General features: G+C 35.3%; 9 protein-coding genes and 3 long non-coding RNA genes across 18 annotated transcripts in view; 8 read left to right on the forward strand and 4 right to left on the reverse strand.

Annotated features, from left to right (window-relative positions):
- Positions 1-1,254, forward strand: part of LOC147522586 (replication factor A protein 1-like) — a 1,664-nt gene extending 410 nt beyond the window's left edge. Inside the window, exons 4-8 of the mRNA XM_086568080.1 lie at positions 221-356; positions 436-590; positions 671-791; positions 877-1,071; positions 1,159-1,254. Coding sequence (XP_086424206.1) covers positions 221-356; positions 436-590; positions 671-791; positions 877-1,071; positions 1,159-1,254 — 703 coding nt within the window. The remainder of the gene's footprint in view (positions 1-220; positions 357-435; positions 591-670; positions 792-876; positions 1,072-1,158) is intronic.
- A 28,830-nt stretch (positions 1,255-30,084) lies between these two features.
- ORC6 (origin recognition complex protein 6) lies at positions 30,085-39,816 on the reverse strand. Its single transcript, XM_086594243.1, has 10 exons — positions 39,547-39,816; positions 39,422-39,468; positions 39,238-39,342; positions 39,063-39,143; positions 38,510-38,621; positions 38,340-38,402; positions 38,152-38,239; positions 37,923-38,011; positions 30,531-30,624; positions 30,085-30,419 (listed from the first exon to the last, which is right to left on the reverse strand). Exons 1-10 carry the CDS (start codon positions 39,661-39,663, stop codon positions 30,340-30,342), a joined length of 876 nt encoding a protein of 291 aa, XP_086450369.1. The 5' UTR covers positions 39,664-39,816; the 3' UTR covers positions 30,085-30,339.
- A 944-nt stretch (positions 39,817-40,760) lies between these two features.
- Positions 40,761-42,918, forward strand: LOC147522588 (uncharacterized). Its single transcript, XR_015195444.1, has 3 exons — positions 40,761-41,008; positions 41,562-42,676; positions 42,776-42,918. It is a non-coding gene; the product is annotated as an uncharacterized LOC147522588 (long non-coding RNA).
- A 7,116-nt stretch (positions 42,919-50,034) lies between these two features.
- LOC147522589 (NAP1-related protein 2-like) lies at positions 50,035-53,839 on the forward strand. Its single transcript, XM_086594250.1, has 10 exons — positions 50,035-50,353; positions 50,435-50,557; positions 50,647-50,697; positions 50,874-50,945; positions 51,084-51,197; positions 51,285-51,346; positions 52,013-52,079; positions 52,240-52,296; positions 52,644-52,703; positions 53,461-53,839. The coding sequence occupies exons 1-10, from the start codon at positions 50,219-50,221 to the stop codon at positions 53,515-53,517; spliced, it is 798 nt and encodes a 265-aa protein (XP_086450376.1). The 5' UTR covers positions 50,035-50,218; the 3' UTR covers positions 53,518-53,839.
- A 12,168-nt stretch (positions 53,840-66,007) lies between these two features.
- On the reverse strand, positions 66,008-67,446 carry LOC147522590 ((13S,14R)-1,13-dihydroxy-N-methylcanadine 13-O-acetyltransferase AT1-like). The gene is given in 2 exon segments (XM_086560366.1): positions 66,008-66,402; positions 66,404-67,446. Coding segments are annotated over 2 exon segments (1,293 nt in total). The 5' UTR covers positions 67,426-67,446; the 3' UTR covers positions 66,008-66,131.
- A 5,255-nt stretch (positions 67,447-72,701) lies between these two features.
- LOC147522591 (uncharacterized) lies at positions 72,702-84,576 on the reverse strand. Its single transcript, XR_015213157.1, has 3 exons — positions 84,348-84,576; positions 73,195-73,227; positions 72,702-73,107 (listed from the first exon to the last, which is right to left on the reverse strand). It is a non-coding gene; the product is annotated as an uncharacterized LOC147522591 (long non-coding RNA).
- Positions 78,438-84,536, forward strand: LOC147522592 (uncharacterized). Its single transcript, XM_086594255.1, has 2 exons — positions 78,438-79,565; positions 83,662-84,536. The coding sequence occupies exons 1-2, from the start codon at positions 78,618-78,620 to the stop codon at positions 83,761-83,763; spliced, it is 1,050 nt and encodes a 349-aa protein (XP_086450381.1). The 5' UTR covers positions 78,438-78,617; the 3' UTR covers positions 83,764-84,536.
- A 7,749-nt stretch (positions 84,577-92,325) lies between the features above and the next one.
- LOC147522593 (uncharacterized) lies at positions 92,326-96,705 on the forward strand. The gene is made up of 3 exons (XM_086568091.1): positions 92,326-93,206; positions 93,323-95,759; positions 95,851-96,705. The coding sequence occupies exons 1-3, from the start codon at positions 92,326-92,328 to the stop codon at positions 96,703-96,705; spliced, it is 4,173 nt and encodes a 1,390-aa protein (XP_086424217.1).
- A 3,615-nt stretch (positions 96,706-100,320) lies between these two features.
- LOC147522594 (uncharacterized) lies at positions 100,321-101,520 on the forward strand. Its single transcript, XR_015195467.1, has 4 exons — positions 100,321-100,492; positions 100,586-100,893; positions 101,127-101,209; positions 101,482-101,520. It is a non-coding gene; the product is annotated as an uncharacterized LOC147522594 (long non-coding RNA).
- A 22,769-nt stretch (positions 101,521-124,289) lies between these two features.
- On the forward strand, positions 124,290-129,833 carry LOC147522595 (transcription elongation factor B polypeptide). Of its 4 annotated transcripts, none has more exons than XM_086594278.1 (9): positions 124,311-124,579; positions 124,662-124,847; positions 124,973-125,110; positions 125,203-125,281; positions 126,182-126,253; positions 126,446-126,521; positions 126,875-126,937; positions 127,060-127,193; positions 128,012-129,833. In XM_086594278.1, the coding sequence occupies exons 2-8, from the start codon at positions 124,662-124,664 to the stop codon at positions 127,142-127,144; spliced, it is 699 nt and encodes a 232-aa protein (XP_086450404.1). In that variant the 5' UTR covers positions 124,311-124,579; the 3' UTR covers positions 127,145-127,193; positions 128,012-129,833. The 4 variants fall into 4 exon arrangements, with proteins under 4 accessions (XP_086450400.1, XP_086450404.1, XP_086450410.1 ...); XM_086594284.1 differs by having other exon boundaries at positions 128,018-129,833; XM_086594290.1 differs by lacking the exon at positions 128,012-129,833 and adding an exon at positions 127,448-127,503.
- LOC147522596 (putative cysteine-rich repeat secretory protein 25) lies at positions 128,551-129,267 on the reverse strand. The gene has a single exon (XM_086568103.1). The coding sequence runs from the start codon at positions 129,265-129,267 to the stop codon at positions 128,551-128,553; it is 717 nt and encodes a 238-aa protein (XP_086424229.1).
- Positions 129,834-130,707: 874 nt separating the features above from the next.
- LOC147522597 (transmembrane protein (DUF616)) lies at positions 130,708-135,487 on the forward strand. 4 transcript variants are annotated; one of them, XM_086594265.1, is made up of 8 exons: positions 130,730-131,022; positions 131,099-131,191; positions 131,497-131,852; positions 132,697-132,908; positions 133,458-133,714; positions 133,811-133,989; positions 134,644-134,727; positions 135,167-135,487. In XM_086594265.1, the coding sequence occupies exons 1-7, from the start codon at positions 130,827-130,829 to the stop codon at positions 134,716-134,718; spliced, it is 1,368 nt and encodes a 455-aa protein (XP_086450391.1). In that variant the 5' UTR covers positions 130,730-130,826; the 3' UTR covers positions 134,719-134,727; positions 135,167-135,487. The 4 variants fall into 4 exon arrangements, 3 of the variants coding, with proteins under 3 accessions (XP_086450395.1, XP_086450398.1, XP_086450391.1); XR_015213158.1 differs by having other exon boundaries at positions 130,733-131,022; positions 134,644-134,794; XM_086594269.1 differs by lacking the exons at positions 134,644-134,727; positions 135,167-135,487 and having other exon boundaries at positions 130,708-131,022; positions 133,458-133,590; positions 133,778-133,899.
- Positions 135,488-144,179: the final 8,692 nt, after the last annotated feature.

Below are 144,179 nucleotides of genomic sequence, written 5' to 3' on the forward strand. Positions count from 1 at the left end.
TTTATATGTCTAATTTTATTATTTTAAAAAAACTTAATTTTTATTATTATCTAATTTGACTCCATAGTTGTCTTTAAAGCAACCGTCACATCAGCAACACAAGTATACTTCAATTTGGATATCCCTCAGTCTAATGAAATGAGAAAGGGGTAAAAATAATCTAATATGTTTATTATTTAATAATTAATATATATTGACACATAAATCTAATCTAATGCAGCTTTGAGACTGAAAACATTCAAATAGAGTTTGAGGAACATAAAGAAGGTGAACCTACTTCACTTTTGGAAGTACTTAGTAAGGACAGAGTCACCATCACTGACCTAATTAAATTAGGCAAGGAAAGATGCAACCAGGTTAGTTTGTAATGTTGGAATTGCGCAAGGACACATGCAAAAAAGTTATTTATTTTATTATTTAAATATTGAATTGCAGAAAAAGTCATTCACTTGCAAAGCAAGATTCGTAAAGCTTTTTGGAAATCGTTGGAACTACAAATCTTGCAAATTCTGTACTATCAAACATGTGGAAACCGGGGATGAACCATACTGCAAGGAATGTAAAACTACTTACAATGAACCATCTGAGTGGTAAACAAATTGAATTTTCAAAAACACATAAAATTTATATGTTACTAATCTTCTCAATTATGTTTTCTCTTTATGCACAGGTACTATCTTAAACTTTGTGTGCAAGATGAAACAAATCAAATAGCATTTGTTGTTTTTGGAAATAGAGCAGAATACATAGTGCAACAACCATTTGACAAAATTAAAAAAATGAATTTAAAGGCGAGTAAATATACAATTATTTAATGATACCAAGTATAATTTTTTGGAAAATATATATTAATGCATTTCAATTTCTATAATGCAGGGCAATGATTGGAATGAAATTAAAGGAGAACTAGAGAAAAATACTGGAAAGACATACATCTTCAAAGTTATGATGAACGAGTACAGTATGCATGAAATGTATCCAACATTCAGTGTAAACAATGTCTTGGAAGAAGAAACTGATAAAGAAAAAACAAAATATATTGACCCAACAGACAGCCAAGTCATCGAGCAGGTAATAATCTTTTAAACTAACTTCCTTTACAACCGTTGTTCAATTTTATTTTCATATATAAGAAAAACTTACATGTCAAAAATACAGGAAAATGGATCAAATAAAAAGAAAAATAAGAACAAAAATCCTACAGATGAGGTCTCACCAACCAAAAAGAAACGGAAAGCTCTAGAATCACAATGAACAGATGGGTAATAGGATTTTAGTGTTTTCATAGATATAATTTTCTTCAATGAACAATGGAGAAAATAATTTGACATTTTTATTTGCTTATAAATTATATTTTTACATGTCTTTTACAAGTTAATTTGGTTTTTCTTCATTATGTGAATGATATTACGATTTCAAATTTATTTATGTCAATGCTATTACGATTTCAGAGATCTAATAGTTGGAATCAAATAAAAGAGGATGAATCAAATCAGATAATGGAATGATAAAGAACAACATAATTCATACTAGAAAGAATGTACGGAGAAATCTAACATTTCTCCCTATTAAAGCATAAAATAAATTAGATCCTCCATTTCGTTCTTGCTCCAACCAAAATATGAGAAAGTGAAGTCTTCTTCAGAGCTTTACTTGCATAATTTTGGATAGAAGACCAAAAATTGGATTGAAATTGGACGTTGTATTTGCCTCTTTGTGCTGCTGAACCCAAGAGAGATGGAAGTTTATCATGTTCCAAACCCAACATAAATATAATGTAATATTTGAGAACATATCTGAGGGAGAGAGAGAGAGACCACTTCCTCAGCTTATCCGTGTTCAGAGCCTTCTAAATTTCTGGATGACGATACAAAACATACTTATCTCATTTCATAGGAGGACATGTCCATATATAGCATGTTGAAAGGCCCTACTTCTTGCAGTAGCCTAGGTAGCCAATCTGATTAGGACAAGCAAAAAAAAAATCAGTCATCTCTTAAGAACTTCTAAAGATACTAGATTGTGATATATAGTGAATCAAATAAGTACATAAAAAATAGTCCATTACCAATATTTCATGGTAGACAAATGTTCGAAGAGCTTTTCCATTAACCGTTTGTACTAGATACTAAGCCAATTGACCCCCATACGAGCTCTCTATCCTCTCCCCATAAAACAGTTTGCAAGATCAAGAACTGTAGCTATATGTACAGTGTATGAGACATGCCAAGGTACTCTCCCTCCAACAAAGGATGGACACTGAGCTACACCTTTAAAAGTACAAAGCTTTTGTGGATTAATTCTTACCTTCGGAATGCTCAACCACCTTCGCTATTTAAAGCTTGAAGTTGCTTCCCTAAAAGCATTTCATAAGCTTTTTCATTATACATAAGCATACTTTCAAACAATTCCACTGGTCTCATTGAAGGCATTTATGCGATTACTAGAGACAGAGATCAACCGTTTCAAATGGAACCATCCTTTTAACTAAATATATAAGATCCAATTATAGTCATATTCACTGACGAGAACAATAGAATTTATTTTGTTTACATTCTTAAATACCATCACTTTCCAGCTTATTTCTCACACAGATTTGAAATACTTCTGGATCCTCTGTAAGCAAAGGGACGTCAGGAAGCATTTTATAAATCAATGCTGAAAAAATGAGGATTGTTATATACTGTGTATCATCTTTTTTGATAATGAATCCACAGTTACTGATAAAAATTAAAACCTAGAGTCAGAAAAATGAGGATGGGTGTCCGGCCGGGCTTTCTGTATGTACTGCTAGAGTACCTCTTGGAATAAGTCACGACTGTGACAATAAAATGTTCGAAGTTTACCACTCACATTTGCTATAAAATATGCCAAAGGCTATATGAACTTCTGATAAGCGCATAGTAGCTTTATTGAATCCAAGGAAGACTCTTAATTAGCCTTTTAAAGTTATAACAACAGTAAGAAGATTTACTTTTAATTGGGATTGGGGAAATGTGGGTCATATATGAAATGTAAGCTTTTCATGAAGCTCACAAGTTGTGGGTAACAAGGTTTCAACATAACCCAAGCCAATATCACAAGTTTGAACCAAGTAGGAGGGGATTTCAGGGATTATCTATGACTGGCAAATTAGCCGCAATAGTCGCTATTAATGGAGTATATCATGCTGAAGAAAAAGCACCTTTGACTGACACTACAGTAAATAACATATGAGTGACAGGACAAGAAAACAGACAACAAATTGAATCAGCAGTAACAATGTAATACACTGGATTAAGGATCGGCTCAATGAGGGGTGATTATGCAAACCACCAAGAATACAAAAAATTAAATAGATAAATAAATTTGGAAAAAAAAAATTATAGGAATTGAACTGTACAAATCTGAAATACTATAGTTTCCGATAAATTATCTGACATTATAAAGAACATGATACTAATTTCAACAATGCCATTCTTTAAAAGAATCTTAGGATTGTTCACCTGCGACTATCATGGACTGTCTTTCATTCACCGAAGTCCAAACTTGAGCTACAAAAGAACCAAGTAAAAAAGGATGATTTAGTTTAAGTGGTAGAGCTACATATACAACAGACATATAGGGGATGGACAATCATTTTGTGACGATTAAAATTAAAACTAATAATTAATACACTAAAAAACAACATTGCTCAGGACAAGTTTTGGCATAGGGATCTACTATAGTGGTTATCAAATGGTGGTCCACTTGATGTTGCATATGTGCAGAATTTATATCCGAGTTAGTGCTCACTACACTGTCGTAGATAAATGTTTTGCACTGTAAAGTTATAAAATCCGGAGTCTCTGCATCTGGCTGTTAGCAACATCAATCCAACTTCTTTTATGTACCTTTGGAACGTAAATAGGTATTGCATGACGTACCATTTGTGTAAGGTCCCGAGAGAGTGAAATTAAGAAGTTCATGTAGCCCAAATATATCACTGTCTGGAGCAGTGTAGTCAAGGCGCACTTTTAGTGCCTCGCCTTGACCAAAGGCGCGAGAGGTAATATAAAGGCGTCGCTTTTTTTTTTGCTTTTTGTCGAGGTAGCGAAAGCACAAAGGCCAGCGCCTTATCAACTTTTACAGTTTTTTCGTTTTTTTTTACAATTTTTGCTATACGTGACACATTTACACTCGATCCAATTGTTGTATGATATAAGAAATTGTACAAATTTAGTAAGTTTCATTGTGGAGTACACTTTAAACTTAATTTTGACTAGTTTTTGTTAAGTTGTATGGATTGAGAGAAAACACAAAGATGGATTAAATTTTAAATGAAGTTTTACAGGATTCTAAAATTGAATCACGTGTTCTATTTTATGAAAAACTCATTTAACTCAATTCTATCGGTTCATTATTTTAGTTTATTGAAGTTGAGCTAAATTGTATTGAGAGATACGAGTTTTATTTTGCTCATTACTTATTGTTTAAGATTTTTCTTTTAAATGACTACAATGGTTTTATGTTTACAATCACATAAAATTAATTTTAAAGTTTGGCTAAGCAAATCAGTAATAATTCATGTCATATTTAATATTTATTTTATTTTTTATTTGATATATCTATTTTTTATTATTACGCTACCACTTCGATCGGTCGGCGCCACGCCAGCCTTAGCGCCTCTAAGGCACATGAGGGTGTTGCACCTTAGGTGCTTTTAACGCTTTTTTTACTACACCGGGTCCGAGTATCCGGTAGAGTCCACCCTTTGAACATGCTCCTGATTCTTCGAATCTCACTCTCATTAAATGTATTAGAATGGTTATTCAACTCTGGAAACAACTTCAAGTACATTCTCAGTCGAGGTCCTGCTTCCAAGCTAAATGAATCTATAGATAACTGATAAAAAATTATTTTAAGACCACTGGTTATGAATAAGTCTAACAATGGCTTCATAGACTAATATACTAGCCAGAAGCCATATCATTTGAATTGAAACTAATGCACCGAGGATCTCAATTCTGAACAAACCATACGATTGATGTGGAGTTACCTCCCAACCATATGCTTTGCAACTGCCTGAGGCCTGAGAATTGTGTTTCTCAATAGCATAAACATGTTCTTATAGAGCAGAAAATAAAATGTAAAAAGAAGAGAGAGTCCAGTCGTTGCACTAACACAAAGCAGCTGAAATCCATTCTCTTAAAGTACGAGCATTCAACATAGTTTCAGCTGTTGTAAAAGTTTATGATACTACCACAACTGCAATTATGATTGAAAGTGCAACAACAACATCATGTACTTCATCACAGGAGATGATGTCTTCATTCATGATTCACCTTCATCCAAAGGGGACAAGATCATCCGTAACCAAAGATGCCCTTATGCTTTAGAATTCAGACGAACTCAAACAATTGTATTCATGAAAAAAACCTTTCACAGCTACCTGTGGAGAAGGCTTATACATCCACAAGTCTTCCCTAAGGCCTCCTTGACATAACGGATACACCAAGAAAAGCAAAGTAAGAAAGAAAACTTTAAAAGGTATTGTACTACCCATGTCCTTCTGTGAGGAAAATCGTCAAGGATGTCATGTGCCTAACACATTTTGACTTTTTAAGCTTCCTACTTTTGACTTTCTCCTTTCAAATATTGTTTATTTACACACCATGCCATGCAATCTTAAACCAATTTCCACCACCAATGGATGTTCTATAGTCTCTACCTCTAGACTCAACTTGAGCTCCAATAAGAAATTCCATTTTTCTCCATAACCAACCAAAGTTGATGTGTGAGTGTGTTTGTGTATAAGTCAGTTAGTGTGTGCGTGCATGCACCAATGGATGTTCTATAGTCTCTACCTCTAGACTCAACTTGAGCTCCAATAAGAAATTCCATTTTTCTCCAGAGCCAACCAAATTTGATGTGTAAGTGTGTTTGTGTATAAGTCAGTTAGTGTGTGCGTGCACGCGCGTGATAAGAGATGATCAGATATGGGCTACTTCATGTTCTAATCTTTGCCATGAAAGGGTGTCTGGGTGACTCAGTGTTTGTATGGAAACAAGTTACAATCTATCATACATTATTATTAGTCATAGACTTATATCCATAAAAAAAAATATAGTTATTGGTTTATAGCAGTTTTCAAGGATAACCCACAAAAGAAAAATTGCTCATTAGGTATCTATCGGAACAACAAAAAGAGAGTGAGACTTTAATGCAAACCTTAAGGAGAAAATAGAGCGATGTTGGAACTAACAATTCCCCCGTAGCAATTACGACATCCAGTTGCCTAGAAAGCAATATCTACAAAAGCCCAAAAGATCGGTTCACAAAAATACAAAGGAAATCTACAAGACAGACAAAAATTAGCAATAATCACTTCAGTGGCTTTATTTCAATGCAAGTCACAAAACCTAAAACTAATCTGTTCTTATAATCTATCTGCCCTTCACAGGTTTTATGGCTTCAAGTTACTTAATCAGCATAGTGTCAGTAGCATCATCCTTTACAAGTATATATGCACCCTTTCATGGAGATACGCAAAATACCAAAGTTCGTAATTGTTAGCACATATTGCCACTAGACCATATGTTGCCTTCACTATATGCACGCTTAAACATACTGTGTGAGCCCAGTTTGTATCTTTTAACCTCACACCTCCAATCTCCTCTGTCTCTTCTCGAAGATGAGACTCCCTCTCTTTTGAATCTTTCAACTGAACCCATTTAGGGCTGCCTACGTACCCCCGACTTTCCGGGGGATCAAGTTGTGCCGCCGTAGTTCTCTCCTCCTTTCTTCTCTCTTTCTCCCCCCTTTTCTCCCTTCTCATCTCCTCTTTTTCTACCTCTCGTAACCACCTTCTCTTTCTAACTGTCCACCTCTCGCATTACTTATCGCGGACTGGATCCTGTACACCTGACCCCGGTTTCACTATCTTGCATCTTCTTGAGTCACTAAACCCCTATATCTCTATGGAGTCCACGTCCATTTAATGTTTTGCAGACTGGATCCTATGCTCTCTCTCCCTTGTACCTTATGTTACCTCCGTCCATGAGACATGTCATCTTGATAGTCATGAATTTGGCCGATACACATACTAGCCTCAAAGAAGTTAGATATACTCCTAATGTACTCAGCTAGGCATTTAGAATTCTAACAGTTTGTAAGGAGTCAGTTTGCACTTCAAGTTTTTGACTACCCATTATAATCCCCTTCATCTAACATAAGGCCTTCCCTATGCAAATGATATCTTTCAAATTTAACCGTGAGGATTCATTCTCCGGTCATGAAGTACATGATGCCGCACAGTTTGTATGCTGCCATGGCCAGTACTCTACCTTAGTTGCTGCCAATTCCACGGGTAATATTAAACTTCTGAAAATGGGTAAATGAAACTTGAGCAAATGGGGACGTTGTTGTTGAATCAGGATTAGGTGTAGGTAGTGGATCAGTAGTAGCAGGGGTCACTGGAGTTGAATTTACTTTAGGCTGCACCACATTTCCCATGGCAAAGATTCCACCTCCCTCTGTTCCATCTAAGCAATGAGCAAACATCTTTTTCATTGATCCAGCTGCAGCCATCTGTGACATCATGGAATTACTTGACTGTCCAAAACCAAGTATCCCATCAAGTGTTGTACGGAGTTCATCAAGATTTCTTGCATTTTAAGAACTACGGGAAAGGTATGTGTCCCGGATTCAATGAAATATAACAATACTGATATCATTAGTATTTTAGTAAATAGACCAACATCTTAAATATTAAACAGTACCACTTCCACAACATCAAGCCACATATACAAGATAGAGAATAGAATCAACTTCCAATTTTTATTTGACACTTCATGAGGCTGTCAAGCCGGATTCAATGAAGTGTCAAGCTGTAAAAAACTATTCGATCACTATACAATTTTTAAATTATTTACAGCTTGACACTTCATGAAGCTGTTACATTTTGTTTGGGAAAATACCATCCCAACTTCAGTTCATCGTTTGTTTGTGAAAATACCATCCCGACTTCAGTACGTCAGACTTCCATTGAAATTGTTTAATAATGCTTTTTGGATATAGGCATATGTAAGTCGATTGTTATTTTCTAATTTTTAGTACTTGCTTTAAACTTGATTGGCCTTCTCTTTACTTTTTGTTCTTAGCAAATCAAATTTCTTTCTGTTAATAAGACAGAGTTCCCTTTTGTTCTCAGGTACTTTACAATTCTAATATTTGGCTTTTGTAGATTATTTATGTGATTGTTGATATGCCAAATAGTTTTTCGCTATAAACATGTTACTTTTTCCTTAGTTGCTATACTCTAGATATCCAACTCATGTCCCTATCTGCGCTTGCAAATTCTACTATCAGTATAGATACCTACAAGGAAGAGTCCCACCATGCTTTAACTTCTAATTGTCAAACAAAAAAAATTATAGATATGTTCAAAATTAGAGTCATACTAATACTGGAATTCTAATGAAATAAGAAAACCTTTTCTTATATATATACAAAACATATTATCATATCTCCCCACTCCCATAAAAAACACATGTAAACCTTTTGGTTCTCAATTATTTTTTCTGACATACATGTTGAATCAAATATTACATATCTAATTGAATTCCTCTAAATTTTTTCATTGTATAGAATAGAAGATATTGAATTAAGGCTACAGAAAGAATAACACAAACGGTAAGGTAAACAAATTTTTATTTTTACATCTACTTCAATTTTATTTATTAGTATTAATAAACATGTTTTATTTAATCAATGAATTCAACATCAAAAATATATGTTATTGCCTTCTATTAGTTTGTGTTCAAGTATTACTAGAGTTATTGTTGTTAGTTAAGGTAAAAAAAAATGCACATAAACTGAAACCTAGGACACCAATGCAAATTGATACAAATAAACTGTTATGCTAAAAGTTATGTACCTTAAACCGAGCATGAAAAGTGAGCAAAATATCATTTAGTAGTGTTGAAGACCAAACTAGATCAAGATGCTCAGATGCGATTATGGATCCCAATTCATCAAAAGATTCATATAAACTTTGCATCCAGCTCCAGTTACTATTCCCATCATGTCGTTAGGAACCAAGGATTCAATAACCATCATGCAGCTCTCTACAACAGCAACACAACTAAACGCCTAAACATAATAAGAATGGCGTACACAAGGTGAAAGAATCCATGGTGAAATTTCACCATATAATATGTTATTGTCCCTGAAACAACCGAAATCATGACAAGAAAAGGGAAGGACAAAAGGAAGTTGGATATGGTGAATGCACCAACTCCATAGTATCCACTGAGCCTTTCACGACTAAAGACCTGTATGAAACAGAAACTTCAAGATTTTAACAAGAGATACAACCTTCAGATAAATACAGCTTCGCCAAATGCAACCTCACTTCTTAACTGTGCCCATACCGTTATGTCACTGTTTATTTGACAGAATTTTGGTTATGAAACTTTAGGTAGACTGCAATACTGCATTGCTTAATGTGTCTTGGATGTGTAGTTTACTTCGCTTATCAATGATTGAGTCTGTTTCTTGCTTAATGTTTGGTACAAATTTATATGTTTTGCTACTATTGTCATTGTTTTGGATGTATAGAATTTGTCTTAAAGCTATTTCGCTACGATAGACTATTGTTGTGTTTGCTGTGTCAGGTAAATGCATTAGGCACACTTAGGGTGCGATGCTTCTATATATAGCTGGATGCCTCATAGGACGTAAATCATCTTAGTAAATTCTGCTTAATTGAACACAAACTGGGAAACTACGTCAATGTAGGATTTATTCAGTAGCTAAAAGTAATTTAGTGGAGCCAGGATTACTGTAGTGAATTTTGATTTTTTTTCATTCATAAGAGGGTCTGCACTCATTCTTGACACAATCTCAAGAGGAGAGGTCAGAAACCATATGAAAATTAATATACTAAAAAATGGGATAAATAAAGTGAAGAGTGAAGTAAATATGCCATTAACAGAAGTATTTGACATATACAAGCTACCTATAAGTTTTCAAAACAAATAAGTTGTCTGACAATAACCAGTCTCCTCAAGAAGTATCATGAAGGATTTGTCTCAGCTTGAAGCTTCCAATCTAATTTTCTACACTACGAAAGCAGATTTAGGAGGCAACTTACACGTAATCCATTTTATAAAATTGGGTATAGCTCGAGAGGGTTGAGCATTCTATATCTATAACAGATGGAGCATTTCTCATTGAAACACTAAACTTGGTGGGACTAACTATTTACATTGTACAACTATTAAAAGAAAAGACTGTCGAGAAAGACATAAGTAGAGTAAATCCAAAGAACTATGGATAACACACCAAATTTTACCTGACCACTTCTTAGCCTAACTCCAACAGCTCGACACTTTTCAACAACAATATTTTCTAGATGAGTTCCTAGAGAGAGCCTTCAACCAAATTTTTGAATTCCCCTGACAAGAGAATCAACAACTCCCCCACTTCCATGAAGAAAATACTCGAGTTAACAACCAGGTTTATACCATTCTGCAAACATGTAAACCTGAAATTGGAATGAAGTGTGGCATTCAGCACCTAAGGGAAGAATGAATTGCATATCAAGATAGAGTCCAAAATGCAAAAAGTACCAAGCATGCCCAACAGCAACAATAGAATTTTACCTACAGTAACATCAGAAAGAACCCCTAGATAGTCCATGGTAATTAAAATGCCAATGAAGAAGAAGACGACAACAACAACAACAAAAACTCTTTAAGTCTAAAAATCAAGTATTAATAGTTACCATCTCTGCTGAGAGTGTACCATTAGATTTCATCCCTGCGAGTAGAAACCATAAAAGGTCCACCCAGTTACGCACAAAATGATTTTTTAGCTCTAACGAGTCAAAAATATCTGAGATAGGACTGAGAAGTTTTGTGGCACTAAGAGCTCCTTGAGGTCCCATTTGGATAAATTATTTCGATAAAGGCGGTAGAGAATTTGCAACAGCAGACATTGGAACCACTGCGTCCTACATGAATAACATCTCTTAGGAGACAACAAGAAGAAGCATATGCTAATATAACAATCAATAAATTCGTTCAAAGATTGCCTGTTAGGAGACAACAAGAAGAAACATATGCTAACAAAACAATCAATAAATCCGTTCAAAAATCACCAATACTCACAAGAAATTTCCGCCATTCTCGAACAACATCTAAACTTACATACTTCTTAAGGTCCTGAAAATTTAAATTGTCCAGTGTCAACAACACAACTCTATACTTAAACTAAGCGACAAATTTGTTCAATTAGTAGAAAATTGAGAATGCTGGAAAATAAATAGCTCAAAAGTGTTTCAACCTTTAGAAAATCTATAGGACCTATGCGTGACAAGAATTCACCTTCAGGTAAGTAAACCATCCAAGAGTCTTCAATAAAACAAACCCTAAAATAGTACATGTTCTAAAAATAGTAAATTATTATTAGCCCTGACATAAGTCAAATGTCGAAGAACCTACTAAATGGAAAATTAAGAAAGAACAAGTTCAACTTTGTGCAAGTCGATAAATGGTGAGACTGGATATTTCTGGATAATAACAAAGTCTCTGTACTAATAAAAATTGATTGCCTTGAGCTTTGAAGATGTCAAATTGCCATTGTTAGTGTAAAATAAACCTAAGTTGTTGACAAATTACTAGGGCTATTAATGTTACCTTCTTCGTTAAACCAAAAAACTTCGTCACCAATTGGTTGACAATTTGTAATTGTTCCCGTTCAAACTATAAAACATTTTATTGTCGTTACTATCACATTCCAAATCATTAACTAATGTAATTTTTAAAATGTAGCTCATGGAGTATGAAACCAAACACAATATTTCACTCAAGACAGCGTTGAAGGAAATTCTCATCAAGGAAAAAATTGAGGGAGAACTAGTTTACATATTAAAGATTGAAAACAACCAATATGCTGCAGATATGATAATAGATTTGCCGATAATGACAGAAATCTTCAAAAATCCAAATTATCCTATAAGCCAATCATTTCCGGGGACGTATCAAACTAAGAAAGTAGACTCAGAAAATGCGGCTGCAGGAAACGCTATCCACTTTCTACAACAGATATACAAATTTGAGGTTTTAGACGTCAACCACAAAGAAGTCATTACTAAACGTGAAGAGCTACATGAAGCAAATACTAGAGAAAAACAACTTCATCAATATATTGAAAACTTGAGAAAAGAAAATACCTATTTGAAGTCAATAAATGAAGTATTGCTTATAGGAGGACCAAATTGGGAAATTGACAACATAAGCATCCCAAATAATTCATTAGAATTGGATGAGGATTAACGTAGTGTTAGATTAATCAAATTTATTTTTTTTTAGTTGTTTTCGAGCTGATTTCTATATTGGATGAGGATTAGCACAATGTTAGATCCATCATATTTATGTTTTTGTTTTTTTTCGATTTGAATTATCTATAGTTCATCATAACTTAATGAAATATTTATTTTTCTCTACATTTGCATTTATTTTTACAAAAAAATAAAGTTTTACATTTATTATACAGATGAAGGCAAACAACCGACTACCAATAATCATGGCAGACATGTACACAGGTTTAGATGATACTACTAACAACTCAATGGTTAGAGAAAAAATATCAGCGCTATCACAGTCACAAAAACCCCTGAAATTGTAATGGATTTCAATGCTGATGAAGAAGTTGCAAAATGTATTGAAAAAAATGGAATTGCCTCAAGGAATGAAGGATTTGTCAACCGAGTATTCAAGATCAAACTCGAGAAATTTATGATGAATTTACGCAACAGCCAATATTTTGAAAAAGGTAAATCAATACGTTTTATATTTACTGATTGTTAAAAATTAACAAATCAATGTTAGAGATAAAAAATGATATTTTTTTTTTTTTTTTTTACAGCTATCTACAGGATAAATTTTCAACCAAGAAGATTTCCAAGAGCAAATTTTTTTTATTTTTACAGGCCGTAGAAAAGAAAGAATATGCCAACAACGAGGAAAATAAGGACACACACCCAACTGTAATAGAAGCAACTTAAAGGACATTCGAATTAGAAAACGAACAAGTTTTCTATATCAACAACACGTAAACCATCAGAGCGTGACAGGCATAGCACTATGAATAAAAGCTTACTATTTATGAACATTAGTCACTATTGAAACTGCTATTTTAAATTTTAGTTTAAATATCAATTAGCCAATAGTTTAATGTTTATCGATTATGCCAATTCTTTTGTTTATATATTGCCAAAGCCCAAACCCAACATATTTCTTGCTTCAGCTTAGCGCCTTAGCTCCACTCATTAATTGGCAAAATGTACTTTGTCCACCGTCCACCAAAACTTTATTTTTTTGACGTTCACCATTAACTTTATTTTTATTGCTACGTCAAAGCCATGTAGTGAGGTTTATGGTCCAAAAAAAATCCCAATTACCAAGAATGTTTTGCAATTGAACAGTTCCCCATCCATTTTGATATATGACAAATTTTTAAGTAGAAATTGAACAAAAAACAGATAACATATCGCATTTTGTTAAAATCGTACCTGAAATGCATTACATTGCGTTTATAGACCAATAGGGCAAGATCCAGTAGCTTATGTATACAGGATTTGGTGTTTTCACCGTCCTCATTAGACCCTCTTGACTTAACGACATAACAAGCTGCCCATTATGTAAACAAAATTTGATCATCCATTAGGAAAGACTTAGAGAGAAGAAAAGAAAATGAAGCATATCCAACCTCTCTAAGAAATGTTTATCGATTATGCCAATTCTTTTGTTTATATATTGCCAAAGCCCAAACCCAACATATTTCTTGCTTCAGCTTAGCGCCTTAGCTCCACTCATTAATTGGCAAAATGTACTTTGTCCACCGTCCACCAAAACTTTATTTTTTTGACGTTCACCATTAACTTTATTTTTATTGCTACGTCAAAGCCATGTAGTGAGGTTTATGGTCCAAAAAAAATCCCAATTACCAAGAATGTTTTGCAATTAAACAGTTCCCCATCCATTTTGATATATGACAAATTTTTAAGTAGAAATTGAACAAAAAACATATAACATATCGCATTTTGTTAAAATCGTACCTGAAATGCATTACATTGCGTTTATAGACCAATAGGGCAAGATCCAGTAGCTTATGTATACAGGATTTGGTGTTTTCACCGTCCTCATTAGACCCTCTTGACTTAATGACATAACAAGCTGCCCATTATGTAAACAAAATTTGATCATCCATTAGGAAAGACTTAGAGAGAAGAAAAGAAAATGAAGCATATCCAACCTCTCTAAGAAATGTGTATCAAGCTAGACATTTACCTCACCCTTCCTGTTAAAGATGCGACCTAAAGAGAAACCACGGGCATTACTGGAAGAAGGGTTGTCCATCTGCAAAACAGTAGACGGATCATTTTAGAGAAACCACCACTAGGAAACAAGAAAACGAGCATAGTTGTTGATACTTACCACATATAGCAACCACTCATCAGCTCTAAAGGGCCTGTGAAACCACATCTGGAAAAAAATTTAAAAAAAATTAAGAAAAAAACAAATTTCTTCGACTGTGGATTTGGGGATGAAGCTGGAGGCTGACTCTTGGAACTCCTTTGCCAACTCCCCCTATCTCCTTGCTTATGTTAAAGTCTCTGATCATTTGATTTGGGGTGTGCTCTGTAACTTAATTTGAATAGAAGTTGCCGATACAAATACCCGCTTAAAATATGTCTTATCAAATTTGTTGGGCCTAAGCCCAGTAGTACACGTAGAAATTTGAAAAAAAAAACTAATTTAAGATATATATACAAAACTAAATTATAATGTAGTAATTGAGCCTCCTACGAAATCATGCCTTGTCTCCTACGAAGTTTGAAAAAAAAAACTAATTTAAGATATATATACAAATAATGCCTTATCTCCTATATATATGTACAAAATATATATATATATATATATATATATATATATATATATATATATATATATATATATATATGCAAATCATGTCTTATCTCCTATATATATGTACAAAAAAAAAACAATTGCAGTACACGTATCCAAAAACCAGGTAGCCGACTTTCTTCCTCTTCTCCATTATATACAATTCTTTTCTGAGTTCATTTCATATTGATTATTATTTTATTTTATTTTGTTATATTAAAGGGTATTGGATAAATAATTTATAAATTATATTATGTATATTGCAGATAATGGCGTATGAAAATTACAGCTTATGTAAAAAAAAAATTGTTAAAGGAAATTCTAGAAGCAGGACTTAACGTTCAACAAGATCCGGTCTACAACACAGAATTAGAGAACGGACGATTCAAAAGCACTGTAACATTAAAGGTACCAAAAGACTTATTTTTTAACAATGAAGACGTCGTAGCTAAAGAAATTGATGGAAGCACTGCATATTCTATTTCAAAAGCAGAGGATTCAGTAGCTTTTCACGCAATACAGTTTATAAAGGATGAACGTGATATAGAAATTGATGACTTCAATTTCAAAGAACTTATGAAGAAAAGAAAAGAGGTTGAAGAGAAACAGAATCAACTCAACGTCCTCAGAAATATTATGCTAGATTGTTTGGTTGATGATAAACACAACAAAGATAAGATATATTGTCTCGAAGAAAAAATTAAAGAAATGAAAGACATTGAGAAAAACCAAAACAAGGACAAAAGCAACAAAGAGGAAAAGAACGGTTTAAAAAAAAAAAAAAAAAAAAAAAAAAAAAAAAACCATGAGAATTAGTACTCTTCTTTGGTATCATACACTGCAGGTGATACTTCGTGATACTTCAGCAAATGTGAGATTGTTAACAGTACAGTAGTACATAACTTGGTTTGGTTTGGCATTTTTTTTTATTATTTTTTTTATTTTTATTTTTTATTGAGTATGATGTGAAAGTTAGTCACACAAGTGTTTAGCCATCAAATTGAAGAACTCTACTTGATTTGCAGTCGATTATATGATCAATTGAAGAAAAACGAATGATATTAACAAAAATTGAGTTACTGGCTAAAACTATTCATGGGCGTGGAGGGTTATCTTACGTTCTTACTAGCAAAAGTTGTGTGATTATTATTGGCTTTGACGTAGCAGTAGAAGCCACTTAATTCTGACACGATATCCTTTTGACTAATTGTTTCCGTTTAATTGGTAATCTCAGAAAAATGCTTGGCACGCAACAACACTAGCTACAACTCTCGAAAGTAGATTCGTATAGTACCTTATATATATTTTTTTTGGTCAAGTAGTTCAGGTATATTGGGAGAGATCACCCCCTGATCGAGATACCTTTGTGAAAAAAAAACACATACAATAAACAACATGGTCAGAGGCCACTCTCCTACCATGCATATGAAATTATTGTGCGACAATGCAGTGGCTAGAAGTAACTTGGACTGGAATGCTTTAAAAAATGTGTACGTAATACGTTACTTGGCCAATGATGTGGCTAGAAGTAACTTGGTCTGGAATGCTTTCGAAAATGTGTACATAACATGATACTTGGCTTAATATGGAAGATGCTCTAAACACCTAAGAAAAGTGAGTGAAAATATGGAATGGAAAACACTGCAGGTAGACAAACCGCTAGGAATCTCACACACAATAGAATTCCTACATACATAAATAAATGGTAACAGGCCTACTAGGCAAAGGACTACACCGCACTGTTGGAATATTTAGATGTAAATATTTTCAATTGAACTACATACAAGAAAACCCCACTAGAATACAAATGAATGCAAATTTTTTATAATACCGTCATACACTCAACTTTGGTTTTCACTTCCCTAGAAAAACCCGCTATATCTCCCTTCTTGGTAATAAAATGATTCTTCCAATTTTCCATATATTTAACACATTCACATGCTTTTTTTGTTGCCATATGACAACTAACAATTTCCCTTAAAATGACTAAATCATCTTCACGATAACCTAGACACCTAGAATCAATTAAACTTATTAAACTGCAAGCACATATCCTTCAAAACAAAGTAAACATATTAAATTAGACAAAATATTAGTTAAATGTAATTTGGTGTAATGATAAGGGACAACATTCTTAACTATTTACAAGTAAAATAAGTACACTTAAACTTGATAATTGATTTATATACACATGAATAGAAGACTATACGCTATCCGGACTCACCTTCATGTAGTTCGGAACACCTAAGTCCCCAACACATGCACATGTACAACTCATCCTACTTTGTCTCTTAAGTATCTTAAGCAATTAGACTAAAACAAAATTTGACTAAAACAACTTACCCATCCATGGCGTCTACGGTAATAGATAAGTATGAATACAGTGAATATGAAACCAAAAGAGCAAAGAGCGAGGACTATGAGTTTAGGGGAAATGGGTTTGTGGTTGGAGGTGTAAGGAACGATGAGGGAAGAACTTCTACACTTCCACCCAAACAAACTTCAAACGTCAGAACTTCCGCTTTTTTGTTATAAGGACATAAATAATAGATCCTGTACACGTGGTCTTCTAATAACAAGTCAAATAAACGAAATAAACTAAAAAAACAAAATTGAAAATAAGTAGAGACCAAACCAAAATAACATAGCCCATTTCAAAGCTTATAGACAAGTGTTTACAATTTGCCTTATTTTCAAAGCAGTAATGTTACACCAACCAACTTATTTAACATTTTGAACTACTATTTATATCTATTGATGTGTCAAAAGTCCTAATCATTGATTTACATAGAGACACATATCCGCGTGTATTGTAATGCAAACCAACATTATCCAAATAGTCAGTTGTAATAGTATGTTTAAAAAGTAAGTCCGTGTAACACTACTCCTTTTAAAAAAAAATGCATTAGGTTTTTATTTTAAAATAAACAATGAGACCAAAACGATTTTATGGACAACTCAATGTTTAGATACCTACACCATCACAAAACTCCAACGAATTAATGGACTATGGGCCAAAGTTTGGGCTTTCGTAAAATATATACATATTTAGAAGACTTTCATCTTTTGACATTCGTATATTTTTTTCCCTCGATACACTATTCATAAATACAAAATACACTCTAACACTTTGTTCAAACAATGTTAAACCATATTCAAACAACATTATGTAAAGTTGCAGACCTGTTTGTAATATTTTAACTATAAATTCCACATACGTTGATAAATAATAGTTCGGTTAATACGAATTTTATCATTCCAATTCTTTGAATCTTCTTCCATCACAACTTAACGATTCAGTAAGTACAAGTTTATACATCAATAAAAAGTTCTTAATAAATAATACTCTGACCAAGGACACATTTTCATTCAAAAATTAAACTCAACCACAATTAAATGGGTTAACAGACTTTATTATGGGATATTTTTAAGATGCACTATAACGCTATGGGCCTAAGCGATAAAATTGGACTGTATGCAATTTTAATATACTTTTGAAGTAAAATTTGGCACTATGGGCCTAAGCGATAAAATTTGATTGCATGCAATTTTAATATACTTTTAAAGTAAAAAAAATTTATACATAATAATAAAATAGAAAAAAAAAATCTTATAAAACTATCCCCGTTCGTTGAACGGGTTCAAAAATCTAGTTTTATCTTAATACGTAGACAAACTCAAAATCGTTAGGATATTTATAAGTTTTGGATTAGGCTAATTTTTTGTAGATATGATCTTATAACTATTCTAAACATTGTCACAAATAATCAAAAAAAATAAAATAAAAAATCCAAACTTGCCAAATGTAATTAACAATTTACAAAATTTGGCTAATTGTAGACCGTTCATTTTCACCATTTTTTATATTATATTTGGCAAGTTTAGATTTTTTATTATTATTATTATTTGTGAGAATGTTTAAAATAGTTAGGAAATCATATCTACAAAAAATTAACTTAATCCAAAACTTATAAATGCCCTAACGATTTTGAGTTTGTTTTCGTGTTAAGATAAAATATGTCCCTATAACCCATCCCTTTTAACTATTAATTAATTCTAGTTAATTAAAATCTAATTAAGTATTTATTTTATTTTCTCTCCAAATCATTCTATTTTTTATATAATAAATAATTATTATTATTATATAATAAATTGAAAGCTGCACTAATATTTATGAAAAAAAAAAACTCTTAAATCTATATAATAAAATAGCTTGGTTTTTAAGTAGTTTGTGTGAAGCCTACATCGGATGGTTAATAGTTAATGCAATTAGTACATCTGATGGTAGACTGGCACAATTAAAGAGTAAGTTAATTCTAATTAGGAAACAATCTTAATGAAAACGTACTCAAAGAAATTACATACTACTAACTTATCTAGAATTTATGAAATTTATCTAACTTATCTAACTTATTTAAATTCTAACTTATCTAAATTTATTTAAAGTCAGCTTGGTTTTTAAGTGGTTTGTGTGAAGCCTACATCGGATGGCTAATAGTTAATACAGTTAGTACATCTGATGGTAGACTAGCACAATTAAAAAGTAAGTTGATTCTAATTAGGAAACAATCTTTATGAAAACGTACTCAAATAAATTACTACTAGCTTATCTAGAATTTATGAAATTTATCTAACTTATCTAACTTATTTAAATTCTAACTTATCTAAATTTATTTAAAGTTATCTAAATTCTAATGGACTGATGATATTAATCATCATAGTCTTCTTATCGACAAACTCTTCGGAGAGTATTCTCATGGTGTTATGAATCCTCTATATAATAAAGCAGCTTGGGTTTTTATGTATTTATATCAAGCGGTCAGGGAGAAAACAGTTTTGGGATGATCTAACGGTAATTATAATACTTACTAATACCCACAAAATTAGGAAATAAGAATAAGAATCTTTTATCGGGCCAATCTCTCTTTTTTCTTCAAATCACTTTTAGTTACTAATAAACAAATCACTTTTAGTTTTGGGATGATCTACGATAATTATAACACTTACTAATACCCACGAAATTAGGAAATAAGAATCCTGGGTCAATCTCTCTTTTTTCTTAAAATCACTTTTCCTTAGATATATATTATAGCTATACTCTCTAGGCTCTATTTTTGGAGTCTTCATAGAGACTTCAACTTTTGTAAAACACTTTGCCTGATTACGGAAAAATATGAGAAAAAATTGGAAGTTTACGTATACTCCGAAAAAAACCAAACATTATTACCAAAAAAAAAGGAGATATATATTATATCTATACTCTCTTGGTTCTATTTTTTGGAGCCTTCATATAGACTCCAACTTTTGTAAAACACTTTGCCCTGGGAAAATAGGAGAGAGAAAATTTGAAGTTTACGTATACTCCAAAAAAAACCAAATATTATTACTGAAAAAAAAAAGATATATATTATAGTTATACCCTCTTGGCTCTATTTTTTGGAGCCTTTATAGAGATTCCAACTTTTATAAAACACTTTGCCTAATTATGGGGAAATGGGAGAGAAAATTGAAAGTTTACTTATACTCCAAAAAAAAACCAAACATTATTACCGAGATATATATTATAGCTATATCCGCTCTATTTTTTTTAGCCTTCATAGAGACTCCAACTTTTGTAAAAACACTTTGCCTAATTAAGGGAAAATAGGATAGAAAATTGGAAGTTTACATATGCTCCCAAAAAAACCAAACATTATTACCGCAAAAAAAAGGAGACAAATGTGGAAAAACACTATCACATGCTTTTTCTCACGTTTTTTCTTTTCCTCCATTATAAACACTCAAATGTAAATGTAATTAAGAAAATAAAATTATACTTCATATTCTATAAAATATATTTGCTTAACAACTTGATTCTCCAACTGTTCACGAGATGTAATTCTTACCAACTATTCAATTTTGCTACCACGGTATGGTCAAGGCACGTTAATATTTGAGATATCTCTAAAAGCCTCAAGACTAATGCGTTTCCATTTCCAATGTGATTAAATATTGTAAACCACAAAAAAGCCTAACGGAAACCTTCTAATTTGGATTTATGTTTTTATCGTAACATATATAATTTTGTCTCTTTGATGATATATACCATATAGCGAATCATGTTTAATTTAATTTAATTTTAATTATTTATTTTTTAATGCCATGCTTGCAAAGACACTACATAAGAATCAATAGAAGTCTGTATTACACACAACCTTAGATAATTAAGGGGAAATCGGAAACTTGCTACAAATGTTGAACTAACCTCAAACAATTTTTAACGCGCAATTGGAAACTGGTGCATTTACCAAACCACAAAGAATAATTAACGAGAAATCATAAACTGGATACAAATGCATTGAACTAACCTCAACGAATAATTAACGAGAAATCGAAAACTCGATGTAAATACATCGAAACAAACTAACCTTAAAGAATAATTAATGCGAAATCGGCAACTGGATACAAATGCATTGAACTAACCTCAGAGAATAATTAACGGGAAATCAGAAACATGATGCAACTGCATTGAACTAGCCTCAGAAAATAATTAAAGTAAAATCATAAACTGGACACAAATACATTGATCGAACTAACCTCAAAGAATAATTAAAGAAAAATAAGAAATAGAATGCAAATGCATAGAACTAACCGCATAGACTATTTAACGGGAAATAAATAATTGGATGCAATTGTGTTGAGCTGACCTTATAGAATAAACAAGAACTCGTAAACTATTGAACTAACCATACCTCAAAGAATATATAACGGGAAATCAGAAACTACATGCAATTGCATAGAACTAGCCTCAAAGAGTAATTAACCTCAAATTAATAATTGGATGCAACTGCATTATATCGAACTAACCTCATAGTATAATTAACGAGAAATCGGAAACTGGATACAACAACATTGAACTAACCTCAAAAAATTATTAACGGGAAATCATAAATTAGATGCAACTGCAATAAACTGACCCAAAAGAATAGTTAACATAAAATCGGAAACTGGATGCAACTACTTGGAACTAACCTCAAAGAATAATTAACGGAAAATTGGAAATGGATGCAAATGCATCGAAATAACCTCAAAGAATAATTAACATGAAATTAAAAATTGGATGCAACTGCATAGATTTAACCTCGAAGAATAATTAACGGGAAATCGAAAACTGAATGCAAATACATTAAACTAACCTCAAATAATAAATAACGGGAAATCGAAAACTATATGCAAGTTCATCGAAACAAACTAACCTTAAAGAATAATTAATGCGAAATCGGCAACTGGATACACATGCATTGAACTAACTTCAAATAATAATTAATGGGAAATCAGAAACATAAAACAACTGCATTGAACTAACCTCAGAGAATAATAAATTGCGGGAAATAGACAACAGGATGCAAATGCATTGAACTGGCCTAAAAAAATAATTAACAGAAAATCAAAAACTCGATGCAAATGCATTGAACTAACCTAAAAAAAAGTTAATGGGAAATCGTAAAGTGGATGCAACTGCATTGAACAAACCTTAGAATAATTAATGGAAAATCGAAAATTGGATGCAATTGCATTTAACTACCGTCATAAATTAATTAAGGGAAAATCGGAAACTGAGAGCAAATACATTGAACTAACCTCAAAGAATAATTAACGAAAAATCAGAAACTGAATGCAACTAAATCGTGCTAACCTCAAAGAATAGTTAACTAGAATTTAGATGCAACTACATGAAACTAACATCAGAGATCGAATAATTAACATGAAATCGAAAACGGATGCAACTCCATGAAACTAATTAACCTCAAAAAAAATTAACGGGAAATCGTAAATTGGATGCAAATGCATTAAACTTACCTCAAAGTATAATTAATGGGAAATCACAAAACAAAGCAATCAAATCTAGAAACAATTGCATTGAACTAACCTCAAAAAGTAATTAACGGAAAATCAAAAACTATATGCAAATGCATAAAACTAGCATCAAAGAATAATTAACGCGTAATCAACAATTGGATGCAATTGTATCGAACTAGCCTCATAGTATAATTAACGAGATATCGGTCACTGGATGCAACAACATTGAACTAACCTCAATGAATTGTTAACGGAAAATCGGAAACTGGTTACAATTTTGAGAAAGTAACCTCAAAGAATAATTAACAATAAATTGGGAATTGGATGTAAATTCATTGAACTAACCTAAAAAAATACACACTTGGAAACTGGATGCAACTACATGTAACTAACCTCGAAGAATAATTAACAGAAAATCATAAATTCGATGCAATTGCATTGAACTAACATCAGAAACAGGATGCAAATGCATGAAACTAGCCTTAAAGAATAATTAGAGTGAAATCATAAATTGGACACACATGCATTGATCGAACTAACCTCAAAGAATAATTAACGGAAAATCAGAAACAGAATGCAAATGCATAGAACTAACCTCATAGAATATTTAATGTGAAATAAACAATTGGATGCAATTGTGTTGAGCTGACCTCATAGAATAAACAAGAACTTGGAAACTATTGAACTAACCATACCTCAAAGAATAAATAATGGGAAATCAGAAACTACATGCAAATGTATGAAACTAGCCTCAAAGAATAATTAACGTGAAATTAATAATTGGATTCAACTGTATCATATCGAACTAACCTCATAGTATAATTAACGAGAAACCGGAAATTGGATACAACAATATTGAACTAACCTCAAAGAATTATTAACTGGAAATCAGAAATTGGATGCAACTGCAAGGAACTAATAGCAAATAATAATTAACATGAAATCGGGAACTGAATGCAACTGCATAGAACTAACCTCAAAGAATAATTAACGGAAAAATTAGAAATTAATGCAAATGCATCGAAATAATCTCAAAGAATAATTAACGTGAAATTAAAAATTGGATGCAACTGCATAGATTTAACCTCAAAAAATAATTAACGGAAAATCGAAAACTAAATGCAAATGCATTGAACTAACCTCAAATAATAAATAATGGGAAATCGAAAACTATATGCAAGTACATCGAGAACTAACCTCAAAGAATAATTAATGGGAAGTCAAAAACTGGGTGCAACTGCGTGGAACTAACATCAAAGAAAAATTAACCGAAAATAGATAACTGGTTGCAAATGCATCGAAATAACTTCAAAAAATATTTAACAGAAAATCGAAAATTGGATGGAACTGTATTGAATTAACCTCAAAGAATAATTAATAGAAAATTGAAAAGTGGATGCAAATGCATTGAACTAAGCTCAAAACATAGTTATATATTATAGGAGTGGGAATGTCTCGACAAGTACTATTTTGTAGTTAAAATGGTGTTTATCATATCATTTTTTATATGATCGGGAATGACTTGCTATTCAAGTAGCTTCAATATAATTCTCGCCTCATTAGGCATTCTCACAAAAGTTTTATCAAATTTTTATATGAATTGACAAAAAAAAAATCGAAATAGGTTCGTTCTTTTTACGGAGTGTGGAAATTTTACGCTGCAAAAAATTTGGATGGGTGATCAATATAATATTTATATCTCGTAGCTCAGCATAGTTGTTAATATTTATCATAATAATTTAATATATCGGCACCTGTTCGTAGGACAGGTTTGAAAACTAGTAGTTACCAATAAACAAATCACTTTTAGTTACCGAAAAAAAATAATAATAAAAAAATAAATAAAATAAAAAAACCCTACTTCTTTCAGAATATCCGAATCAGAAAATTTATACCGATATCCGAATCTGAATCTGAATCCGACAAATATTAAAAAAATTATCTGAATCCAATTTCGGATATTCGAATCGGATATCGGATAATATCCGATCCGAAAATTAATATTAATTAAAAATTTATTTGTTTTGAATAATTCATTTTACCATTATAAAACTACTATAAATATATTTATTTGTCATTTATTATTATTATTTTGTTATTATAGTTTTATATTATTAGTTTATGATTTTATATAATATTTTATACAATAATAAATTAATTAATTAATTATATATAATAATTATTAATTTTTTAAATCGGATCGGATATTTTTGGATGCGGATATGGCAGTATCCGAATCCGTATCCGAAACCAGTTCGGACATAAAAAATTATCCGAATCCAAATCCGATATCCAAAATTTTTGGATAATATCCGATTTTTCGAATACAAATTTGAATCGGATTCGAATATTTGGATATCCACTTGCACCCCTACACACGGCCCAAGTCCGTCAACAAATAGTTTATTTCACTAAAGACTATTGTTGCACTACCTCCCTAATCCCAAATTATGTGTTACGTTTATGGGCTCCATATTATATACTTGTTGATCTCCCCGTGTTTAAGATATCGAATGTCCATTGATTAAGTCAAATTACTGACAACTACATTAATCAACTTCTTATGTCTTTGAGTAGTACCACTCAACCTCATTGTCATGTCGGATTAAATCCACCTGCAAGGTTTACATGACAATCCTTATGAGCTCTTCAAGGGGACATCATCAACCCGACTTCCTGCGGGTCACGGATTCCTTCTATAATCAACAGCACACCTTACATACAATGTCATTACCCAATCCATCGAGTTTGTTGATTCACAAATGAATCTCACTCATTGATGATTTAAAGCAATACACAATGCACGTAAGTGCGTGCCTGTTATTATATCCGGATTAAGAGGACAAGCATCCATAATAACAGAGGTGTTTGTTCTCTTATATAGTAAGTATAAAGAGAAACAACCTCACTTGGTCCTGTTCAATACACACAAAGTGTACTAGTGTAATCTTGTAGTCAAGATAGACTAATACCAGATTATACTACAACCGTACCAATGGTTTGTCCAAATCCATCTAGGTTGTGAACGTTTACTTATACTTTATAAATTACTAATGATATGATATTCTGTGTGTCACCACACATCATATCATCTACAACATAAAGTATTAGACGCATGCATATAACTAATAACATATATAATATGTATAACATTTGCCCATATGATTCTCATTCAAAAAATAAAGAATTAGAGTTAATACAAAAGAAATGTTTTTAGTATATAACCCTATCAATAGTGGTTCAGTGCATAGTTTTATGGGCGTAACGAAAACTATGCCTTTAACACTCAATTTGGATTTTGGCGGGATGTGATTTCGGTAAAATCCATTGATACGTGAATAAATCTTTTCTATTGAATAAGATTCCTCGGGATTAAACGACAGTTGTGAAGGCAAGTACATTTTAACATCATTTCCTTCTAATTGTTCAAGTTTATTTCTATGCACAAAACAACAAAGAATCTACATTCATTTCGATATGTACAAAGTGCAGAGACTTCAACACTTCTTTTGTAAGATTGAACTAATCAATGGAAGGTTTACGTATTGTTGAATGAGAACTTTTTTAGTCAACATGACTAAGAACGTGTCTGAGTTACAAGAAAATGTAAAAGTGAAGAATTAGCTATAATGGAAGCAAGTAAGTCAGTGGAAAAGTTATTTTTCACTATTTATATTTGGAAGGCTATGTCTTATTTGTTTGTAGATGTATGCTTCATTTTGTGCATTTTGTAGTTGTAAAGACGTGTTGAGTGGGAGACTAAATGCAGAAGAATGTATCGTTTCCCAATCCCAAATGTTTGTGTTGGACTCATTTTCCATGTTTATTGTGTTGCATAAGTGCATGGTCAAGGATGCAACAACAACCAAAAGAGTATAAGTCAAGGCACAAGTAGAACTTCTACTTCTTATCATATCATCACTCGAGTATCGAGGATCATTATCCTCTCTTCTTATCAGATTTTTGAATCCTCATAATTTATAATATGATATTTTAGTTTCGATAAATTTTTATATTGAGGCTGTAGTTTCTTGGATGTTTTTGGCTTCTTTGTATTGTGACTTTGTGTGCACTTATTAAGACTTCATAATCGTACCTCACTGTATATGAATTTAGTTATCATTTGACAGTTATTAATTATGTTAAATCCAGGTATAAAGAACTGTGGGTTGAATTAAAACCAACATTTTGAAAATGTTACACATGAAGACTACCTCACACTAAGATCGGAACAAGTAGATAAAGGTAGGAAAGAAAGCACCCTCTTCACCATATACAATTGAGTTGCATATTTGGGCCAGAAGTTTGGAAGCTAATGGTTTATATCCTTGGATTGTCTAACGAACGTAGACGGATTGACAAAATATTATATTTTCATCATTGCATTGTGAAAGGTTGGCTATGGCTTTGTGATTAAGATTTAGTTGCAAGAAGTGGCTACAAAAGTTCAGATTTCATTGTCAATTGGGCTCACTTCTTAATAGCTAGCTACTAAACTGCCCCATGTTGTCTTGAGCATTGGTTGTGAGCTGTCTTTAGCTTCTTACGCAGTAGTGTTGGTAGCATATATGCTGGATTTAGCAAGGATCCATTTTGTTTTTACTTATTAATGGATCTATGACTTTCACTATTATTATATTTATGCAAGAACTATCCAACGAAGGAAATAAAGACAACAATATTTTGGCAACTGACAAATTTCCCACCCATTAAAGTTTGCAAATTGGGTATTATAGGCATTAAGAGCAAATTTTGGAAGTTCATTTGAGTAGCAAACCTATTCCCAGTGGTATCTTTGAGTGGCAGATCGAACTATTCCCAGTACAATAGTATCTTTGAGTAGCAGACTTATAAATTTGTTTACAATAGCCATGTTTTAATTGGGCCTATTTGAAGCTCCATGGGCTCTATATTGGTCATTTGAAATATCTTTGTTTGTTCAATGTAATGGCATAATTTGTAATGCATCTTACATATGATCTCTTATGCATTTTTGTAGTAATTGTGTAATGGACGTGATTAATTAGATGTATTGAATTCATTTAGCTACTGTCTTCGAACTTTTGATGTTGACAAAATCAAGAAAACTTGAGTTTTTGTTACTTTAGCAGTTCATATTAGTTACTGCTTTTGTTGTTGGCTGTTGACACTTCGTTTGGCAGTCCATTAGATTGTAGACTTGCAGACATGTCCTTTAACAGGAAACATTTGATATCAATTTGGGATCTTAGTTGTTTGATCAAAGCATGTTCTACCGCAGGACTATCTGCAGAACTATTGATGATAATAATTATGTACTCATGAATAAACTAATTTTGGTATGTATTTAGCAAGATTAAAACAAGTAAGCCAAAAGACCCACAAAATTTCTCTCAAGAAGATTGTCATTGGCGAAAATTGCATTTGATTGCTTAACGATGCGGATGGGGTATGCTTCAATGTTCACTCTAAGTATACACATGTGCGACAAGTTCTCACTAAGAGCATAATAGTGCTCCAACAGTGTTTGTATAACCCTTGAGCTTTAGGTTCTTATTGATAGCGAAATTGGGTATAGGTATACATACGCAAATTTTTTAAGTTCAGAAGAAATAGCGAACTTTTTTTTTGTTTTTCCTCCATAAAAACTGAAATTTGACATCTGTCTCAAATTTCAGACTGACTTTTACAATTTCAACTTCTTTTATTAGTCCCAACTAAAGAAGCTAACTACCAACAAAAAAAAAACTACATACTAAATTAGTTACCAAAATAGTAGTGGGTTAATCAAAATAACTAAAATTCATCCGAAATCTACAAAATTCCAATTAAAAGTGAGATGAATTTCTGGAGAGACCAAAACAATGTGGAAAACATCAACTTTAAAAACGGAAAAAATGTATGTTGATTACAACTAATTTCAATACAGCTTTAACAATTTAAAATGCATCTCTGATAATTTTGAATAGCATGTTTAAGCGATGTAATTCAAATTGTGAAATTGTGAAAAGACAAATGATTTTTTTTTATAAGACAATTGTATTATTTGATTGCAGTACATCTTGGAGCAATACACACGCACCCTTGCCTGATGAGTGGCCTCGATTGACACACACACGTACAGCCTGCACACATTAAATTTTTGTATTATTTATTTGTGGAAGAAATTGGCAGTTACAAATAAAAGGGTAAAAAACATAAATAAGAAGTTTTAAAAACCGTTAATACACCAAAAAGTGACGTGTTGTTAAAATTGGAGTAGAATCAAAAGATAATATTGGTCTTTCTCTAGACAAAAAACACACTAAAGAAAGTGTCTAGAGCCCAATTTCTAGATAGCAATATAGACCTTGGATTATAGGAGTTTGCTATTGACCTTTTATTTATTTTTCTAATTCTTATAAAAGAACTTAACAACTATTCAGGTTTTGTTGGCGTAAGACATATTTACTCATAGAATTTGAAGCACCTGTGGGTGCATCACTTTTATGGGCATATTGCCGTGTGAAATTGAGTATGTATGTTTCACAAAAGTTCAATTTAAATGTAAAAAAATAGTGGAAACACTTTTGATTTTTTTCCAATAAAATTGAGGTTAAAATAATAAATTGACACGATTTTATTTTGCTAAATTTACCCATAATGACTCGAGTAGCGTAGCCACAGGTTAAATTCTAGTAAAATTTATAATTATTCTTAAAGAAACGTAAATGCAATTACAAATTGCTACTTTATTACAAGCCAAAATATTGACGACAATAGCTAATACAAAATAAAATTAAACCCCTTTAAAAATCTACAACACAAAATTTAAAGTTTATTTGCAAATTTTTAAATTTAAATTTTAGTTAATAATTTATTTTCTTTTTGCTTATGGAAACACAAAAAAATCAAAGATTTGTGGAAAAAAATATATAATGATTTGGAGAGAAAATCAAATAAATATTTATTTAGATTTTAATTAATTAGAATTAATCACTAACTAAAATAGATAGTGGATATATGCAGTGGATAGGTGATTAGGAGAATTTCCGCTCCAAGCGCTTAGGAGCGAATGTTTTCTCGATACTGCGATAGCAAAACTTTCTTCTTGTTTTTGTCAGTGAAAACCAAACTTTCTCCCATAGAGAAAAATGAATCAGTAGGACAGCTCTTGCTTACAATCTACACGACGCAAGGAAGGCTAATTCACTGATTAAAATCGATAACTTCCAGTATACTCATGACTCATCTTGTGGTGTCCCAGAAACACATCAGATTCGAGTATTGGCCACACAAGGCCTTCATAATACCGTTTGATCAAGTTCTAAAAAAAATCAGCCTATTCTGATTGGAAATAAAAACTGTCAATTTATATCTCATGGTCCAATCAGTGTGAACACAAAATAGAGGTATGAGCTATAAGAATATGATAACACAATGAAGTTACAGTACACTTTTTTTGTTTTTTTTTTTCGATGAACATCCATTCCCAGAAGTTACAGTACACTTATTTACTGTAGTCTTTTGAAAAGGCATAATTTAGATTGGTCGTTGGATAGAATTCCACCATATAGTTTTGAGAGTGAATGAAGGAACAGATGTCAACTTATGAAGCTTTTAAAGACAATGTCTCAGGGCCATTCTTAACAAAGTTGAGACGAGCTTGCTTCTTTGGCTTGTCAAGAGCTGGTAAGAAAAAGATTAGTAATAACTTATATAAGATAATGAAAATGACTATTGAGTTTGATGCATCTGTAGCCGAAAAAAAAAATTGAAGAACATATGTTGCAAATATACCTGTCTTGCTTTGGTTGTTGGAGGCAACCACAGAAGATTTCCAGCTATCATAAGCAAGTTTCTCCTTATGTTTGTGCCTCTTATAGCTTGGTATCTGCAGGACATCCCATCTCATTAGTACTCAAAATCAGTCAAACAGTATGAGCGATATTTAAAGCATGTTAACTTAAACACTGACATATGAAAATCAACAGGGAAAAAGATATTGCTCACCATTCACCAAGCGATTCTCTTAAATAGTAAGAAGGGAGAATCTACGAAGTTGGAAGGATACTCTGGGTACCCTTATCCATGTACCAAACATAGTTGTAAGTTTGTAACATACAGTCAAGGAAAGGATAGGCTTTTCACGTAAGTTGTTTTATCATGATTTCTTTGAAGCTTAAATTTGGTTACTATTAGCTTTAGGGATCAGGATCAGTGAACTAATTATAGTTAAATATGAAAACGATAACATATGGAAGCAGGAGGCTCAATATCCAGATATAAACATTGGTAGGGTTAAAATGTATCTGTAAGACTGTACGATTAAGGATGGCTTAAACCAGAAATATTAGTTGCAGTTAAAATATAGAGTGCATCTGACTTAGATTGAGAGACTTCTTTGTCAAGTATCTAAAAGTGTGACACAAACTAGGCAGCTCCACCTAAAATGCTAAACGGTTTGACAAACAACCAAATACAGTCAAACAAGTAGAGCTACTTTTTGGGAGATGTTGCACTTAGGAGGGTATTTTAGTACTTCTACATTTAAATTTCCCGTTATAGTTAAAAGTTCGGATAAATAAGGTTTGAATATTGGTGGGAAAACTTGCTCTACGAGCAGGTTTGTCCGGCCAAATCCTTTTTCTCCGACTAAATCCAACTATGGATTCGGCTTCTACTAGTTCAGGTAATCAAGAAAAACTTATCTTTTGTCCATGGGGATTCCTCGATGAAAATGATCGAGCTAGCATTCAAGTAGTAACAGAAACTGCTCAACAAATTGCTCAAGATACAACGCAGCAAGGGATCTCGCGAGAACCACTACAACCACAACGTGCTGGTAATGGCAAGAATTCCTATGCAAATGCAGCAAAGCCAAAGTATGGACGGCATATCGAAACATCTTCACTGCCAACTCCTGGTAAACAAGGTGAATACCCAACTATTGCACTTATTGATGATGAAATCGAAAAAGGCTTGCAATATTGTAAGTTTTCGTTGGTTGGGCGCTTAGATCTGAAGCAAGTGAAACCTGACAGACTGAAAGAGGTAGTCTCACAGCTTTGGAACCCAACAGGGGAATGGCAGATGACACCGCTTGGAAGGGGTTATATTATGTTTAGATTCTCTGCTGAAACAGACTACCTGAAGGTATGGGATCAAGGAACTTGGGTGGTCGACAAACATGTTCTTAGACTCAGTAAATGATCTCCAAACTTCTCTACTGAAAAAAGAGAAGCAATCGCATGCTTTGGTGTGGGTACGCTTCCCTGGATTGAGTATGGAGTACTGGGAAGTTCGTAATATTCTAGCTATGGGTAAAGCAGTTGGTAGGCCTATTCATGTGGATCAAACAACAGCAAAACGGGAACTTGGATACTTTGCTAGCGTTCTGGTGGATATGGACTTAGCAGAGAAGATCCCAGATCAAATATGGGTTGAATCAAAGAAGTTTAATGTTGGTTTTTGGCAAACAGTTGACTTGGGAAGAACACCAAAGTTTTGCAATCACTGCAAATCAGTTGGACACTTAGTGGCAGAGTACTATGCTCTAAAAGATGATTTAGCTACCAACAAAGACAAAGAGCAAACGAGTACTGAGAATATAGAGAAGCCATCAAATGTAGAAACAATGTCAAAAAATCAGAAGAAAAGGTGGAAAAAGAAAAACAAAGATGGTGCAGGAACTGCAGATACGAACAATGCGATGAATGAAGCCCAAGATCCTAATAATGAACAAGTGGGGAAGGAGCAAGATAACAACCCAGAATCTGACACAACTTATGCTGCTGATGGAGGGGTAATAGAAATAATTGATGCGGACCAGGGAAATCAAGAACTAATGAATGTTGATAACAATGAGCAAGACCTGGCTGTAGTAGCAGTTGTTTCAGCTAGTGTGAACGCTGAAACACCCTGGCAAAGCTCCTTTGCTGTGCTAGATACTGAGTTGGTGGCTGCTGCTCAGTTGGAAGTGATTGATGCAGGAGACAACCATCTAGAAATTTACCGTGATGCACAAGTGGAAACAGTTTCAGTTCTACTAGAGAGTGAAGCAGATGGCATTGAAGGAGAATCACTAACAGATGTAGTGCTAGCACTAGGTGCAACTGACTCTGTGGTGGACCACATTGAGGTGACTGAAAACCTTCCAGTTACTAAGGATCCTCTAATGGTTAGTAATCTTTTTCAGAGTTTAATTCATGATGTCGCAGTCTTGGAGTCCCCCCTTCATTCACCTGTGGATAGAGAGGTGGTGTTGGTGACTACTAGGATGGCAGAGAATGCATCTGTCTCAGCTAACCAGAAGCCACAGACGACCAAGTACAAAGCACAACCTATCTCTCCACCTGGTGGTACTAGGTCAAGAGTGCAGGTTCAAAAAAAATCCCACCCCTCCAATTAATGAAGATCATCTTTTGGAATGTGAGAGGTATTAGTAAAGATAGTACTATTTCAAGAATTAAAGGCTTTTTGCAAAAATTTAATCCTGAAGTTCTTTGTATAGCTGAACCAAAGGTGAGACCCTGTAGTGATACAGTCTTGACTTTAGGTCTTGTTGCTTTAGATTACCAGTTTTTCCATAATGACACAAGTCTCAGAAAAGGGAACTTATGGGTTTTGTAGCGAAGAGGGATCAATGTAAGCCTGATACATGCGTCTCCCCAGCAAGTATCGGTGCTAGTAGAGGATTGTGTGGTGCCGCAGTCCATGCAGCTAGCTTAATGGTGAATAGAAGAATACTTTGGAGTGAACTTGAGACTTTCAAGCCTGATTCACCTTGGTTGGTGATTGGGGATTTCAATACGGTCTTGCAGAATGATGAGAAAAAAGGTTGTCTTCCTCCAAGAAGAACTGCTACTGCATATTTTTTGAATTGGTTTAACGCCTGTGATTTGCAGCAAAGTGATCATGTGGGTTTGAATTATACATGGTGTAATAATCAGCATGGACATAATAGAATACTTGCTAGATTGGACAAAGCTTTCTACAATCAAGCATGGACTCAGAAGTTTGAAGGGTGGAGATACAGAGTAGGTACAAGGGAAGGTTCAGATCATGCCCCCTTGCTGGGGGCTGTGGTACACATTCCTAAGCCCTACAATGTACCTTTTAGATTCAATCAAGCCTAGACTGAACATCGGGACTTCATGGACTTCATGAGAATCAGTTGGCCTCATTATGTTGAGGGTACCCCCATCTTCAGATTTAGTAAGAAACTAAAAATGATGAAAGAGGCTCTTAAGATGTGGAATGTTTTTGGTGATATTGAGCAGGGTGTTATTAAGGCTCAGGCACTTTTAGAACTAGCTCAAGCTGATGCGGATTCTGATCCCTTAAATGAACTGCATGTAACTGAAATGGAAGAAAAAGAGGAGAGCTTGTTGCAAGCTATGAAGACAAAGTTCTTTTTGGAAGATGAAAAGCAAGGTATCTTGGTTAAATGATAATGAGAAAAATTCTGCGTACTTTCACAGGATTTGCCAAATCAAACAAACAAAGTCCTTTATTATGGAGTTAAAGACAGAAAATGATGTATTGCTGCAGAGACAAGAAGATATTTCTCAGTTTTAAAGAGGTCGACATGGATGCTGAACTCCTCAATTTAATTCCAAATAAAGTAACCGATGCAGGTAATAATATGCTCAGTGCAGGTCCCTCGGACACTGAAATTTTGTTAGCAGTAACAGAGATGAATGTTGCTAGTTCACCGGGCCCTGACGGTAGGGCAGGGATCAGGTCGGGTTCGGGTCGGATATGGCTATGTCCGAATCCGAATCCGAATAGTTTCATAATATCCAAATCCAAACCCGAACTCAATTATATCCGCAATTTAATATCCGAATCCGACCCAAACCCGACCGAACCCACCTAACCCGATCGGATAACACTTAAAATTTTAAAAAAAAAAAAAAAAAAACCCAAAAATTATATCCGAATCCGAACCCAAACCCAACATACCCGAACCCAAATCCGACCCGATTACATAAACGGATATAAAAATTGACCCGAACCCAATGCATTCGGTAATCGGGTCGGGTCGAATTCAGGTCTACCTGACCCGATTCCCTACCCTACCTGACGGGTGTAATGGCCACTTTTATATTAAGTATTGGGATTTGATCAAGAGAGATGTGAATTCAGCAGTCAAATATTTCTTTAGGGAAGGAATAATTCCAAATGGGGATAATGCAAGCTTCATCACACTGGTGCCAAAGGATAAAAGTGCAAGTGAGTTATCTCATTACAAACCTATTTGTATGAGCAATTTTCTCATTAAAATCTTCTCAAAAATCATGCAGCAAAGACTCAATACTATTATCGAGAATTTGGTGCCAAAGGAGCAAAGTGGTTTCATTAAAGGCAGATATTCTCAAGCCAGTATTGGTTTCGCGTCAGAAATGGTGAATGAATTGGATACAAAGAGATATGGAGGCAGCATCGCGATCAAAGTCGATATTACCCAGACTTATGATACCATGAGCTGGAATTTCTTATTTGAGGTGCTGAAGAGGTTTGGGTTCTCAGATCACTAGAACAAGCTTGTTCATGCACTCCTAAGCTCAGCTAGACTCCCAATTTTGCTTAATGGAGGCCCTATAGGCTATATTACACCGGAGAGAGGCTTGAGGCAGGGTGATCCTTTATCACCACTCCTTTTTGCCCTGGCTGAAGACACTCTCAGCAGCAGAGGGCTTAATACTTTGAGGGTAACAGGGTTAACTAAACCTTTAACTGTTGTCAAAGACATGGCCAGTCCCACCCATCTTCTCTATGCTGATGATGTGATCATTTTTAACAAAGGGGATGCAAAGAGTGTGAGAAATATTGCAGACTTATTGGAGAGATACCGAGCATCTTCTGGACAATCAGTGAACAAGAACAAGAGCAGAATGTTTGTCGGAGGCATGAGTATGGATGGAAGGCAGAACTTACAGCAAATCCTAGGCATTCAAGTGGGTGTTTTTCCTGAAAAGTATCTGGGGGTCCAGATGCCTTTGATTAAGGGCAGGGTAACTAGAGCAGTCTTTACTCCATTACTTGATAGGATTAAGAAGAGAATTACAGGTTGGAGGGGGAAGTTACTTTCCTTTCAAGGAAGAAAAGTTCTCATCAATTCTGTTCTCTCAAGCATCCCAGTTTACTGGGCGTTTACAAATGGCCAAATAGCATAATTAAAGAGGCAGATTGCATTATGAGAAATTTCTTGTGGACCGGCAACCCGCAACCCTGCCACAAAGAAGCTTGTTACAGTGTCATGGGAAAAAGTTTGTAAGCCACAAAAAGGAGGTCTCAAAATTAGAAGACTTAAAGAACTAAACATGGCTCTTTTAATGAAGCTGGCATGGAATATACTTTACAAAGAGGATGACTATGCTAAATTCATGAAGCTAAAGTTTTTTACTAGAGATGGAGAGCTCATTGATTATTATACTAAATCCACAATCTGGCCTAGTGTTAAATGGGTGTTCCCTTTAAGTGACTAGTAATTCTTGGTGGCTTCTTGGTATAGGGGACAAGGTTGATTTATGGAGAGATGTGTGGATTGGAGAGCAGTCAATCAAACAAAAGCTCCTGCTATTGCCACAATATTTAAAGGGGTGTAGATCCAAATTTAGTCAAATTATCATTAACAGTGAATGGGCAATCCCCTTTAATTTGAGGCAATTAATGCTATATGCAGGGTACAATATGAATCAACTGCCTACCATTGCAGGGGAGGACCATGGTATTTGGAAGCCAAATATGAAGGGAATTTTCTCTGTCAAGTTTGCTTTTGAGACCATTACAAGGAAAAATGCAACTACATGGTAGAGCAAGAAAGTGTGGTGCAAATGGATTCATCCAAAGATAGCGGGTACTGGCTAGAAACTTGTGAGAAATTGTGCCGCTACTGATGAAGGGCTGCAAAAGAGAGGATTTAGAATCGCTTCAAGGTGTTATAAGGGGTGTGAGGTATCCGAGACATTACAACATATATTGTGGGAATGCAAAGACTCTAAACTCTTGTGGGAATGGACGGCAAGTCAGTTTGGTTTTAATACATCTTTCAACAACATGTCAGATGCTCTTAAAGTGAATAGAGGACATAGTCCTCTTATCAAGCAATTGTGGGATGCAGCAGTATTAGTTGGTATGGTGATTAACTGGAAGCAGAGAAATAAATGGCTTTTTGAGGACAATAAGATCACTATAACCCAATGCAAATGTCAGATGAGAAGTTATATTCAGAACTCTTTTTGGATAACTACTGGTTATATGAATAGAGGAGCTCATGATTCTTAGATTCTTAAGAAATAGGGGTTACGAGATAAGCTTGGAAGGGCGCCAATATTCAAGGACTGTAAATGGTATCACCCGGATGGGGATGTTATTAAAATGAATGTGGATGGTGCTTCGCAAGGAAACCCATGCCCTTCTGGCTATAGAATTGTGTTTAGGGATAGTAGGTGTCACTTTGTTGCTGTGGTATGCAGACACATAGACCTTGCCACAAATTATATAGCTGAATGATTGGCTATACTTGAAGGTGCAGAATATGCAGTTTAAAGAAATTGGAAGAAGTTATGGGTTGAATTGGATTCGGCGGCTACAGTCCATGCTTTTGGGAGCTCACAACTTCCATAGGGGATGAAGCAAAGATGGGATAAATGTAAGGAGAAGCTAGAGTACTGCAAGATAACACCTACATGGAGGGAGTGAAACTTCTCCACAGACAAAGTGGCCAAATATGCAGCAGACTTACAGACAAATGAACAACTAGTTTTTGATGTAAAACCACCATGGATTACCACATGGGAGGCTCCACAACAAGTTTACTTTAGATTTGTCTAAAACTCCTAGTAGTGCTACTGTTATAGTGGACTATAGGATACACATGTACCTTCTCCTCTCTTCTGTTTTTACTCTCATCAATACAATATTTGCTTACTTAGAAAAAAAAAAACAAGTGTAATAAACACATTTTCCATTTTGCCTGATTCACTGCCCACACGGATCATTGAAATAATGAAGTTGTAGGGGATAGGGATCACTGAAGGAGTTAGTTATGTTACAACTACAATGATATGAGAGCACATAAAGTGAAGGAGTGGGTAGGGATTAGCATCGCTAGACAAGTTCAATCAAATGAACAAGAAATGCATGCCATTTTTTGCTCAAAAGAATAAACAGGAAAAAAACTACCTCTAGTTCATCTTCATCATCAATCGATTCCTCAGATACATCACCACTTTCATCCCTCTTCCTCTTTTCAGGTAATGCATCCAGCAGTTCTAAGAAAATGGTAAAGGTGTTAAAGAAGAGATCTATTGTGCAAAATCATATAAGAAAATTCCAAGCCAAGGCTGGAGTTGATAAACAAAATACAAGAAGTTAAAGCATGGCTACAACATAACTGAGAATAGTTTATCACCTCGGTGCCCTTTAACAGTCTTTGGATCCTTCTTTTCTTTCGTGATACCAACAGTATCAAAGCAAAGGTCCTTCATTGAAGTTGAAACCTGCAATTTATGAAAATAGATCATCTTGATAGTGCATATGAAACAACAACTTTAGGTATTGGTGAAGAGCTAACAACATTCATAATACTGTAAGTCTTACACTTGTGAATTCTGATTCTGATGTGCCACAGAGCTCAATCAACTTTAGCTTGTCTACTTTAAGCTAATCGAAAAGAGTACACAAATGATAAAGTAAGTAAACAATCTGTGTGACACATCCCACAATATAAGAATAATAATGTGATAAGAAATACAAGCATAATCACCAACCTTGTGCTTCTTCGCACACAAGTAAAATGCAACCGCAGTAAACACAGGTCTAGTGAAGTCCGCACTTGCACGACGAGAAGCTGGCAATGCATCAAGAAAACGCTTCTTGTAGCTGAAATTTTTATCAACGCATTAGTAACAAAGAAAAAAATATTTAGCTAAACAATTTAGTGAGAGTAGAAGGTGGTCAACAACATCTAGCATGGCATGCTTCAGTGTAGAGAACATCTAGCAAACAAACCGAATTGATTGACCAAAAGTATCGAAATCATTTCTAGGAATTTGATCCTAAAAGTGTACATGGCATTATGGTAAGTACCAAGACACACTGTGTGGATAGATACAAAACCAGTCCTACTTCTTAGCACCACTTCTCTTTTAGGTTCATTTCATCAAACACTAGCAAACCATTTAGAAATCAGTTGGACTAACTTCAAAAACTTATCAACAGCTAATTATCAAAAGAGGAATCTAATAAAACTCTACAACATAAACACACCAAGGAAACTCCGTGATAAAATTAAATTGTGACATAAAAGGTAACAGATCTTACAGAGATAATCCTTTCTGCACAATGGGTATGAGTCTAACACAACCGAATTGTATTCCCAATTCTCTTACATCCAGCTTTGTCCTACAAACACCACCTCACTTCATAAATCAACCAATCAACCACAACAAATATAATATTAAAACCATAAACCCTAAAAAAAAAAAAAAAAACTCACTTGACTCCAAGACCATTCTGCATTGCATTAAAAGATCGATTATACGCCTTTTCTGACATCCCACTCATCTTTATTCCACTTTGTCTATCAAAGATTACTTGCAATCTGCACCAATTTAATATAATTAACAAGAAAATGATAAAACAACAGATCCCCAATATAAAATTAAAATTTATGGACAAACCTATTTGCTGCAATTTCCAAACAAACAACTGCTTTACATGTCTCCCCCTACAACAAAGAATAAAATCCATAAAATAAAATAACATTTAAATTAAAATTTTAATAAATAGGGGGGTGGTCGCTTACAACTCCAATAGCTGATGAATCAAATTGAATATCACTAAGACGTCGAAGCTCCTCGGCTTTTCTAACCAACTTCACATCTGAAAGACGTAGCTTTCTAGCTATTTCTGAAATATCCATTCAGATTATTGTGTGTGTTTATATGTTTGGGAGTAATAATGAAAAAAGAGGTTCTGATTTTGTAATGTTTGGTTTGAATGGTGGAGATAAAAAAAAAAAAAAAAAAGGAGGCTTTTGAGATGATGGGTGAGATTTATATCTTATTTTTCATTTGGGGTTAAGCGGAGAAGCCAATGGATATATAGCGGCAAATATTAGGGAAGTCTTCTTTTTGAATTTCGCTCTTTACCTGCTCCCGCCAAAATATTTAACGGTTGGTAGGGAAATTTTTGGCGCCACTTCGAATTTTGGGCTGGTAGTAATAACTGATTTTCACGCTGGCAAAACAATATTTTCCCACTTAAAAACACTCGCGTGACCAAGTTTTCACGGTCATTTATGGTCTATATTTGGGGATTTCCTCATCTCTTTCTTCGTTATTCATCACTCTCTTTCTTTTCCTTGCATTCTAAGCTAAGTTTTTTTCAATTTTTTTGCATATTTCATTTTCTTTATTGTTTTAATGAATTGAGTTGATTTAGTTGATAACTATTGTGTTTTAAGATTTGGTGTCTTTGATTTAGTTGTTTTGTGTAGTTAATTGAAATGGACTTTTGATTGTATCTCTTACATGTATGTAGAATTCCATTATTTTGATGTGCAATTTCATTTCAAATTTCAATTTATTTTCTTCTTTTTTCTAGAATTTCTACACCCCATTGTATTTGATAGTTTGATTTGCCAAGGTTAAGTAGAAAATGGTCAAAGAGGCCGAATTGCATGCTCAAAAGGACCAGGAAAAGAAATAACTTATAAAGTCGAGGAATACTGCTGACACAACCAGCTAGCATAAAGAGTTTGAATGAGTATAGGTAGGGCTGTCAATGGGCCGGACTAGGCTCGAAGCCCGACCAAGTCCAGTCCGATAATTTAGGACCTAGACCTCAAAATATGTTCGAAATGTAGGGTCCGACCCGAAACAGGTCCAATCTGATAAGCTATTGGACCGGTTCTGGACTCACCATGTTCAAACCCAATAAGGGCCCGGCCCGAACTTAGATATAATGTAGTGCAAATAATATATTAACCTAGCCCATTAAGATGCCACCATTAATATTACCCAACTAGAAGTCTAGAATCCTCCGCCAACATTGAGAATTGAGATGGCTTCTTCTTTTTCTTCCAATGTAAACCCTTTCCTATTCTAAGATAATAATCTTCATCAAAGAAATACTAATAAACCCAACTATTTGATTGTCAAAAACTACACCTATAAATACATAAGAGATGTGAGAAAGGCTCATCAGTCATCACTACCAATTATCAACTTATCCAATAAAAATTTGTTTTCTCCAATCCCTACAAGGTATTCTTCTTCAACTTCGTTCAAAGATATGCTTAAACAATTTAAATTTGCCTTGGTTTGGGGCTCAAGCGTGAAACATAGACTCCAAAGAGTGGGAAGGGAGCACGAGTTAGAAGATGAGGACGAGGTTCAGATAATTAAGAAGGTGTGATTATGGAACATTGAGAATTGTCATTCACTGTGATGGCAGTCCAGAGACGGGGATGATAATTTATGAAGATTCAAATTGGAGACACAAGGGTCCTGTCAGGGAAGAAGTACTATTACGAGTATAGTTGTTTATTTAGGCTTTGCTGTAGTCATTGGGTATTTGAATATGCTATTTGAGTATGTTCTGTACCATGCCTATCAAGAAGATTGAGCTGATTGTACTTTTTAAGTCAGACTCACAGCCTGAAGTCTTGAGTAGAACACAACGAATAATGAACCTCAACAGCTTTATCTAAAACTTCATTCAATAATTACAAAAATACTTCTTCCATATCTGTAATTCTCTGTGACTTTGTATGTATTAGTGACTTGGGGTTTTTTGTTTTGAATTTATATCTTGCAGAAGAACATGGCTGAAATTCAACAAGAACCAATTGAAGTCAATGTTGTCGACCCTTCTCCAATTGAACGCAAGCTAAGGTCAAGCATTTGGAAAAACTTTAAGAAGGTGAAAGGTAACAATGGTGAGCAGTGGGCTTTCTGTAACCTTTGTAACAAACGATTTACAGGTGCGAGTACTAGTGGTATTACGCATTTGAAAAGGCATTTGACAAAATGCCCAAGGAAAATATATGTAGATATTAGCCAACATATGTTGTCTGCTGTAGCAAATGCTCAAGACAAGTTTGTCATTATAAAAAATTGGAAGTTTAATCAAGAAAGAAGTCGATTAGACTTGGCTCGTGCAATTCTGAAACATGAATACCCATTTAACATGGTTGAGCATAAGTTTTTTAGGATATTTCTGAAAAACTTGCAACCTTTGTTTTATGTCGTCTCGCGAAACACAATAAAAAATGACATAATGGAAATTTTTAGGATTGAAAAAGAGAAGCTTTATCGTCAGTTTGATAGTCTCGCTTCTCGAATTAGTCTTACCACATATATGTGGACGAGTGGGCAAAATGATGGGTATCTATGTTTGACAGCGCATTATGTTGATGCTGAGTGGAATTTGCAAAAGAAAATTATTAATTTTGTAATGGTAGGTGATTCTCCGAATGCTGAAACACACTTTATAGGGTTGTTCTAAGGTGTTTATTAGATTGGAATATTGACAAGAAGATTTCTACTATAACAGTAGACAATTGTTCTACCAGTGACTCTATGATATCTAAGCTTAAGGTTTCAATTGGTCAAGATGAAAACCTCCTTTTGAATGGGGATGTTTTTCATATCCGTTGTTGTGCACATATTCTAGACTTAATTGTGCAAGATGGATTGAGTGTGATCAAGCATGTCTTAGTGAAAATAAGAGAAAGTGTAAAGTATATCCGAGCTTCACCTGTGAGAAAGCAAAGATGGGAGGCAACAATTGGTCAATTAAAACTACAAGGGAACAAAGGTGTTAGCTATGATGTTCCGACAAGGTGGAACTCAACTTACCTTATGCTCGAATCTGCACTTGAATACAAGGATGCATTTTCTCGTTTGGAGCAATCCGATAAAGATTATAAGGTGATAAACCTTCTTCCAAGATTAATAAGTAATATGCATTTTAAATTATTTATTTTTATGTAAATAACTAATTGAGCCTTTAATTTATATACCTTGTAGGCAGCACCATCAAAAGAAGATTGGGTGATGGCAAAAGTTATTTGTGATATTTTGAAAAACTTCTATGATGCTTCAAAGTTATTTTCAAGTACAACATTTTTAGTATGTTCAGCTTTTGTTAAATAGAAACATGGAATAACTAACACTCATGTCTATTATGTATCTAAAGGCACTCAATATCCGACTGCAAATCAGTATTTTCATGAGGTAGCTTATATCCATTTAAAGCTGATTGGGTGGTCTGAAAGTGACAATTCAATTGTAAGCACCATGGCTGAAAAGATGAAGACAAAGTTTGATAAGTACTGGTCTGTTTGCAATCTGGTTTTGGCTATTGCAGTTGTTTTGAGATCCTCGTTTTAAGTTGAAGATAGTCGAGTACTACTTCAATTTGATCTATGGTATTGATTCTTACACTCATTTTATGAGGATTCGAGACGGACTTTATGATATTTACTCTTATTATGAGAGAACTTTTCCATCTAGTTCTTCCTTGAATGTCAATGTTGGTACTAGTTCTGGCAGCTCATCATATGATATTAGGAGTACTAGTCGGGATAAGCCCAAGGCCTTTGATAGTTGGTACAACAATGGGGTTTCTACTGGACAAAATAGAAAATCAGATTTGGACTTGTACCTAGAAGAGCCAATCTTTCCAAGAGTGGAAAACTTTGACATTTTAGTTTGGTGGAAAGCGAATGCACCTAAGTATCCCACACTGGCAAAGATGGCTCGCGACATTTTGATGATTCCAATTTCAACTGTGGCATCTGAATCAACTTTCAACACAAGTGGCAGGGTGCTTGATCAATATCGAAGTTCTATGCTTCCTGAAATTGTGGAGGCTTTGATTTGTGGACAAGATTGGGTGCAGGCTGAAGAAATGGGTAATATATTGTTATCTAAAATTCTTATTTCTTTTATATTACCGTAGATGTTACTGATTCATCCTTATTCTTATTCTTTAGATGTTGGCAATTGTTCTTCTAGTGGCAGAATCACCAATGAAACCAATCCAAATGCTCCTATTTCGTCTAATCAGATGAGAGTATTATAAGTTATATGAGACTTTACTTTGATTATATTCCTTTTTGGGGAGTATTCAAAGTAGTAATTCATTTAAAATTTTGCAGGTTTAACTCAAAGATGTTGGAGTATGCTGGATGTAGTTTTTGAAGGCTATTGTTATTGTTGCACTGTTTGGAAGTTTTTGGTTATTGTTGTTGCACTGTTGGAAGTTTTTTGTTTGTTGTTTTGCTTGTTTTTTATTATTATTATTTTTTTTCCTATCTTTCTTCAAGTTCGAAAGCTAAGTGATGTAATGGTATTTTGTGGACCAAGGATTCATGTTCAGAAGTGTTTATAATCCACTCGATATTTTGTTGTTTTTTGTGAGGAGGACATACACCAGTTGTTAGGTCCAGTTATTTTATTGAATGTATGCAATTTCCGTTTAGCCTGTTTCCATTTTTCTTGTGCAAAATGAATGAATGAATATCAATTTTATATAGTTAAAAAAAATCATATTCCCATTTATTATATTTTATTTGATGTCCTTAATATATAATTGTGTTTTTTTGGATCTTCATGAAATGAATCAAGTGAGGGTTTTCGGGCTGGTTGGATTCGGGCCGGACTTGCACATTAGCCAATCGGGCTGGGCCAGTTCTGGACTCCCAAAAAATATTCTCTAGTCGGGCCGGGCCTGAACACATACATTTAACAAACGACCCAGACCTAGAATTATGTAGGTCCGGCTCGAATCCGGCCCATTGACAGCCCTAAGTACAGGGACAAGATTCCTCCTGAGGTTGCAACAGAAATTGAAATTGCAGTTTCATAACTTAGGATCGCACTCAATGCATATGACTTAGAGACCATCAAGGCGAAGCTTGATGTTGCGAATAAGGTTGTTTCAAATATTGAGAAGCACATGTTAGGCATATCTGGCGAGTCTGAATCAGGGGGTCCATCTCAAGGTAGTGACCAACCACCAGAGGCATAGCATGAAGAGGTTAAAAAGTAAATGTTAGACACATATGATATTATAATTTTTTGAGGAAGTTCATCATTTTCATAGATAGTTTGGTGATTTAAGAAATTATGTATTTAGTTTTTGTTGGCTATGTTAGAAAAATGGATTTGCTCAAATCCATTAAGATATGAATGAGTAATTTGTCTCCCAAGTTATCCCACATTGAGATGAAATGAGTCTCTCTTGAAACAGTATGTAGAGTGAGAAAAACCTTTTCAAAATGATGCACTAATTTGAAACAGTGCATTACGCCAAAAAGGTGCGATCTTTCGAAATGTGTACTGGTTCGAAACAGTGCATCATGCCGAAAAGGTGTGACCTTTCGAAATAGGCATTGGTTCGAAACAGTATTTTATGCCGAAATAGTATGTCTTTTCGAAACATGTGACTTTTCAAATAGTTGTTTACTTTTTCCCAAGAGTCACTGTGTTGTTTCGAATAGGCACCAGTCACCTATAAATAGTGGATGAATTTAGAGAAAAGACACACCAGATCACACTGAGTTATGATCTTTCTCTTCTCCCTCTGTTCTTAGTCAAATACTATGTTGTGTTCGCTGATTCTATAGAATTGAAATGTTAGCTTTCTATAGAAGGAAATCCATTCTATCTTGGGAGACAGTTTCCTATCAACATTCAAGCACCGTCAGGGGGACAATCTATCTTAAGTTGTACGAATATACAACTTAATTGTACTTACTCTTTACCAATTACCAAACTATACAACCCTTATATTGTTTCATTCCAGATGTTAGGAATGACGGGTGCTAAAAGGGTTATGAAATTATTTTATTATTTGTAAGATGTATGTGTTTTACTATTGCGTCAAAGAGTGCCAATAAAGAAAATTGCTTAAGATATTGTTTTGTAAGCATACTTGTAAACAAAATTGAGGTCTTAGAAGTGTTTTCGACATTATATGAATGATATGTGACATTCTTTAACAAGAAGCCTCACTTGAAAAACATATATCTAAATGATTTTCCAATTTATTGACTTTGTCATGAGAAATTGGGAAATGTGGGAGATTATGTATCTTCTTGAATTAATCAATTCAAAATTGGAAATTTGTTGAAGCATTACTCAAAAGACATCAAATGTGGTGTTTTACTATACTCTAGGAGAGATGCATAAATTTCAAGAAAATCTTTATAGCAAACGTGCATAGCAAGGTCCACTATGGAATCAGAATTCATAGCGTTGGACAAGGCTATAGAAGAAGTTGAGTGACTTCGAAATTTCTTAGAGGATATTCCAAACTGGGCTAAACATGTGCCAGCAATGTGTATACACTGTGACAGCCAGTCTGCTATTGGTAGAGCACAGAGTAGCATGTATAACGGGAAGTCTTGACACATACATCGTAGATCAGACATAACACCGTTAGACAATTGCTTTCAAATGGAGTTATCTCAATCGACTATGTAAGGTCAAAAGATAACATTGCGGATCCGCTTACAAAAGGTTTAACAAAAGAGCAAGTGGAAAGATTATCAAGAGGAATGGGCTTAAAACCTTTGAGATAATCAACTAAGAGTCCTCACAATGGAAAAACCAACCTAGTTGATTGAAGATCCCAAGATCTAGATTCAATAGGCCAACTGAATTATGTCTGTGACTCAGTTAGCACTAGAGAGTAATATTATACTCTAACCCATTCCTATATAAGACAGTGCATATTTGCCGCGAGAACCAAGATAAGTCAAGCTTTTAATGATTTACTATATCTTGGAAAGTTATGTTATTCAAGTGGAGTATTGCAGAATACTCTTTATAGAAATCACCTATGTTAGTGCAAAGTGGGGCCGCTTCTATAAGAATTTTAAAGGCAAATGTCTTAAAAGTACTATCTGAAACCAAGAAGTGTTCAAGGCTAAAATGAACACAAATGTGAAAACCAATAGTATTCGAAAAAGTATTGTGTGAAGATGATTATATAGGTTTATACAAACGGCTGACAGTTCAAGAACATTAATTGAAGTCTACTGATCGTCAAATTAAATCCGTTCGTCTTTCACTAAGACAAGTTCAAGGCCTCCCATGCTACTTGACCTAATGCGGTATCTTTTCATTTGTAAAAGAACATAAATCTGATGTTTATGATAGAAGAAGCCAAATTTTCATTTATGTGGGGGATTGTTAGAAAAATGGATTTGCACAAATCCATTGAGATATGAATGAGTAATTTTTCTCCCAATTTATCCCACATTGAGATAAAATGGGTTTCTTTTGAAACAGTACATAGAGTGAGAAAAACATTTTCAAAATGATGCACTAGTTCGAAACAGTGGATTATGCTGAAAAGGTGCGACCTTTCGAAATGTGCACTGGTTCGAAACAGTGTATTATGCAGAAAAGGTGTGACTTTTCGAAATAGGCACTGGGTTGAAATAGTGTTTTGTGCGGAAATGGTGTGTCTTTTCGAAACATCTGACTTTTCAAAGAGTTGCTTACTTTTTTCCAAGAGTCACTGTGTTGTTTCGAAGAGACATTACTCACCTAGGGGTGTAATACGAGGCGGGCTAGGTCAACCGCGGGTCAAATAGTGATAGGTCGGGGCGGGGCAGGTCTAGGGGATACAAATCCAATGGTCCTCGAAGGAGCGGGGCGGGGACGGTTGAAGTGTCATGTCTTAGTACCATCAACCAACCTGTTGGGTCAGCTTACGGGGTGGGTTTTAGTCGGGTCATTCGGGTCGGGTGGAAATTATCATTTTAACCGAATTTCACCTAAAAAAACTTTCTAATTATGCAAGTAATATATTTCCAATTCACAATATAGAGAAAAAATGGAATCAATCAATAAAAAATAAACAAAAATAAAAAAACTTGAACTTGAACCCAAAACCATATATGCAAATTTGAAACTTCTTTCTTGTGATTTACCATTTGTAAATTGATTATTTTCCATAGCATGATAAAATAAAGATGGGAACAAGGATCTATGGTACAAAACAATAAAATATAAACAAAAAGAATTCGAAATTAATACAAGGATGAATGATTCATCTTCTCCAAAATTCAAAAATTGAATTTGAACTTTTGATATTTACCAAATGTTCAAACTTGAATATTTGAAATTGATGTTGAACTCATAAGTTTGTATTATTATCTCCTAAATTCCTACAAAAGTTAAAAGAAAATATAAACAAAATACAAAAATATTAGAGTTAGAGTCTTGAAATTGTGCGGGTCAACGGGATTGGGTCAACAATTTTTGACACGGTACGGGTCGGGCGGCTTGACAAGTCGGGTTTGAGCATAGAACCTACACCCAGAGCCCGACCGCGTAAAAACGGTGGCGGGGCAAGGCGGGCCTGTTTTTGGGTCGGTGCAGGTTTGGGTGGCGGGTGAATACCGGGTACCCTACCGGATGATGGGTCAACATTTTTTTTTTACACTCCTACACTCACCTATAAATAGTGGATGAATTTGGAGAGAAAGACACACCAGATCACACAGAGTTCTGATATTTCTCTTATCCCTCTGTTCTTAGTCAAATACTATGTTGTATTCGCTGATTTTATAGAATTAAAGTGCTAGCTTTCTATAGAAGGAAATTCGTTCTATCTTGGGAGACAGTTTCCCATCAACCTTCAAGCACCGTGTGAGGGAAAATCTGTCTTAAGGACATAATGTATCTACACTAGGCTCGGATTTAACTAAGAAGTACAAGACACGTACAAGACAAAAAGTTTGTATTGTATAGTTTGGTAATTGGTAAAGAGTAAGTACAATTAAGTTGTATATTCCTAACAACCTATGTGCAAGAAATAAAAATTTCTTTGAATTATGTTGTGCTTTATGAACTCCAATGTTACTGGATAGGATCGTATGACTGATGATACAAAATTTGGATTTGGCTCCGGTTGATGGAGGCTATTTTGTGTCGAAAAAAAAATGCCTTACCATATGTTAACATTCTCTTAAGTTTTTTCTAGATTTTTAGTGGTATGATTGTTTCACTGTTGTATGTTAATATTCAAAGAGCAAACTAGGACACATACGAGAGCTTTCTTGGTTGAATGGAATCCTATGAGTAGTGAGGAAGAGTGACAGTGAAAGCAAGGTAAACTTTTAATGTCGTCAAACAATAACTCAGGTTGCATTGTTTCCTCTAGTAATTCCTTAATGCGTAAATGATATACTATGGATCCATAAGGTCAGAATGGTAGAGCGCTCAAATAATTGAGAGGTTGATGGTTCGAATCCATCGGGATCCAATTCTATTTTATTTCCACTTTTTGGCACCCTAAGACAAAATCGACTCTGTCATCGTGTTATTTGGGGTGCCAAGAAGTGTGATGGGGTTTTACAAGCTTAGAATAAATTTGAAATGGCTGTTTTAGAGATCCTTTCCTTTTGAACATCGAACGTCCTGCCAAGTGAATTGAAGTTATTTACGCTTTAATGTTGTTATACATGCGTGGTATTGTATGAATGCTCAAATTTAATTTTTATCTGATTTGGTGATGTGGTGTGTGGTGTAGGTGGTGGGAGGTGTGTTGGTGTGGTGTGTGTTATGTAGCTGGCGTACGTGGTTGTGTTGGTGGTGTAGCGTAGGTGTGTTGTTGTGGTGTATATGTGTGGTGGTGGTATATGTGTGGTGGTGTAGGTGTGTGCTTGTGGTGTAAGTGTGGTGTGTGCAAGTGTTGTAGGTGGTATCTTGTCTATTAGGTGGTGGTGTGGTGTGTGCTGGTGGTGTAAGGGTTTTAATTAGCATGTTTGGCACGTTACTAGTTGTTCTTCTCCAAGAATTGTCACCTAGGCAAAACATACACTTGCATCCCATTCAAGATGGTTTTAGTTTGACGCAACACGTAAAACAAAATTAATATGCCACCTCCTTTGCTCCTTTGCTAGCATAGGATTCTACTCCAACTAGATTCTATGCAACCACCCAAATTGCCATGCAGCCTTCGCACATGTGTACTAATTATTCTTGTTAATGTAATTTGAAGAAATGCATTAGTTGTTATATGTGAATTATTATTTTTTAAATACAAATTAAAATAAAATATTTTAAAAATTATATGCCGATGAAAATTTTGGCATTATCAAGCACCGGCAAAATTGACAAATATCATTTGCCAATTAATACAAATTGTACAAACAAGCAGCGACAAAATAAAATTTTCCCACTAAAAATATATTATTGGCAAATTTTTAAGTGGGAAATTATTTTCCTACTATATATTTGCCTGCAAGTGGGAATGAAAAGGTTTTAATATAGTTTAAGTCTCAAAAGGGCCAAAGTATCACGGACCTTTTTTATCCTTATCCAATACTTCATTTGATCACTTGGTGATGTCAGCTGGTGACATAACAAATATTTACTCACACTCTGAGTGTAGGGTTTTAGGAAAAGCAGAGAAAAGAAACAGAGTTTTGTAGGGTTTATCTCAAAAACATGGGTGCAGCAGACAAAGGAAAGAAACCCAAAATTGCGTCTTCTGAAGAAGATTCAGAAGAGTTAGATATCATTGACGCTAATCTCATTCTCTCTATCGACAAATTACAAGACTTACAACAACAACTCGACAAGGTTCTTCTTTCTTTTACTCATTTCCTTTCTCTTGTAGCTAAGTCACATCATAATTGTGTTTACTTGTGAAAAAACAAATAGGTGAATGAGGAAGCGTGTGAGAAAGTTCTAGAAGTTGAACAGAAGTATAATGAAATACGAAAGCCTGTTTATACTAAACGAAAGGAACTCATCAAAGGCATACCAGATTTCTGGTCTATCGCTGTTCGTGATCTTCTCTTGTGTAAATTAGTTTATTTTTCATTAATTATTATAACCATTATTTGATTTGGGGCATTGGTTGCTTTATGCAGTTTGTCCACCATCCTTACATCTACGATCTTTTGCGTGCGGAAGACCAGGAGGTTTGCTATTCTGCCTAGGCATACAGTTGATTTATTAATGTACCTGTTAAATGCTAATACGTTTATGTGATGGAATTAGATATTGAGACGACACTAATTCATCTTTTAGTTAGTTGTAAATTAGTTCTTAATACATTGTTGATTATAAATTTACTGTATTGTCTTGCTCGGTGTAGGTATTTAGGTACCTAAGTTCTTTAGAAGTGGAGGATTTCAATAATGTGGATTCGGGGTACTCGATAACCTTTGTAAGTTACTTTTTCTCAATTTTATTTTTTAGCTTATACAGATCTTCAAGGTATTTGGGTTGTCTTTTCTATTCCCTATAACTCAGGCCATAGAGTTGAGGTTACTTCTGCGAGTCATTTGTCACTTTTGTTGTTCAGAACTTCAAGCCCAACCCTTATTTTGAAGACACGGAGCTTTCGAAAACATTTGTTTACCCGGAGGATGAACTAACTTTGGTTACTGGGACAACAATCAAGTGGAAGGAAGGGATGGTAAGTTTGATTTGTTTCATTGGTTGCACTTGGAGTTTATCAATATCTGTTACTAACGCATATTATCTTCTTTGCGATGATTTGAAGGATATTATCACTGCATCTGACCATGAGAGAAAAGGGAGAAAGAGACCATATGTTGATGACAGGTTGATTTCCTCGTGCCACATGCTATTTTATTAGTAATTGCTCTTAACAATTGCATAAAATTTCTAGGTCAATTAGTTATTTGTTACCGATAGTAGTGATTCTCAACGACTAGATTCTATTTCAATGAAAAACTTCACGGACAATTTGAGGTTGCTCGAATATTTTTCTCCATTAAAGAAGTTGAAATAGAAAATTAGCCGCATAAAACTAGACACGAGTATCTGAATTTAGAGCAATTCCAATTTTATAGAAAATATGAACATAATTAATAGAGATAGTAGCATTTTTTCCCCCAAATAAATCTGTCTTAATTGAGCTTCTAAACATATTAAAGTTTCTATATATTTGAGAAAAGCACGCTACATGATGCACCTATGTAGCTGTGCAGGCATTACCCTGTATGTGCATACACTAAATTGTTTTTTTTTTCAAATCAATTTATCTTATTTGTAAACCACTGCGAGCCTTTAAGCATATCATTGGTTTTATGTTTTAAACACACACATTAATGATGCGGATTACTAGCTGTGGAGGCATTATTTTGTACTTTCAAATTTTTGGGTGATCTTATTGCTATGCATTCTACGTTTCAAATCACATTCACTTTAACATCGTATGATGTGCTTACTTCTATGCTTCTGATCAGTTTGTGTTTTACATTCTAGGCAAAGCTTCTTTTGTTGGTTCAGTGAGACAAAGCCAAATACGACTGAGGATGTATTTCATGATGAGGTTATGCATTGCTTACTCACTTCTTCCTTATTTTATCTGGATGATTTACTTGACCAAGATGTATGATTTTGTAAAGGCTGCTTGAGTCGCTGGTTATACGTCTTCATCCATTTTCCTTTTTAACTGCCTACTATTGATATTAATTATTCTTTTATTACAGGTGGCTGATATAATCAAGGAGGAGTTATGGCCAAATCCTCTAAAGTATTTCAACTATGTAAGTCATTATTTTGATAAACATTAGATCGATAGATACATGCAAATATAAAGGCACACAATGTTTGTTCTTCCTCTATTATATATATAGGCTGTGTATGTGTCATTATGTCGATAAATATTAGATTGATAGATACAAGCAAATAAAAGGACAGGATGGCTTCCTCTTTCTACTGAGAGAGTCTGCGTTGGTGAATAGTTCGACTAACATGATTTTTATTAGATACACACCTACGTGGATAGTTAGATGCTCAAGTGCCTGCATACATTTAAATAATTGATGCAAACACCTTTCTGTTCTTCTCATATCTTCTAGTTGAGTGTTAGTTTATGGTAACTCTGGTGCAGGGGGCTGATGATGATGATGTTGAAGACGATGATGATGGTGATTGTGAAGACGATGATGAGGTAAGCTACTTTGGAAAAGTTCAGATTTTCCCATTCTTTCTGTGGTGAAACTTTTCTTATGAATGATACTTCCCTCATAATTAAGAAAATGTAAGAAGAGCTTACTTTTGGTAAAAAGAACCACTAATTATATTCTTACCTGTTTTTTCTACCTACAAACTAGTGATTGTTGATTTGTATTGAGATACTCGCCCGCCGTGTACATCGATGCAACCAACGCTAGCTAAGTAGTTGGAAGAAAACGTAGGTAGAAATAATAGGTGGGTGTAGAAGTGCTCGTACAGGAAAGATGTTTTCTTTAGATATGGTTTTGGTCGGGAAGAAATTAATTGAGGAGGCTGGGACCTTCAAGTATGAGGGGTCTGCTGGTCCTGGTAGGAATTTAGATCCTGCTAAACTTAACACATCAAATTTTTGTAGCTGTTCTCTTGGAAAATATGCCTACTTGACCACTTTGCTGATGTGTGAAGCTTAAAGTAGGACGGTGTAAATACTACAAGGTCCCAAGACCCCTAATCCCGTTGCTTCAGTCATAATTATCTTTTACTGAGTGGTGGTTTGTATTCTACCTCTGAGCCTGCATTATTAGTCTAAATTGCGGCATTCTCATTAATTATGATCCTTTGACGACATATTTTACCCTGCGTTTTTCTCATGTCTATCATGAGAAGTGGCCTGTTCTTTGACTTCTGATTGACTTGTTAGTTCTGTTTAGCAATTTTCTTTCTCCTCCATCCTAATTCATGTATTTTGTCAGTCAGAAGAGGATGACGAGGACGTTGTTGATGTGTGTGAGGATGATGACGATAATTAAGCAACCAGAAGCTCTGCAACTTGAGCTTAGGCTTTCACTTTTAGGTTCCAAAAACAATCGTTCAATGGTCGCAGCAGGGAAGTCAGATAGCAGATGCCATTTTCCATTTAATATGTAGATAAGTAGTCATCATCTATCTTGTGGCTATCTTCCATGGTTTTGCAGCTCTCGCTTTCTGTCCCTGGATTATCAATGTGGATATTTTTATTACATTCAGGTTAAAGGTTTGGTTTATGTTATATTGGCGTTGTTAAATTATCATTATCCATAACAAGACTACGGGAGTGTTGATCTCTCTTTATACGATTTTGCTTTGATGTGACTTCATAGTAATTATTTTCTTCTTTATGGCAACACGGCAACACCACGATTGTGAGGAAAGATTGACAGAGCTAGCTGATTCCAAATTTCTTTGGTCTTTTTCCTCGAAGAAGATTCCCGCGTGCTTTAATGCGTACATAAGTACATGACCATTCCCACTGCTACGCAGTTTTTCTAATATATATTTTTTTTATCGAAACCTCCAGGAGGATTATTTATAATAATAATAATTATTATTTTTTCCTCTTTTGATAAATTTAGGAGGATTGTATCGTACACAAGAGGGGTATTTTAGTTGTCACCCAAAGTCCCTTTTCGAGCAATTGATCAAGTCATATCTACAATTATATGATAGCCGGGTTTTCCTGAATAACTTTCCCAATATGGAATAGGCAATTTAAAATTTCCTTAATTACTTAATTTAGAAACACCTTTCTCACTAAATTTAGAATAATTAGAATAAGGTTTTTTTTTTTATTAATAATTTAGAAACACCTCTATAATGTCACTTAAATTAAATAATTATTTCCATTTCCCAAATTAAAATTATAAGAAAATAGTCCCGAGGACTAATTTGGGGAAAAAGTAACTCTAGAAGACATTGTTTTTTGTGAGTAACTCACAAGGACAAATTTTGAGGAAAAGTAACTCGCGAACCCACTATTTCAAAATTAGGAACCCTCAAGGACAAAATAAGTTGGCCCGACCCTTTTACTTTTTTTAAATGTTAGTTATACCCTTCTGTGAAAATAACCCTCAAGGACAAATGGCCTGGATTTAAAATAAATATTTTCTGATTTTATCCTTTCTGTCATTTTACTATGAACAATGAGTGTTCATACCTTCTGCTGGTGTATGAACAATGATTGTTCATATCCAAATAGGTGAATGTACCTTATACAATATATTAATGTATAAACATTGAATGTTCATATCAAAAGAACTATGAACATTCAATGTTTATACCCAATCAATGCTCATACCCAAAGGACTATGAACATCGAATGTTCATACCCAAGGACTATGAACATCAAATGTTCATACCCAATCAATGTTCATACCCAAAAGACTATGAACATCGAATGTTCATACCCAAAGGACTATGAACATTGAATGTTCATACCCAATCAATGTTCATACCAAGGACTATGAACATTGGGTATGAACATTCAATGTTCATACCCAATCAATGTTCATACCCAAAACTATGAACATTGAATTTTCATACTCAATCAATGTTCATAACCAATGACTATGAACATTCAATGTTCATACTAAATACACCGGGTCGTTTCGTTCGGGCCGGGCCATTAATTATTTCGCGTCAGGGGTATACTTGACATTTCATCTACCCGGTCCATTTTTTATTTCGCGTCAAAGGTATACTTGACCTTTCATCTACCCGGTCCTTGTGAGTTACGGAAAAAAAGGTGTCCTTGAGAGTCACTCCCTGTTAAAATTAAAACAAGCCCAATTTTATTATTGATAATTTAAAAAACCCTCCCTAATGTCACTTAAATAATATAATTATCTCCCATTTTGTTTTAAAAAAATAAATAGATGAGGCTCTCCTATATAATTACAACTAGCTTGTAGGCTTGTGCATACGCACCGACTCTTTTGAAAACATTTATATTTTTTTTATAAAATTGGGACTACCGTTTTAGTCGCTAACCCGTTTTAATTTTCTAACAAATTGTTTTAAATTAAGTTTTAAAAACCCATTTTTTCAATTGGGAGAGAGATTCTGTTTTAATAGGAGAATGATTCCGTTTTAATTAGATACATTAGATTTTTCGCTTAATTTTCAATAGGGGAGGAATTCTCATTTTAATAGGAGAAGGATCTCCGCTTTAATTAAAAGTGTTAAAATTTGTTTTAATAGGAAAAGAATTCACGTTAATCCCGTTATAAAAGAGAAATTCCCATTTTTCAAATAGGAGATAAATTCTCGTTTTAATAGGAGATGACGTGGAATTTTAATAGAGCTCGAAAAATACCCATTGTGGGAGCTTTAATATTAAGATATAGACTAGAAAGTAGACCCGTGCATACGCACCAGCTCTTTTACAAATTTGCTCAACAATCATAACAAATTGTGATTCCTGTTTTCGTCGCTAACCTATTTTGATTTCCTAACAAATTGTTTTAATCAAGTCTTAAAAACCTGTTTTAATTTATTAACAAATTGTTTTAACTATGTTTTAAAAACCTGTGTTTTTTAATTGGGGGAGGAATACCATTTTAATTTGGAAATAAAGAGTTTTTATGTTACTATTTCAGTTTTACTTTTAAAAGGAAAGGAGATTCCGTTTGAAGTTGGATTCTAAAAGGAAAAGAGTTTATCGTTTTAAATTAACTATTAAGTTGATGACGTAGAGTTTTAATAGAGCTCGAAAAATACCCTTTGTGGGAGCTTTAATATTAAGACTGTCTTGTAGGCTCGTGCATATGCACCGGCTCTTTAAAAACATTTATATTTTTTTTAGAAACTTGGGACTACCGTTTTAGTCGCTAAACCGTTTTAATTTTCTAACAAATTGTTTTAAATTAATTTTAAAAACCCGTTTTTTCAATTGGGAGAGAGATTATGTTTTAATAGGAGAATGATTCCTGTTTTAATAAGATACGTTAGATTTTCGCTTAATTTTCAATAGGGGAGGAATTCTCATTTTAATATGAGAAGGATTTCCGCTTTAATTAAAAGTGTTAGAATTTGTTTTAATAGGAGAATAATTTTCGTTTTAATTAGATATGCTAGATTTTCCATTTTCAATAGAGAAGGAATTCCCATTTTAATAGAAGAATGATTCCTGCTTTAATTAGAAGTGTTAGAATTTGTTTTAATAGGAGAGGAATTCACGTTATAATATAAGAGAAATTCCCGTTTTAATAGGAGATGACGTGGAATTTTAATAGAACCCGAAAAATACCCCTTGTGGGAGCTTTAATATTAAGACTAGCTTGTATGCCCGTGCATACGCACTGGCTCTTTTGAAAACATTTAGATTTTTTTTAGAAAATTGGGACTACGGTTTTAGTCGCTAACCCGTTTTAATTTTCCAACAAATTGTTTTAATTAAGTTTTAAAAAACCGTTTTTTCAATTGGGAGAGAGATCTTTGTTTTAATAAAAAAATAATTCAAATTTTAATTAGATATGCTAGATTTTCCCTTTTCAATGGTGGAGGAATTCCCATTTTAATAGGAGAATGATTCCCGGTTTAATTAGAAGTGCTAGAATTTGTTTTAATAGGAAAGGAATTCTCGTTATAATAGGAGAATAATTCCCGTTATAAAAAAAGATTCTCGTTTTTCAAATAGGAGAGAAATTCTCGTTTTAATAGGAGATGTCGTGGAATTTTAATAGAGCTCGAAAAATACCCTTTGTGGAATCTTTTGAAAACATTTATATTTTTTAAAAAAAATTGGGACTACTGTTTTAGTCGCTAACTATTTTTAATTTTATAACAAATTGTTTTAAATTAAGTTTTAAAAACCCGTTTTTTCAATTAGGAGAGAGATTATGTTTTAATAGGAGAATGATTCCCGTTTTAATTAAATACGCTAGATTTTCGCTTAATTTTCAATAGGGGAGAAATTCTCATTTTAATAGGAGAAGGATTCCCGCTTTAATTAAAAGTGTTAGAATTTGTTTTAATATGAGAAGAATTCTCGTTATAATAGAAGAGAAATTCCCGTTTTTCAAATAGGAGAGAAATTCTCGTTTTAATAGGAGATGACGTGGAATTTTAATAGAGCTCGAAAAATACCCCTTGCGGGAGCTTTAATATTAAGATATAGATATAGATAGATTTACGATTAGAATCCACAAAACCCATGCTAACTATCAATTTCGAGAGACGGATTTCAAGACTTAAAAAACCTTGCTTTAACACTAAACACCCCCCAGTCCGTCAGTTGATACACTTTCTTCTCGCCTGCAGTTTCCCTTGCAACAAAGTGATTATTCCAGGAAAACACAAACTAAAAATCAATAGCAATGCTTTGATCTAGGACCTATTAGGAATATACAACTTAATTGTACTTACTCTTCACCAATTACCAAACTATAAAAATCTTTTGTCTTGTAAGTGTCTTGTACTTCTTAATTAAATCCGAGTCTAGTGTATATACACTATGTCTTTAAGGCATATTTTCTCCCTCACGGTGCTTGAAGGTTGATGGAAAATTATCTCCCAAGATAGAACGGATTTCCTTCTATAGAAAGCTAGCACTTTAATTCTATAAAATCAGCGAACACAACATAGTATTTGACTAAGAACAGAGGGATAAGAGAAAGATCAGAACTCTGTGTGATCTGGTGTGTTTTTCTCTCCAAATTCATCTACTATTTATAGGTGGTGCCTCTTCGAAACAACACAGTGACTCTTGGGAAAAAGTAAGCAACTCTTGGGAAAAAGTAAGCAACTCTTTGAAAAGTCACATGTTTCAAAAAGACACACCATTTCGGCATAAAACATTGTTTCGAACCAGTGCCTATTTCGAAAGGTCACACCTTTTCCGCATGATGCACTATTTCGAACCAGTGCACATTTCGAAAGGTCGCACCTTTTTGGCATAATGCACTGTTTTGAACAAGTGCATCCTTTTGAAAAGGTTTTTCTCACTTTACGTACTGTTTCAAGAAATTAAAAACCCATTTCATCTCAAGTGGGGTAACTTGGGAGACAAACTACTTATTCATATTTTAATGGATTTGTGCAAATTCATTTTTCTAACAATCCCCCACATGAATGAAAATTTGGCTTCTTCTATCATAAACATCGGATTTCTGTTATTTTACAAATGAAAAGATACCGCATCAGGTCAAGTAGCATGGGAGGCCTTGAACTTGCCTTAATGAAAGACGATCGGATTTAATTGGACGATCAGTAGACTTCAATTAATGTCCTTGAACTGTCAGCCGTTTGTATAAATCTAGACAATCATCTTCATGCAGTACCTTCTCGAATACTGTTGGTTCTCACGTTTGTGTTCATTTTGGCCTTGAACACTTCTTGGTTTCATATAGTGCTTTTGAGACATTTGTCTTTAAAATTCTCATAGAAGTGGCCCCACTTCGTACTAACATAGGTGATTTCTATAAAGAGTATCATGCAATACTCCACTTAGATAACATAACTTTCCAAGATATAGTAAATCATTACAAGCTTGACTTATCCTGGGTCTCGCGGCAAATATACACTGTCTTATATAGGAATGAGTTAGAGTATAATATTACTCTCCAGTGCTAACTGAGTCACAAACATAATTCAGTTGGCCCTTTGAACCTAGATATTGGGATCTCCAGTCAACTAGGTTGGTTTTTCCATTATAATGACTTTTGATTGATTATCTCAAAGGCTTTATGCCCATTCCCCTTGATAATCTTTCAACTTGCTCTCTTGTTAAACCTTTTGTAAGCGGATCTGCAATGTTATCTTTTGACCTTACATAGTCGATTGAGATAACTCCATCTGAGAGCAATTGTCTAACGGTGTTATGTTTACTACGTATGTGTCGAGACTTCCCGTTATACATGCTACTCTGTGCTCTACCAATAACAGATTAGCTGTCACAGTGCATACACACTGTTGGCACAGGTTTATCCCAATTTGGAATATCCTCTAAGAAATTTTGAATTCACTATACTTCTTCTCCAGCCTTGTCCAATGCTATGAATTCTGATTCCATAGCGGACCTCGCTATGCACGTTTGTTTTGAGGATTTCCAAGAAACAGCTGCACCTCCAAGTGTAAAGACATATCCACTTGTGAACTTTGAGTCTTTAGTGTCAGATATCCAATTAGCATCGTAGTACCCTTCTGGAACGGTTGGATATCTTGTATAGTGCAAACCAAAATTTTGAGTATACTTTAAGTATCCCAAAACTCTCAGTATGGCAGTCTAATGATCTCTGCCAGGATTACTTGTATATCGACTTAGCTTGCTCACATAGTATGCTATGTCAGGCCTTGTACAATTCATGACATACATTAAACTACCAAGTATACGAGAGTATTCTAGTTGAGATATGCTATCTCCAGTATTTTTGGCTAAATGAAGATTTACGTCAACTAGTGACCTTTTTGGTGTGATGTTATATTTCTTAAACTTTTCAAGAATTGTCACAATGTAATGAGATTGTGATAGAACAAGTTCATCCTCCGTCCTAGAGATCTTAATTCCTAGGATAACATCAGCGACACCTAAATCTTTCATGTCAAACTTACTAGACAACATTTGTTTGGTAGATTTTATGACATCCATATTACTACCCAAAATTAGCATATCATCTACATGGAGATAAACAATGACACATCCCTTTTGAGTGCTTTTGACATAGACACACTTGTCACACTTGTTTATTTTGAAACCGTTTGACAACATTGCATTGTCAAATTTCTCATGTCATTGCTTAGGTGCTTGCTTTAATCCATGTAAGGATTTAACAAGCTTGCAAACTTTCCTTTCTTGTCCAGGAGCAATAAACCCTTCGGGTTGTTCCATGTATATTTCTTTATCTAACTCACCATTCAAGAATGTCGTCTTTACATCCATTTGATGTATCTCAAATCCATGTATTGATGCTATTGCTATTAGCATCCTTATGGAAGTTATTCTTGTAACTGGAGAATAAGTGTCAAAATAATCCAATCATTCCTTTTGTCTAAAACCTTTAAACACAAGTCTAGCTTTATACTTGTCGATTGATCCATCAGTCTTAAATTTCTTTGTGAATATCCACTTATATCCCAAAGTCTTGGATAGGGCTGGAAATGGTACGGGATCAACCCGAATCTAACCCATATCCAAATTCATTTTTATCCGAATAGATCGTATCCGAATCTAAATTATCCGACCCAAATATCCGAAAACCCGAACTATTTTAACAAGATTCATAATTTGATGCCTAAAAATAATTTATATCTTACATTTATATATGAAAATAATTAAAATAGTGTATTTTTTGTGTGTTTTTAGTGGATATGGATATCCAAAATCCGACCCGAATCCGGATGGATCCGGATATGGTAAAGAGTTTTGAATAAGAATCCGACCCGAACCCGCTCCATTTCCTGCCCTAGTCTTGGAACCTGGTGGTAAATCCACCAATTCCCATGTATGATTTTGCATTATGGATTCAATCTCGCTATTTATTGCTTCTTTCCAATAAGTAGCTTCTGGAGATGACATTGCCTCCTTGAACGTTGGAGGATTATTTTCCAACAAGTATGTTAGAAAATCAGGTCCAAAAGACGTTGACGTCCTTGACCTTTTGCTACGTCTAGGTTCATCCTCAATTTCGCTTTGTGTATGATGGTTACTAGTTGTAGCATCTAAAGTTCGCTTTGTTGAACTTGGCTCTATACACATGTTATACGGAAACATATTTTCAAAGAATGAAGCATTCATTGACTCAATAATCGTATTAACATGTATATCTTGAATTTCTGATTTATGAACCAGAAAACGATATGCACTACTATTGTTTGCATATCCAATTAATACATAATCAATAGTCTTGGGTCCTATCTTCACCTTCTTAGGTTTAGGGACTTCCACTTTAGCAAGACCCCCACACTTTTAAGAATTCGTAGGAAGTTTGATGACCTTTCCACAATTTGTATGGTGTTTTAAGCGTCTTCTTGTTAGGAATCTTGTTGAGAATGTAATTGGCGAAAGCCCCACAAATTCTGGGGTAAACAAGAACTTAACAACATAGCATTCATCATCTCTTTTAGAGTTCGGTTTTTGCGTTCCGCAATACCATTTGATTGAGGTGAATAAGGAGTCATAGTTTGATGAATGATTCCATATTCAGAACAGAAACCTTCAAAAGGTGATTCATATTCACCTCCTCTATCATTCCTTATAGCCTTAACCTTTTTGCTTAGTTAATTTTCAACTTCATTTTTATAGTGTTTGAACACTTCAATTGCCTCATCTTTACTTCTCAACAAGTAAACATAACTATACCTAGTGCTATCGTCAATAAAAGTAATGAAATACTTTTTACCACATCTAGTTTGTACGTACTTAAGATCACATATATCTGTATGTATTAAGTCTAGAGGTTCAGTACTTCTTTCAATGGAATGAAAGGATGATCTGGTCAACTTGGATTCTACACAAGTTTCACATTTATGGTGTGGGTCTATTTTTATCTTTGGTATATAATCCAAATTAATTAATCTACGCAAGGTATCATAATTAACATGTCCTAATCTACCATGCCATATATGTGAAGACTCAATCAAGTAAACAGAAGATTCAACTTTATTGGCGCTCTTTGGCGCAATAGTAAAACAAGATATCCTAAATAGCCCATCCTGAAGATAGCCCTTTCCCATGAATACATTATTGATTATTCTTAGTTAGTACAAATTTATCAGAAACAAAGACTAACTTAAAGCCATTCTTGCTCAGCAGCGACCCAGAAACCAAGTTCTTGCGAATGTCAGGCACATAGAGCACCTCATTCAGAGTTAGTTCCTTCCCCAGAAGTCAACCTCATCACCACCTTTCCTTTGCCTTCAACCTTGGACGTAGAAGAGTTTCCCATAAAGAGTTGTTCTTCCTTTTCCACAGCATGATAAGTGGTGAACATCGACTTGTTGGAGCATATGTGGCGAGTAGCACCAATATCCACCCACCATTCCCTTTTATTTCCAATCATGAGACATTCAGAAACCACAGCAGATAGGTTCATGTCATTAACATTATCAGAAAGCGTGTCCAGTGTCACATTTGCTTCAGTCTTTTGCTTCTTGTACGTCTTTGGCTTGTGACATTCACTTGCATTATGCCCAACCTTCCCAGAATTGTAGCACTTGCCCTTGAACTTAGTAGGCGTACTACTATCTTTGCCTTGAGCTTTGTCTTGACGCTTCCTCTTTCCCTTAGCACTTGATCCTTCCACAACATTAGCCTTTGCCACCATGGGATCCTTGCCCTTCTTCTCAGATAGGTGGTTATCTTCATTTGTCCTTAAACGGACAATCAATTCTTCAAAATTCATATTTGTGCGTTTATGGTTATGATAGTTCTTAAAATCCTTCCAAGATGGTGGTAATTTTCAATCATAGCAGCCACTTGGAAATATTCTCCTAGAGTCATTCCTTCAGCAATGACATCATGGAGGATTACTTGAAGTTCTTGGACTTGGCTTATGACGGTCTAACTATCCATCATTTTGAAATCAAGAAATCTGCCAACTATGAATTTCTTCATGCTAGCATCTTCACTCTTGTATTTCTTGTCCAACGAATCCCAAAGTTCCTTAGCAGTCTTGAACATACTATACACATTGTATAATGAGCAGCCAACCTACTAAGGACATAATTTCTACACAAGAAATCAGTATGAAACCAAGCATCCTTGGCCAAAACCTTCTCCTTGTCGGTTTCATCAGGGCTTACATCAGGAGCCTTATCCCATAGAAACCTTACCAAGTTCAGGGTGGTCAGATAGAAGAGCATCTTCTTTTGCCAGTGCTTGAAATAAGTTCCATTGAACTTTTCAGGCTTCTCCCCATGTGGAACAGAATGGGAAACAGCAGTAGGAACAGTAGCAGCAGGAGTAACTGATGGTGTTGCCATATTCTGAAATACAACTACACTTTGTTATTCCCTTAAACCAAAAAAGAGAAGAAAACAAAAACAAATTATGTTCGGTAAAGAAGAAAAAGAAAAAGAAATATGTCTTAAGTTGTTAGGAATATACAACTTAATTGTACTTACTCTTTACCAATTACCGAACTATACAAATCTTTTGTCATATAAGTGTCTTGTACTTTTTAATTAAATTCGAGCTTAATGTAGATACACTATGTCCTTAAGACAGATTTCCCCCCTCACAGTGCTTGAAGGTTGATGGGAAATGTCTCCCAAGATAGAACGGATTTTCTTCTATAGAAAGCTAGCACTTCAATTCTATAAAATCAGCGAACACAACATAGTATTTGACTAAGAACAGAGGGAGAAAAGAAAGATTAGAACTCTGTGTGATCTGGTGTGTTTTTCTCTCCAAATTCATCCGCTATTTATAGGTGAGTGGTGCCTCTTCGAAACAACACAGTGACTCTTGGGAAAAAGTAAGCAACTCTTTGAAAAGTCACATGTTTCGAAAAGACACACCATTTCGGCATAAAGCACTGTTTCGAACCAGTGCCTATTTCCAAAAATCACACCTTTTCGGCATGATGCACTGTTTCGAACCAGTGCACATTTCGAAATATCGCACATTTTCGGCATAATGCACTGTTTCGAACAAGTGCATCCTTTTGAAAATGTTTTTTTTCTCACTTTACGTACTGTTTCAAGAAAAACCCATTTCATCTCAAGTGAGGTAATTTGGGAGACAAACTACTCATTCATATTTTAATGGATTTGTGCAAATTCATTTTTCTAACCGGACCTCCCAACCAGTTGGCATCTTTTTAACCTAAAGAAACTAAATGTTTCCAAATCAGTACCTTGATCTATCTTCATTATATATCCACCTTGTATCCTCGTAGATATGTAGCTTAGCAACTTGGTTGATAAGCGTTATATCTTCTTTAATTTTCGATAACCTCCAAGAGGATTACATCTTTTTCTTTTTTTTGGTAAGTGCAGGATGATCATATCGTACACAAGAGGGGGGTATTTTAGTTGTCACACCTAGGTCGACCCAAAGTCCATGTTTACCGAGCTTGAAGATTTCTTTCGAGCCATCGATCAAGTCATGAATGTAGATGACAGATTTATTAATGCATTTACTGGGGCAATCACCCACCTCCTGGAACTCCGTCAAATGATACACCTTCTTGCCTTGGGTTGTTCCCTTTACAACAAAGTGATTGTTCCAGGAAACGAACTAGCTAAAATTCATTCCATCGTTTTGATTTAGGTTCTCCCAACCAGTCTGGCATCCATTCAACCTAAAGAAACGAAATGTTTGCAAATCAGCACCTTGATCCATCTTCATTATATCTCCTTCGAATTCTCTAATCCAATATTGATGGCCAGTTGTCATGTCAAAAATGTATAACGTTCCTACTTCCTAGTATTCGTTCCCAGACAGTAGACGTGATGACCGCGAACAATTAAACTAGCAGGGTCCTCAATCTCTCTCCCATTACCATATGAATAGCTGTTCCAAGTTTTATCACCAACGCTGGCTATAGAGAAGGTCATTAAATTGTCGTCAGACGTTGCAAAAACTACGCAAGTGGGAGTTCCATCATCCGAGGAGGAAAAAGATGTAATGGATCCGAGTAAAAATTCTCCTGGTCCCGGCATTATAATTTTTTCACTTGTGTGAAGGTTAAGTAAAACAACCAAATCATGTAACGGACGTACAAGACCATTTTCAATGGTGAAATGAAGGTATGGAAAACTCGAACCTGGTGATGACCAATCTCGATCTACTATTATCAGAACTGTCTCGTAAGAGCAACCATCCTTGTTTGGAGAACAGGAATTGCATTCCATTATGATAATCAGTGAGGTCAAGGATAAGCTTCTCCTTGGTTGACATATTAACAAACTCGCATGTAGTACTCTTCGGGCTTCGGTGCATGAGCCAAGGAGCAATGCCCCGAGGTTTACCGCAGTAATTTTTAGATGCAGCTCTCCAGTTCTTGCAAACAGAAGCTAAGCGAACATTATCTAGAATAGTCATCATTCGATCCATAATCATCCATATAAGGAATGTTGGAAGTTGAGCCCATTTTTCTACGACTTTTTCTTTCACGTTGTCACCGATATTCATGTTGGACTGGCTTTCAATAGTGCTCATCAACCTACAAGACGTACCAGAAATTAGACTTGGTTTCCTTTGTGAAAGTTGAGAAGAAGTTCACACGTCTTTTTTTTCAATTCCTTGAAGACTTGATTTAACACAAAAGCTCGTTGTAGTATATTGCGATTTATATAGGCAAGTTTGGAATTCCGATTCCAATTTCTAATTATATTGCGAATTCTAATTATATTTGAATCGGCCGGTCAGACTCCTAATCCTAAGTCCTAATTACACAAAAAAGGAAAACAAAACGAGAAAAAGAAAAAACTTTCCAAGATTACCAAAACTAGAAAACCTTTTCTTTTGGTAACTACAATTCTACAAACGTGGGACATGCACACAAAAGTTAGGTACAAATAAAAGGAAAGAAACTTATGAGAGGAAGGGCCAAAAGTGGTGTTCCCATCATTTCATCATGTCAAAATTATGAGACGAAGTCCTAACCATAGCTCTTAATTCAAAATTGTGACAAAATGAATTGAATATGGTCTACATTTTACAATCTTAAGGCAGCTGATTAGCGGTGGAAGTGAAGGTAATGAGCTCAGGCTCACATTCGAATCTAGCCATAACTTCTGCATCCAAGGTAACAGATGCTTCTACTCCATTGCCGCATTTACTATCCATTAAGAAGAAAATATTCGGCCAAACCAAATTAACAGAGCTTATCCATATTGGCTTCCCCCATCCAAAATCCGCTTCATAGAAAGAGAACCCGCACCAACTTGAAATTGAATAAAGTTCCAGTTCACCTTTGATATATCGTTCTAGAATTCCATGACACCGAAAGCCCATCATCAACTTGAAGTTTTCTCACATAATCAACGTCAACTTTCAATTTCGCTTCCCGCAACTCGTCCACCAAACAGTGCAACTCTGGGGTGCTTTCTGTAGTTGATGATGATGTCACTGTACTAACAGTAATGAGATTTCCGAAAGAAATATTAGACAACGCTGGAACCATTTTCCCACGCAGATTCATTACAAGAGCCGTGACAGATGCTGACTTTACAGACCCAGGTCCTGTTCTTAAAGCATTCATTGCACACCGCCATATGAGTGCAGAAACTGCCTCTACCCGTGTATAATTTGTTTTAGCCTTGAGGGCAGCTATATTTCCTGCGTTGAAGACAAATGTTTTACTAACAACATTCTGTACTGGGCTTACACCGGCAGGTACATAAGAGGGCACATCTTTATTAGGAGGGAAAAGAGATGTCTGGCCAAGTATTGGTTGAGGAATTCCATTATTGTCTTCCCTTGTTATGGCGGCCCAGTTATTAAGGAATAACCCGAAAGAAGAGGCATCGGCAGCTTTATGAGATATGCAAACACCAAGTGCCATTCCTCCACAGTCAAAGATGTTAGCTTGAATGGATAACAATGCCTTTGGACCCAAGCTATAGAAGTTAATTTTGTGAAGTAATTGATCCAGCTCCTCTGGTATAGGATGGTTGAGAACTTGGCTCAGTTGACGACCATTAACTCGAGCTTCAAAGAAGTTGACTCCCTCATCATTACAGTCGATAAATTCATTATTATTGATCTTTCCACCTAACGGGTAAAAATGAGTTAAGCTCTCCGACAAGGATCTTTTTAAACGATGAGATCGCTCATCACTTTTTACTCTGTCCTTGTTGTTGGCACTGGCAGGGTAAAATAGAATGAGAGTAATAGGCGTTAGAGGAGCATACTGGTCTGCAAGGGAGAGGTTGAAGTTTCTAAGGAGATTGGGTGTTGGAGAGGATGGTGTGATAGTTTCTTGAGAGATAACCTTAACATCAAGATCAAGTGTCATCTTGCCCCTGAAGTGAAATAACAATTCCTATAATGCTCTTGATTTATAGAGCTCGAAGTCACTTCAAACTTGAGAAAACTGTACGAAGGTACGTAGGTTGCCTGGCCTTAGATTTTTTTGTTTTACTGGCGCCTACGCTTTGTTGGCGTGTTTTTTTGTTAAGTTGGTCAGTTTTTAATACTTATCTCAAAAAATGAAGATTATTTTAAAAATGTTGGAATGATGGGCGACACCGTACCCCCTTATGTTATTCTAAGTGCATCATCAACACGCAAAGTTACCGGTTATACGTTGCAATTTATTTGACAATCCGGCCTCCAACCAGTGGCGGAGCCAGAAACTTCAGTTAGAGTGAGCCACCTAGACAATAAAAAAAACACTATTTTCTTTTTAACTATTAATTCAAACCCAATCACAAAACAAATATTAGAGTGATAAAATTCAGGTACTAAATTTTAAAGTTGTTTGGTTTGTTCACCAAAGATCTAGTCTTTGAGATAGATATCTGAGTATTTCAATGCAATACCACCTGTCATATACATAATTAGGAAAATTTGGATAGGAAATGAGAAACAAAGTGCAATAACTCTCTACGCAACATTGCAACACCTCAGCATTTCTCAAAGAGTTGCACCATGCATGCCACACCTGGGAAATTGTGTTGATGATGCTTTAAATTTAGGGTAATCTTAAATACACTCTCCATTTCTAAGAGGGCACTCTCCAACCCGGAATTTGTTATTATATTTGTGTCCCAATTTAAAGCCCATATTTTCTAAGACTGCCCATAAAAAATAGTGGTAACCTCTTATTACCCTTAACTAACTAATTTGTATTATGCAACTCTATACACTATCAAAATACACTCTCCTTCTCCAATTATCTATATCCAATTTAATTTTCCTTAACTTAACTCTCAATTTTTCTCTACTTCTCAACTCTCAATACCTCTATATTTTAACTCTCAAATGGAGTATGTATAATTATCCAACTCTCAAATAAACGATTTATCGCAATACAAATACCCACATCTCAATGTCGAATAAATTGAATATTATATGATGTTAGAAGAATCAATTGAACATAAAAATAAATAAATTGGAGATTAATGTAATTGAAATTGCCTAATGGAATTGAAACTAAATGAATTACGATAGTTTGAATCTTAGATTTCAAAATAAATTTTGTGTAATCTTGATGTATATGCTATTTGATGAACGGTAACACATTATCGTAAAATACCATAAACCACGGTAACGGGTTGCTGAAACATAACCATAAATTACAGTGTCAGGTTACCATTTACCAAGTAAAGATACAACAAATAGACACCGAAAATTCTTAAACCATTTGGTATCTTGTTGCTGTGATGTCAAGTTCCAATATTTAAATGTTTAATCATCTATTTGATAATAATTTGATTAATAATTAGCATATTTTAACTTATTTGTAGTTGTTTTAGGTGATAACTTAGTTCCAACAAATAGAAAACATTTAGGTTATAATTTTTTATTTTCGAATTGTTAGTAATTATACATGTCTCTATGGTTTAGGGTTTGAATAAATACAGTTCTAACTAGACTTTGAATCTAATATCTAAATTTTTATCAACAAATTAAAATTGAATTATATAATATAATTTAAACCCATTCTTCAATCTATAATAAAACGTTTAGGTTATAATTTTTTATTTCAGAATTGGTAGTAACTATATTTATGTATAGGGTTTAGGGTTTGAATTAATACATTTATAACTACGGGTGCAAGTGGATATCCAAATATTCGAATCCGATTTGAATTCGTATTCGAAAAATCGGATATTATCTGAAAATTTCAGATATCGCATATCGGATTCATATTAGGATAATTTTTTATGTCCGAACTGGTTTCGGATACGGATTTGGATACTGTCATATCCGCATTCGAAAATATTCGATCCGATTTAAAAAAGTAATAGTTATTATATATAATTAATTAATTAATTTATTATTGTATAAAATATTATATAAAATCATAAACTAAAAATATAAAACTATAATAACAAAATAATAATAAAAATGACAAATATATATATATTTATAATAGTTTTTATAGTGTAAAATGAATTATTCAAAACAAATAAATTTTAATTAATATTAATTTTCGGATCGGAGATTATCCGATATTCGATTCGGATATCCAAAATTGGATTCGGATAATTTTTTTAATATCCGTCGGATTCGGATTCGGATTCGGATTCGGATATCAATATAAATTTTCTGATTCGGATTCAGATACAGACATATCCGAATTCATACCTATCCGTTTGCACCACCCAGTTCTAACTACACTTTGGATTAGGTGTGCAAGTGGATATCCAAATATTCCAATCCGATTCGAATTCGTATTTGAAAAATCAGATATTATCCGAAAATTTCGGATATCGGATATCGGATTAGGATAATTTTTTATGTCCGAATTGGTTTCGAATATGGATTCGAATACCGCCATATCTGCATCCAAAAATATCCGATCCGATTTAAAAAATTAATAGTTATTATATATAATTAATTAATTAATTAATTAATTAATTATATAATTAATTATTGTATAAAATACTATATAAAATCATAAACTAATAATATAAAACTATAATAACAAAATAATAATAATAAATGACAAATATATATATTTATAATTGTTTTTATAGTGGTAAAATGAATTATTCAAAGCAAATAAAATTTTAATTAATATTAATTTTTGGATCGGAGATTATCCGATATCCGATATCCAAAATCGGATTCGGATAATTTTTTTAATATCCGTCGGATTCGGATATCAGTATAAATTTTCGGATTTGGATACATACATATCTGAATCCGGACTTATCCGTTTGCACCCCTAGTTCTAACTACACTTTGAATTAGGGGTGCAAGTGGATATCCAAATATTCAAATCCGATTCGAATTTGTATTAGAAAAATCGAATATTATATGAAAATTTCGGATATCGAATTCGGATTCGGATAATTTTTTATGTCCGAACTGGTTTCAGATACTGCCATATCCACATCCGAAAATATTCGATCTGATTTAAAAAATTAATAGTTATTATATATAATTTGTTTATTTATTTATTATTATATACAATATTATATAAAATTATAAACTAATAATATAAAACTGTAATAAGAAAATAATAATAATAAATAACAAATATATTTATTTATAATAGTTTTTATAGTGGTAAAATGAATTATTCAAAGCAAATAAAATTTTAATTAATATTAATTTTCAGATCGGATATTATCCGATATCCGATTTGGATATCCAAAATCGGATTCGGATAATTTTTTTAATATCCATTGGATTCGGATATTTTGAATCTAATATATAACATCTAGTACATTTGGAAGTTAATATTTATTATCTAATCTAACACCTATTTTATTATATTATTTTGGAGTATAAAACTATAATTTGGAAGTTATATTATTTTTTTAATTTGTAATGGTATCAAAATTTAAGATTCCTTGATATTCTTAATTTAGAGTTAGGCATCTCGATATTTCAATATTTCAATTATTTCGATATCTCGACATCCGAAATTGAGTTTTCATTTCAACCAATTATTTTAATATTTCAAAATAATTTTGATATTTCGACCAATTATTCAATAATTCAATACTATTTCAATATTTTGCCCAATTATTTTTATGAAATTTCGAAATCAATTTATTCTCTTTTTAGGTTGATTTGAATTTCCCTCTCAAAATCAAACTTAAAAGTCATTTTCAACTTTTTTGTTTCCCCCTCAAATTCAAACTGAAATTCAAACCCAAATTTTAGCCCTTTTTATACGCTTTTTCTTTCCCCACCCTCAAACCTACTTCTCTTTAAACACTTATATATTCTCCATTCCTAATATAGAAACTTACAAAAATTCAAAACTATGGGAGGTGGTAAGCATGAAAACTCACCCAATCCACACACTTGCAAGATAATTTGTTTGACTTATCTTCTCCACTTCAATTGTTTTCTTTAAGTTGGGTATATGTCTAACTATTTTCTTTTTGTTGAATTTAAGTTTAATTTCACCACATTGAAAGCTTATATTGGAATTGGAATTGGAAGTTGACAACATATGTCATGGGTTTGGGACAAAAGTTATTGTGAAAGAGAAGGAGAAAAAAGAGGAATCGTAGAATATAGAAGATTGTAATCGTCTCAATCTTATGTTAATTTTGGTAATCGGTTACTACTTTACAAATACAATTTTCAGCAACTGAACACCAAAAGTTTGAGCAATTTTTAGCAACTAAATACCATTTATTAAATTAGTAACTGGATACCGAAATTGAGTTTTAATATCGGTAACTGGTTACAGCTGTATAGATACAATTTTAAGCAACTGAACACCACCATTGTGAGAAAGTTTCAGCAACTAGATACCATTTATGAAATTAGGATACCGAAATTGAGTTTTACAAATACAATTTTCAGCCACTAAGCACCGAAATTTTGAGAAATTTTCAGCAACTAGATACTATTTATCAAATTAGCAACTGGATACCGAAATTGAGTTTTAATTTCGGTAACTGGTTGCCGCTTTACTATTACAATTTTCAGTAACTGAACACCAAACTTTTGAGCAATTTTCTCAAATTAGGGATACCGAAATTGAGTTATAGTAACTGGTTACTGCTTTACAAATACAATTTTCAGCAACTGAATACCAAAAATTATAGCAATTTTCAACAACTAGATACCATTTATCAAATTAGCAACTAGATACTGAAATTGAGTTTTAATTTCGGTAACTAGTTACCACTTTACTATTGCAATTTTCAGCAACTGAATACCAAACTTTTGAGCAATTTTCTCAAATTAGGGATACCAAAATTAAGTTCTAGTAACTAGTTACCGCTTTACAAATACAATTTTCAGCAACTGAATACCAAAATTTTGAGCAATTTTGAGCAACTAGATACTATTTATCAAATTAGCAACTGAATACCGAAATTGAGTTTTAATTTCGGTAACTGGTTACCGCTTTACTATTACAATTTTCAGCAACTAGATACAAACATTTTTCGGCAACTAAACACCAACATTTTGAGCAATTGTCAGCAACTAGATACCACTTTACTATGCTTTGAACAGTAAATGCAATGTCTTCAATTTAGAATCCCATATAGTGCGGTGGTGCCTTTGTCTTTCCCTATGACAAACAATCCATGAAACGAGCGCACACCACTTAATGCTTGTATTTTATGGCTAGAGTGCATAAAATAAGTGTTAAAGTTATAAAGAAGAAAACTGACGTTAAATTATAGAAATGCTGAAATCTACATTTTCAACCAGAGCCATACATCACAAGATCAAGACGTAGTAACTTACAAACTCATGTAAGACCAAATAAGCATAAACCATGGGACATAGTTTACTCCAAAACATCAATAGATAGTCCAAACTTTATGCAGAAAAAGGTAAAACCCTCGTCACACCAAGACCATTAAGTTTATATCCATTAAAAGTAAAGATGACATTTTGAAAATGGGCATGTACGGTATCGCATGTTTCTTCTGACCGAGACTGGGATGTAAAATGACTTCTAGATGAGCACAGACACACCCGCTTCAGCAAAAAGTCTATCTTTTTCCTTATCCACAAGATCTGCTAACAACTTCTGAAAATCTTCTCTCTGCACACATATATTCTCATATTTGAGTTATAACCATTAAAACTATTAAAAACATAACAAAAATGGATACAATGGTAAAAGCTTCACCTGAGCTGCTATAAGAGATTCTCTGGTGATTACCTGAAAAAAAAACAAACATAGGTACAAGTAAGTTGCCATACAAAAAAACACCACCGGGTAGTTTGCTGTGTCATTGTCAGTCTAAAACACAAGTGAAAATGCAAAAAGTTCCTTTGGCTAATGGGATATAGAGTTAGCATAATCCCAATGTCTAGGATAAGCACTACCACCACAAATAATCTTTACATCGATAATACTACCACCGCTCGCGTACAAGTAATAACTAGAGAATTACATCAATCCACATATGAGCCCCCACATACAATTTTGTTCATAAGAACAAGAAACACCCAGAGCATGACCACAACCTATTTAATCAGGAGATCTAATTTAATTACAATCCCCAACAACTTACATACATGACCATAATGAATATAATCCATATTACATTAAAAATTCTAACTTGAATCTTTTTCTTCACTGACATATTTAACAATGATACTAAGGGGTATCCAAAATAGTGAGTATCTTCTGATGTGATGTTCTATCATATCTTTAATATGGTTCTCCTATTTTTTATGTTTTCAATACTAAGATTCCAACACAATCAAATCTATCTTTAATTTTTCTGTTTTAATGTGATATTTGTAGGTTGCAGCAGAGGAGATTAGAAACAAGAGGATGAAAGGGGATTTAGAAGAGGAGTAAAAAATAACAGAACAAAACAACAGCAACAGCAGCATTAGTAACAATAATAATAAAACCAACAACAAAAAAACTTCTGCAGATTCAGTGAAGGAGAAATCAAAGGCTTCGGAGACAAGTCAGATTACATTCATGTTCGAGAGCGTCGGGCAAAGCACTCTTGACAGCCATAGTCTTCTTTGAAAGAGTGAGAAGGGAAAAGATAAGTAAGAGGATGAAATATCTTCAAGACTTAGTTCCGTGGTGCAACAAGATTATTGGCAAGGGCGGAATCTTTGGATGAAATCATCAATTACGTTCAATCTCTTCAAAGACAAGTAGAGGTAGAAGATCCTCTAACTAACTTGTTATGTCATATTCAAGTATAATTGCATTTCTTCTTGTGAAGTAGTTGAGCATTTCCTAAATTGGGTTTATTCACTTTGAAATGCAGTTCCTGTCAATGAAGCTTGCTACTGTTAATCCTATACTCAACTTTAACATCGAAAGTTTGTTCACAAAAGAGGTAAAGACCTATATAAGTACTTAATCGCAATTAGGATTCCATTTTTGGTTTGTCAAAATACTATAAAATGATTTAGAGATCTTATTAATTTTCTACTAAACCTATGCTATTGCAATCAACTTCAAAATTTTAACATAAAGTGACCAATCAACTTCAAAAAACATCAGCAATGGAAAATCAAAATAACCCCATTTCGTCATTAATACAGACAAATTAAACTTCAACAATTCTGCCCATTGTAACCAAACCTCAAACACTAAACAAAATACACAATATTCCTAACATTTTGGAGATGGGTAAGAATCAAACCTGTTAAAAATAACGGATAAGGTATCGAAATTAGCTGGATTCTCTACAAAAAATTTAAGCTCAGCAACTCTTTTAGCAGTTCCAAATCTAACAATAGGTGCTCTAGTTATTCCATCTTTCAACAAAACACTACTAGCCCCACCCGAAGCGTAAATCGCTTTACACCCCCTAAAGAAATGAAAAGAAGCAGCGGGGGTGGCTGGGAGGAGGAGAGAAGATAAAGTCTCGAAGGTTTACACTGTTACTGTTAGTAACCTATGAAAATAGTACTAATAAACCGGAATACAAAGTCACCCAGTTTCAGGAGCGTTCCCCTCTAATTTTTTAGTGAACCGACTGGGTTATTCTTAACTAAAACCGGTTTCCAGATTGGAGAGTGCTCTCTTAGGAACTGGAGCGTGTATTTAACAGGACCCTAAATTTATGGAATACTAACAAAAATGCTTGATTAGGAATTAAAAAAAACAAGAAACAACCCATTTTCTTTGATTTTTGGAGTAGTCTTTGTTTGCATTTCATATTTTTTTTTCCTAGTATTTTTTTTTTTAAATTCATAAGATTAGTTGATCCACTTTTGAAAACATACTTAGAAAACAGAACTGTTCATTTGAAAGCATATGCGATTATATGAAAAACGACTAAAAAAGGTATTGAACTTTACAAGTTTTGACAATATGGGGACTAAAAAAAAAATTCAGTCAAATTGGAGACCAAACTTTTTAATTTTTGCAATGTGGGACATGTGTAACATGCATAGTTAGGGATTTTAAAAATTTTGGAATTCCGACAAATCCAAAAACTGAAATTGACCATATTTCGACCTATGTAAAATTTTGATTTCGACAAAATTTCGAAATGCTTAATATTTCGACCTTATGTTGTATTTTCCGGTTTTTTTAAAAACTGAAATATCCGGTGGAATTCTGACATTTCGTGTAACGTCCCGATTTTCCAAACAATTGAATATTCCGATAAAAGAGCTCGATCCAAATATTCAACCTTCTAATAAACCAAGACGTGAGCAGATTTTGACTCACATGAGTCCAACTAGAACTAAAATATAAAACACCCCTTTGAACATCGCGTTCAAAGAAATTTCGACAAAATTTCCTCTGTATTTCCAACATTTCATAAATTTACAACCTGTCCTACCATGAAAATAAGCTAATATACTTCCATTTAATATATTCAACCTCAGTCGTAACCCAACTACTAAAGATATATTGATTCGTGGCATTGGCTACTAACTATCTTGACAAATGCCAGTTAAATCAAGTAGCTGCAGCGCCCCGAAACCGATCTTTTACCCTAGGTCGGTCTTTTACAAGTGAACACTAATCCATGTCATAGTTTCTAATTAATGGATGCATCCTAATACGGATTCATTATTAAAGACAATAAAAAAAATACTAAATTATTACAAAACAACTTAAATGAATAAATTTAGGAATAAGAACAACTAAAAGAACCGTCTTAACCGATCAGAGTACGCTTCACGTTAAATTTTTCTTAGTGAACACATACGCCCTTTTCCTGTTTTCTGGGAGCCTGTTTGTCCCTGTGAAGATACTCTAACGCTCAACGTTGGATACGTAGTCAATATATAATAATCCACTTGAAATGAAATTGAAAACAAAAGACAAGGTTAACACATACCTTTAGAGACACTTACCGTTTCCTTATTAAATCCTCGTAAGTGCATCGATTAACATACTCTCAAAAAAAGCGTTAGCATTTAATATAATTCCGTATATCCATGCATAACACGTACAATATAATTTAGCCATAATTTATCAATAATAAAACAGATTAAACACTCGACTTTTTTGTACAAGGGGTAGGGGTTTTCCTATAGAAGCGGCTAAGCCGGGTGGCTGCCTACGTACCCATTTAGAGATCAAGCCAATCGTAGTTCCCCTATTGATAAGGTGTTTCTATAGGAATGGATTGAGCCATTTCCGATGAAGAAGGGGGTATGGGTTCCTCACTCTTGGTATATCTATATTTCTCTGTTAACAACTAGCCACAGTTCCACCGGAACTAATCACTAATTGAATCAGCTTTAACTATTTACAACACAGTAACTATTCTCAAACCGACCCCACCTTAATTGATTATCTCTCTCTTAGTTTGCTCACATAAGATCTCGAAAATGGAATATTCTTAAACGCCTAGGAATGTTAACAGCGAGGACATAACAAGAAAATAAATGCACAGACTAGAATGAACGCCACATTTACGTTTATGTGATATAGATCGAAATTCGAATAGGTAGAACAAGCAAAATTCTGTTTGGAAAGAAACTTTCTTTTGCTTGTAACCTGGTGTGTGGAAAGAAAAGGAAGCATAATAGGAAACCATCACGTGTCAGTGATCGGAGTTAATCGGAAACCAGAATTGAGATTGAGCATCAAGATTGTTGCTTTCTTCATCAGGAAGATGAGTAATGAAGAAATCCAAGTTTATATAGAGTTATTAGAATGTGAACATCAAAACAGGTGTCGGAATACAGTGACTTCAACCGATGCTAGTTCCACCGACAGCATCAATCAGGAAGATCTACTTATCCCCCCTCTCATGTCCACATACCGTAATACTCATGAAAATTCTTGTCTTTTCATTCAAACATCCTTTCTGTGTCAGAAAAAATTCATCTTCAGGCCTATATCCAACTTTCTGATTTCTTTTATGACTTCTAATCACTTTAGCATAACTAATATATATCATAGTATCTCGTGCATAGATTCAGTTTTCAGTTATCATATGTACACCTCTTCTAATCCTGTGTTTGCACAAAAACAACAACCTACTTTTTTGTACCAGGTGTATCTATCTGCAGGCTACAAGGAGTACTCGAGCATCATATATATTCTCAGCAGATTGTGTCAGGAAGAACAACCAAAAACCCCTCAATTCAGAGAATTTGCACCCCTAAACCGCCATGAAATTTCTCTCTTAGGAAACTCAATCACACCATGCTATCCCACATATCTAATTCGTACCACCAAATTTAACAAACAGACAATCCCACCAGTAATTCATACAAATCTCAGGATGAGAACCCCCAGAATTTCCTTATTTATATCAACCGACTCACCATCAGTAAAATATCTATATATCATGGATAGTATCATTCATAACCTCTCACAATCTCTATATCTTGGAAACACTGATAGAGAAAGCAAATCTCCACCCAAAGTCATGGAACTACCCAGAAACCTACTTTGTGCGGTCCCAATCATCATTGAACGCATCTCTCATTGGTAAGTGCATACTACCACAGAGGAGAATCCAAATGATATTCTGAGAGGTATCCGACAAAAATGGAATTTGAGAAAAAGACTTGATATTGTTGTGCTTGAAGGAAACTACTTCATCCTTCGGTTTGAAAAAGAACAAGACAAGCAGAAGATTTTACGAAATCAACCATGGTACCCAGAAACATAGACTTAAGCACTTCTCCAATCTGGATAACTTTCACGGGGCTTCAACTTGAACATCAACTCTCGGTGGTCATTGAGAGTATAGCAGCGGCGGCAGGCAGAGTACTGGAAGTCTTTCCAACAGATAACACTCCACGAGATGCGGATGGTTTCAAAGCCAGGGTAGTGGTGGCACTTAACCACCCACTCACTCAAGGAACTCCCCTGTTCAAACGGTGAGTCAAGGACTGTATGGATTGGTTTTGAATATGTGGGTTTACCTTACCACAATTGCGAAATTGCTTCATGATCGGCCATGATAATATAAGTGCAACACTTTCGGGGGGGAAGAGCAACTGGTCCTAAATGACGTTATTAACAACCCCACAAACGAGCAAGAAGCGGCTTTTATCCTGCCACTGGGCTATGCAAAAGAACCTGAAGAAGAACATAACCACCATTCAGCTTTATTTGGAGGTATTGTTAGCATTATTCATGCGGAGGGAGTGATGGAAACAAGACAACAGAGCCCAGTTATTGATTTACTGGAGTCAAATGCAAATCGTGCTTTGAATATGGATCTGGTCCATCCAAGGGCTCCTGAAATAGCCTCCAACCCAAAGCTGGTTGCAAGCCCAAAGTTGGTTGCAAGCCCAAACCTTTCTCTGCAAAACCCTATGTTAATTGGCAACTCATCAACCAACAATCCCTCTGACCTAATCTTTTCTTTACCAACCCCGCCGACACCATCCCAGATCTCAATTCCAGATCTCATAAAAAACGCCACCAACACCCACCCAAACTCTTCCAAACCACTAATCATCCAGCAAAATACTCCATTACCTGAAAACATTCCTCGTAAAAAAGTGAGGGGAAAGGGGAAAGGGAAAAAAATTAACCAAGATGATCGACCTCTAAAGAAACGAAAAAAATCCTTCCAAATAGAAACTGCTACCTCAGATCAGGCAACTATTACACCATACTATCCATCCCCCTCAAATGAAGAAAGGCTAGCTGTGAATGATAATACACCGATGGAAGACATAAGCATCCAAAACTCTATTGCTGAGCATAGTGGTGGTGAAATAACTGTCGAATCAGTTTGGGATTTGATCTCTAACCCAAGAGTAAATCAGATTTTACTCTCTCAAGGAATTGTTCTCCATTCAATCTGGGGGGAGACTGGAGTGGGGTCTGAAAGCACTGAAACCGCTACTGGATACACTGAGACTTTCCAAACTGAAGCTAGGGTTGATATGACTGAGCTAAATCTCCAGATGCAGCCACCAATAAACTTCTATGATCATCTTGATCAAATTGTGGGACTGGATGAAGGATCTTCAGTGGAAGCACTTAAAATTCATCCTAATCAATCTCCTGAGAATATATCTGCATCTGCTATAAATCTTCCTTGGACCTCTCAGATGGATACAGCTGGTTCACTTAAAGTAACCCAGGTACAAAAAGCTAAACCCATCTATATCGTCTGGCATATATCCATCCATTCTTGTGTTTATAAAACTAAAATGCTTTTCTCTTGCTGTTGTTATTCTCTCTTATCGCTTTACATTCTTACCATTCTTTTCACAGTTTCTCGTCTTCTTTCTTATCACATTTTTTTTCACTTATGGTCACCCCTTTCTGCAACTTTCATTACGGCTATCTGCTTGATGTTGACTATAAAAAAGTATATAAATTTGGGAAGAAGAGTTGAAGTCTGTAGTATAGCTCTGCTTATTGATGTTAATATGGATTTGAGTTTGCTCTCTCTTGGGTTAGTGACTGAACCAGAACAGTCACCAGTAGTAGATAAATGAAGATTCTGAGCTGGAACTGTAGGGGTTGTGGTAACATAGCAACCATTCGGCACTTGAAACACCTGATTAATAAAGATAATCCTGACATCGTCTTTCTCTCGGAGTCAAAAGCTAAAAAAAAAAAAATGCTTTCTCTTGTTCAAACCCTTCTCTACCCTAATTTTTTTGATGTTCCAGCCATCCAATCTGCTGGTGGTCTGTATTATGTGGAAAACTGGTATAACTATCCATGTAAGTTCTCATTCACAAAACCATATCACTACTTCTATCTTCATGGGTCCTAATTCTAAACCTTGGACAGGTTGTTTCTTTTATGAGAGTCCTTACCCTCAGACTAGAAACATTAGCTGGAATCCTATTAGAGCTCTTGTTAATAATCCTCTTCCTCTTCTTATTATTGGTGATCTCAATATTACTTTGTCGCATGATGAAGCTATTGGAGGAGTAGATTACTCTTTCAATGATGGACAACTTGCCCATGATATTATAAGAGATCAGGCTCTCATTGACTTAGGTTTCAAAGGGTACCCCTTCACTTGGAATAACAAAAGATTAGCCCCAGACAACATCCAAAAGAGACTAGATAGAGTTCTAACAAATTTTGATTGGAACATGATCTTTCCTGATTCTATCCTCTATCATCTACAACCCATTCAATCTGACCATTGTCCTCTCCTTCTGAATACCAATCATGTTACTCATTCACAACCAAAACCCTTCAAATTCCTTTCCATGTGGTTAGAACACCCTACCTATTTTCATATTATAGACAATGCTTGGTCAAGAGTTATGTGCACACCTAATTTGGCAAAATCCCATGTTTTAATTTTTCATCTCACATTTGTAAAAAAAACTTTGAGGTGTTGGAATAAGACTACCTTTGGTAACATTCATGTTGAGATGAACAATATGCATCAAAGGATTGATTATCTTAATAGTTTGTTACCTGATAATTACAACTCTGATCTTCTTAATAAAGCTCTAAATCAGCTGGATCACCTGTTAACTTGTGAAGAGCTTTTGTGGAAACAGAAATCTAGGGATAAGGAGATCCCTGAAGGTGATAGGAATACCAAGTACTTTCACATTAAAACTCTGAGGCATAAAAGATACAATAAAATTGAATGGTTGAAAACTTCAAATGATTCTTGGATTTCTAATCCAAATGATATAGGAAAAACTCTTGTAAATCACTTTTCTAATCTGCTTAATGTTAATTATCCTGTTAATACTAATCATATTACTTCCCTCTTCCCTGCTTCTCTTTCTATGGAGCATAATTTGGACTTACTTAGGCCTGTCAATCCTGAAGAAGTAAAAAAAGTTATGTTCAGCATTGGGGGTCTCAAATCCCCAGGACCTGATGGGTTTCTTGCTGTTTTTTTATCAATCTTCTTGGGACTTGCTTGGCCAGGATGTGACTAATATGGTTGAGTTATTCTTCTCTCAAGGCCACTCTCTCAAACATCTTAATCATACTAATATTGTCCTCATTCCTAAATGTCCTAATCCTGCTTCTTGTTCTGATTTTAGACCAATCAGTTTGTGTAACATCACTTACAAGGTGATATCCAAACTGTTGGCTAACAGACTTAAGACTATTATAGGGCCTTGTATATCTCCTTATCAGTCTGCCTTTGTTCCTAATAGGCAGATTACTGATAACATCATCCTTGCTCATGAGATTATGCACACCATCAAACATAAAAAAGGAAAGTCAGGCCTGATGGCTATTAAGCTTGACATGTCTAAAGCATTTGACAAGGTCAATTGGAACACCCTCACAGCTATCCTCACTTCTCTTGGGCTTAACCATAACTCGGTCAACCTGGTTAACCAGTGCATCTCAACTCCACAGTTTTATGTTATTCTCAATGGTACACCTCATGGTTTCTTTAAGTCCTGCAGAGGGCTCAGACAGGGTGATCCTCTATCACCTATTCTCTTTATCTTATGTATGGAAGTGTTAACCAGAATCCTTAATGATAAAACTGAGAACAACAAGCTTCATGGTATTAAAATATCTAGAAATAGTAGTCCTATTTCTCATTTGTTGTTTGCAGATGATGCATTCATTTTTTGTCGAGCAAATTTGGTTGAGGCAACAGAACTTTTGGATGCACTTAACCTGTTTTGTGAGATCACAGGTCAAGAAATAAATTTTGAAAAATCAGGTATACACTTCAGTCCTAACATGAATTCTCCTGATACTGCTAATATCATGAATTTGCTTCATATGAGGAAAATAACTATTGGTGAAAAGTATCTTGGTTCAACTCTTTTTCTTGGTCAAACAAAAAAAATGATTTTTAACCATATTATAGATAAGGTCAACATTAGAATTGCTGGGTGGAAAAGCAAGCTGCTGTCACAAGCGGCTAGAACTGTTCTTATTAAATCTATATCCTCTTCTATCCCTGTTTTTCATATGAGTACCTTTTTGTTACCAAAATCTGTAACATCCTCTTTGAATGCTATTCAGAGAGACTTTTGGTGGGGGAAAAACAATGGGAAAAAGCATCCTCTATATCTGAAGAGTTGGAGCTTTATTTGCCAATCAAAAAAATGTGGAGGGCTAGGTATTAGAGATATGGAAACTAATAACATGGCTCATCTTAGTAAAATCCTGTGGAATATCATCACAAAACCTGAATCCTTGCTTTCCACACAGCTGAATGGTAAATACCATCATAGTCTTAATAACTTGCCTACTGTACACAATTCTGGTGCATCTTGGTTTTGGCAGGGAATGCAAGCAGTCCACAAGACTATAGTAAAGGAAAATGCTATGTGGCAGGTTGGCTCAGGTAAGGATATAGATATCTGGAAAGATTCATGGATTCCAGATGTCTTACATGGTAGAGTACCAATCACCACTATTTATAATCCTTTGTACAGTAAAGTTGCTGATCTTATTGATGTTAATACTAGTTCTTGGAATATAGGTATCTTAAATTCCATTTTTGATATTAATACTTCTCTCATTATCCGAATATATACATTCCTAGGAATAACCACGTGGATAAGCTTCATTGGACTTTAACCAAAAATGGAAAACACTCTGTAAAGTCAGCTTACCAGCAGTTAAGCTTAAGATATGTAACCAATGTGAATCACAAAACTAGTTTAGCCTTCTGGAGAAAGGATCTCAGACCTAGAGAAACTTTGTTTGCTTGGAAGTGTTACCACTCTATTATCCCAACAAGAGACCATCTTAGTACCCTTTTCTATATAGCTGACAAAACTTGTTTGTTATGTAACTCTTCTATAGAATCTGTACATCACTTACTCTTGGTTTGTCCTTTCACAAGATCTCTTTGGTTTTTAACTCCTTGGAATTTCAGACTAATAGATTTTGAGAATTTGCAGGTGAAAGAATGGATAGACATGTGGTACAAACCACCAATGGATTGGCCGATTGAGGATCATGATTGGACAAGATTTTGTTTATATATAAACTGGATTATATGGCTAGAAAGATGTAGAGTTCTGCATGATAATACTAAACCTAACTGGACACATGTTTATAGTCTAGTACAGGGCTTTGTAAATACTTTGGTAGGTGGTTTAGAACATAATCTTGTTATTTCACAGCATGTAGCTTTTGAGACATGGAAACCACCAAGATTAGGTTGGGTAAAACTGAACATTGTTACAAGTTTTAAGAGTAACAAATACTATCCAATTGGCATTGGTTATGTAATTAGAGATGCTAATGGATGTTTCATTGCAGCAGGAACACAAAGAGGCAGGGGCAGAACTGCAGAAGAGGCAGAATGTAGAGGGGCACTTAAAGGATTACAATGGTGTCGGAAGTTCAGCTCATCAGTGGAAGTAGAGCTGGATGCGAAAGAAGTCTGCAACTTTTTGCAAAATAAACCAACAAGCATTTCCTGGTACTCAAAGCCTATACTTGAGGATGTTTTAGAAGAGCTTGTTACTTTTGATAATGTAAATATTAAGTGGATCAATAGATCTACCAACTGTGTAGCCCAGAAATTAGCTTATGCTGGACATGTTTTACTTTCTAGTACTGAATGGTTGTCAAGGCCACCTAGTTGGTTAACTCAATATCTTGATGATGATACACTATCTGTAACCCTGAACTTTCAGTACCTTAAATATATAGATATATATATCTGTTGCTTACCAAAAAAAAAAAAAAAAGACCATCTTATATCAAGCCTAGCTTTTTAAAACCAAACATTAATACACTAAAATTGGCTTCACTAGCAAGTCATTTCCGTGTTATTGAATGTCCTGGGAATACTTGGTACTTTACCAATTCATATGAATATACAAAAATAAACAACCAGTTACCCCAAAACCCCAATCACAAGTACATGACAATTATGCATAAATTATTAAAGCATATCAATCAAATGATAAGGCTCGCACCATTAGTTAGCCAAATTCAATTACCTAGCTCCTGATGGTCCTCTTACGCAAGTCCAGCATGAAACTTCTTTACTATGTTCATATCAAGGGATGATAGACATCAGGTGAGATCTCCCCTCTTTTCTTCTAGTCGCCCCTTCTATTTTATTTTTTTTAACCCTCCGATTTTTGTTTGAACAGGAAGTGTACCTCTCACTCCCCCCATGTGACAGCTAGCATCTCCAAAATATATCCAAAGCTCCCTCCAAGATGTGTCTACGCCACTAAACTTTTATGTAGGCTTGCTGTGGCCCAAGCCCATATATACCAAGCGTGGTTTAACGTACAACATGCCAATAATATTAGAACAGGCCCAAAATACAATAGGCCCAATAGAATAAAACAGCCTAACTAATATAATAAAACAGACTAATTACATAAACAAGTGGCTCAACAAAATAACAAGCCCAATATAATAACCAGGCTCAATATAAAAATAACCATCAATGAAAATCCCATAATCATCAAACCACCCCGCCAATCAACTTAACAAAACAGCTCGCTTTCCTGACTCGCGACTGTGATTCAATCTAAGGGTGGATAAATCGAGGGCCATCGTTCTGCCACGTCGATTAGAAATAATTAGAAAACCCTTCGGAGTGCGAACCAATTGGTTCTCACTTTCGCCTAAGAGAAACCAAACAAAGAGAAAGCTCTATCTCTCGAAGCAGGCAACGCCTCATCTCCTTAACTGACCTAAACTCTCTTCCCATCTATTCGTGCTCTCTCAACTCGCAACCCAAGTTCAAGTGGACTCTCCCTCTCATCTCTCTCTCACGCAGCTCTCAAATCCGAAATCGTTGAATGTAAGTGTTAAAAGCTATTCTCTCTGTCATGAATTTATCGATGACATAATTTTTTTTCCATCTTTTGGGGTTGGAAAAATTGATTATTGAATTATTGATTCCGATATTTGTTTGTTGTTGTTTTTTTCCATCTTTTGGGGTTGGAAAAATTGATTATTGAATTATTGATTCCGATATTTGTTTGTTGTTGTTTATGCGTTCCGATCAAAGTCTGGCTTAGGTGCCATTACACTGTAAAAGTTTGGCCTGCCAGGTTTCAATAGATAGGGATGCTTCTATATGCAAACAAACCTTTGGTCCATTACACTGTAAAAGTTTCGGCTACCAGGTTGCAATAGATGGTTCCTGCTTCTATATGCAAACAAACCTTTGGTTACTATGTTGCAACCTAAACTGATTGGTCTATTAGATGTGTTAGTGGAACCTAATCTGTCATTGTAATTTAGTATTTTGTGTTAGTCTTTTGTTGTTCATTGTCAAAAAAGGACGGGGTCTTAAGACGGATCCCAACGATTGGTATCTCCATCAGCCAACCCTTCTCTCCAAATTACCATTGCTAACTGCTCTCCTTTTGCACTTTTTCTTTCTGTGTCTTAGCAAAGATGGTCTTTTTTGAATTCACATAAGTTCTCTTTCTGCTCTTTCTATCTCTTTTGGAAGTTTGAAGATGACTTGATTCTACTGATAAAAAACCACCGAGGGCCTTTCTACTCTTTTCTCTAACTCATCTCCTTTCATTCGCACTTGCTGATTAGCGCATTGCATGGCAAAGAAACATTCTTACGTTCATGATTATAGTTTCTCATCGTCTCCTTCGACGAGAAGAAAAAGTGTCTACTCTCCCTCTCTATGTCACTTTCCTTTCTTAGTCCCAATTGAGAAAAGCCCGTAGTGTTGTTTATCTTTGAAATATTGAGGACGTTTTAACTGTCAATCAAATTATTCTAAATTCCTGTTACGCATGCGTAAGTTTTCCCACGAAATTCTCCTTCAATTGTGATATTTCACATACTCATGTTCGATTATGCGATTATTTATACCTTTTAATTTCCTTTCTTGCATATTGTTAAATAAATCGCTCTCACTGCTTGATTCAATATGTTTGTTTTCCTCTTTCACACATCGGCTTTTCTTATTTTTGGTGTTCCACTATATTTTTGTGGAACTTTTGAGAACTCAAGTATTTCAAACTGTTGGGAATTGGTGTAGGCTTGAGCATTTTTCATGAAGATTTGTGCGCTTAATCAATTGGCATGGACATAACTAATGCGTGCTAAATTTGCGATGAGTTGATGCATTTACAAGGTAAAGTTTCTATCATCTTTTCTTCTTTTGCTTCTTTTTTGATTCAATTGAACTATTGGCTTTTAAAAAGGATTAAATATGGACGTCACTGAAATTGATCTCCACGTACCCGCAGCGTTTTGATCCAGGTTGGTCAGATAGTGGGGTCACGTGGTTCGTCGCATAACAGCCCGGTTTAGCTCCAGGGGGAGCTACTCATTGTAGATGTCCACTGATTTTAGCAGCTATTTGGCATGGTTCTGATTCGCTTTCAGTTTAGATAGGAACTGAGGTTGCCAGATTCGATGAGCTCTTAGTTGCACGCAGCAGACGATTCGGAGACGAGATCGAAGGTCGTTCTGAGAGATGTTACGGGGCATATAGGAGGCCACCGTACTTTCCTCAATCCATTCCAGCTGGTGCAGCGAGACTTCTGGAATATGTCTAAGTGGCGTTTGACTTTGGGGTGGGTGCTCTTTTGTTGCATGGTTTAGAACCCGTGAGCGAGGTAGGCATTGAGGTTTGAACAATTTGGTTGTAGATTAGAGGTGATGGCATTGAAGCTTTACACGCTACTTTGTAATGTTAAAACCCGTAACTCAACTTTCTAGCAGATAGGCAGATATCCTGATTCCAGTGATAAGATAGTGCGTACACACTGACCAAATAGTTGAAGTAAACAAACCTCAATGCTATGAGTTGAGTCAAATTTAACACTAACCAAATTTTATTTTGACTTAACTTTAATTCTTTCTTTCTTCATTGATTTTGTTTTATTATGGGAAGGTATAAGTTGAGTCAAATTTAATAAGTTGAGTCAAGGAGGGTCTTCTATGATAGATGGCTCCTTTTGGGTTATGGACTAGTTTTATTAACTTCATGTACAATTATACTCTCTGTTCACCAAAGACATGCTTTTGATAGGTCTAAAATTTGGGGATGCTGGACTGTTCTTTCTCGCTGAGAGCTTAGGCTACAACCAGGTTACTTCTTCTATGTCCTCAAAGAATCTACTCATCTGATTCTCTTCGTGATAGTTTCCCCATTTTCTTATTGCTATGTCAGAGGTTTCTCAATGCTCTTTTTCTAATTATTATCTTTTTCTTTTTTGAATTGCTTCAGATTGCAGAAGAAGTGGATTTTTCTGCTAATGATATAACTGCAGCTGGATTAAAATCCTTTGATGGTTTTCTTCAATCAAATATTGTACCAAAGCCACAACACCGTGAATGGTGAAGGGAAGCGAGACAAATTTCAAAAGCAAGTTTACACAAATAAAAAATAGCACTGGAAAGCGAACGTTTTACGTCAAAATTGGTAAGCCTCAATAGCTTAAACTTTAATTTATGATTGCTTTTTCTTAGGAACCTTATTAGTCCTAGGATGCTTTGAACTTTGGGAGGGGGTAACGTGGCGTTTGAACTTTGGTCTAATTTCTATGTTGATTCCATTTTTCAATTGTGTATTAAAAATTCTTTAATAGTTGTCTGGAAGGAGAGAATGGTTCTTGATATTTATTCAATTCAAAAGGGTCTGTTCTTTCAGGTCCTTTAAAGCCTGTAATGTCATAAACCATATAGCTCTTTAGTTTAGTGATTGGGCTCCCATTTTTCTTTAAGGTACATACCTATTATAGACAAATGCCATTTAAAAAAAAATGCATCGTTTTTATTTAATTTGTTTGATGTTGAGTCTGTGATTTGGTTGGGTCATATATTATTCAGTCAAAACTGCATAATAAAAAGGTTTTGTATTATATTAAATTTAAAATTGCAACTTATTTAGAACTTAGGATTAATATGTAGGAAAGTTGACAATGATAATAACATAACTCCATTTTACAAACTGTTTTTGCACCAAGCTAAGAGGTAAAATCAACAAAAAAGGAAAAAAAACACGGAAAATTAAACCACCAAGAGCTACACCTCCTCTTCTAGCATTGCAAAGAAGCACCCCTTTGCCAACAGTTAGTTTTATCAAAAAGGACTTTTTCCCCACCCCCTCCCTCGCCTGCAATTCATTTTGTTTCGTCTTTATTTTTCCCAATTCATTTTACATTTGCTTAAGGGTAGCGGCGTAGGAACCTTAAACAGTTTACATCTATCATTATATCATGGTGCTGTTGTGATAGTACATCTCATTTTTCTTATTGGTTATAGTTTATCCATTCTAAGTTGTTGTCCTCTTGAAATTGCATGTGACGCCTAGGTGCAGCGCTGGTTGGCAAAATTGTTGCTATTACTTATTGTCGGTGCACTCGCTGCAAATCCATCTTATTCCTCAGGAGCGTGTCCATCAAAAAACGTAAGCTGTTTTGCATACTCACGTTGTGCCACAGCTCAGAGTTTTTAATTAAAATGAAGGTCTTCTAGATGCTTGGTCGATTTAAGCGGCATCGATGCGTTTTATTTGTGGACAATGTGTAGGAAAGTTTACTGTTATAATAACATAACTCCATTTTACAAACTGCTTTTGCAGCAAACCAAAAGGTCAAATCAACCAAAAAGAAAAAAAAGAAAGGATAAATTAAACCACCAAGACCTACACCTCTTTGTCATTCGCAGACTGGCATTGCAAAAAAACACCCCTTTGCTAACAGTTAGTTTTATAAAAAAAAAAATTTCCACCCCTCCCTCGACTGCAAGGAGAGTGTCTCTCTCTTAATTAATAAGAACCTCACTAATTTTGTCTTGCTATTTCTCAATTCAGTTTACATCTGATTCAGGGTAGCGGCATAGGCACCTGAAACAATTTACATCTATCATTATATCATGGTGCTGTTGTGATAGTACATCTACTTTTTCTTATTGGTTATAGTTTATCCATTCTAAGTTGTTGTTCTCTTGAAACTGCATTTAATGCGTTCGTGCAGCGCCGGTGGGCAACAAATTGGTGGTGCTATTTATTGTCGGTGCACTCGGTGCAAATCCATCTTATTCCTCGGGAACGGTTCAACAAAAAACGTAAGTTGTTCTGCATACTCATGTTGTTCCACAACTTAGAGATTTTTTTATTAACATTAAGGTTTTTTTGCATATGTAGTTTGATCTTGGTATTTGCATCGGCTATTGTTTTAGCCTGTTATACCACATCATGCAAAAAAGCAACTGTGTTTTTCCTAACCGCATCTTCTTAGATATACTTTTAATTGAATTTCTTATCTACTTAAGGGCTTTGGTCAAATTTAATTTCTTTCTTCCTTCGTTCTTATTTTTTTCTCTTATCACTTTTTGTTTCCTTGGCGTTCATCCTTATTTTGTTGCTCTTCATAACTGTACTCTTGATCGATTGGAAGCGCACACGGTCATAAGAGTCTTGGTGTCCCTTTGAGGGTGTTTTTTCACCCTGGGTTTGCTGTTTTGCATGCTCAAGTTGCTTATTTTAATTTGGTTAGTCATGTTAAAAGTGGCTACTAAACCTATTGTGTAGATGATAAAAAAGAATCTAGGGATTAATGGTACCTAATTCTCCCATTGTATTCACTTTTTCATTAGAGCCCTCTCCTCGAGTCATTTCAGTTTGCCAAATTTGTTGTTATTAGTTTGATTACGCTGTTTTTTATCCCATTGCTTGATGTAGCTGAAGCTACCCAATAATTGAATTAACAACCAAATGAACAGCCAGGAAGCTGCCGGGGAATTCTTCCATTGCTCAATGTAAGGAATGAGGGTGATATGATTAAATCAGATTCCACATGATTAACCTAATTGGACCACACTGGCGTTGTCCAATTGTGAATGGTTAACCTCAAGTGCTTTTAACATTACAAATCAACTCAGAGTTTTTAATTAAAATTAGGGTCTTTTTGCAAAATGTAGTCTAATCTTGATATTTGCATCGGCTGTTGTTTGAGGTCACGCCATTACCACACCATGCAAAAACACCAATTATCTAACTTTAACTAGGCAACAAGAAAAATATTATACGGTTTGATTTTTGTCTCTGTTCTTTTTCTAACCGCATCTTCTTAGATGTTCTTTTCATCGAAGTCCTTATCTACTTAACGGCTTTGGCCAGATTTAATTTCTTTCTTCCTTCGTTCTTATTTTTTCCTCTTATCACTTTCTGTTTCCTTGACATTCATTCTTTTTTTGTTACTCTTCATAAATATACGCTTGGTCGGTTGGAAGCGCACAAGGTCATAGGAGTCTGCCTCTCCCTTTGAATGTGTTTACCCCAAAAAAGGGCAAATTAAACCACCAAGAGCTACACCTCCTCTTTCTCATTCGTAGACTGGCATTGCAAAGAAGCACCACGTTTTCCTATTTGTTTTTACCACATTTCTAACTTTCTTGACGAATTCCTTTACATTATGTTTCGATCTTATTACAACTTTAGGGCAACTTTGGTTTCTTTCTCCTCACATTTTTATTTAAGTTTTTTTACTTCTTGGTTAGTTGTGGTTAGATTAACTTTTACTTTTGTGACTTCTCATAAAAAGATGGCAGACCCGGCTGGAGGGCACCAGTTTCCTGGAATTGAGGTATCCCGTATACGGAGCAATTTCCCATGCCTTTCTTATTAGTGACGCTTTGCAATTTTATCCATCTCATTACAAATACTTTTAATGTGTTTTTGAGGTTGACATTGCATTTTCACTGTTAAGGGGAGTGTGGAGATCTACCGGGCGACAATACGTAACAAAATCCGAACTCAAATTGTCAAAGAAGTTGAGGTATGTGTATAATTCTTATCACCGCCTTGCAAAGTGTTGTTCGATGCTAGCGTATCTTATCCCAGTTACTAACTCAACCGAAAAACTGCCTACTTTCTTTTTTTACCCATAGTCGGTCTTACATGTTCATTGATCAAGGGCGAGGGAGCAACTTCCATCTGAAGCGATTAACGACGTTAACGTACGTTTGTATTTTTTTACATCATATATTTTGTTCATTGTTTATTCCCCGCACATGTTTTTTTTTGTTTTGTTACCCACTATACACTTTTTGCCTTAAACTATTAATGAACCCATTGTGCGTGTGTCTTCTTCCTCGGTTTCTAAACACACAAAAAAAAATATTGGATTATTGTGTTGTTGTTAACACAATATCTTATTACGACCATATCATGTTGTTTTTTATGCTACCAACTCTTATTCCGGTTATAGCGTTTCGTTTAAACTATGCTGACAATAATTAATTGCTATTCAAAGAACCGTGCAAACTCAAACGAAGCAGCACGAGTGCAGCTCCAACTCCAGCTTGCTCCAAGATCTGCTCCTATGCTTTCTCGACGCACCATTGCACAACGTGCTTGAAGACAAAGAGAGCATCTTTCGTCTTCATCCACATCTCATGGCATGCAACTATCATCTCAAGATATTCGCATCCATTTGAGCCCAACCATGACACCAAACCGAAAAACACTTGCGCGCCGTGCCCGAAGCGACAGGGAGAACATGGCCCGCCTTCCTAGGTTAACTTTAATTAAGTGCGCCTGTGTGCCACCAGACACTCATCGGGACGCTTGCTACGCACCAATCGTTGGCGGTTCCGCATCAGATCAGAATGAAAATCATAATAACGGGAAGAACAAAGTTTTCTATTCCGCTCCGAAACCACGGCATTACACAATCACCTATTTGGTTAGGTCATCATCTACAGGGGACTACACATGAGAGAATGAAGTTCTTTTCCGAGAAAAAATTAAGGATGTTGGCACCTTTGATCAACCCCTGTGTGTTAGTCAAAGAAGACCATCCTCCTTAAAATTCTTCGAGTACGTATTTTCTCTACTGTTCGGATTACCCGCTCAAAGCTTGGTACTATTTTGGAGAAAACTCATATACTAAATACTTTTTCATGTACAGTACCCAGTCTAAGCGATGCTATGAAAGAGCCAATTGTACGACTGTAAATGTGTATGGGGAAGAAATGTGGAATCATTTTGATTCAGACTGCATTAGCGAAGGCGCTACAACAAATCTCCTAGCGAAACCATTGACTGATTTGCCAGAAGGACGTCATTTTCTAGGACGGATGGATGTTTGTTGTCCACATTGTTCAGCTCTTCATTGGATGGCTGAGAAATTGAAACAGTCATCCAAAAAAAACCCTAAATTTGGTATGTGTTGTCTACAAGGGAAAGTCCGGCTACCATCGCTCTCGCCGTTACCACCTGCTCTCCACTCACTATATGAAGGAAATGATGGGCGCGCAACCTCATTCAGTGAGCACATTCGTGCATATAATGCATGTAATGCTTTTACAAGCCTTGGTGTGGATCCGGACCAACGCGTATTGAGTGGACGTGGTCCACAATCATTTGTCATCCATGGAGAACTCTACCATAGCGTCGGGTCACTCCTGCCAGCTCCAGGCAGGGCTCCCGTCTATTCACAACTTTACTTATATGATGGAAACGAGGCTTTGAATCACCGTCTTCGTAGAAACCCTCAACTATCAAAGGACGTTTTGAGCATCATTCAGGACACTCTTATCCAAAACAACCACTTTTACAGGTTGTATATGAATGCTTTTGAGATTTTAAATGCAACTGATTCTGCAAATAACAACATCCCAGCCCGCCTTCATTATAGCTCCGGGAGTGACCGCCGTCGCTACAACCTTCCGTCCACAACAGAAATAGCTGTGATTTTGCCAGGCGAGGGGAGTGCGTTTGATAGCATGCAAGATATTGTTCTTCGCTTGCGAGAAGGTGGGTTAGAAAGGATCAGCGAGTGTAACCCTGCATATTCGCCCCTCCATTATGTTCCTCTCTTTCCGCGAGGGGATCTCGGTTGGTCCCCTGACTTGTGTCAGTGGAACGTTGTTAACAATTGTCCCACCAATGTGCGCTTGACACAAGCGCAATACTATGCTTATTGTATGTTTGATCGCCCATCAGAGTATTCCCCTATTTTGAACGCAGGCGCCCTAGGCCAACAATTTTTAGTCGATGCTTGGGAACGCAGCGGACTAGAGCCGGCGTCGTTTTTCGAGATCGCCAAGCTGAGATTCGTGCAGAGTTGTACCAGGGATTAACAGATATTGCAGCACAGGGGTTGCATCCAGGGCAAGTTGGGCAACGTGTTATCCTGCCATCGTCTTATATAGGCAGCCCAAGGCATATGTACGAGATTTACCAGGATTCAATGGCCATCACACGGTACAATAAACATCCGGATGTTTTCCTTACGGCAACCGCGAATCCGAATTGGCCAGAAGTTCTAATGGAGCTTATGAGCCATCAAAAATCAACTGATAAACCCACGTTAGTTGCGCGTGTGTTTGAGATGAAGTGTAGAGCAATCATGGAAGAAATCACCAAGAAACACATTTTCGGTCGTGCGGTCGCACATGTTTACACCATTGAATTCCAAAAGCGTGGTCTTCCACACATGTACGCTCTCATATTCCTCCAACACGAAGACAAGATTCGTACCACTGAACAAGTCGATCGAATTGTTTCTGCTGAGATTCCCAATCCTGACACACAGTCGGCTCTCTTTCAAACAGTTATGAAATGTATGATTCATGGTCCGTGTGGTTCTGAAAATCCAAAAGCGCCCTGCATGCAAGATGGTCATTGCAGGTTCCAATACCCGCGGGAATTTGCAGAGAAGACAACAATGGATCAAGAAGGATACCCGCTTTATATGCGTCGCAACACCGGTAGAGTGTACAAGCGAAAGAAACATAAAGTTACCAACCGCAATGTTGCTCTATATAATCCGTACCTATCTGAGTTGTTTGATTGCCACATTAATGTTGAGGTGTGTGCATCAGTTAGGGTAGTCAAATATATCCATAAATACATTTACAAGGGTTTTGACAAAACAACCATGGTGTTAACTGGAGCAAATGATGAGATACAACAATACATCGACGCGGGGTATATCGGCCCACAAGAAGCTGTATGGCGGCTTCTAGAGTTTAACATGCACCAAGAGGTGCCCAACGTTGTTCGCTTAGCAATACATTTTCCAGGGATGCATCGGGTTTTGTACAACCCAACTGAACCAATGGATGAAATCCTCGCTCGAGCTGAACATCAACAATCAACTCTAACCGCATTCTTCAAATGTTGTGCTGAAAATCCAAAAGCCCGCGAGTTAACTTATCCAGAAATGCCTGGAGCCTTCGTTTACAACAAAGGCTTCAAAAAATGGACCCCTAGGTGTCGAGACAGTTGTTTTGCTATCGGTCGAATGTTTTTTGAAAAACCTAATGCCGGGGAGCGTTTTTATCTGCGCATGCTGTTAACCGTTGTTAAAGGCCCCACATCATTCGAGTCCCTTAAATTAGTGGACGGTGTTCCGTTCGGTACCTTTAAGGCAGCATGTATTGCACGAGGTCTATTGGAAGATGATGAAGAGTGGAACCAATGTTTGCAGGAGGCATCTTGCATGCGGACAGGGTATCAACTGCGCCGATTGTTCAGCATTATCCTAACAGAGTGCTCTCCAACACGTCCAAAAGTATTGTGGAACAAATTTGCAGTGAATATATGTGACGACCTTCCACACAGGATGAAAACTAAGTTTCTTATAGAGAATCCATCTCAGTCCCGAGTTACAGACTACAGTTTGTTTTTGTTGGAACAACTCCTTCAAGAAAGTGGGAAGGATCTATCAAATTTCCCTGACATGCCCCTCCCACAGGAAAATTGGAGCCGTGTTGTTGGAAACAGACTCATTTGGGAGCAGCAACAGCTTCACCAACATGGCCTACAAGAAGCAACAGATGCTAATATTAGCCGTCTCAATGAAGACCAACGCAATGCTTTTAATGCAGTGACAGAATCCGTACACAATGGTCAAGGGAAGATATTTTTCTTGAATGGAGCCGCCGGTACAAGGAAGACATTTTTGTACAATAAAATTGCAGCGTCATGTCGTTGTATTGGTAATATCGTTATAATGGTGGCTTCTTTTGGAATTGCATCTTTGCTATTGTCTGGGGGTCGCACTGCTCACTCAACATTTAGCTTGCCCCTTAACGTCTTCAACGACACCATGTGTGGATTTTCCAAAGATTTATTGCAGGCCGGCCTTTTTAGAGAGGCAAAACTTATAATTTGGGATGAAGTCCCAATGCAACATAGATACTGCGTTGAAGCCGTTGATCGGTCGCTTCAAGATATTTATGAAAACAAGAAAACTTTCGGTGGCATAACCGTTATCCTAGGAGGGAATTTCCAGCAAACGTTGCCTGTTATACCAAAAGGGTCCCGTGAAGATTTTGTTGCTGCATCTCTGCGTAGGTCTCAACTCTGGAGGCATGTGCACGTTTTGCATCTGTTTCAAAACATGCGTCTGGACATGTCGGATCTAGATAACATAGACTTTGGAAGTTATCTTACGGAGGTAAATACTTATAACAACATTGCCTTTGAAATATTTTTGGCGCAAATGCTCAACGTTGAACTAAGCATTTTATTTTTAATTGATCGTGTAGATAGGAACAAATCCAGCTGAAACAGTTGAGCTGCCATCGGGTATACAAAGCTGTACAGATCTCAAAGACCTCATTTTCTCTGTATACCCTCAATTAGACGAGGAGGGCACGACCTCAGCAGAATTCCTCAGAGAACATACTATTCTAGCTACAAGAAACGACGATGTCAAGGATATTAATGATATGGCCTTGAGTTTGTTTCCTGGCGAAGTTATCGAATATTTGGCTGCAGATAAAGCTGTTGATAGTGATTGTAAATCCCAGCCCACAAAAAAAAGGAAAACAAACAACTCAACTCCAAATGTTGCCGACTCTCAGTCAAAGAAAAGGCAGAACAGTGATAAGTCTCTTGCACCTGTTGGCGAATATCCAAGTGAGTTCCTTAACACACTTGACCCATCCAGTTTACCTCCATTCAGACTCAAGTTGAAACTTGGGTGCCCAATTATGTTGCTCAGAAATATTAGACCCAAAGATGGCCTTTGCAATGGAACACGGCTTATTGTTCTTCAATGTGCCCCTAAAGTGATTGAAGCAGTGATTATAACCAGAGAACACGCAGGCGAGCCAGCCCTTTTACCAAGAATCTCTTTGACACCTTCATCTACAGAGATGGCCGTTCCAATGACACGCCGCCAATTCCCAGTTAGACTTGCGTACGGTATGACAATCAATAAATCCCAAGGACAATCAGTGAAATATGTTGGGATAGATTTGCGAACGCCTGTATTCAGCCATGGCCAGTTATACGTGGCACTCTCCAGATGCACATCTTCAAAGAGAATCAGTGTAGTCCTTCTACCAAACTCTTCTAGCTGTACCACAAATATCGTGTACCCAGAAATTCTGTTATAATCAACTTATGTTGAACTCTCTTCGATTATTGTGGAAGTTGCATAACTTGAAACACAGTTTGTGCCAAAGTTATTTTCTCAAAGACAAAACCATAAGAATTCTTTTTTATTATGATTATCATTTCATCATTTGTTTCATATCTATTCTATATTAAGTATTGTTTCTTACATCGACATGGTTTGTCGAGCTAGGTAATCTATAGATATATTTTTATGCTTCTTAAATAATCTATCTGAAGCATTCTAAATTTTTCTTAAAAAGATAATGGGGTTCTTCAGATAGTCTTTTTTTATTTGTTTGTTTCAAAATGTGCTTTTGTTAACATCTGTATTTCCGTGCAATCTATAGTAGCAAATCGTTGAAATCCCATTGAATGTGTAGTTTGTAGTTGGATTCTCATAGATTATGATTTATTAGGAATTTGTTTTAATAGTTTGCCCGTTGCTTCATCTTTTTGCTAGCAAGTTGTTTGTGTAGAGTCCCATCACATGTACAAAGAGCCTACATGCTCCTAAAATCTATCCGAAATTTCATCAAACCAAGCTCTCGGTTTGAAGCATTCACTCTCATATGGCTATTTTAGCCTTTGATGGGTTAGGTTGTTACAGCACAACGTCCAAGAAACGATTGCAATAAGTCGTCTAAATTTGTCTGAAAAAATCCCATGTGGTTCTTCAAATTGTATGTTTTCATTTATTTGTTCCAAAATGTGATTTTGTTAACTTCTCTATTTCCGTGCAATCTTGAGTGCCATATCGTATCAATCCCATAGAATGTGTAGTATGTAGTTCGATTCTCATAGATTCTAATTTTTTTGGAATTCGCTTTAATAGTTTTCCCGTTGCTTCCTCTTTTATTCTAGCAAGTTGTTTGTGTAGAGTCCAATCTAATGAGCGAAGAGCCTACCTGTTCCTAAAATCTATCTGAGCTTTTATCAAACTAAGCTCTCGGTTTGAAGTCAGCATTCACTCTCATATGGCTATTCTAGCCTTTGATGGGTGAGGTTGTGACAGCTCATCATCCAAGAAACAATTTAAAACATCGTATTTGATTATCACACATTGCATCCATTTGATTATTGCAATCGTTATCATACTTCTTTGTTTAGCTCCTATAGTTGTGACGTTTTATGGATGATGTTATGATGGTCGCGTACAATGACACTGTTTGAAGGGAAGGGTCAACGTTGCTCATGTTAAAACACATTTAGCCGTAACATGAGTAGCTTCCACTGGCAGATGGTATCACACAGTCTTAACTTTGTACCCTGCACATGAAATGCATCATATGTTGTTAATCAAAACGACACCATACTGTTATTTAATTTGATGCATGGATTTAATTTGATGTGGGTGGCTTTAATTTGATGCATGGATTTAAATTTGATCCTATTACATTAAGTTCTCTGATTTTTTTTCCCCTTTTCTAGATGGTTTTTATTCTTAAAACCAGTTAAATCAGCAAGCATTCATTTAATTGGACACTCAATGGAGCCATTTAAAGTATGGAAGATTGCTATCTCTTTAAATTGGTAAGCTTTTTCCCCTGTTTTATTACTTCATTAAGCTTGGATTTTTCTAGGGTTTCCACATTGTATTGGGACTTGGGGATATTTTCTTTACCAATATCTACCTATAAAATGGGGATTTTTAAAGCATTGATAAAATGCTAACTGTTTCAAATAAGCTTTTGGAATCTCTTGCTTTAATTAGAAGTTCATTTTCATGGCTATTCATATGCATGTGGACACATTTTAGCTGCCATATTAGGGAATGCCACCATATTAGGCACTCCATTTCAATTTATTTGATGCTTAATTACATTTTAAACTTTGAGGGACTCCGCTTTATGCTTAGTCGTCTATTTTTAATCAAGCATTTGTCACATTCATTTTTGGGAGACTTAGAGCTGGTGGAGATGTATTCATATTATACATCAACAACACACGTTGTGTTGGTCAGAGTTCCCTACAGTTTGGCCCACTTTGTTAAATGAAGAGGTACGTTCTCTTGACACTGCCTTTTGATTAGGCCCTTTAGTTGTTTTAGTTCTTAATTTGGGTGTTACCCTGTATGAAGCCAAAACTACCAACGCCATACCCAACCACCGTTACGTAACATAGTTGATTACATTATTAGTGAAATAAGTCATTCAAGGGGCAAAAGGGGCCTTTGTCTGCGAAGGTGGGTGGGGAGTGTCTTCTTTTAGTGGAAAATGGAAGCATTTGAGGCAGCATTATAGCTTTAACAACAACCTCTTACCCAAATGTTTGGGCCTGTTAAGGGTTTTGTGCCAATATACCATCTGTTGAACAATATAGAGATCAGAAGAAATCATCCAATGTAACTCCCTCACAGGATTCTGAAGTTTGTAGAATTAATCCAAAAACTTCAACAAAAAGGAACAGGGGCATGCCCGATTGTATCAAATTCATTGCTGCTATATTGGGTTTCAAGTTCAATGGCAATTCACTGTGAAAAACTTAAAATTACCTCGACCTTTGTTGTCATTCTCTTTTCTCTCACAATTTCTCTTCAGTTTTTGCATTATTTACTTCTTCTTTCAAATTTCCTTGCGACTCTGGGTTTCAAATGTCAAGTGACAGCTCAGATAAAACTGTCGAGCCATAAACTGTTTGTGATTTGTGTCTATTTTTGAAGAATGTTAAGCCTCGAGCCCTCAGTTGAATCATGCATATGGACAAGTTAAAAGAAATGAAATATAAGTGCTTACATTTATAGTGCGAGCAATATCTTAAGTAAACAGTGCTACAATTATCATTTGTCTTTTTGCACATAGCAGCAAATTGGGCGGCCGGATGAGTTGCAACTACAAAACAAATAATATGAATCACAAATTTCAATCAAACTGTAATACACACAAAGAAGACGGTTAAGTAGAGAACCAATAGTTTTAAGACAGAAGGGGCAAAAAGGATACTATGCTCGAGCGTACATTAGAAGTTATCATGAAACACTATTTTTCTTGCATATTTCAAATTTCCGTAAACCCTTAACAAATAGAAATTATATATAATTCATAAACACGATGGCGGAAATATCATTTCCTCCTTGAAATAGTTGTTTTGGCAGTTTCACACAATTACGGATCCTAAGGTTACAAGGACGGATAACAAGGTTGACCAAGCACTCAAAGCCGGCTATTAATGAATTATGGACATTTGTTTGGCTAAGGGTGAACGAACCTGCCTTCTTTTGATGATGATGCCTACAATGTCAGCAAATGTAAGTTCTAAACCTGATTGTGAATCAACTGTGCATATAAACTAGATTAGCTCATCATGGACCAGCTACTCAAAACAATAAAGTATCAAGCAGTGTGCAGGTGGCATCCTCCATCACAAAACTTGGTTGAAGTGAATTGTGATGGAGCGCTACTAAAGGCTGACTCCCTAATCTTCACATTGTTCAATTGTAGGTGCCATTCAAGAAATATAGTATACCACATGTCGAAGCAATTGTCTCATATGAGAATGGCAGTATACATAATTTCTGTTTTCACTTTAAGCTCATTTAGATTAGGCTAGATATATGCATATGCTTTACTCATCACCTCATATGGGCCGACTGTGCTATACCACAGAAGCTATGGCAATGGGCTAGCATGGTGTTCAGCTTCACCAAATACTTCAATGACTTCCAAGGACAGATAACAAGGGTGCCCAAGCACTCAAGCCCGGCTATTAATGAATTATGGACAGTTGCTGGGCGCTAAGGGTGAACGAACCTGCCTTATTTTGATGATGCTGCCTACAATGTCACCAAATGTAAGTTTTAAACCTGATTGTGTATCAACTGTGCATATAAACTAGATTAGGTCATCATGGACCAGATGCTAAAAACAAAAAACTACCAAGCAGTGTGCAGGTGGCATCCTCCATCACAAGACTTTGTTAAAGTGAATTGTGCTGGAACTCTACTAAAAGCAGCTAAAGACTTGCTGGTGCCGGGGATGTCTTAAGAGATTACAAAGATGTAGTCATTGGTACTATGTGAATAGACCTAGACCACACTACCAATGAACTTGCTGAATCTTGAGTGTCATTGAAGGTGTTCATTGGGGGCTGTCACACAAAGTTGGACTAGATTGTTGGTCAAATCTGACTCAGTGGCAGCACGACAAGGACTTTGAACAAATCTTGCGAAAGATCGTCATTGTCAATAAGAGGTACATTGCGTTCTGGGAAGTGTTATTAGATTATACCATGTTGGCGTTTTATGGGATTTGTTTAAAATGGAGTTGTCCCTCCCTTATAGGGCTCTTAACCCATACCAATTACAGACAAATTCATGGAACAAGAAAATGTGGTTATCATTGCAACTTCGCTCATTACAACTATGTGATCATGTATGTATTATGTATGGTAACAATGCAAAAACTGTGGCAATTTGTTTTTATAGGAAACCATCTTCCTCTCCTCACTTAGTGCAGCGAAGCTCTACATCAATTTGGCAAACAATGAAGTCAATAATTTCAGAACTCGGTAAGTTTTTTTTTGTCTTTTTAGACAAGTTAGTAAATGTATTGATCCAGAGTTCCATTCTCAGTCATGAATGTGTGGTTACAAATAATTCATGCTATGTATCTTTGCACTTACCAGCCGTTAACAAATCGGCTATATTCCATGATACAACGCCTGTTGTTGTTCATAGTTCGAATAACTTAACAACTATTCGTGTCATGTTATTAATGGATGGAACTTGACAATATATTTCTCCTACGCATCTCTAATTGCTGCTGTCTTCAATCACCTAGGTGGTCGGTCCAGTAAGTGCTTCCGTACCCGGCTTTTCCGTCGTCTGGCGAGAATGGTTCTACTTTCAGCCTTGCCTCAGCATCCCTTGGCTGATTGGCTTAAGAGAACATATATTACAAAAAAGTCGAAGAAGGATACTGAAAGAAATGCTGCCTTCAACAAGGCCTCTGACTTTGGGATATTAGCTCATAGTGTTCCAGTGTGGACCCTGACTGCGGTGATAAAGCATACGGTTTCCCATGTACTTTATTATGTGTAAAAAATAATTGCCTTGGAGCAATGTCGCAGTGTCTGTTTTAACTTGCTAAATTCTCATGTACATGGTTTGTTCTTCACTTCTCAGAATGTCTTCGAGAATGTGTTAAACCTTTTGTACCTACGGCTATTGTAATCCTATTTTCATTCTTATAAAACACCTGCTTTTACCATGGTTGGGCTGCCTTCCTTTGGTTAATTCCCTATACACCAACATCTTTCTTATTAATTGGTTTTGAACTGCAGCTTTGGTTCGCTTACAAAATCTGTCTTACACAGCCCATTTTTTGTTGGCTGGCCAATGCGGACCCGCACCTTCAACAAGCTTTTCATGTCTTCATACTATTTCACATGTTTCCAGTACCTACTGACCTACTCTATGTCTGGAAGTTCTTTTCAAACTAATGCACACCCGATAACAACCATTACCTCAGCTGTGCTTATAACATAATGCACACGCATTTGTTCGTCAATCCACATTTGTTTGCTTCTGCCTTTGCAACGTCGGCTTCCCATGTTACAGAACCACAAGATTTGTTAATTAGCTTGCCATGTTTACCCGATTTTAGTTTTAAAGCCTGATCGAAATCTACGTTTGTAGTTGGCGAAACACTTTGTTTTAGATAGTGTACTCAAAAACTTAGACGTTCATTCTTTTGATATCTTACCGAGGCATCATGTTCGTTAGGGTTGTGCTTCCCTCGGGGTCAGATATCATGTTCCGACTTTTGAGTGGTTCCTATATTAATACACATATCTTAACTTCTTAACGCTTGCACCAGACACTTCGTCTCCCCTCCCCCTCCAAAATACTGTTCATTTCCTCTTCCTCTAATTAAATTTTGTTAACAACTCCTTAAACAGTTTTTAATGGCTTTCGGCCCATGACTTCCCAACTATGTATCGTTACTCCAAGGTCTCCTCACTTGCTATAAATACATGGGAGGAGTTAGTTCATTACCAGCAAGTTGTTCATAATTCTATCATCTCTTCCGCGAGGTTCGTTTCTTTTTCCACATACAATGGCAAACGGCAGCACTATTGCAATTTCTTTCCAACTTTTGCTAAATGACATTACCCATCAGGTGGGTTTACCACTACCAATCTATGATGCAGTCTTCAGTTTGGGCCGTTACAAGTCTTGGGTTGATATACAAACGCTTACATTCATCACTACTAAGAAAAGATGTTTCGGAGATCCATCTATTAGCCAAAATGGATCTGATGAGGTTGCCGCCCGGAGAGCGATTGAATACCTTCGTTCTATCTACCATTTTGATCTTACTGACTTCAACGCAAGGGAACTACGCCAAATGCGACTTCATAATCAACAGCTCCAAGCCGAAACTCAACAACTACAAAACGATAACGTGACCCTCCTTCAACAAATTGCAACTCTCCAAGCACAATATGACATTCCCAATGTTATTGTCATTAGTGATGATGAGGGAAGCGTTGCTGACGACTCTGACTACGTGCCATCATCGATGGACATGGGGGCATCAAGGGACTCTTGAAGAAAAAAACGTCAATTAATTTCTTCCTACCTATCACTTATTTTGTTTCCCTTTGCTTCCTCACAACTACCTTTGCAACTTGCTTTCTCTTATCATGCTTTGTTGATGTTTCGTACATTATGGAGCGCCATTTATATACCCCATGTTTGAACGAACCTTTGTCATTCTCGAATTTAGTTTCTGTTTACGCCATTTTTTACCATTCATTTACTTTGTCATTATTATCTGAGCATCATCAACCAATTCATATATATCTTACACTTACTTAATTACTGCTTGCTGTTTCTATTAAACTACCGTCTCTACTTTAGGCAAGATCGACAAAGCCTTTTCCAGTACCAAGCCATAAGTCAGGTATACAACTAACCATTGCAATTACAATCTAGCCAATTCATTTTTAATTTATTTGTCCTTTAGCTCATAAGTCCAACAAGCATAGCAAATAGCAAATGGTATTTTCATTCAGTTGGAATTGTGGTGGCACACGGTTGAGCAATGAAACCAAGCATCTAAGCAAATCAGTTATCGACTAAAAAATCCCAACTTATCGCCACTCTCCGATTGCTCTTGAGAGCCTGCAATGTGTGGCACTTGAAATTGGAACCATTGCTAGATTCAATTTAAACGCTGGTTTGCATTGATACACACAAACGCATGCGTCGAGACAAATCAATCATTATCATTAGCAGGCCGTTAAGGCGTACTGGGTATCATTACTCACATTATATTCAATTACAATTCTTTTCAAGCAAGAAAAAAAATCTCCTTTGTACATAATCTATCATACATAGTTAGTATTAAAACTTCCGCAATTATTACATTAAAAACATTTTCCATGATTCTTATTTTGACTCACTTAAGCCTATAGGTATATGTAACTCCCATACTCATCAATTCTCCAACCTTCTACATTTACTTACTTCCTTCCCCTATAAAAAATTACCCTCATTTCCCTTCCAGACCCAAAACTTGGTGTCTATTTCTCATTGTCTCGCCATATAAGCACGACTTCTCTTACCAAAAAAACAGTCCACAGGTTCGGTTTCACTTGCTCTTCAGTTTCCATCATCTAATTTGTATATTGTCATCTATTTTATGTGCCTAATCTTTGGTCATTTCTCATTTATATTTTGCAGCCAAATGGCGAACTTACCTAACAAAGGTCCAGATACAAGCAAGCCACTGACAACATCCTACGAAGCCAACTTCACAATTTATAAGCCCCAAACCCCACCAGGAATGGCAGGTCTTGACGCAATGATGTATGTTTCTGATCGTCTGACCGCGTCACACCTAAATTACCTTAAACTAAAACTTAAGGTTGAAGAGACACCTGCGAAAAACAACAAGACGCTTATCAAAACCTCCTATGATCACGAGTTTTATCCCACTTCCATGGACGCCATAGATTAGGTTGTAATACATAACGAGTTCAACTCAATCCTAACTTGCCACCATTCCCCTTCAATAATAAATATTTTGTCTGTTTAGTTTAACAATTACTGATGATTTCCCCATTCAATACGTTAAATGCATGAAATGTAATTGACCTATTTCCCAGTGCTATCTATCAAATACTGCCTACATTTTAAGTTTTAACCTAATCTACATGACTCCATCTGTATTTTGCTTTCTTCAACATCAATTGATCATCCATGTAACTATATATATGACTTAACTGCTTTTTTATAATTGGTTGCCACTTATTTTCAACGGTGTGCTATGCCACTATCTCCCGCAGAAACTGTTGGAAGGAGACCCCCTTCTATATCAGTTATCCCTTCAAGTTATGTCGTCGTTAGGGTTCACACATACATTGCAATTTTCATACGCAATAATAGGCATGCCTTATATACTTTTACCAGCCATGTTGCAGATGTGATGTGCCCTTAGTTTTACCTTCGATCAACACATTCCAAACATGCAGCAAAAACAAAAAATTATCATGAACTATTAACCTAATACAATAACACAAGATCTAATCATAATACAGGGCTGCCACCCATTATCTCCAATGTACTTGGCAGAGGATTATACAGGGCTGCCACCAATATCTCCAACGTACTCGCCAAAGGATTAAAAACAATATTGGCTGCATTGCTAATTAACAAACTTTAAGAAAAAACAACCTTGGAGTCACAATGTCGCAAAAAAAAAACAATGCTCTTTGAGGCCCTTCACGGGTATATTTTCCGATTAGTACGAAATTCCGAGAGATTTCAGCAAACTTCAATGTGAGGCCGTTGGGGTCACTTTTCTTGCATATCGATTAATTTGTTTTGTCCTTAACAGTTCCCAGCCCTCTTAACATTCCTTAATAATAACCTTCTCGCACTCCCCTTTTTTCTCTACCTCCTCCACAATTCAATTAAACCCCTGCGTCTTCAGTAACCACATCCTCATCAGCACTGTAACGGATGGGCTCTTCTCCTTCTCCCTCATTACGACTTTTCCCAAAGCCTATAAATTTGTTTCGGATTTTCATATCCACCACATTTGTTCAGCTTCTTCATATCAATCAAGATACAATTCGTGTTATTACATCAGCAATCAGGTTTTGTTCTTATTCTTAGATATTCCTCACAAATGCCCCATGCTTTATATGTGGATGCGAATGCGGTCTTCTGATACATGGATTATGCATTCTCTTTTTTGTCTAATTCCTTACTGCATGCAAGGCTACTCCCTACTTAATTTGTCCTTTCTATTACTGATTCATGTGTTATGCCTTCTTAGTCTACCAAATAAAAGAAGTACTTAACATGTTTGCCTTGCTCATCACTTAATTTAGTTACATACCTTTCCCTATTGGGTTGTTTATGTTGTTTAAGCTGCCCGTATATTATTCCATAATTGATGCTACCCATCCAAACCCAGTTGTAAGCCCAGCGAATGGTTATTTTTAGATGGGTTGGGTTAATAGTTGTAGCATTGCCCTTCACTGTCGTTTAATCGACACACTTTTTTACAAACTGTGCTTTGTTGCTGTTTTGGTAATAATTTATCTTTCTTTTCACCTACGTTCTTTGTTTTTTTGGTTATACTATACTGTTTAATTTGGGACTTTTCCTACCCTTGACAGCTACAACTACTGCTCCCGATGTCGATGCAAAACTATCAAGACCTTGACAAACTTCGTAACGGATCAAACCGATATAAAGTAAGGGGCCGCATTACAAGGTTGTGGGAATCAGTCCATTTGAAATATAAGAACACACTTAGTTTGGAGTTTCTTCTTTTAGATGCAAAGGTAATTACAATACTATGTGTACCATCTATTTGCCACAGCCATAACATAATGGATTGCTGACTTTGCTATTTTCTCCCCCATCATAAACAGGGTGCTCACATCCATGTAGTTTTATTGAAGAAATATTTTGATGCTTTTCACGCTTTGCTTAAGGATGATGTGTTAAAAGAAGGCAATATCTACACTATGGAGAAATTCGACGTGTGGGCTTCAAAAGATTACCGGCCAGTTGTTAATGATCACAAGATTTTTATTAATCCTGGAACAGTTATCACACCAATTGATGGAGATGGTATCCACATTGCAAGGCATAAATTCAGCTTCTCCTAATTCGACACCCTTTCCGGTGGAGTTCATGACAAGACTCACCTTATAGGTAATAGTTTGCTACAAGTTTTGATTTCACCTCTTAATAAACTCTTAAGGATTGTATTCTAACATTTATGTCAAAAAAACAATGAAGATGTTATTGGTCTACTTAAGCGAATCGGTGAGTCACAAACAAAAATGGAACTGTTTTTCAAGAGATTGTGCTCATGGATAAAAGGTAACTTGCCGACGTTCATCTCTAATAAGCACTATATATTTCTTTTCTAACATAACTGATCCTATATTCAGTACCGCAGAGTTGACAATTGCTTTATGGGGTGCTTTAACCGAAAAGTTTCCAAATGATCTTTTGACACAAGAAAATGTGATTGTCATTGCCACTTCACTTAATCCAAAAGTTTTCCAAGGTACATATTTATTCCACCATTGTGTAATCAGTCCATTTTTTTGGGCTTTCCTAAGGAAAATAATGCATATTTCGTGTCTTAATGTTATGTTATAGGCAACTTTTCTCTTTCCTCGCTTAGTGGCACAAAGGTCTACATAGATTTAGACACCCCGGATGTTATCGACTCTAAAAACAGGTCAGTGGTCATCTTATTATTCGTCTTTACCATATTACCTACTAATCATGTCATGCGTTACAAAATTTGTCATTCTTAATTATATAGTTTCGGGGATATCAAAGTGCAAATAGCAAAGCAGGATTCATCTACAAAAGAGGGCTTTTCTGAGGATGAACTACTTAGAAACCGTCGGGTTTCACTAGACACTTTAAAGGAGCTGGGACTAGATGAATCCAATAAGATAACATTCAATCCATTAAAGACAACTGTCTTCCATTGCCCAACATTCTATTAAAGGTCATTATGATCGTAAAACAGGGAGCAACATACACTTGCAAAGCAACCATAGGCTATGTCTTCGACACGAACTGGTATTATACTTCATGTAGCAACAAGAACTGCAACAAGAAGGTTGTTGATCGTGTTTGCCCGGAATGTCACCTTGAAACCAGAAACCGCAATGAGAGGTCAATCATTAATCCCTTATCAAATTTTAACTTCTGTCGGAAAAACTTTTTAAAACTTTTATTTGGGGTGTACCAGGTACATGCTAAGGATGGATGTGGAAGATTCGTCAGGGGTTACTCAATTTGTTGCATTTGATCGAGAAGCTAAATACCTAATTGAAAAGCCCGTTAAAGAATTGGTGGACTCCTACAAGAAGGCAACGCCCTATAACTTTTCATATCTCCATTTTCGCTTTTTAACACTAAAAAACATAATTCTCACTAATTTAAAAAAACTAATGCTTAAAAATTCAGAAAAATAGCCCACAGATCGTTAAAGATGCATTGCAACAAGTTGCCGGAAGAGAGTACATCTTCCAAGTGAAAATCAATTATTTCAGTCGGAATACCAAGGAAACCCAATCTTTTGTTATCTACAAAATTTTCCCAGCTGCTATGGATGTTGATGCCACACTTACAAAAGAAGTGCTTGATAAGGTATACTTCTGTTCCCTTTATTTAAAAAACATTTCTGTTTCACCTTCATTAAACTTATTGTGGTTAAATACAGGACAAAAAAAATGGAAGCACCAATTTAGAAGATGTGGTTACTGGAAAAGAGGTTTCAAGCCAAGATATGGAATCTGAACTCCACCAAGCAAAAAAATCAAGGGTTCAGTAGTGGGTCAAAACTTATTAAACCCTTTGGTCCATTCCATTACAGTTTTTTTTTGTTAATCGTTTAGAAACAAATCATCATCAAATCACATGAGTGTGTTCTCCCTTATGCAGGACATGTGCTAGGCAACTGCCCAATGCTGTCAATTTCTTCCTGCTTCACAGTTTGGGCTTTTGTGCTTCGGAGTTGGAGTGCATTTTGCTTTAGTCGTTTGCTTTTCAGTTTACTATTTGCTCGCAACGTCTACATTTACAGTTTTCTTTGTGTTTAGAACTTTCAGTTTTATGTGTGTTTTCAAACTTTCTGTTTTGAATGTCGTGTTGGCGTTATTCATTTTACTTGAACACGATAATGAATTATGATTGGTTAAATTTTTCTAGCAAATGGTACCTTTTCCTATGTGTACTTTACTTTGATGTGCATATGGGTTCTGCTCATTGCTTTTTAGTTTACTATTTGCTCGCAACATCTACATTTACAGTTTTTTGTGTGTTTAGAACTTTCAGTTTTATGTGTGTTTTCAAACTTTCTGTTTTGAATGTCGTGTTGGCGTTATTCATTTAACTTGAACACGATAATGAATTATGATTGGTTAAAATTTTCTAGCAAAGGGTACCTTTTCCTGTGTGTACTTTACTTTGATGTGCATATGGGTTCTGCTCATTGATGTTTCTACGTTTCCATACCCCCACACACACACATTCACATTGATTGAATTGAAGTGGATTTGAAGTGGTGGAGATCTTCTACTTTGATGTGCTTGGCGTAGGATTCAATTGAAGGCAACACCCTACGTTTCTTCTACTTTGATGTGCTTGAATTGAAGTGGCTTTTGAGGTGGTGGCACTAATTTTTCACTGTAAGTTAATTTTTTTCCTTTTATAGTAAAATCGTGTTAATTAATTTGATAACTTTTGGCTTCATAACTACACATTTCGGTTGTGTTTGTAATATATTGAAATGCCATGGAAGTTAAACTAAAGGTCTCGCGAAGATGATGTTTTATTGTTAGGTGTGTGTGAATGTGCTGGTGGTGTTGTGTGTTTGTGCTGGTTGGTATGTAACTGTGGTGTTGCGTGTGTGCTGCAGGTGGCAGGTGGTGGTAGTGTGGTGGTGCTGGCCGGTGGTAGTGGTGTGGTGATTGTGTGTTGGTTGGTTTTTGTGTGTGTGGTGGTCATGTGCGGTGGGAGGTCGTGTAGTGGTGCTGGTGTCTACTACTTGGTGTAGGTGGTGCTGGTGAGTGGTGATGTGTCTACTACGTAGTGGTGTAAGTGCTGCTGGTGCAATCGTGTTGGTGGCAGGTGGTTTAGTGGTGTAGTGTTTGGTGTGTGTGGATTGATGTCTGTTGCTTCTGCCTTATGCATGCTACCTCCCGCGATCTTCGATTCGCTTAGATGCAGATCTTTCTGCTGCCGCTAACGCCGACGTTCTTTGCGATGATGCCGATCTTGTTGTTCTTCTATTTCTTTGTTGCTTCGCCGCTTTAGCGCAAATGCCGATCTTTCGCTTGCTGTGTTGCTTGGTATGTCAAATGATGTTACCACTTCGCAGAATACCAATTACCAGAAAACCTTTTGGAGTTTGCCTCTATGAAAAATATACAGAGATTTTGAGATTTGGTATACCATGTTTCTATTTAAAGTTGTTATGAACAACAGTAATGTACTAACTTAGTTGCCCTGTTTTTTTCGTTGTATTCAAAGTTTCACATCTGATTGCTTTGAGAGTTGCACTCGATTATTAGGTTCCCTTTTTTTTTTAAATATTATTCTAAGGTTCCTTTGGATTGGTATATTGTTGCATTTTTTTCTCCCTTGAAATCAAACAATTAGGTCATTTAGTTATAGAGTATGTGAGTTAGACACACGGACTTATATTGAACGGCTAAGAAACCTGTGGACTGGCGCTGGCGCTGTTATTCACCATTTTTCCGTGAGCACGAGTTGTATGATGGGTTTATTACACTTGCTCAAATTCATCATTAGCATAGAACACAAGTTATAACCAGTTGAATCCCACCCTACTCCACCAATCAAAAAAACTTATAAGAACTTCGATGCGCAAAAAAAAAAAAAAATTGCTCCACTAGGCATGTGTCAACATTCCCAAAAAGGCAGATTGTTCTACAGTTCATACTATCACAAGCACACACACTGCCGGTTGATTTAAACAATCAACAAAATTCAATAACAAATAACTTGCCTTTCTACATCAAAATATACTAACAACTTACAAGTGCACTAAGATATTTTCGCACAATGTTTACCACCCAAAATGCACTAAGATATTAGATTATTTTCATTGAGCTGTCTCTTTTTGGAAATGCCATGCCATTCATTATGCACAATGCCTTTTTTTAATGATCTTATTTCTACGCGCATGCCTTTTTTGGAAACGATCTTATTTTGGAAATGAAGTGTTTGCATGCACATCTTTCTTTGCTATTCTTTTTCTCCCTCTCATTTTATTTGAGTAAGTGATTGCTCTTGGCATGTTGCCGACTCTCATTCAAAGAAAAGCCAGAATAGTGATAAGTCTCCTGCACCTGTTGGCGAATATCCAAGTGAGTTCCTCCACTCACTTGACCCATCCAGTTTTACCTTCATTCAATAACTTTTCATATCACAACTTTTGCTTTTAGACACTAAAAAACCTTCTTCTCACCAATTTAAAAAAAAATGCTTCAAAATTTATAAAAATGGCCCACAAATCGTTCAGGATGCGTTGCAACAAGTTGCTAGAAGAGAGTACAACTTCCAAGTGAAAATCAATTATTTCAGTTAGAATACGAAGGAAAACCAATCTTTTGTTATCTACAAAATTTTCCCAGCTACTGTGGATGTTGATGACACACTTACTAAATAAGTGCTTAATGAGGTATACTTCTATTCCCTTTATTTAAAAAAAATTATTGTTCCACCTTCATTAAACTTATTGTGGTTAAATACAGGACAAATAAAATGGAAGCACCGATTTAGAAGATGCAGTAACTCGAAAAGAGGTTTCAAGCCAAGATATGGAATTTGAACTCCACCATGCAAATAAATCAAGGATTCAGTAGTGGGGTCAGTACTTATTCAACCCTTTGGTCCAATCCAGTCAAGTTTTTTTGGGTTTATCGTTTAAAAATAAATCACCATAAAATCACATGACTATCTTCTCCTTGATGCAGGACATGTGTGCTAGGCAACTACACAATCCTGTCATTTCCTTCCTACTTCACGGTTTGGGATTTCGTGCTTCGAAGTTATAACTCATTTTGCTTGCATCGTCTGCTTTTTAGTTTACTATTTGCTCGAGTCGTCTACATTTATAGTTTTATGTGTGTTTAAAACTTTCTGTTCTGAATCTGGTGTTGCCGTTATTCCTTTAACTTAAACACGGGAATGAATGATGATTGCTTAAATATTTCTAGGCGAAGGGTACCTTTTCTGTGTGTACTTTACTTTGATGCGCATATGAGTTTTGCTAATTTATTCTTCTAGGCTTTCATATCATACGCTACTTTATCCCCTCACCAACAAGGAACCACTACATACAGTATTGTCCCACCAGTAGAACATGTTATTACAACTTTAAAAATTCAAGATGTCTTTAAAATTTTATTGTTGGCCCTTAAATTTATTGAACTGTCTTTTACCATAAACAAAACAAATTGTCACGGCTACCAAATTGACTCATCAAGTTAAATACATAGGGGTTTTTTCACTTCCAAGCTTACTGGCTTACTGGCGTACCTGCAACAAACAATACTCCACCTTCCAAAACCAACCCTTCAAGTTGTTATAATTCTTCATTATAATGAAACTCATTTGTACTTATGGTAATAGTAACTCATTTGACATGGGGTTACACTTTTAATTATAACGTTACGCTTTGTCCACCTATATAAATCACATGGTCCACAAAAATCAAGTGAATTGGTTTAAAAGGTATGGTTCTCTATTAATTTTTTTTTCCTACTACTGTAAAACATCTTCCCTTCAATCTAACTTTTATTTTATGTACTGTTGTGCATAAATTAGATGCATTTCATCACAATCCCAACACAATCAATTCATAAACTTTCTTCATCCTAACAAAGTCATGGTTTTCCATGTTCTTATGTCTTTTTTTCTTTCTTATCATACATTTTGCGCACGATTATAGACACCTTATCAATTTAAAGAACATTACTCAATATATACATTTTTTTTCTTAATTCTTATAATCCATACCATACTTAATAACAATAGTCAGGGTTGTACAATATTTACTTGCTTTTTTTGTTTGACCTCAAACTGATAAATCATTCCTTTGTATATTGTATACATCATTTCCCTATGTAACTATGTTGCTTCCACTATAATTAATATTCCTTATTTATTCATTTATTTTATTTATTCTTATTATTTTTTTTTGCAGAAATGGATAGTCTATCAAACACCGATAGAATTACAAACAAGACAACCACAACATCTTATGAAGACATATTTCTAATTTATACTACTCCAAGCACCTCAAAACATAAAGCTTTTCTATATCTTTATGACTACATCTATAAGTCGCACCTAAAACCAAAACTCACCATTGGAGAAAACACTAAAAAAAAGGCAGATACTTAATGATATTCGAACTGTGGGGACGATATAGATTAAGTTGTTGTACATCACAGAGTTAACACCACCCCAATAGTCGCTTACCACAATTCCTACATGAATAATTTAGTTATTATTGCGTTTTTGAATCATTTTGTATCGTACATTTCCCCCTTCAAAATGTTAGACATTACTATCCTACTTCAAAATGGTTTCAATTAATTTGGCAGAAAAATTATCAGAGTGACTTAATCTACACCATTGAATCATTTTTTCCTTTTTTGGCACACATTAATTAGACTTACTCATCAAGTTGGCCTACTTATCATTTTTTTTCCCCTTACAATTAGGGAAATGATCAATATAGGTGGAATTTTAACTCACATTATCAATGATGTTTCTTTATGGAATCCGTGCCGAAGGCACGGGCATTAACTAGTAATATACATTACCACTCCGCCAATGATAAACGTTAAACCTGGTAATTGACTGGTTCCATTTTAATGGTAACAACAATAAATTTGCATTAACTTTGGAATTTACCGCGTCCAACACCCATACCAAAAATTGTAATTACTAGAATACTTAAATAAAACATATACCAACACTCGTCACCCATATTAGTCTACACCAATTATTCTATAGTAGCACTGAACTAACACGTGAAATGACCGGATTTTCTTTAGGTAAAATTCCATGTCATTACATTCCGTTTGGAATCTTGAACACTGGTAACATGACATCTAAATTTCTCACACGGTGTTTCACAATTCAAATTAATTTCTATAGTCATGAGGTTGTAGTATGGATATAATTTAATAAGAAAGTGTATAACAATGTATGTAACTTGTGAATTATGAACAAATTCTTACAAGTTGATAAGATTATTTGGACTCCTAGTTCTAATGGCATTTTCTCATCCAAGTTAGCTTATGAAGCCTTGCGAATTCCAAGAGAGAAAGTGATATGGTATAACCTTGTTTGGGGCAAACATGTCATGCCCAAACATTCCTTCACTGTTTGGCAACTATTTGCAAATATTTTGCCCACACAAGATAGGTTGGTTAAAAAGTAGGTTCTTCAGACATCAAATTGTTGTTTGTGCAATAGAGGCAAAGAGAACTCAAATCATCGTTTCTTTGATTGCCATTACTCCTCCTCCATCTGGGGTCGAGTCAAATCCTATATAGGTCTTAGTGCTTTCACTACGACCTCGAATAGTGAGTGGCATGAAATTATGAGAATCTGCAGATCTAACACATCACCAGCAGAGATTCTCAAAGCATTTGCCTGTGCTGCAGTTAGTTTCATTTGGAATGAGCGTAACCAGCGAAGATTTGAACATAAGTCACAACCATGGCAAGTGGTTTGTTCTTCTCTCATGAACTCTATGAAGGTTTATCTCCAGGGCCTTTTTGCAAACGTGATTCTAAATTAGGATGATAAACTCCTTATGGATAGACTTGGTATCATGGCTACCTATAGACAAAGTACTCCTACCAGTTGTATCTGGACCAAGCCTGATGGAGACACAGTCAAGCTCAATTCTGATGCTTCTGTGACAGATGATCATGCTGGAACTGGAGGCACCATTCGAGATTGCAATGGAGATATTCTTCTTGCTTACTCAGGTTCAGGAGGTACTAGGTCAATTTTATATCAAGAACTGAAAGCCATCTATGATGGGTTACCTGGTTGTGAGATATTGCAAAAAAGGCATATCTTAGTTGCTTCAGACTCTTTGAATGCGATTCATATTTTATTGGTCAAGGAAATGGATCCTTGGTGTTGTTGGGATCTTCACGCTGCCATTAAAGATGTAGTTTCTAGGATGCTTCATGTAGAATTCACACATATATTTCGATAATGTAATAGGGTTGCTGATTACTTGGCAGCTCTAGAATCTTTTAATGGCTGTAACTACTTTGTACCTCCCCTTGAAGCTAGACTTCAAGCCATTGTGGGTGAGGACAAAGCAGGTCATGTGTATTTTAGATTTTAAACTAATGAACAGGGGGGTCTGTACTCTGTAACCTCAAGTTGTATTAAAAAAAAAAAAAACTTGTGAATTATGAAACACCGTGTTAGAAATTTAAACTACATGTGTAATTAGTCCCCAAATTGCAAAAATTAAAAAGTTTGGTCTCCAATTTGACTGAAAAAAAAAATTAGTCCCCGTATTGTCAAAACTTGTAAAGTTGGATACCCTTTTTAATCGTTTTTAGTACGATTATATATACTTACAAAGCTCATACAAAAAAGTACATTAACTATTCGTCTACAAGTCCTAACAAAGTGACATCAAACTATCAAAGTACTGAAAGTAGACTATATATAGGCATGAAACAATCTCACACACACACGTGACACACCCACAAAACTTAAACCCAAGAGGATTATGCATTGTCGCATTGAGCTTCAACTAAAAGCAGATACACTTGCGTTCTAGGCCTCTCGCAAGCAAATTCGTGATTCTTTGCGTCTGTACCAAGTCCTAAACATTCGAACGATACTTTGGGCCTAAGGCCCCGGACCCATAACTGTAAAACACTTGAACCAGGTACCCATCCTTTTTTTAGCATAATATAATCAACGACGACTCTCAAGGACAAATCGTCCGAAAAAATAACTGTAGAGGACACCTTTTTTTAATCACTCAGCAGGACCGGGTGAGTGAAAGTTTAAGTATACCCTTGACGCGAAATAAAAAACGGGTTGGGTAGATGAAAGGTCAAGTATACTCCTGACCCATTGTATATAGTATGAACAATCATTATTCATATACAAAACATACGAGCTCATTGTTCATACCTATTGGAGTATGAACATTCATTGTTCAGACTTATTGTAAAGTATGAACAATGATTGTTCATACCTACTAGAGTATGAACAAAGCGTGTTCATAGCTCATGACTATGAACAATCATTGTTCATAGTCCAATTCTAGTATGAACAAAGAATATTCATAGTTCAATTGTGATATGAACAAAGAATGTTCATAGCTCATGACTATGAACAATCATTGTTCATAGTCCAATTGAAGTATGAACAAAGAATATTCATAGCTCATGACCATGAACATTGATTGTTCATAGTACAGTATGGACTATGAACAATCATTGTTCATAGTCATAGTCCAATTGTAATATGAACAAAGAATATTCATAGCTCATAACTATGAACAATCATTGTTCATAGTCCAATTGTGCTATGGACAAATAATGTTCTTAGCTTATGACTATGAACAATGATTATTCATAGTCCAATTGTGGTATGAACTAAATTTACTTGATGATCAATTTCTCTATCAAATAGAAGATCTTCAACTAGAACACCCTGTATTTGTAAAATTTCATCTGACCAAGCGATTGCTCTTCAAAAAAACATAAGAAATAACAATTAGTCAAAAAATATATTTACTCAAAACAGATATGAACAATAAATGTTCATACCCAAAACATATATGAACATTGATTGTTCATACTTACTTTAGCTATGAACAATACGTGTTCAACAGTACGTGTTCATACCCAAAACTTTAGCTATGAACAATACGTGTTCATACCCAAAAAAAATATGAACCCAAAACAGATATGAACAATAAATGTTTATACCAAAAACATATATGAACAATACGTGTTCATACTTAAATTAGGTATGAACAATACGTGTTCAACAGTAAAAAAATGAACAATATTAATCATTGTTCATACTTATTGGACTATGAACAATCATTGTTCACACTGAATAATCATTGTTCATACCTATTGAACAATCATTGTTCACACTTAACAATTATTGTTCATACCCCTAGTGGACTATGAACAATGATTGTTCAAACATCAACAACATGAGGAATGATCAATGAGAACACGTACTTATTGAACTATGAACAATCATTGTTCATACCTCAACAACTATGAACTTTGTTTGGAAACTATGAACTTCTTTTGGAACTGAATTTTAGAAATTTCTTTTGGAAGTGTCGTCCAAGTTGAAAATTAATCACATTACACACTTGATTCCCTGTTTGATTAATGTTAAAATTTTAGATAATCTTGGTGGATTCGAACCGCCATCTCCTTTGGATATATCCAAAGTGCTCGGCCATTTGAGCTAAAGATCCACGCTTGTAGATGTATTGGTTGTTAGATTTAGGATTTCCAGTTGAACACGAATCGGTAAAAACTCAATACAAATCACTTACAAGCATTTTATCAAACGCCTTTTGATTTTTTTTTGAAAGCTCCTATATATTATCAACGATCAAACACTTCACTCGCTAAATTAACTAACATCAAAAGAACCACAAACGCAATACGCAAATCATCAAACTTAATAAAAATCATGTGATCTGATTCACAACTACAAAAAACCAGCTCAAATCAACAAAATTTAAAAAAAAAAAAACGAAAAAATAAAATACTTGATCTTCTTACTTTATTTTTCAAGGTGAGGTAGAACTAGATCTTTTTATTTTATTGCACATACCCATAAATCACTTGAGATCGCCATCACAATTTTCTCTCTTTTCAGTGAGATTGTTTTTGGGAAGGATAAAAACATCTGTGAGAATGAGAGAATGGGTGTTTTGATAGCTTTGAAGGGTAAAAATGGGATTTAAAAAAAAACTGGGCCAACTTATTTTGTCCTTGAGGGTTATTTTAATTAAAATCTTGGGTTCGTAGGTTATTAGAACTGGTTCATTAAAGGTTTCATTAAAACTTTTAATGAAACTTTTATAGCTCTTATTCCCAAAATGAACAATCCTGAGGCTGTGGCAAATTTTAGGCCTATTAGTCTTTGTAACTTCTGTTATAAGGTGATTTCAAAAAAATTAGCTAATAGGCTTAAGTGTCACTTGAATAAAATTGTCTCCCCCTTCCAAGGGGCTTTCATTAAATGGAGAAATATAGGAGATAATACTGGCTTGGCTTGTGAGTTGTTTCATCACATAAAAAATATGAAAGTTAAGAATCATGGGTGGGTAGCTTTAAAGATGGATATGGCAAAAGCCTATGATAGGGTTGAGTGGTCTTTGCTAGATAATATCTTTGATAGGATGGGCTTTAATAAAAAATGAATAACTCTGATTCAACAATGTTTATCTACTATGTCCTTCCAAGTCTTACTTAATGGTAGCCCTATTAATAAGATTATCCCTGAAAGAGGTCTTAGACAAGGGGATTCCCTTTCCCCTTATCTTTTTATCATCATGTATGAGGCCCTGTCTAGGATGATTGCTAAAGCTGAGATAGATGAGAAAGTCCATGAGATCAAGATTAGGAGAGCTTCTCCTCCTATCACCCATCTCCTCTATGCAGATGATTTGATTTTGTTCACCAGAGACAATCTTGAGGATGGGGGTCATCTCAAGAACATCCTTCAAGATTATTGTGCTGCCTCTGGTCAGCTTATCATCTTTGATAAATCTAGCATGTTCTTCAGTAGAAATATTAACTTTAGAAACAAAATCAAGTTTAAGAAGTTCTAGAATATGAGATTGTTTGATCCAAAAGATAAATATCTGGGAATCCCTATTATGATATCTCAAAAAAAGGCAAAAGACTTCGATTACTTGGTAGATAATATTCATAATAAGATCAAAGGGTGGAAGGCTAAGGTGCTATCTCAGGCTGGTAGGGCTACTCTGATCCAGTCTGTGGTACAAGCCACCCCTTTGTATGTTATGACCACTTATATGCTCCCTGTGTCTACTTGTAATAAGATAGACAAAGCATGTAGAGATTTCTTTTGGTATGGCACTGAAGACTCAAAAAGTGTCCACACCATTGGGTGGGATAACATTTGTAAACCCAAGTCTAAAGGAGGCTTGGGGCTCAGAAAGATGAGGGATATGAACTTAGCTATGCTAGCCAAGCTTCCTTGGAAAGCTGCTACAGATATAAACTCTATATGGACTAAAACTTTAGCAAGCATCTATGGGAAAAACTGGATTGGGGACATCTGGAAACCTCCTGGGTATGCTTCCTACTTTTGGAAAGGCATACACAGAACTTTCAACCTCATTAGTGGAGGCTTGATTTGGGGGATTCATAGTGGATCCTCCACCTCTATCCTGGATGATCCCTTGGTTTTATGTAATGGAAAACCTAATACTTTAAGGGAACTAGGGGTGGAGGATTCCAGTTTGAATGACCTCAATGTGGCAGATTTGTTTAAAGAATATGGGACTGGATGGGATGAGGCTAAGCTAACAACCCTATTCCCTCCTTTTCTAGCTTTGAGGATCCAAGAAGTTATGATTAGACCTTTGGGCTTTGGCAAGGATAGAATGGTGTGGAGTGAGGATAAGTCTGGGAGGTTCACTGTGAAATCTGCCTACAAATATATCACTAAAGATAAAGTTGTAGGGCAGAGCACCAGTTTCAACTCCCAAACTACAAAGCTCCTCTGGAAAGTCAAACTGCCAGCCAATATTCAAATGTTCTTATGGAAAGTTTACATGTATGCCTTACCTATGGGGGAAAGGCTAGCAACAAGGAACATGTTGGGGGACTTCTCTTGCCCCTTGTGTTTCAAGACCTTAGAGATTGATGGCCATCTGTTCTTTGACTGTGAATGGTCTAGAGCCATGTTGTTCTCATCAGGCTTGGGTCTGAGAATGGAGAGCCAAGGAAGGAACAATGTCAAAGCTTGGGTTACTAAGTTCATGAGTTGGTGTCATAGCAAGAATCAAGATATATCTCAAGCTGGGATTAAAGCTTGCTACTTGTTATACAATATTTGGATAACAAGGAATGAAGCTAAGTTTGAACATAGAATACCTAACAGAGAAAAAACCATTAGGAGGAGTGTTGTGGAGGCTGACAAGTGCTATACAGGCCTTGCAACAGGAAACCCAGAAAATAGAAATTCTATGTCACACACCAAATTTCCAGACAATATTTAAAACAATTATATTCAATTATCTGGAAACCCGGGGTGAAACAAAACCCATAACCCTGTTATCAAACACGATATATACAAAACTGAAATCAAAAGAAAACTCAGAGGAACAATCCTTAAATCATATTATTAAACTACAAAGAAACTAACCAACTCTATTACATCTGTCTCAAAACAAAATTGTACCCTTCAGAAAATCTTAAACCAGAAAACTCCAAGAGCAACTCCAAATCACGTGTCTTTATCCAATGCACTCCACCATCTATGTTCCCAAGAATACACCCACGTTGCAAAACAAAGCAAACATGGGTCAGCAAATTGAATTTGCTGGTATGAGTAGACTAACAACAAAATATATATAATAATCTTTCAAATATAACATTACTAACCATTTCAACTTGGAAGACAATATAGTTCCGTTTTCCAAAACGGCGTGTAGTTTCTTCCCAAGTAAGATTTCACCCCCAATATACAAATTCCAAGAATCTCATATAACAGTACTCATCATTCCTACTTTTCAAAATAACTCACAACATAAATGTCACTTACATTCCATTGATTAAATGCACATATGATAATCTAAGTAAATATGAGTTTGGTATATCTTACATTTAAGCCAACACGTCATCTTAGGGTAGGATATTTACGTTCCTGCAAAAAAGATTAATAGATCCTACCCTCCTGCAAAACAGAGTTAGACATCACAATAAAATGATTTATCTCAGCCAGTCAAATTTCCATTCATAACCAAACCTCATTTAAGACATTTAAGTCTAATTGATATAACCTGGTTCGTCCCGCATATTCGGGGAATACCACTTGTCATAATACTTATATCAAGGGTAGTTATTCATATGACATCATTGCGTCATAAAGTTTCTGCGTGCATAACCATAGATCTCAGACTATCACAAGTCATTAATATTTTCATAATAACATATCAAGTTATAGTCATTTCGCAGTCACATAGAAATCACAATCATTTACTAATATTATTCACAATCACACTTCACATCCATAACATCACACAATTCATATACTTTTACTTAAAAACCACTCGTCTACTTATGAGAACGGGGAAATATCACACCCAAGGAGTACATTCATCCCTTGTGAGTATCAACTCATACAAACCACGTATATATTTTTCATAAAAAATTATATACATTATAATATATAAATATTCATATGCAATAACTCAGTCACACATAAAATCAATATTTTTCTTTAATATCACTCGTCTATTTATGAAAACGAGAAAAAGTCACAACTAAGGAGTACATTCATCCCTTGTGAGTATCAACTCATACAAACCGCGTATATATTTCTCATAAGAAATCATATATATCATATGTAATAACTCCATCATACGTAAAATTAATATTTTACTTTACTTATTAATTATCTCGTTGACTTATTTATTAAAAGACACAGCCCAACCTTTAGTTCCTACTCCATGATTTGCACTACACACATGTGCCAAATCACACATATCCGTGTGCCTCACTCACACCGAGTACCACTACAAGACATGTGTCCCAAGTGGGATATCGCCTCCAGGAAACATACTTTCATCTTGTAAACTCGTAACTTGTGAGTCACAACCATCTCTGGGATTTTCATACACATAATCACAAAGCCTTCTTTGGGCATAACAAAATATCAGGTCATTCATGGCACAGTCAATGAATACCTTGGGTCATTCCCGCCACATTCAAATAATACCTATCATAACACTAACAGGTCATTCATGACACATTCAATGAATACAACCCACCCGCAAGGCGAATGCCTTAGTTCCTCTCTAAGGCGGCTTTTCACATGACATCATTAGTCATAAACATTTCTTTTCATCACAGAGGCGTGGAGAGATCTAAAGATGTGGGCGACACATTATATTTTTCACGGACATTTTACACGGATTTTTAATACTCAAAAGTTATCATTTATTATAATATTTTCATTATATTATAAAATATACATCGTCTCAAGCAATAGAATCATTAATAAAGATTCTAAACACAATAACCAATCAACTCACCTTATTATCCATTATATAAATCATAAATATCAAAAGGTTCAATCAGGAATAACGCATTAGTTAAATGTCTCGTGAATATATTTTAAACTCCACAATCACGTACACAATTAAGTACTAACATTGTACACATATAGTTAATTATCACAATAACTAATAACTAATAACTAATTTATAATATAGTGTAGTGGCTGCACTTTTGCTCAAAGCTACCTACGTATCCAAATCTTTTAAGATTGGAATCAAGTCTTCGTAGTTCGTATCAGCCACATAGTCAATGCTATAGTTTTTTCTACATTCATCCAAATGACATGTAACTTAAATATTTAGAAACTAGGGTATGTAGACATACTTTTTCATGTAGAACTCGAAGTCTCAACATCAGCCCATCTAGAAGAAAACTTAAGTCGAAAACGGTAAAAATTCTAATTTTCAGCAAACTAGATTTCTGACGGACTATATTCCGAATGACACAACTCTTTTCATAGGTATCCAAACGCATTGAGGTTTTTTGTGTTGCAAAGCTGACACACAGAACTTACTTTCTCATGTTTTACAAAAGTACTCAATATCATTCTAAATGTGCCAAAACGAGGCTCGAACATAGTCCGCAGAAACTGATTTCTAACGCACTGTTTTTTGCCAGTCAAACTTCCATACACCATAATTAATCCCACAGGCCTCGGAATGCGATGAGGCAAATTGGAATAGAAATCAGACTTCCAAATATTACTTTTTCATGTTTTCATAAAAATCTATTTCAAACTCTAACTAAATTAAAACTGGACTTGAACACAGTGCGCAGAAACTGATTTCTGACGCACTATTTTCTGTCAACCAAACTTCCAGACATCATATCTACCACCACAGACCTTGGAATGCGACGAGGCCAATTGGGTTAGAAATCAGACACATAAAACTTATTTTTTCATGTTTTGGCAAGAGTTTGAATATGACTCTAACTATGTGAAAACTCGATTCCAAACCAGGCACAGACCAGATTTCTGTAGTCAGAAAATTTTGACGTGCCAACTTCCGAAGGGTGTAACTCCTTCTACATAAACCGAAATGCTATATGGCTTTTTTGAGTTTGAAAGAGGGCGGATAACACTTACTTAACATCCTTTAAAGAAAACCAAAATCAATCTCTGAACACACTGAAATTCGTCTCCAAATCAAACAAAATTCCTGACTCGAACATAAACAAAACAACACCAATATTGGAACAAAATGCACGCCCATGTCAGTACTTATAAATATGATTAATAGAAGGAAGGGTTCTTGCTTAAGTAGGATCAGTATACAAAAATTAATAGATAAGTTCTAAACTAATATGCAAGTGGGGCGCATGCCCATTAAAGTCTGACTTAGCCTTAGCCTTATATAATTATTAAGTGATAAAAAATGCAAGGATGTGAGTACCTACTGTGTATTCGATCAAAAACCATATATTCATGTCTTCTTATCTTAGAAATATTTGTGATTACAAGTTCCTACATCCTTAAATTAAGGGACCAAACCTTAGACAAAATGAAATAAATTACTAGTATTACAAATATTTTTATTTTTATCTTATCTCTTATTTATTATTATTATTATTATTATTTATTGTACTAAAAATATTAAATAAAAACACGGGGTGTTATATTCTACTTCTCCTGTGTTTTACTCTGAACAAGCTGATTTTGATTCTTTATTTCCTATCATCCCTAATGATTGTATTAACATCAAGTCAGATGCCTCCTTTCGGCCCACCACAGGATGGGCATCAGTTGGCACCATAGCTTAGGATAATAAAGGCAAGATAGTAGGAGCAGAAGCTAGAAGATTCAAAACCAGGTCAATAGAAGAAGCCGAAATGGTGGCAGCTGAGGTGGCAATTTTGCTAGCAATAACTTCTAAGTGGACTGCAGTTCTTTTGAAAGAAGATTATGCAGAGGTTATCAAATTAAAGCACTCAATAGCCTTACCTGCTCATGACCATATGAAAGTTTGAGAGACTATGTTTTAAACTTGAGTTTTTCCTTCTCGTTTTGTAAGTTTAAGTGGATTAGTAGGATGTCTAATGGGGAGGCACATTTGTTGGCGAAATGGACTAACCATCAGTAGCAAATGTGTCAGCTACCAAACTGTATTTTGACAAACAATGTAGTGCCTGTTATGGTCTAGAGTTCGTTAATATATATATATTAACGAACTATATATACCGAAAAAAAAGAAAAGAAAAAGGTTATTAGAAATGGAAATTGGATTTGTGAGTGATTATAAAAAAAGCATGTGCTCTATAATTGTTTTGAAACTAAATTGAAACGAAATTGGGCCTTGGGGCTAATTTATGGTGATATATAACGTCACGTTTTATCCCTCGCGCCAAAGCGCAACTTAGCGAAACGTGAGAATCCGTGAAAACCCCAAACCATATATCCACCGTCTGCGCATTTTAGCAAGAGTTTCTAGATTTATTTGTTTTTTAAGGATCCAAACTTGTTGGTCTTTTAAGGATCCGCTCGTTCTCAATCCAAACATCATCGTAAGCTTTTATCTCATGTCCTTTTTATATTGATATATAATATTTAATCAGATCGAATTATAATTTTCTTGTTGGAAACTAGATGGGGTCAACTAAAGATCCGATGTATAAAAAGAAGCCCCCATCATTGGTTCAGTTATGTGTTCAGACAGCGATAGATAATGTTAGGTATCTTGGAAATATAGGAGATACTGATATAGATTTGTTGGAGGATATTTTGTCTCATTGTACACTTGATCAGTTGAAGTGCATTGAAGACTCTACTCAAGTAAGTTTATATTCTTTTAACTTTTATATATATATATATATATATATATATATATATATATATATATATATATATATATATATATTAGTTTTGTGTGTTTACTTTTTTTTTTTTTTTTTATGTAGGGAAGAGACTTGAGTCCTGTGACGGATAAGTTATGGAAGAAATTCTATAAAAAAGAGTTTGGTGTTGACTGTTTGAATACTCTTGTTGAGAAGATGAACAAGAGGAAGGTTTCGTTTAAATGGAGAGAACTCTTTGAGGTGATGCTTCCTACTCGAATTATGTATATGTAATGTCTAGACTTTAGAGTGTGTATATATATATATATATAACTTAAGTGGTCTGCTTACAGGCAAAGACTAAGGCAGTAGAAGAAGCTTCAATGGAAATAAGGGAACGATTCAGGCAACGATACGAAGAAGAACAAGCTAGTAAGTCATTTGCCATTTAATTTCACCTGATATCTTCTGTTATAATTTTTCTTTTTCATGTTATGGTGTTCCACTTGTTGATTGTTTTGACTCCTATTTACTTTGGTCCTTGTTTTCATCATTGGTGTCATTCACACATTTCTCAAGGAAATATCATGTGTTTGGAGTAGCATTACTTTAAACTCTGTTTCGCCAATCAAGTAGAGTTTCATCTGATAATTAAGAGTTAAAAAGAATTAGTTTTCATAAACTCTGAAAGGAATTGTTTATTCTCTTAGAATTTGTTTTCTGTTGCATGCATTCGACTTGGCTAATTACTTTTAAAGCATGATCGTACTGTGTTTTGCGAATAGCAATTTTCATTTTTTATGTGTATTTCATTTATTTTGACTTGTATCGGTATTGCTAATTTTATAACGGATGGAAAGAAATCGAGTACAGATTCCTTAAGGTATCTAATTTGGTCCAACTTAACGTGAGCATTTTCTACTCCCTTACCTCTGTATAATATTGGAAATAAGCGAGTTTCTGATTCTTACCAACTCACAGATCGTAGGATAAAATGAAAATGGTTAGCTAGGCATTTATGAAGAAAAGAGAAAGGGAAAAGGTTTTCTCTTTTGAATTTTGATCAGTAAGGCAAGTTGGTTTAAGCTGTTGGAACGGTTCTGATTGTTGTTTAGCTTAGAAAGGTAATGATGCACATAGAATGGGTTAATAGTGCAATGTGCTTACCAGAGTGGCAAATGACTCAAGAAGAAAATGTACATGTGAGTTGCACTTGAGCATAGTTATTATACTTTATATTCAACTGAAGCATGCACCTCACGTAAGATCAACATTGTAGAGCATTTGGTTAATTGGTTATTTTACGACTAATACCATGCTATCTGTCTGTAGGAAAACAGAGTCGCCAGACTCGGATTTGTACGAAACTTCCGCCATCAAGCAGTAAGCGGAACTTTTGGGGGAGTAAGTCTAACATTCTTATTGTTCCCATTTTGTTGTATTGTAACTACATGGTGCCTATTTGCCAATCATAGTCACAGGAGTTCTTTAATAGGCAAAAGTAGATGCAGAGGCACACATGCCAAAGATTTACATAATACATCTAATGATCTACGGTTGGTACTTGAGTTAATTACTTTTGTGCATCATTTGTAGGTAGTGGACCTGGCACCAATTTTTCCAATGCAAAGGGCAGCTTGATGAAGAAGGCAAGAATGGAATACCTTAACAGGTACGTTGTCTGATAAGATAGGGATGCTATGGCTAATGCATATCTAGTTTATAGGCTGTTCATCAGAATGAGATGATTTACATATACTTTGACTTGAAACTTTTAGTCTGTATCAAAGTTTAGCCTGTTTGACATGCTTTTCAGAGTGTCCTAAATAGTTGCTCAAATATTTGATGGTAGAAAGTGGATTGGTGGTTTTTGTTCAATTGTCTACTGTTCTGCAGTTTACATGCATGTATGTCATGAATTTAGTCTGATCTTGTGGTTCTTGTGTATCATACTGCATTTACGAAATTGGTTAGCTTAACTTTATGAATTCTAAACTGGTAATATACATGTTTATTATATGATAGCCATGAGGCCAAGGTACATGCAACTATTAGGAAGAATGCCGTGCAAAGGAGTCAAAGTCAAAGGTATATCTCCAGTTTTTCTTGATTGTACAAGTTATAGAGGATTTTGCATGGTTTGACTTTTGTGGTAATTATTCAGGTTTTTACCTTCTTCTTCCTCATTATAACTGCTGCTTCTTTTACAGCATTCGTCGCCCGACGAAACCAGCTGGTTTGCTCGGAAAGCACACCGCTTCAAGTTCTAAATTCACATCATTCAGAAGATCTTAGAAGTCACCCCTGTAATAACTGTGCCTCTTTTCTTGAGCAATTTGTAATGGTGAGTTTCTGCAAGCCATACACAGTTTAAATTTCTCTCTATTGGGCAGGAAGTTGTGTTTTTGTATTAAATTGGCCCAAGTCATTTGATCAATATGTATATTACCATTCTGGTGTTTCACCTGTTTGATCCTTGCCTCTTTGTGAGAATAAAATATGGATGTCTACATTCCTTCCTGTTTCGCAAGTATCTTTCATTTATAGTGGCTATGCGAAACAGACTTTTATGATGCTTTGGCTCTTTCCATAAAGCAGTGAATTCACCCACCATTTCTGGCCGCTGGATTTCAGTCATCCTAGTGCTATTATGCTATAGGTGAGAAAACTGTTATCAGTTTCTACCACATTAGCCAGCCCATAAATATACTATTAGGTGACACATGGATGGATTCCCTTGGTTGATTCTAACAATATGAAAAGTTATTTTAACTTAGCGTCTATTTGTTTTTGTTTTTTTGACAATAAGGTCAGTATTGAAAGGACAAAAGGTAAACCAAGTATTATAAAGAATCGCAGGCTGGATATGACCCATGGCTTCAATTTTAAGCACTGGTCGATTTCTTGTAATGGGATTGAAAATATTCATTGAGATAACCTTATCATACTAGTGAACTGTGAAGTTTAAGATGCAAGCCCTTTCATGGATGCTTCGCCCCATTAAACAGTCTCCACTACTGGGAATGCATAAATCCTAGCTTTAAGAGAGAATTTTCAAGATTTTGTTTTGAATTGGGATGCAGGGAAGAGGTCTAATAGCATCTGTGAAATCTGTAATTTGTTAGCTTACTGTAACTAATGCACATTGATTTTTACCACAAGTTGTAGGTAACATTGTGAAGGCAAGGGAACATAGTTTACTTGAATCTGTAACTTCTAGTTTTGTTCATTTGGTGGGGGTCGTGAAATGCTTATGCTTGGATATCCAAATTATAAGTGTTGGAAGGAGCGATGCATTAGTTGATATGTTCATGTTATCTGGATTAGTGGAATTGTTTCTCCTTACTACTAAATCATGCTTTTAGGCTCTAAACTCTAAATGCCTCTGCTGATCAGCTGATTACTAGCTAGTAGCTACAATGATTCTCTTTTGGCAGCTTGCTGTGACAATTGACAATTTATTGTGATTCATGTTATGGAGATATTTCCATGTTACTCCAGAATCCCACGCTTTCAAGTTGGGAATCAGTACGACTGGTTTTACGAGTTTTACTGAGTTATATCAATCTCTACCTTCTCAATTCATCATCGATACTACAGTACTACACATAGTTTTGACTCTCGACCACAAACTGAAACCATTTGTATATGTACACTTCACAGCCATTGATGCGATGCAGTCATCATGTTTTTCAAATCTCTTACTCATCGAAACTTGCCTCTCTAACGTTTGCTACTTTGGCAGTGTTTACTATCTTCCTTCTTAGTAACCAAGTTGCCACAACCACCCCAGCAAAACAAGCAACCCCAGCACACCAGGTCCAAATCACTTTCTTCTTGATATCGTTACGGTTTCCAGTATCATTAGAATCATGAACATTTGAACGAATTTCAGCTGAATCTGACACATCAGCATTGGATGCCCGTAAAGAGTAAAATTTGTAGCTGTCAAACTGAACCACGCAAGATCCGGCAGCAACAACCCCTCCCTGTTTTGCACAACAATCATAGAGCTTGTTTATGGCCTCTGCTACACAAGTCTCACATTCTTTTGCTGATACTGATTTAACACATTCGGCTACTGCATAAATTTTACCACCACCGTTGCCATATACAATGTCGCCTTGATAAAATCCTTGGTGTGACGCCAAACTTACTGAAGCTCTAAGCTGTAAAAGCAAGGTGTTGAGAGCTGAACTGAATTGACCCAAGTCCTTTGCATGGGTTGGTTTCGATTCTGACAACTTGGCTATGTGAATGGGGTGAGAAATTTTTTTGTGATTGTAATAGTAGACACAACAACCATCAAACCAGGCGGTTATAGCCTCGGAATTCGGGCAATGCCTTATGACAGCACGTCTAGCCGTGCCGATACAGAGGATACAATCACTCACTGAGAGGCCGAGCCTGCATTGCATGAGTCCCTTGTAGTGGTTCAGTTGAACAATGGTGGGTGACGTTGCAAACCTGGTAGGTGTTGCTTTGGCTGAGAGATCATCAAGGATGATCTTGGTGAATCTGTTGATTTTGATGGATTGTGGTTCTGGTGATGTGCAATTGAGAGCTAGAAGAGGATGGAGAGGAGAGGTTGTGGAGGAGTTGAAAAGAAGAAGAAAGAGGAGAAGGTGAATGGAGAGGAAGAAAGCCATGTATGTAATCTTTGTAGAGAGTTGTGGGAAAAGCTGTATGTGTTCAATTGTGGATTCAGATTTTAGATACATTGCGTGTTTTCATGATGACTATATTGTCCTTGTGACTATATCACAGCTGATGTAATGCAAATGGTCAATCTCATGATTATTAAAAGTATAACTATGCAAGTTCAGAGTTCAAACTCTGATAACACGATTGGTCTTGTAAAGTTGTAATGTTGGGACTCTTTCTTTAATGGCGGATGTGGTGCCTATATTATTGAAGAATCTTATCAATGCTGAGAAGCATATGTTTCTCTTCAATGAGCAAAATGGAATTGAAACTTTCTATACCTCGTGTGAAGTATGTGCACATCCTTGCTACTGATAGTTCGTAGGTACAGATGTAGTTGAGAAAAGTAAAAACATGAAGCGTTTGTTAACTACTTAACTATTAGCATCAGTTAGGCCGTGAGGGTATTTGTGGACTTGTGAATTTTATTGTTCACTGAATGATTAGGATGTTACTATGTGTACAAGTGTCAATGTTCAACATGTGAATGCTTGTAGAAATGTGCCTTTGATCAGACATCCTAACAAGATACAATGACTTCTGAGCCTTTGTGCCACTGTATAAATAGCAGTCTGCTCCAAGCCTGGTCATATAGATACATCCAAAAAACCTCAGATCAGATGCGACCCTTTTTATTCTTTTGTGATAGAAAGCTGACACACTACTAATACAGGCTCTCAGAGCATCTGTAGCCTGTAGGTGGTGGTTTTATCACTTGCATATTTGCCTCCGCAATTTGATAATTTTTTTTTCAAAATCTGACCAATTCTAGTTAGTCACAAATTTCACCCGTTCACGTCATTAGTACTGTTGTGTGACACTACTAATGTTGTCCAAGTTGAAAAAAGTAAAAATAGAAAAACCCACCTGACATTTCTATTCCCACAGTCGTGTGAATGTCGCGCTAAATTGAAAAAAGTAAAAAAAAAACCCCACGCAACATTATTACTATCGTGCCGCATCTGCATCTGAAATCCCAAATTTACATCTACGGATGCGGCTAGATAGGTGATACTATAGGATTTGCTTCCACTTAGAATTGGTTTTCCGCAAAATTCCGAGTTTTGGAAGCAAATCTGGAAGTGATATCATACTAGCACCTAGAGATGGTACATGGAATGTGTGACATCACTATAAAATATCTCGGCATTTTGTTTTTTGGTCGGTGTCGATATTTTTCCGGCATTTTACACCCGCGAACAGAAATTTAAAACCTCATTTCCCATTTTTAAACCCATCCTGAAAAGCAATCAAATGCAGGTTATGAGACTCGATGGCTTCACTTCGTCAGACGTTACCTGAATATAGAGACACTAGTACTCCTGGGTCAATCATTAGATCTTCTAATGATTTAAAATTTCGTAGAGGGAGGAAGTTTGGTCGGGTATCGAAATTGGTTTGGGTTTTTTTAGTGGCATTGCTTTTTGTAATATATTCTTCAATGTTCCACGTGGATTTACCGTTATATGGTGAGTATTGGAAAATTAACTTTGTTATTACAATGTTGATTATTTTAATGATACATTTTTCTTGTGTTGTTAACAGATAAATTGGAGAGTAGAATTTCGTTATCGACGACGGATATATTTGGATTAGGAGGAAATGTTCAGTCTGGAAAGAAGCCGTCGCGTAAACAACGTAAGAATCTTTCCATTCTTTTAAGTTAGGCAACATTATGAAATTTACATGCCTTGTTCCACTGATAAATTGCATTGGCTAATTGTTGCCACATTTGCTATCCCCTTAGATTGAATGCAGTATTAGGATCAAAGTTAATACTGATATGTTGCTTTAGGAGACTTTCTACCATTTATGATTGAACTTACCTTGGTCTGGTTAGAGATTATGTTTCATTTAGAATTCATTATGGATATCAGGGCTATGAGTGCACTTTGTTTTTATTGTTAACTTAGGCGCACCGTTTTTTTTTTCAAATCGTTCAGATTCTCCTTGTGAGGTTGCATTCGTGGAGTCAGTGGATGATCTTGTTGAGCCCAAGGAGACGATGAATTTCACACAATTTTCCCTGGGATATGTAGATAGAGAGGAGAAGCCTAATGGGCATGATACATTTGAACCCAGATTTGGTGGACATCAGACACTTGATGAAAGAGAGAAATCCTTTTCTGCAAGAAATCAAACACTTCATTGTGGTTTTGTAAATGCACCAGAGGGTTCCCCAAGCACTGGGTTTGATTTGGATGAGAAGGATAAGGAATACATGAATACTTGCCTTATTGTAGTATCGTCCTGCATTTTTGGAAGCTCTGATTTTCTGAGGAGGCCAACAAGGCAAAAGGTAATATTTGTTACCAGTTACCGTGTGAAGCTATCGTCTTTTGTGGTTGTTTATGACTTAAAAAGCCTGTACCTGATTACCAAAATTGGGCTAATGACTTTAAAGTTATATTTGATAAGACTATAAGAGTGAATTTCAAACCATTTTTCGTAAATAGCTTTGTTAAGACGAAAAATGACATTGATTAAACACACAGTAAGGACAGCATTTTCATTTGCACAAATTTGACTGACTTTATTACTTTAACGATGCTCTTACCTAATTATGCTGGATAACTTCTTCATCCAATATTTGATAGATTTTTTATTTTTGATTATTTAGTGTATGTTAAACTCTGATAGGTCCCTCACAATATTGGTTTAAGCTTAAAGAGATGGCATGATAGTGTTTAGTGAATGCATTTATGATGTTAAAAAGATGGCGTGATTGGCAACATTCTTTTGTAGTGTTCATGCAAATGTTATAAAGAGCCATGTGGCAATTCATTGATCACCATTATATGTTTGAATGTGCCATTGCTGGCTAAACGCGTAGGCTTGATAAAGCACACACTGTAAGTTTGGTAGGGACTGCTTATCATCCCCAGCATTGTCTTACATGGATATCCAAATATGTATCCACATCAAAGGCATGCTTTGAAACATGAACTTCATCTACAGTCGGTAGTTAATAGAAGGGTCAGTAGTTCTCCTACCTTTTTTAGGCCTTTCTCTGTTCTAATTGTTTTTTTTTTCTTTTTTCATGGTAGTACAAGTTTTTATTCTTTGCTAAGTTAAAAGCTATAGCCCTTTGTATTAAGTTGAAATTTAAAATCTGCCTTTCATGTCTCTTTCTCTCTCTGCAGATTGGTGAATATTCAAAGTCGAATGTTTGCTTTGTCATGTTTCTGGATGAGGAAACAATGTCAATGTTGTCTTCAGAGGGACAGGTTCTTGATGATAGAGGCAACATTGGTTTATGGAGAATTGTTATTGTCAGGAATTTGCCATATACGGACATGAGGAGAACTGGAAAGGTGCCTAAATTCTTATCGCACCGCCTCTTCCCATCTGCTAGGTGCCTCTTCCCATTTAATATCTCGTAGTATCCTATTTCATTTTAAGCTAAATATTTTAGTCAAATCTTGACCCAGCTAATAGTCCCTCTCTGTTTTACCACTTTATGACATTATTTTCCATCACCAGTTTGGACTACCCAGCATGGCTAACACCTGACATCTAAAGTGTTATAATTTGGTCAAACACATAGGGTGGGTGCAGATGATCTGATCTCCCTCATATAGATGATAGGTATTGGACAATATTATTGCTTGATTAAAAGAAGCAAGGACAGGACACCAGCACTCCTTGATAATTGATATACTTGTTCAAGACTTTTAACACATTCTTCGCTCCTTGATAGACTGGTGAATTTGTGATGGTCTTACCAAGCAAAAAAAAAGTGAATTTGTGATGGATGATTCTCTTATAAGCTTATGTTTAATAATCTTGATTAGAATACTGAGCAATAATTTTCCTGATGTAGCATTAGAATATCTTTATCCATATACTAGTTATGCTGTAGATAAAGACTGGTTTTTCTTATATGTTTAATGGTTGTTTTCAGGTATTCTATCTGGCTTGATAGCAAAATGCGACTGCGCACTGATCCCATGCTGATTCTTGAATACTTTCTGTGGCGAAATGGATCAGAATATGCTATTTCAAACCACTATGATCGCCATTGCGTCTGGGAGGAGGTACTACAGAATAAGCGTCTAAATAAATACAATCACTCGGCCATTGATGAACAATTTCTATTTTATCAGTCTGATGGTCTCACCAAGTTTGATCCTTCTAGCTCAAATATGGTGCTTCCAAGTTGTGCGTTTCTTCACATCTTTTCTTTCTGATTTTTTACTTTTTATTATCTTGTTTTCTGTTTAGCATCATGGTTTGATCCAGTTACAAACTTGACAGATGTACCAGAAGGATCCTTCATTGTGAGAGCACATACACCCATGTCAAACTTATTTTCATGCCTTTGGTTCAATGAAGTTGATCGTTTCACATCGCGTGACCAACTTAGCTTTGCATATACTTACTTGAAATTGAGGAGAATGAATCCTGGCGAACCTTTTTTCTTGAACATGTTTAAGGTATTGATACTTAAGCACAGTATCGTCTTCTTCTCCCCCCCCCCCCTCTATTTTTTTTTTGCCTGAGTAACCTTCTGATCTTTTTATACTTGTGTGTTTCTATAATTCTCTATATATCTTGCTGCTATTCAGTAATATTCTCTGGTTCATCTGTCATATAATATGCTTAATTGCTTATGGTTAGTGAGTGAATCAGTCTATATAAATAATTTTTATAATTATTCATAGTAATTATTATCTTGTTGGTTTTCTTTTGTTTATCTGGGGTAAGTATTTCCTTTTTCCTTCTTATTCTTATTCTTTTCCTTTTCCTTTTTACTTGGATTTTTGTTTCACACCTGTAGTTATTCGTATAGCAGTATATCGTTCTTTTTCCTTTTGGAGATCATAGTGGACTATACAACTCATATAATTCTGTTCTTCAGAGTAAGATCTTAAAGTTGCGTTTATCATTAATTAATTAAGGTCTGGCTTTATATTTACTTTTGCCAATAGACATTATGAATATTCAGGACATAAGCTTACGTTCATAAGCCTTAAATAGTGACTCCAACTCGATCTCATTTGACTAGTTAAATATCACAACCAGAACGTAGCAGTTTGACAGAACTCAGTAGAGCTATGGCTTACCTTTTCTGTGATTGATCTGTGCAGGATTGTGAACGCAGAGCACTAGCAAAATTATTTCGCCATAGAGCAACTGAGCTACCATCCCCGACTGTGCTATGAAGGATTCAGGTATTTATGCTGTATTCACTAAGTTGGGGAAGTCTTGGTTCTGGTCACTGCAAGAAAAGCTGAAAAGGTAGGACATCTTAATTCATAAGGAATAGGTTAACTTATCTGATTCATTACTTGGTGATAGGGTAGGATGGTGGCTACTACTTAGGTTATGTGTTGTTTGACTTCATGGATCTCAGAAGCAGTAGTCAAGTGCAGGATGTGACCACAGACCACCGGCCATCCTTGCTAGGTCTCAGTAAATATTATTAGCTAAACGTCACCTGATAGACGTTCATAATCATGATAATCTATATTCTTGTGGTCAGTGGACTATATTTCTGATTTGGAACTGTCAAAGAATGCTGTCCTCACTCTACTGCATACTTAGGATTTTGTTGCCTTGATATATCAACTTTCTACACTTTGCTAATGATTGATTGTGATTTACGTGCAGCAACATCTTGGAACTGCAAAAAATTTGGTGTTCCTTCTCTTGACGTTTTCCCACTCAGGTAGTTGTGAATCCCGGCAATTTTCCGCTCGGGTTGTTTTTCTAGGATTTTCAATAGCGTAGATCAAATTCTTTGGAAAATATTGTAGATATTTACCGACAAATTTAAATGAAAATGTAATTATTAGCATTAGTTGCTACAAGTCATGTATAAATTTGGCTCTCTTAAGCTCTACTGCATTTTGTTGGTATGTAGTGAGAACGGCGAGAATCACATACGAGATCTGTAAATTATATTGAAGTATATGTAATAGGTTTGTGCAATGTGGTGAAGTCTATCAACTGTTAGACGATAATTCGAATTTTAGCTTAGTCAATGCAACCGACTGCTTTATTGGGTATTGTCTTTATCAAAGACCATTAATACTGAGTAGTGGAGAATGCTCTCAGTGACCCACGTCAGCCCCTCTTCTTTGTCTAAGACTGACACATCAGATTTTTCATAAAAAAAAGAATTCTACGCCTTTTTTTGCCAATTTCAACAAAGACCATTAATACTGAGTAGTGGTGAATGCTCTTAGTGACCCACGTCAGCCCCTTTTTTTTCTCTAAGACTGACACGTCAGATTTTTCATAAAAAAAAGAATTCTACGTCCTTTTTTACCAATTTCAATTGTTCGTGACCCAAAATAGATAAACTCTTTTTTCAATTCTACAAACTCCCAACTCTCCAAAAAAAAAAATCATCTCTTCAAACCCTTTCTCTTATTTTTCTCTTCTTCCAAAATTAACTAAGAATGATAGAGCACTTCCAAATCACTTTCAGTGAAAACAAAATACCTTTTTATTAAGATGTTACACAAAAATACTACACGGTCACCAGGCAAGAGAGAAGCAAGTACGTCACAAACAGCAACTTTCTTCATCTGCTCTCTTGAAACACCATTTTCATTGATCACACGACCAATGAGGCTTGGTTTATATTCTTTACACTCCAAAATTGTTTTCACCATGATCATGCATTGAATCTGGAACTGTTCAAAAGATTCTATTTCTTGCTCAGGATTTGTGATACGGGCCAAACAGAAGTCCATAACAGGTCGAAGAACACATTCATCTCCAAAAGAATAGGGATGCCTGCCCTGTACTGAAACTAAAACCTTCACCAACTTGGTACATAACCTCTTTGTGAAGTCACAAAATTTATGATGCCTCTCCAGAAAAGATGAATAGTATGGAAGAAATAATTGGATGGCATTCAAGAGCACTGGACAGACTTCCTTGACCGGACGGACCTCCTGCATAGATTTGGCATCACTCTGAAATCCTGAAATAATCAGTTGCCTTACTACCTTCAAACAAAACAGCCACCTCTCACATGTTAGATAGAGATCATCTTGATGTTCAACAGGAGCATTTGATGCAAAGCTCTGGGTAAGTGCAGAGAAAGCACTCAGTATTGCCTGCCAATCATTCTGGTGAAGTCCCTTGGCCTGATTTTATCCCTTGGTATGATTGCATCCTTTGGTCTGCTTGCAGAAGGATTAGCTTTGAAGAGTTACATGGATGCCTTTTCAAAACGGATTTATAGAACTATATGTGATGACTGATGAAGGATTATGGCATAAAAGGATCTTGGACAAGACTATATTGCTTTTGAGGACTATGACTATCCATATTATTTCAAGTCATTTGTCCCTTTGAAGAATGGTGAGCTCTTACTGGAAGAAGGTGGCTATAGTGGCGCAAGCCTTCTGTGAAGTAATCCTTTTAAAAAGAAAGAAGGTATCGTGTTTTTCCTGACTGTTCTTATCCTTCCATAGTAGCTACTTAAGTAAAAACAATTATCTCAATTGCTTCGATTATGAGGGCTACAACTAGCAAAGGAATTCAGGATGAAGAGGAGGCAAGAAGAAGCAAAAGAACTAGGATCATCGAAAGTTTATTATCATTAAGGATCAGACCTCAGGGCAATGTTTGAATGATCATGCGGTGATGGTTTATTTAGCTAATTCGATAAAGAGTCTGAGCGTCGTTATTGACAACAACGAAGTAGAAAAATAGATATTTCGGCATTGTTATTTCGCTCTTTACTGGAATAAGTGGGAGGATATCTCAGCGAAATTCCTCTGATCTAGAGTAAGACGCTTTGAAGACAGCTCCTTCAGAGTTCGGTAGAGAACCATAAAAATCCTGTGAGATGTAAGAACATCGGCTGACTGAAGCTGTTGTGCTAAGACTGAAAAGATCTCTGGCCATTCTCTTGGATAATCAACGCGAGCAATTTTTGAAATAAGAACGGCTACCATATTTTAATCACTGTTTGGTTGATTATTAAGAGTTGGTTCCCTCATATAATAAGTTTTAAGTTATACAAAACTGTTGATTTTTTGCTTTTTGTAGGATTTGAGTGTCGTAAGACTGTTGGCTGAGAACACGTATGATATAGCAGAAGTGGCGTACCTGAGCTCAATGGAAGGAGAAGTTGTCTCTTTAGCAGCTCTGCTTATGGTGGTACCAGAGAAGGTGACAGATTCGATTATGGTTTTGAGGCCAGATGGAGGATTGGCTTCGAAAGACATGACAACCATCTATGAATGTGCTATACGAGAAGTGTTGTGTCTTGGTCGAAAGAGGGTTCATTTAAAGTGTCAAGAAGGAGGCTTGGATTGATGAGTAGAACTTCGTAAAAGAAATTTATTGCTCATTGAGATTGAGTTCTTTGCAGTTATTCGATGCTTCATTCTTGCAAAGGCGATCACGAGTCACCTCACCGCTTATTCTTGTCGCTTTCGGGTAAAATATAAATATACATAGGAAGGTTGTAATTATTAAAAGTCATTTTGACAATTACCTTAATGTTAGATTGTCAGAAACAAAGATTATCCTATTCATTTAACAATTAATCTAGGAATTTAGAAGTGGTAAATGACATGAGATGAGGGACACCTAACTTATTCATCTGAAGTGAAAAATGGCCTAAGGTATTATCTGAATTTTAATAATTAAGCAAATGAACATAAAATAATGGTACTAAGGATGAGAAGACAAATCAAACATGGCATTTTGGAGGCAAAATTATGAGGAGCAATGTGAATGTCTGGATGAGATAGTAACAGTTTGAACTATTGTTTAAGGTGTGCAATGAAGAAGTTGTAAAGCTTCTTCTCGGTACCAACATTGATGTAAATGAAACAGACAAAGAAGGAAACTTCGGCCTTTGATTGCTACCTCAACCTAATCGCCCAATACTAAGATTCCTGTGTTTGGTGAATTTTATGTCTCAAGTGCATTGCTATCTGAATAGCAGTTCATGGTTAAAATCTCATGCAGGACACATATTTTTTCTTATTGTTAAGATTGTGGCGTTTGCTTAATGATAATCGTAGGATTCCATTTTCGCTCAAAGCGTGGAGCCAATGTGAGCCGAGAAACAAGTTGGGGTGACCCCTCCACCTTGCCGCTTCCGGTGGTTATTTCCAAGCACTCCAAGTATAAGGGACTGCGCCCTCCGGTAGTCTTTTGCCTGTACTTGGACAAGTCATACAAATATTCCAATACATTGAAATTGAAAATCGGTGTTTGTTATCCCAAATATGTTCCGGATCCTCCTCCTAAAAGATCCAGATTGCGTTGATGCAATTTCATAAACTCAAGAACCAAAGAATAACCTTTCATGTAAACCCTATTCCTATTCCTATTCATGTCTTTTTACTTGAGGAGTATTACCATCTTCCACGCTTAATCGACCCCTTTGAAGAATTGCGAAAAGGGAGATTCTCAAGGCCTTGACTTCTCTCGGGTGGAGATGGTACCGGTGAGATCGAGAATCGCCCTTGCCGGTATGTGTTGAAGACATCGCTGACTTAAACACAGACTTAGGTAGACTCAAGATAGTGTTAAGCCAAGATGATGGGGTGGCAATGGGTGGAGAAGGGAAAAGCAAAGACATCAAGTAAGTAACAACATCATTATCAACTATTTAAGCTATATATCGAAGATCTACTTTCATGACAATAATATCAACTTTCTACAAGAGATTAAAATCTGACATATGCCCATACCTTGAGTTGGCTCAACTTTCTATTTTTTGAATGGAGGATCTCTCTTTGGTTTATGGGTTGTCCTTCTTGAATTTATTAGCAAAACGTATCAATGTTGTTGATCAGGGTAAAATTAAATAAAAGAGGGCGTTAATGAGGCTGGGAGTGGAAATCACAAGATACACCAGAATCTTTAAGATACTGCACAGGAGTAGCTCAGGAACTACTCCTCTTTCAGGGGGGTTCTGTACTGCAAGCCTCAATTTTGATCAACTCTATAAATTTTGTGTGGACGACTTTTTAAGCAAAGTACTGATTTTATTGTATTTTGATTTTTGGCATGGTTATTAAAGGTATTGTGGTTAAAACTGCATAGAGAGAGGTGAAGAAGTCTGACACAATCCAAAATGTGAGAACTGAATTTTCAAAATTGGAAGGTATATCTATGGTAAATCTGAAGAGTTTGTTTCGGGAGATTGGCTTCAGAATGAGCAAAAGGTTGTTGATTATGACATAAAGAATGGCTCAATCATCAATGTCTTTCTGGATTCAGGATTCCGAACAAAAATACATGTAAAGATGTTGCGGTCGGGAAGCCAATAACACTTGATGTGGATATGAGGGACACAGGATCCTTACTATCAAGCGTAGGATCTGAGAACAAGGAGGGTATCTCTGTTGGCCAACAAGAGCTTTTCTACTTAGGAGAAGAACTGGATGATGGTCGAACGATTGCAAGTTATAACATTGAGGGAGGGTCAACAATTTATGCAGTCTTTTCGTTTGGGAGATACAATGCTAATATCGGTTACTCTTGAAAAAAAATAGAACTTTTAGTCTTAAAGTGAAAAGATGGTTTACGGTTCGAATGTCAAGTTCGATTGAAAGCATGGTGGGGATCCCAATTGGCAAACGAAACTCTGGCTTGACAAGGTGGAGTGGAGAATGATATGACTTTAGCAAACTTACATTTTTGAAGGACGGACATTGAATTTGAGGAGTGACAAAGATGCAAATATTCATTAGGGTGCCTTTCGGTAAATTGATTAATCTGAGAGGATGGATCTTATACCGTTCAAAATGTGCAAGAAATGATTGAAGAGCAGGAGGGAATACATATAAGGTCGCAAAGGCTCATCTACGGTGCGATGCAGTTTGAGCCTTCGCGCAGTTTGGACGACTACAATATTAAGGAAGACGCCACAATTCATTTGGTTCTTCGTCTATGTGGGTGTTAGATAAAGATAATTGTTAATCTTTTGGTTGAATTAGTTGATTTGATAGAAGGTATTGTACGTTTTAGCATATTGTTCTTATTGCTTAGAAGCTTTTTAGAATTTTATTTCTATGCAATTTAAAAGTTGGGTGCTGCTTTTGGGGTTTTCATTGTGTTTTTTTTTTTTTTATAGTTAAACTTTGGTATTTGGACTCAAGTTTTAGTAGATTGTTTAATTTCTTTGACACTCATAGGCCACATTATTAGCATGGCTTTCAAAAAGTAAAAAAATTACATAATAAGCAATTAGTGTTGTAATATATTATGAGGCTTCAAATGGGGTATATAACGGTGCATTTAGATTGATTGTTTTATTCATTTTTTTTTTATAATGGATCGCTACAGTGCTACTCTTCTCAACCATGCCTAAATCCTTAGAAAGAGAGCTGGAAACAACTATGGCAGCCGTGTAGCTAGAACCACGATAAGATATACTCAGTTGATAGTTAGTTTAATTGGATTGAGGGAGTATTGAACATTGCTGATAATCAGGTTCTTTGTAATTATAAATTAGAGTGCCATCAACTGGATGTTCCTAATTAGTATTCCCATTACCATATGATTCTCCAGCCTCATAAGGTATGAACATATTGATGTAAGAATGATATTTTTATCCTTTAAGTGAAACTGATTTATTAGCATCTTAAAAGGATAGACTATAACTCCCTATATCGATCAATAGTACACGGTATTGCTTGAGATCATAAAATATGATAGCTATAAATATATCAGTGGAGAGATTTATCTATATTGATAGTCTTGATGAAGATAAATGGAGAATTTGCGTGAATTTGAGGAATTACAATTTTTTTTTTTTTTTTTTTTTTTTTTTAATTGTGGGTTGGTAGAACAAAAGAGACATAATTCTATGTTACTCCATTTTTTTTTTTTAATAATTTTAGGATATAAAGGTGGTTCAAGGTTCCTCCTTAGATTGCGCTTTTCATCTCATTTAGAAATATATGGAACCCCTGTCCAACATTATTTAATTTTCTATTTTCAAGTGAATTTGAAGTAAAATTTTTAGATGACTTCTCATTTCCAAGGCAAATATAGCTATTCTAACATAAATTACTATTTCAGGTCATGTGGATGGCACCCCGACTAAGTTTGAACTTGGATATTTTCATGTTAGGCAGGATTCAAGGTTCCTCCTTAGATTGTGTTTTCATTTCATTTAGTGATGTATGCAACTCCTGTCCGACAAAATGTAATCTTCTATTTCCAAATGAATTTCCATGAAAATTTTCGAGCAGCTTATAATTTCTGGAAAATACAACTATTCCAACAGTATGATTATTGTTTCATGTCACGTGGACGTGCCACTTGTATAATTTGAACTTAGCCTTACACACTCTCTCAATGCCTATTCGATCAGTGTCATTCGATCTTCAACCTCACCACCCACCAAATAAAGTTCTTCCCCATGGTAAGTTCTTCCTCAAGGTAAGATAATCACTTTGCTTCAGAGATATATTATTATACGTTTTTACAACTCTTAAGATCTGTGCTTTAAAGATAATCACTTTGTTGGGTGGTTATATAACGTTTTCCAAGTATATCAGAATTGTTAAAGATTTGTTGCCCAAGGTTTACGTCTCTGTCATGACTCACGAGGTCAATTTCCAATTAGTAGAGCTCCTGTTATTTGGTTTAATTTGTTCTTATAATGGAATCAAATTCCCAGGTTTTCTTCATCTCTTCAATTCCCTATAAAGTATATGTCAAAATGTGGCCCTTATTTTCTTCATTGCATTGTGTTATTTAGGACAGTAATACTTCCAAAAAAATTAGAAAAACATAAACCCATCAAACAAAGTATATATATATATATATTTATAAACAGTGAATGCTATCAATTATATTATTTATTCAAGTGGATTTTAGGTTTTTGAGTAATTAGCTATCTATGTAGCAAGTCCGGCCATAGGCCGGGCCAAATGGCTAGTATATATATATATATTATAACTCTACCCTCTTCAATTGAGAAAGCGTTTCTAGAGTGTCCACGTGTCATGGCTAATTAAGAAAAAGTATGAGATAAAATAGAAAACAAATATTTATCTTTATCCTTAGATTACCCTTATAGAGACTCCAGTTTTTCCTAAATTCTTTTACTAAATATAAAAAAGTATAATATAAATAAGGAAACAATCTCATATAGAGTTTCACAGACTCTCTAATTTTTCCTAAACATGAGTTTCACAAAATCTCCAACTTTTCCTAAACAATACGCAAAAAAAATAGGTGACAAAAAACTAAATTGCTAAAACCAATAATTTCCACCGAAAACGATTTTCCTAAAACACTTTCGATTTGATGCGCCATCCATAATGGGATTTAAATATTTATTCATAGTTAAGGATTCCAAAAATCACAATTCTAGCCACAATAATTACGACATATTCCAATTAAATTTATAAATTTATAAATTTTCAACACTATATATATATATATATATATATATATATATATATATATATATATATATATATATATATATATATATATAAAAATTTGATGTAATCGCATTGAACTAACTTCAAAAAATAATTAACGGAAATCGGCTGGATGCAAATGCAAGCATTAAACTAATCTTAAAAAATAATTAATAGAAAATCGAATATGGATACAACCGCATTAAACTAACCTCAAATAATAATTAACGAAAAATCAAAACTTGGATGCAAATACATCAAACTAATATAAAAAAATAATTGTCGGAAAATCGGATCTGGATGCAAATGCATTAAACTAACCCTCAAAGATTAAATTAATGGGAAATCAAAAACTGGATGCAACTGCATTGAACTAACCTCAAAGAAAAATTAATTATAAATTGGAAACATGATGCAAATGTGTGGAACTAATCTTAAAGAATAATTAACGGGAAATCTGAAACTAGCTGCAACTGCACTGAACTAATCTTAAAAAATAAACTAGATACAAATGCATTGAACTAACCTCAATAAATAATTAACAATAAATTGGAAACTTGATGCAAATTCATTAAATTAATATCAAACAATAATTAACGGAAAATCGGAAACTAGATGCAAATGCAACCTTATCAAATAATAAACGAGAAATCAAAAACTGTATGCAAATGCATTAAACTAATCTCACAGAATAATTAACTAGAAATCAGAAACTGGATGCAAATGCATTGAGCTGACCTCAAAAAATAATTAACAAGGAATTAGAAATTGGATGCAAATGTATTGAATTAACTGTAAAGAATAATTAACGAGAAATCGGAAACTATATGCAACCGCATTGAACTAACCTAAAAAAAATAACAAAAATCAGAAATTAGATTCAACTGCATTGAACTAACCTCAAAATATAAATAACGGAAAATCAGAAACTGGATGCAAATGCATTGAACTAATTTCAAAACATAGTTGGATTATATGTTGTGAGAATGTCTCGATAAGTATAGTTTTGCATTTAAAATTGTGCTTATCTTATCTCTTTCCGTATGATTGGTAACTTCTTGCTATTCAAGTAGCTTCAATATATATGAACTTCGTCTTATTAGGCAATCTCACAAAACTTCAATTAAACTTCTATTATTAAACAACAAAATGAAATTGAAGGGTTTTATCAAATGTGAGTTTTTTTTTAATGGAGGATGAGGTTTTTACGTTATAAGAAATTTAGATGAGTGACAAATATATATAATATTAATATATAA

This window comes from Coptis chinensis, chromosome 1 (genome assembly GCF_015680905.1).
Source record: "Coptis chinensis isolate HL-2020 chromosome 1, ASM1568090v1, whole genome shotgun sequence".
In the NCBI taxonomy this organism is placed as follows: Eukaryota; Viridiplantae; Streptophyta; class Magnoliopsida; order Ranunculales; family Ranunculaceae; genus Coptis; species Coptis chinensis.

Bases quoted from the DNA above. Each gene is read 5' to 3' on its own strand.
- ORC6 (XM_086594243.1), bottom strand. From the start codon at position 39,663: ATGGATATTTCAGAAATAGCTAGAAAGCTACGTCTTTCAGATGTGAAG. The intron at 39,144-39,237 runs GTGAGTTTTTTT...TGGTGTTTGTAG, and splicing joins CAGAATGGTCTTGGAGTCAA to GACAAAGCTGGATGTAAGAG. The intron at 30,625-37,922 runs GTAGTTTTTTTC...GATGTCCTGCAG, and splicing joins ATGATGAAGATGAACTAGAG to ATACCAAGCTATAAGAGGCA.
- LOC147522589 (XM_086594250.1), top strand. From the start codon at position 50,219: ATGGGTGCAGCAGACAAAGGAAAGAAACCCAAAATTGCGTCTTCTGAA. The intron at 50,558-50,646 runs GTTCGTGATCTT...TGCTTTATGCAG, and splicing joins CAGATTTCTGGTCTATCGCT to TTTGTCCACCATCCTTACAT. The intron at 52,080-52,239 runs GTTATGCATTGC...CTTTTATTACAG, and splicing joins AGGATGTATTTCATGATGAG to GTGGCTGATATAATCAAGGA.
- LOC147522592 (XM_086594255.1), top strand. From the start codon at position 78,618: ATGGAAACAAGACAACAGAGCCCAGTTATTGATTTACTGGAGTCAAAT. The intron at 79,566-83,661 runs GTACAAAAAGCT...TCATTGCAGCAG, and splicing joins GTTCACTTAAAGTAACCCAG to GAACACAAAGAGGCAGGGGC.
- LOC147522593 (XM_086568091.1), top strand. From the start codon at position 92,326: ATGTGGAATCATTTTGATTCAGACTGCATTAGCGAAGGCGCTACAACA. The intron at 93,207-93,322 runs GTGTCAGTGGAA...TTTTGAACGCAG, and splicing joins CTCGGTTGGTCCCCTGACTT to GCGCCCTAGGCCAACAATTT. The intron at 95,760-95,850 runs GTAAATACTTAT...TTGATCGTGTAG, and splicing joins TTGGAAGTTATCTTACGGAG to ATAGGAACAAATCCAGCTGA.
- LOC147522595 (XM_086594274.1), top strand. From the start codon at position 124,662: ATGGGGTCAACTAAAGATCCGATGTATAAAAAGAAGCCCCCATCATTG. The intron at 126,254-126,445 runs GTAAGTCTAACA...CATCATTTGTAG, and splicing joins TAAGCGGAACTTTTGGGGGA to GTAGTGGACCTGGCACCAAT. The intron at 126,938-127,059 runs GTATATCTCCAG...CTTCTTTTACAG, and splicing joins CAAAGGAGTCAAAGTCAAAG to CATTCGTCGCCCGACGAAAC.
- LOC147522596 (XM_086568103.1), bottom strand. From the start codon at position 129,267: ATGCAATGCAGGCTCGGCCTCTCAGTGAGTGATTGTATCCTCTGTATC.
- LOC147522597 (XM_086594265.1), top strand. From the start codon at position 130,827: ATGGCTTCACTTCGTCAGACGTTACCTGAATATAGAGACACTAGTACT. The intron at 133,715-133,810 runs GTGCGTTTCTTC...CAAACTTGACAG, and splicing joins AAATATGGTGCTTCCAAGTT to ATGTACCAGAAGGATCCTTC. The intron at 133,990-134,643 runs GTATTGATACTT...TGATCTGTGCAG, and splicing joins TTTTCTTGAACATGTTTAAG to GATTGTGAACGCAGAGCACT.